The sequence below is a fragment of the Ipomoea triloba genome, chromosome 2, assembly GCF_003576645.1.
Source record: "Ipomoea triloba cultivar NCNSP0323 chromosome 2, ASM357664v1".
Classification (NCBI taxonomy): domain Eukaryota; kingdom Viridiplantae; phylum Streptophyta; class Magnoliopsida; order Solanales; family Convolvulaceae; genus Ipomoea; species Ipomoea triloba.
Window position 1 is genome coordinate 5,277,381 of NC_044917.1, and position 108,897 is coordinate 5,386,277.

Genomic DNA, 108,897 nt, shown 5'->3' on the forward strand with positions numbered 1-108,897 from the left:
GGGGGGGGGGGGGGGGGGGGGGGGACCTGATTCTAGTAAAAATTGACTCCACCTAATGCCTTCAGATAAGATAATGCCAAGGGAAAAGCTAAAATCTAATACCATAATGAAAATGGATATCAACTTTGACAGTCATAAAGGAAATCTGAGAGAAATTACCTTTCCTTCTTCAATCTTGACAACCCCTGAGTCCGTATGACGAAGCCCATGTACTTTATCCCCAACACGAACAACTCCAGAAGATACACGTCCAGTCAATGTTCGCCCAACATAAGGGTCTTTCTCCATCATGGAAACCTGAAAGGTAAGAATCTATTATGCATCATATTTTTAAAAATTTATTTAAACAGAGGACAAGATGGTTAAGAAACCAACAAAATTATCATTTATCATTTATATATATATAACAAGAGTATGAGACTAAGTAATCAAAAGATGAGAGAGGAAAATCATAGGCTCATAGTAACTTTATTCCCTTACAAAAAGATAGGCTATGAGGTTAATTTTATCACCTTTTACGGGAAAAAATCCCCAATGGAACTAACACACAAAGAAGTACTCATCTTTATTTCAATGACAATATAATCATGCTAGATTTATGCTATTTCTACAAATTTCCAACATACAACTAACAGGATGGACCACTTTAAAAGTTAGTTGTAGATTAGGACCTGATGTAGTTACAAAACATGACTTTTTTTGCCAAATGTAGAATCAAGAAACCTTTACTAAGAATTTTAAGATGTTAGAAACTTGACTAATTTTTCATTAACATAACACTGTTATCAACACTTCTGCAATGGTTTCAAGTTTCCAATTTCCAAAGCGATGAACACTAAAGAGCCAGGAAATAATTCGATGGGTGTTACCCACCAAAAAAATCATAGAATCATTATTAACCATGAAAAGACACAGCCAGCAAATAATATACTTATTCCCAAAACCAGAAATAAGAATTTCTTTTCTATATGGTAATGCACATCAAACTATGCCAAAGGAAATGAATTGATGCAAGTATTAAAAGTAACCATCTGACATATATGCACTTATTTCTACAAAGTTGCAGATATGGATGCAAATATGAAGATAGCATGTGTTGTGCAGGCATTGAGTTGTTGACTATTAGGGTACCAACCAACATCTGAAAAGGTGCATCCAGACTGGCACTTGGCGGAGGAACATGTCTTATGATTGCATCTAGCAATTCAGACATATCTTTGGCATTGTTTGGAGGACTTTTTGTATAGGCAGACGAAGCCCATCCTTCCTTTGCAGAAGCATAAAGAACAGGGAAATCTAACTGCTCCTCTGAAAAAAAGGGGGAAAACAATTAAGCAAACAACTTTTTGAATAATCAGATGACAACAGCAGCTCTAATATAAAATGCTTTTAACAGATAGAAGGATTAAACTCAAGGATATAAGAGCATGAGATATCATGCCAAATAACCTGAAGCTCCAAGGTTCGCAAAAAGATCAAAGACAAGACTCTCAACTTCACTGCATCTCTCTTCAGAAACTGCATAAAAAATTATTAAAGCACATAACATCAGATACACAGGACACTGGTCACAGAGATGCAACACAAGAACTCCTGGCAGTAACAATAATCATTTTTTATGTGAATTATGCGTTGTCCATGGAATTTGAGCCCAAAATTTGTAGTCTAAATTTGAATTTAAACAGTTATGCAAGGGTCAGCATTACAGTTATTAACTGATCTCAGCTGGTGCTATTTATCCTCTTGTTACACTGAACTCTAGACATGTTTTGGAAGACTCAATCAAGCTCAGCATCACATATGCTGAATCTGAATCAGTTTTGGCTTGTATGAATTGTGCATCTGATTTTTCTAGGTTTAATTCATCATCAGTTTATGCTAAAGATGGTTTCAGTCAAAACCAAATGGGCATTTTACAATGTATATGAAGTATATTGTCAAATTACATATGATATGGTTGTCCATCCATATTAACAAGAAAAAACCAACATATTTGCAGGATACATTTTAAATATTAAGACCTCAAGAGAAGTTTTTTTTTTAAAAAAAAAAAAAAAAAAAAAAANAAAAAAAAAAAAAAAAAAAAAAGGGATACCACAACATGCAAATATAATGAAAACTATTGTATAAAACATAGATACCTGCAGGCTTGTCTACTTTGTTTAGAAGAAGAATAGGGCGTAAGCCATATTTCAATGCCTTGGCAAGAACAAATTTTGTTTGTGCAAGTGGTCCTTCACCTGCATCAACAACTAGAATTGCTCCCTCAACCATGCCAACTACACGCTCAACCTGTACCAAAGAAAAAGTTGAAGAAAAAAAAATCGTTTCAATTTTGTCTATCTGCTGAATTCCATAATAGGTCTTTAAAGAATATTATCCTTTAAGGACTATTAATTCTCCTAAAGTAGATGGGAAATCGATGCATACTTCACCACCAAAGTCAGCATGTCCAGGAGTGTCAACCATGTTCAGCTCATTTTCTTTCCATGACAGGGATGTAACCTGCCAGCAATCAAAAACATATGAAACAATATGTTGATAACAATATAAACACACATTTTTTGATATATTTGTGTGTCCTTATACACACACTCTCTTCTAGAATTCTAGATTCTCTTTCAGTATATAGTCAGCACATATGTTGAACACATTCATTGTTAAAAAGGTTAAATTAGATATTCTCACTTCAGGATAAAGTGGATAACCACATATGTTGAACACATACATCGGTTAAAAGGTTAAATTACATGTTCTCACTTCAGGATAAAGTGGATAACAAAAATGTGAGCACCCATTGGAGTGGTAGTGGAATCAGAGATATCCAAATAAATTATATGGGTTTAATTTAGCCAAAGAGACGTAGGAAATCATTACTACAAGTACACTTTACAAAACTGGCTCAGAAGGTATACCTCCTAGAACAAATCATCACACTACTACCAAGCACACAGCAGCAGCTGTAAGACCGGCCTTTTTATCATCATTGCCAGTAGAAATAGGAAGATAGGTCCAGTGTTTAATAATAAAGTGTCAGGTGTTTAAGAAACTAATAAGAAACACAACCAACAGAAAATGAAATTAAAAAACTGGCTCAGCAGGTATACCTACTTGAACAAATCATCACACTACTACCAAGCACACAGCAGCAGCTGTAAGACCGGCCTTTTTGTCATCATTGCCAGTAGAAATAGGAAGATAGGTCCAGTATTTAAGAATGAAATGTCAGGAGTTTAAGAAACACAACCAACAGAAAATGAAATTTTCAAAATTTTAGTGAAATGCATTAAAGGAATTGGTAAAAAAAAATAGAGAATACTTATGAGGAAAGAAAGAGATTCAGCTGGAATAGGGAGTGGTTAATGGTTATAGAAGAAAGGTGCGCTGGAATTGGCATTTGATCTTCTGCAAACTGCCATAGGAAACTTCATTTGATCTCTCTTATTCTCCAAGAGAAAAAATTTCCCAGATGGATAAAATTATACTCCGTAGTATTTAGTGATTTGTTAATTTTTGTATTCAACTTCATAGAATCATAGGTATAAATTTTGACATATCTAAAAACAAAAAACTATGCAGATACTGAAGTGAAGAAGAATAGGCATAATCCCTATGCTCTCGCGTTCATCAAATAGCAATGTATTCTGGAGCAAAAATTTTAAGTTAAAAAAAAAAAAGTTTCCATCTTGGAAAAGAAGAGATAGACCTTGGAAGCAATGGTGATGCCACGCTCGCGCTCGAGGCTGATGGAATCAAGTGCGCGCTCGTGCGGGATGTCAGCGCCACACTGGCGGAGGAGGCGATCCATGAGAGTGGTCTTGCCGTGATCGACATGAGCTATGACGGCCACGTTCCTAAGTAGTCCCGGATCCACCGCGCCACCAGGTACAGCCGCGGGGGCTGGGGCAGTGGCTGTGGAGGTAGAGAAGGCGCGACCAAATCCGGCAGCGCGTGCATAGCTGTGGAGCTTCAGATAAGGGGAAGAGGTGGAGGAGACAGATCTTCTTGAAGTAGACCACAGAGAACGGAGCAACGGACCGGCCATTTCCACCTAGCACAAAAATCCCAGTTCTTCTGCCTCTATAGACTTAACCCACTTGCTCCATCTGGGTTTAGGGTTTTACGGGGTTAACTACTTAACTTAGAATATAACTTTAAATTTTAATTAGGAACACAAAAAGAAAAAAAGAAAAAAAGAAAAAAAAAAAGTTTCTTTCTTTTTCCACGCAAGGAAATTAACAGTGCCAAGGAGGAGAAAATATCATCCAACCGGAATGGAGGCTGGTCTTCTTCTACGAAGTCTTCTCCTCCATCTCTACTTCTTCACTATTTCCTTCCATTTCTGCCGCTCTCCTGCTTTTGCGTTGCCCATCGGCATCCACCCTCTAGGTTTCTCTCTGAGTACACATTAGCTGCACCCATGGTGCGTTATCTTTCTTGAAGTATAGGTATTCACTACATGATGTGATGTGTTTGCAGATGAGAAGTACTATTCATCGGAGTTGATCAAATGTAAAGATGGGTCAGAATCTTTCACCAGAGACCGTCTAAATGACGATTTTTGTGACTGCCTGGATGGCACTGATGAGCCAGGTAGGCATTTTAGCTCAAATCCCATTTCTTGAATTCAATTGTTTCTGAAATTGTGATGTTACTCATTAATTGGTTTTCTTCGTAGCGAATGTTTCGGCTTTGAATCGCAATGGATATGTTCAATTGGATCAGTGATATAGGATAGAAAATGCCCCCTTTTGATGTTATTTTGGGCATTGCATAGTTGTTTATATGAGTCTTAAGTGAGGTGGATTATGGAAAGGACACTTCTTTCCTTGTATTAAAAGAAAATGTGCTGAGAGGATGAGCTTATATCTCAGTTACTATTCATCAATTTGTTTCTTGATTCTAAGCTTCTGGTTTGGTATTTGCTTAATTGAGCAATTTCAAGTACTAACTATTGTTCATGAATTTAAATTAGGATATGTTTCAAGTGACAAACTTTACTCTTAAATCACACTTCACTACATAGATATTCAAGTATCCGATAGAAGTGAGACCTCATCTCAGTAAAGGAAAACAGGCTGGTTTGCTGGTTTTTTGTTCATTAGTGAGAGGGATTAAGAAGATTTCGTGATGAAGGCATTGTGGTCTGGAACTCGGGAAGTTCACAGGCATGAAGCTTTTATGTAGATAAAATGTGTGTCCCTATTGTTGTCCTCCCTCCCGGTCCCCACCCTCTCCATTCCCCCAAGTCCCCCATTTCTGATTCTGATTGCTTCTGAAAACTTTGGGATTTGTGTAGTACCTAACACAATTATAGTTTTGTGTTGATTTATGCACTCAAAGGGCTAATGCAAATAGATATCTTGTTTCAAGTTACCAATCCCTTTAAATGGAATAATGGATATGTAGGAACTGCAGCCTGTCCCAAGGGAAAGTTCTATTGCAAGAATATGGGCAGCACACCAAAATTTTTGTTTTCATCTCGAGTAAATGATCACATTTGTGGTAAGTACTGCAAATAGTCACTTAATTGTCTTTTCCCACTTTCAAATATTGCTTTATTTTGAGAATCCTTGTGTTATATTATTATTATGTCCTCTTTCCTAATTAAAGCTGTTTACCATTATAGTTGCATTCGTTGTAAATTAGTTATGTTTTCTTGTCCCAAATGTTATGCTGGTTCAATCATATTTCTAGATTGTTTTATTGTGCCAAATGTTATGCTGGTTCAATCACGTTTCTAGATTGCTGTGATGGAAGCGATGAGAATGATGGCACCTTTAGTTGCCCAAACACTTGTGTTATGGGCGGGGATTTCTCCTATCAGACAAGAAGTTATGTTTCACAAGATAATTTAGATTCATTTGGCAGAAAAATAGTTAAAGATGGAGTTAATAGAGAGGATCCAGTACAGAAAGTTAAAGGTAAACTTCTGCTAATAGTAAAGCTCTTTGCTATGCCTATGCCTTATCCAGGGGGAGAGTGAGATAACTCTGTATGGTCTACTGGTTATTCCAGGTTTGAAGATATTGGTAGTCCTACAGGTTCTTCTTATTGTTATTGTTGTGGGCGTCCCACTATTTTGTCGAAGTTCCAGATCTAGAAGAAGACTTCCGCGTTGATAGCATTGAATTCAAGATTTCATTTTGCATCAAGGTGTTATAAGCAGCCTCTGTTCTCATGTCAGTGGTCTAATAATAGCTTTAGCTTTATCTAACTGTATGTATTCAAGATTGTTTTTCCAGTTTTTTCTTCTACAGAATATCAAGAATGTAATGGTTGTGAACAGTCATAGGATGAATTGATGAAATTATGAATGTACTATGAGTGTAATTTTACCAAGTTAATATACCTTAAGCTGATCAGATGTAGTGAGTACTTGGTTTTGGTTTTCTGCAGTTTATGGTTGGCCACTAAAAGTGGAATGCAACTGAAAACTTATTTGCCAAACTTTAGAAAAAGACCAAACAAGAGATAAACTGTATTAGCTGGTGGTATCAACTCAAATAAAACATATAAACTACAGTCTAGATGCTTTCAAATTTAAATTTAAAAATAAAATAAAATAAGGTACAGCCTGGATCAAATGACAACATTTTATCTAGTCAGTAGTAGCAACACCAGCTACAAAAAGTAGGTGACAACTACAATCAATCATTTGGTGTTTCCACTGATATTTGCTGAGTTTCTGGAGCTTTTCTCTTTAGTTCCTTCATATTATCATGCATTTCCTTAAGTTCCTTCATATTGTCAGAGAGAATTGTCAACCTGTTGTCCAGTGCAAGAACTTTGTTCATATGCATTTCGAATTCAGTAACGTAATCTTCCTCGACTTCTTTTGCTTTCAGCTCCAACATCAAGCAATTTGATCGATATTCCTCTTCTTGTGCACAACGAATTTTCTCAATTTCAGTAGTGCTCAACACAAGACCACCAGGCCCAGCATCCTTGTAAACTGGTTCCTCAGGAAGCTGAGCATGCAACCTATATTCAGCAAATGACATGTGGGTATTTTTCAATGCCTTCCTATAGCCCTCCAAAATATTGCCCATCATGAAAAGTTCACGTTCAAGACGAAAAATCTGCTTGTGAAGGCTATTAATCACGTGATCGCGCTTTTGCACCTCAGCAGACCAATATTGATTATACATGTTACAGTCTTGCTCATTTTGTTCCTTTGCTTCATACAGCATCTTAGCTCTTGTCATCAATTGTTCCATTTGCTCAATGCATGTCCCAAAGTCCAATGGCTTGTTATCCCATGGACTGTCCATCCTCAATCTCTTATTGCCCCCAAGAGAATGACTGCCAATGACATTGTCATGCTCAGCGCCTCTTTTACCACCATGGTCAAAAAATGTGCCACCAGAATTCAGATCAGTTCTAGAAGCAAGAAGGTCAACCGAGGACTGAAAGGGAAGATGCCCATGAGAATCGAGTGCAATCTGGGTTGTCTCCATTGCTTCAAGATAATTTTCAGCATGTCCATCCCCACCAACACCAAGAGGATCAACCATAGGCGGAATGGCTAAACCATCCTCCCCCTCTTGCTCTTCATCTTCTTCCTCCAACTCCTCATTTTCTTCTTCTGTCTGCTCATTCTCACCCAAACTCATACATTCTTTCATACACTTCTGCAAAAAGGGCCCCCGTTCCTCCCCCTCCTCTTGCTGTTCTTCCACGTGCTCCTCAAAATCCATCATCTCCGCATCCTTCACATCTTCCATCTCCTGAACATCCTGGTCCATTTCGATCGCCTGGACATCCTGGCCCAATGTCAGCTCAATATTTAGCTCTTTGATCAGAGTCCCTTCTTCTTGACCCTCAGCCACACCTCCAACTTTCACATCACTCTCACCAGCACCGTCTTCCACTTCCTTGACTTCTTCCACATCGGCAGGCTCCTCGGTAAATAGCCTGCTTTCATGTTGAACCTTCTCAGTCTCCTCTACCAACAAACCCTCTTCATGTAATAGCCTGCTTTCATGTTGTACCTTCTCAGTCTCCTCCGCCAACAAACCCTCTTCATGTTGTCCCTTGTCAGGCTCCTCACTAAACAACACTTCACGTTGCGACTTAATTAAACACTGCAAATGTGCAGCGTAATAACAATCTTCCAACTTCTCACCCCGTATCAACTCCTTCTCCACCATGAACCAGAACAACCCAGCCCAATCCACCTTCTCCGGGTGTTTATCCTTGATAAACTTTGTCCAGTTCAGCACCTCACTTGGCATTATCCAAGCATCCTCATGCAAAAGCACCCAATTCGACACGAAATCCTCAATAATCGCAACGGACTCATCAGGCAATGATTCCCCATCTAAGTCCACACCCTCCAACAAATTTGCCCCACCCTTCTCCTTCTTCACATGCAACTTAAGAGCCCGCCCTAAATCTGCCCTACTCACTTGGATCCTGCGCTCATTCACATAACTACACCTAAGTCTTGGGTCATAAGATGCAACCAGCTGAGCAACCAAATCAACCCTAATGTTCTGATCAAACTCTATATGAACGAATTCCCACAGTCCTAACTGCTTCATCAGCTTCTCATGTTTACTGAAATCAAGAATCTTGGAGGGCACAAAGGGAATAGGGTTCAAACTCCCCAAAAGGGTACTCAATTTCTTATCTATAGCCTGTTGCTTCTTGGCATAAAATTTACCCTTCTTGCGCTTGGGGGCGCGCCTGTTAGGGTTAGCGGGTGAGGGCAAAGGGGCATCAAGCATGTCTCCACCCATGGGTGGAACCGCCACATGAATAGCAGCAGGTAAAGGAAGAGCCTCACCTAAGAATTCCTCGTCTGGGTTTTCTTCGGGGTGGGATTTTGGGTCTTCTTGATCAGCAACTTCTTGATCTTGAGGGTTATCTAGGTTTTGTGATTCTTCTTCTTCTAGTGTTTCGGTCTGCGAACGTTGATGTGAACTGCTTGTTTCATCTTGGGTGGGGATTTCTGGGTCAGGGATCTGAGAACTCGTCGGACTCGACATTGTTAATGTAATTCGATAGAAATGTCGAGTGAAGTGAAAAGTAGGCGCATAGGTTCTTCTATTCAACGCACATATGTAATTGTGGAAAGTGAAAAAGAGGGATTTCTGCCCTGGTTATTCGCCTTGACTTTCCTTTTCTTCTTCTTTCTTCAACTTACCCCTATTTTTATTAAATTTTATAAATTTGTAATTTCATAGTTTGGAGGGCAATTCCCTCTAATCAGGAAATTGCAAACTCCAAAGGTCCCATATGAATTGTAATTATAAACTTTGTGGAATTGTAATTCACTGGTGAATTATTATTTCACTTCTTCTTATCATTCTACTAAATTATTATACAAGATCATTTTAAACTTTGTTCACTTATTCCCTTTTAATTCTCAATCATTCTATTCCTTCACACCAAATAATGTAATTTAAATCCGTACTTTATTCCTTTTTCATAGAAATACAATTCATTTCTCCCCTAATTCTCTCATTCCAACTAAACGCACTGTCAAAGTATCTCCCATTCCAACCAAACGCCCTATCAAAGTAGGCTAGTTTGCCTCATGGGACTTTTGCAGGTCAACTCGTATACTTGAGTTCAAGTAGCCCTAATATGTCGGTTTGCAAGCTCCACAGGTCAGCTTGCACGTTAAGTAAATTAAATAAACTTAACATTTAAAAAAAAACCAATTATAATTAACAATTAAAATCATGACTCATGAATAAATATTTTAAAAACATTACAAGAATTTAATTTTAAAAAGAAAAAAAAAGTATAGATACACATGGTGTTGGCACAATTTGCCTCTTACACACCCAAGTGTGTACACAATTACACCATAACAAAGATTGCAACTACACTTTACATTTTGTCTTTTAACTAGACTAGTAGTGTATACATTTGAATCTCTATAAGATTGGGAATAAGGATATTACATTAGTGTTCAAATAAGGCTCAATTTAAACTTAGAAAGGTTGTAGAATGATAATTGTGTAAAAGATATTTCTAAGCTTATGCACATGAAATGTTTGAATTTTGACTCGATGTAAGAATGGTCACCTGAAAATTTGTGGGTCTTATTTTTTAAATCATAAAAATCGAACTGATTGTCAGGTTTTTTTTTAAGGTCGAGGTCGGTGTCGAATTGAGTTCGGGTGCATAAATCCAAAATTTTAAAGTTATTCTAAAAAATTGAAAAATCTTAAATTCTAATTGTATTGAGCAAATGAATAAGCAAAAGAAATAAAGAAATAAGAAAAATATTCTTCATATGACAACTCAAAAAGACTAGAAGATAGCATATCCATCTATGAAACACAACAATTGGATGTTAATGGCTTAGATCTCCCCTTAAAGATTTAAATTCGGATATTTACTGGGTACTACAACAACACTTAATTTTTCGGCCACTAAGTTATGCCCTAGGAGTATTTATCTCCAACTATGACTAGGCATTATTGGCTAACCAATTGGTCAAAATACAGATAAAAATATCAAACAAGTTTGTACTTGAAATTATGATAGCACAATAACACAAATATATAATAGTATACTATCATACATGAATGAGAAAAAAATCATTATTAAAAAATGCATATAGCATAAACTCAAAAATAATTTTCAGGTGAAGAGACATGTGTACTCATCACAAAAAAAAAAAAAAAAAAAAAAAAAAAAACAAACATAAAAGTAACAAATATAGCAATCAACTATACAATTAAATGATATAAGCAAGTATTACCCCATTAGTTGGCATACACTTACAACTTGCCCAAATAAAATTAAGGCTTCGGTGTTCACCCTTCAACCATTATTGACCTCTCGCAACTCACAGCCTCCATCAAATTATCATTGACATGTTATGAATCTATGATACAATGTTTTTTCACAAAGAGAAGATGACGATTATGGTAAAGAGAAAAAAAAAAGTATATATAATGATATGCATATGACTAACCTCGAGTATTGACTATTTAACGATGTCGTTGTAAAAATGAATGCTATAGATTAGAGTATGACTAGATAATCGATGAATGGAGAATAAAGATCCAATGATTTGAGGGGGTGAGAAGATCTAGGATTCATCATAGTGTAGCTGCGCAAGAGTGATGATCGGAGAAAAGTCAAAGAACTAGAGAAAAAAGAAGAGAATCAGCAAAAAATAAGGTTTAAATCAAATGCAACTGAAACCCTAGATGTTATTTTTTATATAAAACATATACTCGAAACTTGGGTCGGATTATGAAGAAAAAAAATCCTTACCTGAAACTCAAGCCGAAAATAAGCAAATCGACATCAATTTCAAATGGGTTCAATGGGTCAAACCAGTCCGTTACATTTTGGGTTTTACTTAAAAGTTGCCCGCCTTGTCGCTAACACCTTGCTTTGTATGTCTCAATGGTGGTATCTTGATGGGTTGTAGGTGGGTTCTTGAGATCCCACTAACATCATGTTTGGACTAAATACATGGACAATTTTGATAGAGTTTTTATGAGAATTTTTGTCCAAGACTTTAAGAAAACTTTGTAACAAAATTTTGAAACATTTTGACTCAAAAATTATTTTGAAGCACTTTATTCAGTATTCAATTTGATAAATATATTAAAATATCTGGTAAAATATACCGAGTTTGGCTTACCAAAAGGTATAGAATAAATGTTTTTTAGTACTATTGACTCTGTTACAATGTAGTATCTGTTCATAGCTACTTTTTCATCCAAATGAAGCACGTGCCTCCATTAAAGCTCAAACCCACCCCCTCCCATGTGGGGTGCAACTGGGTGCCACTAGACCACAAGTTCTTTGGTTATGGTAGAAATGTTAAGAATTTGTTGAAACAAAACTGAGTTCATGAAATGAATAGAAGTATTGTTCAACTTAATTTTTACAAAATGAATCATATTTCTTTAACTCTTCTTCCTCTCATATTGAAATCTTAATATTTTATTTTTTAAACTTAGAACTCTTGAAAGATTGATCTTGGAGAGTGGAAACGAAAGAATCATTTTACAGTATTTGGTTTGATTCAACAATTAATTTTAACGGTAGTAGTTTTATATTGTCCTTAATTATAAGATTATTTAAAAGTACATGAAATTTTAACGGTGTTAGTTATATATTGTCCTATAATACAAGGATTTAGTAGGTATTTTAACCATTACAAAATATGGTGAGCTTGGAAGGTCAAATTGCTCCAATCCTAGAAATATTTGTAGTGAGTATATATATAGAAATTGAAGCACGTAGAGATGATATAATATGTGAGATGATCTAGAAATATGATTAGATGATGAAGTAGATAAAAATTTGTGTGAGACTGTCCCACGTGTCTCAATCTGACCCATTAATCAAAGATCCGTTTTGCCTAACGGATTGAGACCTGTGAGATGGTTTTACACAAGTGTTACCCGATAAAGTATATATGCCAAACCAAAATGAGATGATGTGGCACATTCTACTTGTTGACTTGGTCACGTGACAACATGGCAAATAATTATAGTAGACTTTGAGTAAATGCTTTGCAATTTGCTCTATGTCCCTATTGATGGATATGAGTCGGGCCTTCTCCTATAAATTTGTTTCATGGTTCCTTTTATCTTTTGAGTATATTTAGGGTGCAATATGACATGATAAGTTATACTATTTGACAAGATGAACAAGGCCAAGCGGGAATGGAACTCCATGTATGCTTGGCTTGTCTTTACATCCAAGGAATGATTCAGCAGTGCAATTCCTAGATGTAACACAACACTGGGGCACCCACATTGTTGTATGTTTTGCCTATATATATGGCTTTTACATTTGTAAATGCAGGGTTTACAAGTTCCTCCTTCCATATAAAAGAATGGATACATTATTTCTTTTTTAATGATTGGCATCCTTTTATCTTTATCTTTTTGACCATGCACAAAGAATCTTTAATCCATAATTTAGGAAAATTAATAAAATAAAATAAAACGAGGCACAGGGTAATTACTAGTCAAAAAAATGTGGAAAGATGCAGAAGCCGACAGAAGTCTCCACTCTGGACTCCAGTATGTGAATACCACTTTGCAGATTTCTTAAATCCCTTCGTGCAATCAATGCCTGAATATCAGGGTTATTTTTATTTTTTTATTAATTTTTTTTTAAATATAGTTGGTTTGTGAGCGGAGGGTTGGAGGCTATTTTATAAGAAAAAAGAAGAAAAAAAATTAAATCAGTTAGTACAACAATTGGTTGTCGTATTGAAAGTCAAACTTATAATTTTGTGATTGTGAAATACCTTGTGCTCAGTTAGTACTTATGTATTTTTTCTTGAGGGAAGATAACATGATCGAATTCTCCTTAAGTGAAAGTCACAGAATCGAACTCATTAATATTACTCAAAAAAGAAATTGATATTAAACATCCACAAATTGTAGATAACATGTGAAGATAACGAGACAAAATTACATGTGTAGGAATCATTTCCATTTTTTAGTCTTTCCGGTCAGTCCTCAATTCTCAAAACTTTAACTGCCAAATAAATGAACCGTTCTTAAACGTTTCAGTCGTTTCTTATTCTTTTGCAGCCATTATTTCCCCACTCTCACTCTCACTCCCTCTTCCTGATCTCTGCGGAAGATGCCTAAAACCTTCTGCTTCTCATTCGCTTTCTTTTGCTTACTTTGGAGCCTATGCGCGGCCCAGGGCGGAGGAGGTTCCACCGGAGTGGCGGTGGAATTGTGGTGCGTAGCAAAGAACAACGCGGAGGACGCTGCACTTCAGTCGGCGATCGATTGGGCCTGCGGAGCCGGCGGTGCGGACTGTGCGCCAATCCAGCCCGGCGGACCCTGCTACGACGCCTCTGATGTCCTCAGAACGGCGTCGTTTGCGTTCAATGATTACTCCCTTAAGCACGGCATGACCCAGGATAGCTGTAATTTCCAGAACACCGCTGCTCTCACTTCTCTCAACCCTAGTAAGTAGTAATTATTCAATTATTTTACTGTATACTGAATTAAGCTTGCTTTTTTACACTGCAAGAAGGTATATATAGTGATGGTTTTCTCCATTCTCAACTCGTGATTTTGTAAGTTTTGTTTGATTTTTGGTTTGTAGGTTTTAATGGGTGCAAATTTCCATCAAGGTAATTGTAAGTAGAATTCTTTTACTGAATTTCTTCTACTTTTTGCAGTGATTTTAGTTTACTTCGGAAATACTACGTATATGATAACAAAAAAGTAAAAACAGAGAAGAAAAGAATTGAAAGCAAAGAAAATTTGCCAAATTTACAAAGCCTCGTTGCTCATTACACTGGCATTATTAAACTCCGGCAAACATGGTTATAATTGAACTGCTTTCAGGAATATTCTGTGTCACGTGAAAGCTGCCATACCTGGTTTTGAAAAGAATATTTCCAACTTTGTTCATCTAATGATCACATAGATCCACTTTCTTTAAGTTTACTGGCATTTTTTTTATAAATTACAGTGATGGATCATAAGAACATTGGGTGAGTTTCTTGTTAAGGGCTTAAGGCTCAGTATGAACTTTCCCCTGTAATCTGAAATATGCAAAGCATTACAAGTTACAATGAATGGAATATGCAAACCCATTTTCTAGAATCAAAATATATTTGAGTGGATGGACAGCTTGACTTAAATTTTTGAAGTGAATTACACCATACTGCATCTTGGATTTACTAGGGAGCAAATGATTTTATGTCCATTGTTTGTGCAGCTTTAGTAAAGGAAGTATTAACGGTACAACGAATGTGGGATTAGAGCCGCCTGCAGCAGATATCAGTAGTAGCAGCAGCTCAGCAAGATTAGGCAGATGGATTGGGGGTTTGACCACAATGCCTATGTTTTTCGCAACTCTACTGATGCTGTGAGGAAGTGAAAGTCGACTCTTGTTTCATTTCCATTTCATGTTGTGTATCAATGATAGAATTTTATGTCGAGAAGATCTGCCAGGTACGAAATGCTCGTTGCAGTGTCCACAGGATCCATTTTACGCGACTGAATGATCAAGATTTTAACCCAGTGTTTCTCTGCTTAGTGCATTGCTTGAACCAAAGTGTTGATAAAAATCCTGCACTGGCAAGCAAATTTTTGTTTACTTTTTATGGTTTATGATCAGTTTCGTTTTGGTAATTGTAAATTATTACATTGACTTTCGAGCTTCCATTCTTGATATATATTTTGCTCATTAAAGTTCCTGTCTTTTGAACCTTGATTGAGGAATGGGGGCTGTGTTTATGTTAGAGGGATAATATTTGGACTGTATTTTAGAACATTGCCTATCAGTTGAACTTCTAGACACCAGTCATTTGTTAATTATACCATGGACCGTAATCTATATTACAAAGTGGAACTACTAGTACAAGTTCATTTTTATTCTATTACAAGTTCATGTTTAGGTAGTACATTAAAAATGAACTTGAAATACAATAAAAATGAACCATTATCAAAATATTAGAACTTATTAAAAATGAATTTGTAGTGTAATAAAAATGAATTTATAATATATTAAAAATAAATTTGTGTGTTAGTAATTTACCTTATAATGTGACGGTTGTGACCCATGGTTCGTGGTATAACAATTGTCGGGTTGTTATGCCGTGGACCTAGGTCCACCTTGCAAGGTGGATCTGGGTCTACATTCACATACATTATATTCCACATTCACATACACTATACTCTACATTCACAATTTGTAAACTCCACATTCACACATTACAGGATTATATGTTTAGTAACTATATTACCACTGTTATGCATTCACACATTCAAAACTCTATATTCACAGGTCCTATACTCCACATTCACAACTTGAGAACTCCACATTCACACATTACAGGGCTACAAGTTGCTAGAACTTCTTAACTCTATTACAGATTCGTACATGCATAACTCTACATTCACGATTTCTATACTCCATATTTACAATTTGAAACCTCCACATTCACACATTTCTGGGCAACTTTACATTCACACAATCATAAATCTACATTCACGATTTCTATACTCTACATTCACACTTTGAAACTTCTACATTCACACATTTTTGGATAACTCTATATTCAGCAATATGTTTACTAATTTAAAAAATAATAAAATAAAAAAAGAGACAAAACGACATAGTTTTGGACCCAGGTCCACCTTGCAAAGTGGACTTGGGTCCACAACATAATTTGCCACAATTGTCACTCATTCAGTAGTTATGTTATGGACCTGGGTCCACATTGCAAGGTGGACCCTTGTTTATTTACATACTCAATTTTCACAATTTACAATTTACATACTAAATGTTCACAATTTAAATTGTGAATATTCAATATGTAAATTGTGAATTGTGAACTGTGAACATTCAATATATAAATTATGAAGATTCAATATATAAATTGTGTATTTTAGACTCGGGCCACAGAATAATTTACCGTCACTCATTAAACTGGGCTAAGCTATAGATTCTGCTATATGGAGGCCCAATAATTAGGCCTATTGAGCTTTGTTATTTATTTTTTGGGGGATTGGACAACCCAAAAACTCTGTCAAATTTAGATTTAACTATTTAAGTTGACGAATATGGCAGCCTCCAATTCTCCAAGGCAATTAAATACTCGTACGGACCAGATATTTTCTGGGTTGAGAGTTGAGACTGGAAACCTAGAGTTGTTAGCGAACAGAGCTTTTGACAAATTACTCGTGTTCGAGCTCGGTAAGCGTTTGTTTATGTTCGTTTATTAAGGTAAATGAACATTAACAAACAAAATTTAAAGCTCGGTTAATAAACGAACAGAGTCTGAACAGTGGTAAGCTCGTTTGCTAAGTGTTCGCGAACAAGCTCATTTGTGTTCGTTTAGTAGTGTTCGTGAACAAGCTCGTTTAGTGTTCGTTTAATAATGTTTGCAAACATGTCTACAAACACACACACACACACACACACACACATATATATATATATAATTGTTCGTGAACATAGATTATTTCTTGTTCACGAACAAATTGTGTTCATGAACATATGCATGTGTTTGGTTATTAAGTGTTCACGAACGTGTTCATTAACATGTTTGTGAACGTGTTTGTTAACGTTTGCGAACGAACGTGTTCGCGAACGTTAACGAACACTAACGAACGCTTAACAAATGAACACAAACAGGATTTTCAAAAACCTTAACAAACGAACACAAACACGAACACTCTAAAATCCTTAACAAACGAACAGGAACAGTCTCCGTTCGTTTATGTTCGGTTCGTTAACCACCCTATGGAAACCTCATCTTTTCTTCGCTTTCATCAAACTCAGCACATTCTAACCAGTAACCACATCACAAGCATCACAAGTCATAAACTTATTTTATTTAGCAAAATTTTAAGACAACGATCATTTATACATACTACAACCTAAAAAGCTTTTTAGGTTGTACTAAACCTATCCTCATACTAGTTATTTCAATCAAACACGTGTCTTTAGATTATACTCGATGTGAATTGGCACAATATTAATTTCACATTTTAGACTTTTCTATTTTATTTATTACTAAGTCATTAGATATTTTAATATTAATTTCCCAAAAATTATAAAATTGTGCATATGTTTTATCAAAAATATAAAGGAGAAAGAATACATCTTATCAATGATCAACATTGTAGAATTACATGGCATGAAGTTTTCTCCCCATAGGTACATGTGATACGGATGTGTTATCCCCCGTGATGTGATTTTGGAAAAATATGGAGCCCTAAAGTCAAGTACGTTGGGTATAAGCAAACGTGTAAGGTGCCATTGAAAATAAAATTTCAAGCAAGAAGAATTTGAGAACCATAAAAGCCCGGTTTGAAAATTACCCACAATACAACTAATCTGGAATAGACTAGGTCCAGGTGCTGCAGGTTATCGACATGTACATATTTGGTGATTTGGTCAATATACGTTTACGTGCTAAATAATTTAACAAATGCAATTTGTCCTAATGATATATAACCTAGAAAATAGTTTTAAAAAATTAAAAATTTTAGGTGAAAAAATGTTGAGTGAGTTACTGAATTAGTCATGTTTGTGTGATTGGACGCTTAAATTAAAAATTTGTGGAATTATAATCTCGATTAGCAACCAAAAAAAGTGTAATTTATCAAAGGATTAAACTCCACTCCTGTTATGAACTTGGTAAAAAAGGTAAATTGTGAGATATACTTATTTCGTCGCGATGAGTGATAGGAAAAACCCAGAAGTTGTATATTCAATGTAAATAAGTTCTAATGTACAAATACAAATATACAAGATAATATAACAGGAGTAGAGTCACTCGATACGAGACTCGATTCTTAGTCTTTCTTTTGAAACTTCACCCTTATGACCAACTGAATTGTCTATACAGACTTGTTTTTTGTTTTTTCAATTGACGCTAACAAAGTTCTTTTTTTTTAGTTATACTTGTGAAAACTGATGTAACATAAGTCTTCAAATTATTGATTGTAATATAATATTCCATGTTGTTTTCTCCTCTCTATATATGAGTTGTTTAAGTCAATGGTGTAGAATATTAAAGAATGGAGTTGAGCATTTGTTATATGGCAATGGGGTCATGAGCATTATATTCAGCAAGCCCCCCTACCTAATTCTAGGATTCTCTTTTACTTTTTTGGTAGTGTTAGTCATTCTTAGGTAACCAAATACCAGAAACCATTTCTAGGACGACCAGATCAGATCAATCCACATCCTCATCTTCAATTATTTTACTTAGCTTATTCCCACCTCAATTTCATCTCACTAGGCCATTCTTTCCTTAACCACCTACTATCTTTTACTTTTTCTTTTACAAGAATTAAAGATTAAACCGACTTAACACATCTTATAAAGTCTAAAGTCTATGTCATTAATTAAAACCTGACAAAGTAGTGTATATATACACACACTCCATTGACTAACTTAATGGTAGACACAGACACACAGTAAATTTTATATATTTAAAAGCTTACATGAAAAATCACATTAGATTAGAAAAAATTAATTAATTTTAAAACTATTAAAGAAAATAAGCAAACAAATAAAAGTAGATTCGATATTAGGATAGTAAAAATAAGACTATGAGAGCAACATAATTGTTATTTTGTATTAGTTACACAAGTAAAGTTTGGGAAGAAAGACTAGAAATTGAGTCTCAGCATGTGAACAACTTCTCAAACTGAGGGCTCATAATAAGTAAAAGTAAAAGTCTAGCTTATGTGTTGGGAAGATAGTTAATACAAATATGTCTTTTAATTGAGAGTAAATAATATAATAAAAAGTGAAAGTGAAAATACATAAAATATTACTCTTATTGAATGAATTTACATAAGGAGAGGGATAGAAAGTATACAAAGGGAGAAGAAAAAATAAAGAACCAAAAAACTCTTTGCCCAGAGTAGTAGATGGCCGGAGATATTCATGTAAAGATTGCGTTACATAACTGATAGAAAAGTAGCAGATAATTCAAGAATGTATGTATAATATGATCTGATGAAACGTAAGGCCAGTTCGTGATTGATGAACAGAACACGATACCAAAGTCATACATAAATATGATCGAAATTAATTAATTAATTATTGCCTCTCAAGATCTTGTACAATACCATTATTATCTTCTCCGCCAAGAGTTTGAATTCGTCTAGACGATCTCTCTCTGCCGCTCAGAATCTTTCTGAAAGAACTCAACCGAAAGCTCGAGCTGCTGGGCCCACCAGCTTTCCCCGACGGGTGCAGCATTCCGCAACTTCCGCCGGCGGCCTCGGAAGTCCCCTCCGCGTTTATCGCGCATGAGGCAACTCGCTCCAGAGGCGGAGCGGACGGAGGCGGATTTGACGGCGGCGGGGCCGTAACGGCGCCCTCCCGAGGCTCGGGGACCGGGCGGGAGCTCGGCTCGGCCTCCGTACGACAAATGGGACACGTGGACTGAGTTCCGAGCCATTTGTCCACACAGTCCGCGTGGAAAGTGTGGTTGCAGTTCGGCAACGTCCGAGCCATCTCCCCGTCCTGCAGGAGGCTCAGGCAGACCGAACACTCAACCGTTTCGCTCTCTTCCACTTTCTGGTAGACCGTTACGGGGAGAGCCGCTATGACCGAGGGGTGTAGCCCCGTCTTCGGCGGCTCGGCGGACTGATGAGCGCGGGCTGCGGCGGCGATCATCATCTGCTGCAGCGCGGCGCGCCGCCGCGCCTGGCGCCGCAAGATGCATCTCGCGTAGATATGAAGCACCGTCACGATGAACACCACGCAGGATAGCGAAATTATGGCGGTGAGCATGATCTTGCTGTTGAGGTCGTACCGGTTATGCTGGCGGAAGAAGGGCGGCTCGTCATCGTCGTCGAAGCCCATGGCGGCGGCGGCGGTGGAATTAGCCGGAAGAGGATGGCTTGGGAGCTATTAGCTAGCTAGGTAGATAAATACTGGGAAGCACATTCGTTGCACGTCAAATGCGTGCGAAGATGGATTTCAATCCAAAGAAAAAATAAAATAAAATTCATTTTTCAAAAGGTTGACTGATGAACATCGAAATGGTTCCCTTTAATTACGTATTTTAGTCGTTTGGTCGAGGGCAAATGAGGAATTACGTGAGTGTTAAATAATTAATAATATTTCATTTGTTTATTGCGTACCAAATAGGCATGCTAATTATTATTCAATATAAAATGTGAATTCTTTTTTCATTTTATTATTTATTTTATTCTAATTTCTAAACTACCTAGCTAAATACCCAATACGCATGCTTTATAATCTTGTAGTTAAATGTATTTTTTTTTAAATATTACCGTTTGTTTTTAAAATTAGGAATAGTCAACGAGTAGATGTCAACACACCCACATAAATTGAATACCCTGTATTTTATATAACTATATACTGGGTTAAGAATTGAAATTTTTTGGTAGCCCGTGTCGTCACTAGTCATGCCAAAAAAGAAGAAAGAAAATTGTTTCTTCAAGGCAGTTCAAGTAGTTATCAATCCAACATTTATTCTTACTTCCTTCGATCACAAAAGTGTATAAATAATGAGGGAATTTTTTTATTTTTTTGGTGGAGATAATGAGGGAACTTAGAATTACTTGAGAAGTTCGAAATACCTATTTCATGGGCATTGAACTGATAAAGAAATAAATTTTCTAACAAAATTATTTTTTATTCTTTTATTCTTTTATTCTTTTACTACTTGGTAATTCGGTATGACTAAAATATATCTACCTCTTTTAAATTATTTTAAGATTAAAAGTATTATAGTAGGAAGTAAGCACAATATACATGTGAGTGTGCACTAAAACTTAAGTCATATGACTTTAAAAGTAATTTATATGTTAGGGTTGGTGTTAAGTAAACTAGTAATCCTGAAATAAACTATTGGACTTAAAGCTAAAAGTAATTAATTGATGTATGGATAAATAGTAAGAAATGAATGAGTTTTGGTCACTCAAGGTTATCCAGAAATAGAGTATTATTACAATAATATAGTATTGTTGATTTATTTTTTTCTAAATATTCAGTTGTTGTATTTATAAATAATTATGAAATTTGGACATTAATTATCAAGAGAGATTAAGAACTTGTTAACACGTGTATGGAGATGATTTGCCTCATAAAGGATGCATGTCAGCGAAAATATAAGGCAATTGTAATATATTTCATATCTAAAAAACAACAACAAAGTCAATTAGGATTGAAGTAATTGAGTGAAAGTAAATCAGGATTCAAAAGTCTTATTCAACATACTTTTGTTGGTTAACATTATTTGCCTTACCTTTATTCTCCATCAATCTCACTCTCCAAACCAAATGACACAAGTTGATAAGCATAATCCTAACAATATGAATATGAATATTACCATTTATTTTTATAAAATGCACTTTATTATTTAATAATGTAGGTATTTGTGAAAATAATAATTTCTATTGTTGGATATTTTTCCTTTCCTGGTCAGTGCAGGGAATAATAATCCACTGGCGTGTTAAGTGCCAACAAAATTGTCAAAACATTATTCCAAATTGCATTGATTTTTGTGTGTGAGCAGACCAATTAGGAAGTAGCGTGAGACTTTCAATTTGGAAGTTTGTTATTCAGGGGAAATTTCCAAATATAAACATTAGACCAACACAATCCTTTTTCACATCCTACGTTCATATTAGTGTTACTCTCCAAAGTGGTGGGTGAGTCCAGATTCAATATAATGTTACATTTAATAATTTATTAGCTACATACAAGTTATTGACTAATCGATTAATTCTAATAAGAATAAAGGTTAAATACTTATTTAACTCGTTATAATAATGTGATGTAATTGACCTATCAAATATTATGCATCTGCGCAACAAAAGTGAATTTATTCAATGTATACCATTATATGCTAATGGCGAGTCTTGCTCTAAATAATCAAAAAGAAGATTAATTAAACGGAAAAAAAAATTTTTACATAGATTTGCTTTTTTAAAAAATGCAAGAAAAATGATTTTCTATGTTTCTTATTTGTAATCTTTGATGCTCAATTTTGAATGCTATGTATATAGTTTGGCTAATGAATTGACCAAAGTTTGTGTTAAATTTTATATTGTATTTTTAATATACTCTAACATATTCATTGTAAATGTTCAACCGTTATGCCAACTCTATTTGAGATGAGTTTGAACTTAAGACCTTCCTTATGGAAATAAATTAGTAAATTTAGAATAATAAATAGTTAACGAAATATTCCGTTACTAAATTTTATATTGACAGAATGCAGTAGTATTTAAAAAAAAATTAAATAATATAATAGAGGGCAAAGTAAAAAATTATAATAATAATATAATTTTAAATCAATATAATATGAACAATTCATTTCAACCAGTAATTGGACCAACATTTTTAACTCTCATTATACGACTAACTTTATTGACTCTTATTAAATTATATAGTAAATAAATTTATCAGATAAAATAAGAATTTCGTAACTATATTCAACTTTACTATGCAATTTGTGGAACTCTTTTATTCTGTTAATTAGCCAAATACTCTTCCTACCATGCTCACGTTACATTTTATTTAATTTTGATCCTCTCTCTCTCTCTTCTTTTTTTCCCTATTCAATGTTGATATTAAAATTATGACATAGCTTCAGCCAAATTATTATATGGACTCGGGTCCATCATGCAAGGCGGATTCAGGTCTATGTTTACAATTTTAGAACTCTATATTCACAATTTTAGAATTCAATATATAAAATTACATTACTCAATGTTTACAATTTTTAAACTCTATATTCATAATTTTGTAAACATAGAGTTCTATAATTGTGAAAATAGAGTTCTAAAATTATAAATATGAATCCAGATACACATTATAAGGTGGGTCTGAGTCCATGGCATACCAAACGATAGCTTCATCAGACATGCTCATATTTGGGCTAAGGTTCATGTAATAAAGTGAATCTCGAGAGTCACCATATAATTTGCTCTTCATTATTTGATGGATTGCCACATCTACTTTAAAACAAAGCCCATTACTGTGTAACCATTCTGACTGCTTAGAATGGGCTGCATCAGATGGTGGCTTCAGAATATCGCCTAAAAAACACAGTTAAACCATCTTTCATTGAAGAAGCTTTGCTCTATATAATACCTATATATGTATGTATATATATATATACACACATATATAGGTATCATCAAATAAGAACATAGTTCTTCGGTAAAAATGAGGGTTGATTTTAGTCGTTCATCAAGATTCAACAATGATTGATTGAGAATTTTAGTAAAAAAAAAAATACAAGATTAATTTTATAATTATTAAAAAAAAATAAACTTAGGTGCATCAGTTAAAATTCTTTTTTAAAGAGCATTTGATGACCGCACAATAACACATGAAGCTTTGAACCACTCCCTATATATATATATATATATAAACCATTCAACCCTAATCCCTGTTAAATTTTCTTTCTTTAGTGCTTCTGCTTCCTGGAGTTCCAGCGACTTTGCGAGACTGCGACAACCAACGAGCGGGCGACTCTGGACTTCGTCTGGCGGCGGCGAGCGACCGGCGAGGTTAGTGGTTCTCACTTCTTACTCTTCTAGTCTAGCAAACGCAGTGGTGTATATAGGTATGTGACGGCCTGTAGAGCAGCGGCGGCTGCGCTGCTCCCTCGGACTGTGGCGGCTGCTGCTGCTGCTGTAATGCTGTAGTTGTAATTAGTAGGAGATTAAAGATTTATATGTTACCTACTTACCTTGTTTATGAAGTGCTAATTTGCTAATAATTATTGTTTATGAAGTGCTAATTTGCTAATAATTACAAGTGTTGTTTTTAATATTTATTAAGTCTTTGATCTTATATTGTTATAATATTCAATAAAGTATTTTTTTTTTTAGTATTACTGACTTGACTCTGTTACAATGTAGTATATCATCCATGTGAGAGTTTTTCCGGGACACCGAGTGCCACTAGACCACAAGTTTTTGGTAATTCAATAAAGTGTTGGTTCTTAATGTTTTAATATTCAATGTTAGATACTTAGGATGACAATATGTCATCCATATAAGACATTGTTTATGTTGTTGTTATTGATGAATTTTTAAGACATTGTATTTTAACATTTTTAAAACAAGAAAAGGCTTGAAGATGTATGCCTTAAATAGGTTTAAAACTTACTTTGACTTGCCTAACAAAATGTCTACCTCAAACTTAGATCTAATTTTTTAAAATTCGGCTGGGTCAATTTCCATTTCTACTAAGGTTAATTGTTTTCTCTTTGAGGTTGAAGCCGAGATGGAAGAAGTTGAAATCATATCCACATGCTTGGTTGGGGCGACCGCGGGAACATCAAATGGTGTCTCAAGAGTTGAGTTAACACCATGGGATCTCAACTTCCTCCAAGTCGGCACCATCCAGAAAGGCCTCCTTTTCCACAAGCCCACCTCTCAACAACAAAAAGAATTGTTCAATTCCAATTTGATTCATCACTTGAAAGCCACTCTCTCTTCCACGCTGGATTTCTTTCCTCCGCTCGCCGGCCGCTTTGCCATGGTGATGAACGGCGAGGATAACACCTGTAGTTTTTATGTCGATTGCAATAATTCGGGTGTTGAGTTTGTCGAAGCCAGGGCGAGTGGCGTGACGGTTGCCACGATTCTTGATCAGTCCAATGTTGATAATAATGTTCCTCGGATACTCCGGTGTTTGTTCCCCCTCAATGGCATCCTCAACCGCGACGGGATCTGTAAGCCTCTGATGGGTGTGCAAATAACCGAGCTTCTCGACGGCTACTTTATCGGCTGCACATTGAATCACAGCCTCGGAGACGGCACATGTTTCTGGAATTTCTTCAATTCCTGGTCGGAATTATCGCGCGGTTTCCATCAACCGTCAAAAACTCCCATCTTCCAACGGTTCTTCCCCGACAACACGCCCTGCCCGCTTCATCTCCCTCTGATAAACGACAATGACAGATCACCCCTAGATGGTTTCACCCCGGCCGTTCCATTCCCAGAACGGGTCTTCCATTTAAGCAAAGAAAACGTCGCCAAGCTCAAAGCAAAAGCCAACTCTGAAATGGGAGCTACTAATATCTCTTCCCTGCAGGCCTACATGGCTCATCTGTGGCGGGCCGTCACTCGCGCTCGCCGTCTCGACAGCAATGAAGACGTTCATCTCTTCATCATTATCGGAGCGCGAGCGAGGGTGCCTCTACCGGAAGGCTATTGGGGGAACGCTGCTTATTTCAGGACAATAACGGCTAAAGCAGGGGAGGTTTTAGGGAAAGGGCTGGGCTGGGTAGCGTGGCAGATTAAGGAGGAAGTTGAAAAGCAGAGCCGCGAAGAAGTGATGAATGAGTATAAGCGGTGGGTGAAATCGCCGGCGGAACTTGTGGCGAAGAACATTCCGGCTAATGTTTTAGCCATCAGCAGCTCTCCGCGGTTCAACGTGTACGGCCCCGATTTCGGGTGGGGAAAAGCAGTGGCGGTGAGGAGTGGTATGGCGAATAAGCCGGAGGGGAAGGTGACGCTTTTTGCTGGGCGGGAAGAAGGGAGTGTAGACATGGAGCTGTGCATGCATCCCCGGACGCTACTTGGACTAGAAAACGATGAACAATTCTTGGAGCACGTCTCAATCCCAGGAATCTAGCTAATGAATACCTGCCTTTTTTATTTTCTCCCAGAAGAACATCCAAAGGATATGGTGGCCTTTTGACCATTTCCTTTCTTGGATCTCTTACATCTTTGAAAAAAAAAAGGATCAATTTTAGTTTCTCAATGTTTCTTACTAACAGTTTAGTCCTAACCTTTTATCGATGTTAGTTTCATGACCCGAAAGTGTCACTCGACTAGTCAACATAACTAATTCGCGTTAATAATAAAATATAAATGATCAATGACCTTTGAGTTAAGGGACACAAGAGACATGTAATGACTCTTTCAAATGTTAGTGACTCTTAGTGAGAGAGTATGGTTCCCCTTCCTAATTTGTAGTAGAAGGAAGAGTAATAGAATAGCCAATAATAAATGGGTAATAATTGAAATATTTACTATCACCGAGGCTTAATCTTATCATAAATATCTCCACCTAGGCACCGCACATACTACGCACAGAATAATTAAGATCAGAGTGAGTAGCACTAACTAATATGGTTGATGTGGTGATTCAGCACCTTGTCGCTTAAGCATGAGGTTGGGGGTTCGATCCACACCTATGTGAATGGAGCAACCATTGGCTAGTTCCCTACCACTTAGGACTCGTTTGGTTTGCAGAAAATATTTGAAGGGAAGTGGAAGTGGAATTCTGTGGAAAAAAAGTTACTGGGAAGATAAATTATGTTGTTTTGTTGAATTTAAAATGGTAAGAAATAATGTGTATAAAGACCTAAATGCCCTTATTATTATTATTAGTGTTTAACCCGTGCGATGCACGGAATAAATTATATTCTCATGAATATAAATAAAAAAATTAAAAATTATTATTATTAAGCTTGCCAAAATGCGAATGTGCTGACCCATCGCCATTTTAACCCATCAGCCCAAACCCATTACATTTAACCCTACCCATTGTTCACTACTGCAAAGTGGGCAAATTATGCTGTGGACCCAGGTCCACCTTGCAAGGTGGACCTGGGTCCAAAACTACGTCGTTTTTGTCCTTTTTAATTTTATTTAAGGTTAGTAAACATATTGCTGAATATAGAGTTGTCCAAAAATGTGTGAATGTAGAGGTTTCAAAGTGTGAATGTAGAGTATAGAAATCGTGAATGTAGTCTTCTCAAAAAAAAAAGAAATCGTGAATGTAGATTTATGATTATGTGAATGTAGAGTTGTCCAGAAATGTGTAAATGTGGAGGTTTCAAATTGTGAATATGGAGTATAGAAATCGTGAATGTAGAGTTATGCATGTGTGAATCTGTAATAGATTTAAGAAGTTCTAGCAACTTGTAGCCCTTTAATGTGTGAATGTGGAGTTCTCAAGTTGTGAATGTGGAGTATAGGACCTGTGAATATAGAGTTTTGAATGTGTGAATGTGGAGTTTACAAATTGTGAATGTAGAGTATAGTTACTAAACATACAATCCTGTAATGTGTGAATGTGGAGTTCTCAAGTTATGAATATGGAGTATAGGACCTGTGAATATAGAGTCTTGAATGTGTGAATGTGGAGTTCTCAAGTTATGAATATGGAGTATAGGACCTGTGAATATAGAGTCTTGAATGTGTGAATGTGGAGTTCTCAAGTTATGAATATGGAGTATAGGACCTGTGAATATAGAGTCTTGAATGTGTGAATGTGGAGTTCTCAAGTTATGAATATGGAGTATAGGACCTGTGAATATAGAGTCTTGAATGTGTGAATGTGGAGTTCTCAAGTTATGAATATGGAGTATAGGACCTGTGAATATAGAGTTTTGAATGTGTGAATGTGGCGTTTACAAATTGTGAATGTAGAATATAGTGTATGTGAATGTAGAGTATAGTGTATGGGAATGTAGAGTATAGTTACTAAACATACAATCCTGTAATGTGTGAATGTGTAGTTTACAAATTGTGAATGTAGAATATAGTGTATGTGAATGTAGAGTATAGTGTATGTGATCTGGGTCCACGGCATAACAACCCTGCAAAGTGCAAACCTGCAAAATAAAGGACAAACCAATCGAAGCAGCCAAGCTCAGATAAGAAGGCAAGGCTCAGGTTGGTTAATTTCTTTTTTTTTTTTCCTCTTTTTAATTTGTGAAATAAAGGCGGAGAGGACGAGAGGTAGAGACGGCATCGCAGGAAGTGGACTCGCGGTGGCGGCGGAAGCGCGACGGAGGAGAGGCGGAAGGCGGTGACTGGCGAGTGGCGAGGGTGGCAGGATTCTGAAGTCACCAGAGGAAGAAGAAGAAGAAATCAAAGGAGGAAGAACACAGCCAGGGAAGGGGTAAAATGGTCTTGTCAAATCAATTTTTCTTCCCAACTACTCCGGAAAACAAAATCCTAGCTTCTACCAAAGAACTTCTTTTCTTCAAAAATGAAGAACTCATTTTTTATTGGAAAATGAGTTCCAATGAACCAAACGCAGGAATTATGCATTTTCCATGATTTGAAGGAAGTGTTTTGCCTTGGAAAACAACTTCCTGCGAACCAAACATTGTTAGACATAAATAATCTAACTAAACAGAATAGTATACGAGAAACCTGATTCGTAGTGGCGGAAGCGGAAGCCATATTGATCTCCAGCCACAGTTGATGTAATGCCTCTTGAACGGTAGACCGTCAGCCATATTTGTCTCATACTTGACTCAGAACCCTAGATGGTGATACTTGACTCAGAACCCTAGATGGTGTACTGGTGTCTACTGAGCAGTATGAGTACCGAATTGTATGTGCTATATAATGCCTATCCTGTATCCCATCAATACAGATTTATATAGGCACAGTGTCTGGTTGAATACAACTACTAGTTGTTTAGTCCAACCAAACCACTTAATAAACCTAGTTAACTTGCACCACTTAATTAAGGCCCTAATATATAATATATATATTATTAGGGAAAATCTTACAAACATACCTTAGTGTACTGGCTGCTGTACCGCCTGTACGGTAGGGAACCAGCCATTAATTAGAAATGCCAATGAGTAGTTGATAGTTAGGGAACTAGCCATTAATTAGAAATGCCAATGAGTAGTTGATAGTTTGGTAAATACCTGTTTTTTCATTTTCTGCCAGAACAAGATCCAAAGGATATGGTGGCCTTTTGACCATTTCCTTTCTTCGATCTCTTTCATCTTTGAAAAAAAAAAGAGGATCAGTTTTAGCTATTCAATTGAAGATTGTGCTTTCAAAGCTAAATGTTAATTTCAATTGCAATTTACTTTACATTTCAAATGCTTCAATTGATTCTTCATCTTAGCTATTTAATTGTGACAATGTCTAACTAATTCATAGGAAATTAGGATTATGTTTACTTGTTAGGGTGCAGGAATTTTTTTATTACAATTAAGAAGTGAATTGAATTGATGTATTAACTTGATTCTTGTTAGAAGTGGACTTTGTATAGATTATTGTATGGTGATGGCCACATCTTCTCCCCACTTGCAATAAACATGACAGCATGTTTTTTTTTTTTTTTTTTTTTTTTTTTTTNTTTTTTTTTTTTTTTTTTTTTTTTTTTTTTAATTTTAACGAGAGCAACTCCAATTAAGTTGATTATGTGATTAGCTTTGTACCACAACATTACAAATTTACTCCAAAGTTTATTGGTTTCTTTGTTTGAGTCGGTTAACTATGGATACTCTAAATTGATTTATGACTTTACGTGACCTTTGTTAGTTAGAGTTACAAGACAAGTTTATCTAGAATACACGATTGGATACTAAATATGGGTAAGTGACTCAAAAAAGAAATAAATAAAAATGCACCCATTAAATTCAAAATTAGGGATGTCAATGGGTCGGGTGTGGGTCGGGGAGGGCTACATCCATCACCCGACCCACCTTTCATTTTTTCCACCCACCCCCACCCCCAACCCGCATCGGGTGGACTTTTTTAGAATCCATCCCCACCCCACCGGGTGCGGGTGCCCACTACGGGTACCCACCACTTATCAATTTATTATTTTTTTCAAAAAATAATACGGAGTATCAAAATTACTTAGACATAATTAAATAATAAAATTAATTAGTTATACTAAAACATAAAATAATAGAAATATTATAATATAATAACTAAATTGTTAATTTAAAAAATAAATTTAGTAGTTTATATAAAAATGCTAAAAAGTTACCCAAAATTATTGAAACTTTTATAATTGACTATATCACTACTACAAAATTGACCATATAAGTATAGCTTTACACTACTCCTATTAAAAGAGGTGTAGCGCATTCCCCAAAATATAAAAAAGACACCACTTTTCGGGAAAGTAAATTATTAAAATAATAAGTAACTTTCCGCGGCACCCACAACAAACGGGTGCCGCGAAAAGTTAATTATTATTTTAATAATTCACTTTCCGCGGCACCTGCTGATACGGGTGCCGCGGAAAGTTGATCCATCTTTTATCGCGGAGATTCTGCGGACTCAGCTCAAGGCCGCTGCACATGCACGAGCTCATTCGCGGGCGAAGAACGCAACCGCACTTGCTCGCATTGCAATCGCCGGCGGTCAAGCCTCCCATCCTCGTCTTCCTCTTGCTCTCTGCTCAGCTTGGAGTCGTACCCCATCCAGGACTATTATAAGCTCTGGAGAGTGTATACTGCCTCCGTCATCAAAGGCTTCACCATCGGCGCTGGCCTCAAAGGCGGCCTCTCTTTTCTCCGTTCTTGCTCGCCTCCACCGTAGGCGATCCTTGCCTTTCGCCAAGTAAATTATGTATACTTTTTTTTTTTTATTTGAAAACGTAAATTTTGTCTACTTAATATCTGATTTCAGCTTTATGTGTTTGTAGATTTGTTTAGTTATTAATTTGATGCTTTGTTTTTTTCTTTTTTAGGCTCAGTTTTTTTTTTTTTAATCTTAAATTTCTGTATATAAGCATGAATCTGTTGCCTTGTTCAAGTTATTAATTTTTCAGCAATTGTTCCTTTTTAATGTCTTGTTTTTATGAATGTTGAATAAGTGTAGAGATTGTAGAAGTCATTGTTTGATTACTTTGTTTCCTTATAGTTTAGCAATACTGTAAATTCTAAGCTTTCTTAGATTTTTTAATAGTGTGACACTAGTTTATTGGTAAAGTACTCACTACTGCAATTCTTAATACTGTATTATCTATTTTTATTTTTTTACACAGTGTGTGTTTCTTAGTTAATGCCTTATGCAGTATTGCTTCTGCTCTTATCTTTTCTGAGCAAATGCAGTTTTCTTTTTTGTTTCTTCTCAAGACTTGGGAGGCATGCTTTTGCATCGAAATGGCTCTGTTTCCCATAAATATCTTCAATTATTTCTTTTTTAGTTGTCTCTTTATGTTATGGCAGGGAATATAATTTTGCTGAATAGCTGCATATCACCATATTTAGAAGTCTTAGAGGAGCTTAAAGAACATGCTCCTCGTGAGGGAAAATTGAGAAAGGTTGTAACATATTTTGATGATTTCCTCTCTGCATGTACTCTGGTCTCATTATCATCCAATGGAAATTTTGTTTGTGAAAAGTCTTAATAGAAATTGATTAGAAAATCAATAGAAGCTCTGAGCAATCCTCTACTTTGTCCCCCTTGAAAACACAAAATTCTGATCCATCTTTTCATTTATTGCTCTGATGGTCTATTCCTCTGTTGCAATAATGTAGATCACACCTCCATGTTTTAAAATTGCACATGCACTTTCTTTTATTTAGAATTTTAGATACCTAAATACTCTAGAGTGCATCAAGGTTTTTCTCCTTTGGTGGATTACATTAACTAGCTAATCATGCTCATACCAAAGAAAATGTTTGGTAGCATGTGTGGCAAGTAAATCAGCTTGTTCACTAATCTTTTATATAGTTCACCATCAACGTCTTTTCCACATTCAATTTACAGATTAGCATTAGGCTTTTGTAGGTGTCTCATATTCTACACTGTCATCTATATATACACTATACAAATGGAAAGATTGCTTATAAAAATTATGACTGATTTGATTGTGACTGATACCCCTTCTTCTTCAATACTTCTCAAACAACTTTCTAGGAGTTGCTTCAATCCATTATCCATATAGAGACTTTTTAATCTGCATGCTAAGTTTCCTTCCTTTTCAAACCCTATTGGAAAATTGATACAGAGTAAGGTGCCTTTCATATCCAATTTTTATATATGTTGCTGGATATGGTTGTAAGGTGTCTTTCATGTCCATTTTTTTGTCCTTGGCCACGTGCAGAGTTTTCTTGAATGCTAAGTATCATCTAACAATTGTTCAGCTGCTGTGAGGAAGGAAATTTCAGATGAAACTGATTGTGAGACAGGCCGTACTAAAGCAATCTCAAGTGTTCCTATTTATCTCAGTATATATTCTCCTAATGGTATGATCTTTTGCTCTATTTTTGAGTTGGCACAATTCAATTGCCATCTAATGCTTTGCATTCAAGTTAACCAAATTTCTTTACTCTTGGCTTCATTTTTTTATGTATCGATTGCGGAGTTGGCTAATCTGCTTTTTAGTTCTACCTCTGTCTCTCTTTGAAATGAAATTGATCAAGTTTTAATTGTTATGGAGTATAATGTGATGTGATGAGCTTACTGTTTTGTTATTCTTACTTTTCTATTTTGGCAGTTGTGAACTTGACATTGATTGATCTTCCTGGACTTACTAAAGTTGCTGTCTGTGAGTTTAGAGTTTTCCTCCTATTTGCTTCAAATATTGGAGTGTGTTTTCAGTTTTATTTCTTTTTTCTAAATATTTGGCCTTTCTTTATTCATTGAACTATTATAGAGGGTCAACCAGAAAGCATTGTTCATGACATTGAAAACATGGTTCGCTCTTACATTGAGAAGGTATATTTATGTTGTTTAAATATTTTCCTGAAATTATTATTATTATTATTATTTGGTTTCTTCTTATTTGTTTGGAAACACAAACACTACTACATGTTAGTAGGATATTCAATTTCTTTTCCTCTCTGACATTGCAGCCTAATTCTATTTTCTTGCAATTTCTCCTGCCAACCAAGATTATGTAATATATATATATAGCGGAAAGGCATTTATAGGTGTAGTGTATGTGTTATTTTGTACTAGTGCGTTGACAATATATATCTACTGCTAATCACCTAGTCTTGTAATTTCGTGTTATTACCGATATTGTTAACTTTACAGGTGAATTTGATTTTTGTATGTAGGTTCCAATAATGGTTGTTATGAAGGCCATGGGAATGGAGAGTGATCAAGAGGTTGTGCAGATGGTTGGAAGAGATGCTCGGATCGGTATAGTGCTCTGTTTTTGCCTTCCATTGGGATAACACAAATCACAAATAAATGCTCCGGATGAAGCTAATGATTCGTGAGCACAATAAACCCATAATTTACTCTTTATGTTAAGATAGTGTTTTCAAAATTCTTGCTTTTGTGTTAGATGTGTCATCTGTGGATTGACTTTGCTTTTGTCAAGGAACAGAAAATGTGAGAATCAATAATTTATATAGCTATATGTATTTTTTTTTTGTATTGTAGTGTATTTTGATATAGTTTGGGTATTTTAGTTTTCTTCGTATATTAGAGAGTATATATATATAATTTGTTTTTTAAAAACGTATGACTTTCCGCTACACCTGCTCGAGCGGGTGTAGCGGAAAGTTAAGGACTTTTAGTGTCACCTCCATACGCTACACCTGTACAGGTGTAGCGAAAACACTTTTACAGGTGTAGCGTATGTGCTTTTTTGTACTAGTGTATACTAGTACTACTTATTTTACTATTATATATATATATATATATATACACACACACACACACACACATGGTGGGCGGGTGGGGTGCTAGGCGGGTTTTGAACATAAAACCCGAATCCAACCCGACCCACCGCTGGTTTACATTTTTAAGATCTACCCCCGACCCACCACCCACTATCACCAAAAAAAATCCGATCCATGCGGGATGAATTCGGGTGATTATCCGCGGGGCGGTTTGAAATTGCCATCCCTATTCAAAATAGCGTACACATTACCTTCAACACTCGTACACCTGCAGTTATGAGACCTGCATTATTGAGGCGGATTAAAAACACGTGCAATAATTCACCGTTGTGCAGGTTAAATAGATAGTGAGGGTGGTGGGTTCATTGTGACTCAAAAAGAAATAAATAAAGATGCACCCATTAAATTCACAATAGCATACAGTACCTCAACACTCGCACGTTGTTATGCCATGGACCTGGCCATGTCGATGGTCACAATTTTATAACTATGTTTACAATTTTAAATTTCAATATACAAAATTACATTACTCAATATTAATAAATTTTGAACTCTATACTCATAATTTAATAGCTCTATATTTAACAATATAACACAATTTTTGAATCTATATAACAAAATTGTAAATATTGAGTAATGTAATTTTATATATTGAGATATAAAATTATGAATATAGAGTTCTAAAAATGTGAAAGTGGACTTGGGTCCATATTACAAGGTGACCCAAGTCCATAGCATAATTTGCGAGACCTGCATTATTGAGGTAATTTATATCGTGGATCAGGATGCACAATGCAGTGTGCATCTCGTACCAAAAATGTTAGGAGATCAGTTCTGTATATTCTAGGTAATCGTTCGGTGTATTTTAGACAATCATTCTGTGTATTCTAGGCAACCGTTCTGTGTATTCATGTTAGTAACACATGTTGTGATGTGTTTGTGTATTTTGTGTCAATATTTTGTGTATTCATGTTATTAACACAAGTTCTGATGTGTTTGTGCATTCGAATGCTAGAAGGATTAGTTCTGTGTATTTTGTGTCAATATTCTGTGTATTTTAGACAAATGTTCTGTGTATTATAGATAAGGATTATTCCCTGAAGTCATTCGCCCTTTGAGTGGTATTACATAGAGTTGTAGCCCTTTGAGTCTTCTTTCCAATGGCACAAGATCAGAATCACTCAATTTGGATATTTCTAGACCGAGATATTGTCTAAATACCGAAAAGTGACTGATCTATGTAAGACTTTCAGATTTTTTGGCACTTGTTCCACTTTTTCCTTGGTTTAATTCGTCAATATGATCAAAACCTTTGAAAATACCACTTTTAGGCTCCCTTGGAAGTGTTGCATCCATCCCAATAGTTTCTCCTTGGCTCCCATTGACTCCAAATGCATCCAAAATGTTCATTTTGACTCTAGTTCCCTCCAAAATGCATGAAAATATTCATCTTTGCTTCCAAATCCAAACTCCTTGCAAAATAATACAATTTAGTCATAATCTCATTGAATTTGGAATAATCAATAAGCAAAATGGCTTAGTGAAAGGGTGAAAAATATAAACAAATAAGCACTTATTAGCGGCGGATCGAGATCTTTACCAATTGTTCAGCCTTGTACTTTAGGTTTTAGAAAAAGGATCTTCCATAGGGTTCTTGGAGCAACTTGACACATTGATCTAAGGATCCTAGGGGGATTCCAACTTACAATTATGAAGATTTGCTTGAATATTGAAGATTGTGCTTTCAAAGCTAAGTGTTCATTTCAATTGCAATTTACTTCTCATATTCAAATGCTTCAATTGATACTTCATCTTAGCTATTCAATTGTGACAATGTCTAGCTAATTCTTAGGAAATTAGGATTAGGTTTACTTGCTAGGATGCTAGAATTTTTATTTTTTTTTTGCAATTAGGAAGTGAATTGATGTATTGATTTGATTCTTGTTGAAAGTAGACATTGTATAGATTATTGTAGGGTGATGGCCGCATCTTTCTCCCCACTTGCAATTTCCACCTTGCAATAAACATGACAACATTTTTTTTTATAACAATAACTCTAATCAAGTTGACCATGTGTTTGACTTAGTAACCACAGGATTACAAGTTTACTTCATATAATCTATTGGTCTTCTTTGCTTGAGTCCGTCAGCTATGGATATTCTAGATTGATTTACGTGACCGTTTGTTGGGTAGGTAAATTTATCGAGCATACACAATTGGATAGTAATTAAGAAATGGCAAAAACTTGTGTGAGACCGTCTCAACATGAGACGGGTCGGGTCGGGTCAAGATGCAAATGTAACACTTATATGCACAAATGTCATACTTATATGCTCAAATGTAATACTAATCAGGAATAAAATTTTTGTTACTTATTAGGGTAAATGCAATACTTTTAAGGGAAAATACAACACTTTTACATTTCGATTTAAAAGTATTACATTTTTCCTCAAAAGTATTATATTTACCCTTATAAGTGAGAGGCACTTGTCAACATTACTTATTATGAAAAATGTATTACTTTTTCTCTTATAAGTAACAAAAATTGTATTTTTAATTAGTGTTATATTTGAGCATATAAGTGTGAGATTTGCACATATAAGTATGACATTTGCATGGTACTTTGACCCGACCCGATCCGTCTCACGAATAAGGATCCGTGAGGCGGTCTCACACAAGTGTGACTCTTAAGAAATAAGCCATTAAATTCAAAATAGCACACACATTAATTAGTCTCAACACTGTTACACCTACAATTAAGAGACCTGGTGCATTATTGAGGCGCATGCAATAACTCACCGTCACCCTTGTGCAGGTTAAATGGATTCTCTTAGCTTGGTTGGGACGTAGGAGTTAGTTGAATCGGAAATGGGAGAAGTTGAAGTGATATCCAGATGCTTTGTTGGAGCTGCAAATGGTGGGTCAAGAAGAGTTGAGTTAACACCATGGGATCTGCAGTTCCTTCAATTTGGCCCCATCCAGAAAGGCCTCCTCTTCTACAAGCCGCCCACCCTTCAATTCTTGAATTTGATTCATCACTTGAAAACCACTCTCTCTTCCACCCTAGATTTCTTTCCTCCGCTTGCGGGCCGCGTTGGCATGGTGATGAGCGGCGAGGATAATAGCTGCAGTTTTTATGTGGATTGCAATAACGGCGGTGCCGAGTTTGTAGAAGCCAAGGCTAGTGGCGTGACGGTGGGCGCAATTCTTGATCAGTCCAACATTAATGTGCCGCAGATACTCCGCTCTTTCTTCACCCTCAATGGCGTTCTTATTAGGACTCTACATAATAGAGTCATACTATAAGTCTCAGTCCTAGTTTACTTATGATTCTCAGTCCTAGTTTACTTATGATTCTCTTGTATATATACTCTTGTATTCCTACAGTTATATTCAGTGAACTCTAATACAAACATAATTGAAACAGTCAAGTGTGCAGATGGAGTGTTGCTTTCTCAACGCAGGTATATGACGGACATACTTAAACGAGCTGGTATGACAGACTGCAAACCTGTGGATGTTGTGCACCAGGAACAAGAAGTTCCTTCGCAGGTTCCAGTTGATCTTCCGAGAAGGTCTGATAGGGAACGGAGACCATCTACTCGTTATTCTCCCAGTCAGTATGTGCTTTTGACTGACGGGGGAGAACCTGAGTCTTATGAAGAAGCTATGGAGAGTGAGCAAAAGGGCAATGGCTTGAGGCTATGCAGGATGAGATGAACTCCTTATATGCAAATGATACCTTTGAGTTGGTGAGGGCACCAAAGAACAGGAAAGCTTTGAAAAACAGGTGGTCTACAGAGTGAAACATGAAGAGGGCACTTCAGTTCCACGGTTCAAAGCTAGATTGGTGGTGAAGGGTTTCAGCCAGAAGAAAGGTATTGATTTTGATGAGATTTTCTCTCCTGTTGTGAAATTCTCTTCCATCAGAGTTGTGTTGGGACTAGCAGCTCGTTTGGATATAGAAATTGAGCAGATGGATGTGAAGACAGCTTTCTCTCCATGGTGATTTGGATGAGGAGATATATATGGAGCAGCCTGAGGGTTTCAAGGTCAAAGGAAAAGAGATTATGTTTGCAGATTGAAAAGAGTTTGTATGGTTTGAAGCAAGCTCCGAGGCAGTGGTACAAAAAGTTTACTTCTGTTATGAGTAAGCATGGGTACAAGAAGACTTCTTCAGACCACTGTGTTTTTGTGAACAGGTATTCTGATGATGACTTTGTTATACTGCTGCTTTATGTTGATGATATGTTGATTGTTGGTCGCAATACCTCAAGAATTCAAGAGTTGAAACAAGAGTTGAGTAAGTCCTTTTCTATGAAGGACATGGGGCCAGCAAAGCAAATTCTTGGGATGAAGATCATCCGTGACAGGCAGAACAAGAAGTTGTGGTTATCTCAAGAGAAATACATTGAGAAAGTTTTGAGAGATTTATATGAATGGGGCTAAACCAGTCAGTACACCTCTTGATATGCATTTCAAGTTGTGCAAGAAGCAATGTGCTTCTAGTGAGAAAGACAAGGAAGAAATGCAAAGAGTTCCTTATTCTTCAGCTGTTGGTAGTTTGATGTATGCCATGGTATGTACGAGACCAGATATTGCTCATGCAGTGGGTGTTGTTAGCAGATTTCTCTCAAATCCAGGGAGAGAGAACATTGGGATGCTGTTAAGTGGATTCTAAGATATCTTCGGGGTACTTCAAGTTTGAGTTTGTGTTTTGGTATAGGAAACCTATTCTTACCGGGTACACTGATTCAGATATGGCCGGAGACATTGACACCAGGAAATCTACTTCAGGTTATTTGATTACCTATGCAGGGGGAGCAGTTTCATGGCAATCAAGGTTGCAAAAGTGTGTTGCTTTGTCTACCACTGAAGCTGAGTTCATAGCATCTGTTGAGGCCAGTAAAGAAATGCTATGGATGAAGAAGTTTCTCCAGGAGCTCGGGTTTGTTCAAGACAGGTATGTGCTCTATTGTGATAGTCAGAGTGCAGTTCATCTTGCAAAGAATTCTACGTTTCATTACAGGTCAAAACATATTGACACGAGATATCATTGGATTAGAGATATCTTGGAATGCAAGATGCTTGAACTTGAAAAGATTCATACTGATGATAATGGGTCAGACATGATGACTAAAGCTTTGCCAAGAGGGAAGTTTGAGGTTTGTTGCTCTATCGCTGGGATGGCGATGTCTTCCACATAGTCGGTAGGGGAGATTTGTTGGGTCCCTCCTATGTGCAATAGAAAAAATAAAATAACAAAAAACACAGAGGGAATGTAAAAGGAGGATGTGACTTTGGCAGCTTGTGGGTGGCATGGGGAGTGCAATTTCCAAATTATTCCATTTTTTTTGTTGTTGTTTATCAGTGGCAGCAGCAGAGGAGGGGAATTATTTTTTCCCATTTTCACTCTCTTTTTCGGCCAGAGAGAACACACAATGAGGCAGTAAACAGAGCAAGAAAACCATTTTCTTCTCATTCCATTCGGCAGTCTGCAGCAGAGGGAAGAAACCATTTTCTCTTCTTCATCTTGGTGCCATTTTGTCATGGAGTTTGCCTAAGCTTCTTGGGTTCATCTTAATCAATTCTTTGAGGTCAGCTTGTATTTATTCCAGGCATCTCTTTGGATAATCTCGTAATATTTGTATTCATTTTTATCCTAGTTTTGGAGATTGAATATTTTGAGTACGAGATATTATTCCTTTTAGCCTGTGAATATTATAAGAATGTTTTGGCCTAGGAGTTGTTGTATTTGATGATTTGTGAATGTATGGCTCGTGTGGTAGCCTGAAACTTTGTACCCGAGATTTGTGATAGTGGAAATTGTTGTTGTTGGTGGCCCGTGGTTTTTCCCCGTAGGTTTTGGGGTTTTCCACGTAAATCTTGTGTTCCTTGTGTTCATATTTATTTTTGGGCTATTGTGTATTATCTCCTATTTGTGTACCGTGTCGGGTCTGTGATTTTGATTGTCACAGCAAGTGGGATTTTTCCCAACAGATTCAATGTACAGGCGATGAAGTAGCCATCCAGAAGCTCAGTTATTTGCACCCCCAACAGAGGCTTGCACATTCCGTCGCGGTTGAGAACGATGAGAACAATTATGTTTGTTTTAGAGTTCACTGAATATAACTGTAGGAATACAAGAGTATATATACAAGAGAATCATAAGTAAACTAGGACTGAGAATCATAAGTAAACTAGGACTGAGACTATAGTATGACTCTATTATGTAGAGTCCTAATACTCCCCCTCAAGCGGATGGTACGGAAGTAAGCCTGTAGCTTGTCACGTAAAAAGCAGAACCGGGGACCTGCGAGTGACTTGGTGAAAATATCAGCTAGCTGATCCTTAGTAGAAATAAAGTGCACCTGAATGTCTCCTGCAGCCACTCTGTCTCTCACAAAGTGATAATCAATTTCGACATGCTTTGTGCGAGCATGAAAAATAGGATTAGCACACATATAAGTAGCTCCAAGATTGTCACACCAAAGTTTGGGCACTGGAAGAGGTGAAATTCCTATTTCTCGCAGCAAAGAGAGGATCCACAAAACTTCAGCACATACATCTGCAAGAGCCTTGTACTCTGCTTCAGTAGAAGATCGAGCAACAGTCCTTTGTTTCTTGCATACCCAGGACACTAGATTGGTTCCAAGAAACACAGCATGCCCACTAGTAGACTTTCTATCCGTAGGACAACCAGCCCAGTCAGAATCCGAGAATGCATGAAGCTCACCTGAACTTGACTTTCTCAATCGCAGACCCAAAGACATAGTACCTTTAACATACCTTAACACACGTTTCAGTTGTTCCCAGTGTGCAGTGGTTGGAGCATGCATGTGCTGACAAAGCAGATTAACTGCAAAGGATAAATCTGGTCTCGTGATAGTTAGGTACTGTAGTGCACCTGCAATGCTTCGGTATTGCGTGAGATCATCATATGGATCTGTACAGGTAGATATTGTCTTTGAAGTCGTAGTAGGTGTAGACACAGGTTTGCAGTCTGTCATACCAGCTCGTTTAAGTATGTCCGTCATATACCTGCGTTGAGAAAGCAACACTCCATCTGCACACTTGACTGTTTCAATTATGTTTGTNTTTCGTTATTTTATTATTCTCGTGGATCGGCTACTGTTTACCTGCTTGTTTATGTGGATGATATTCTTGTTATGAGCAATGAGCATGGTGCATTGGAGGCTTTGCTCTCCAAGCTCTCTAGTACTTTCAAGATTAGAGATCTTGGTGAGCCTGGGTTTTTCCTTGGGATTGAAACAGTCAAGTGTGCAGATGGAGTGTTGCTTTCTCAGCGCAGGTATATGACGGACATACTTAAACGAGCTGGTATGACAGACTGCAAACCTGTGTCTACACCTACTACGACTTCAAAGACAATATCTACCTGTACAGATCCATATGATGATCTCACGCAATACCGAAGCATTGCAGGTGCACTACAGTACCTAACTATCACGAGACCAGATTTATCCTTTGCAGTTAATCTGCTTTGTCAGCACATGCATGCTCCAACCACTGCACACTGGGAACAACTGAAACGTGTGTTAAGGTATGTTAAAGGTACTATGTCTTTGGGTCTGCGATTGAGAAAGTCAAGTTCAGGTGAGCTTCATGCATTCTCGGATTCTGACTGGGCTGGTTGTCCTACGGATAGAAAGTCTACTAGTGGGCATGCTGTGTTTCTTGGAACCAATCTAGTGTCCTGGGTATGCAAGAAACAAAGGACTGTTGCTCGATCTTCTACTGAAGCAGAGTACAAGGCTCTTGCAGATGTATGTGCTGAAGTTTTGTGGATCCTCTCTTTGCTGCGAGAAATAGGAATTTCACCTCTTCCAGTGCCCAAACTTTGGTGTGACAATCTTGGAGCTACTTATATGTGTGCTAATCCTATTTTTCATGCTCGCACAAAGCATGTCGAAATTGATTATCACTTTGTGAGAGACAGAGTGGCTGCAGGAGACATTCAGGTGCACTTTATTTCTACTAAGGATCAGCTAGCTGATATTTTCACCAAGTCACTCGCAGGTCCCCGGTTCTGCTTTTTACGTGACAAGCTACAGGCTACTTCCGTACCATCCGCTTGAGGGGGAGTATTAGGACTCTACATAATAGAGTCATACTATAAGTCTCAGTCCTAGTTTACTTATGATTCTCAGTCCTAGTTTACTTATGATTCTCTTGTATATATACTCTTGTATTCCTACAGTTATATTCAGTGAACTCTAAAACAAACATAATTGTTCTCATCGTTCTCAACCGCGACGGAATGTGCAAGCCTCTGTTGGGGGTGCAAATAACTGAGCTTCTGGATGGCTACTTCATCGCCTGTACATTGAATCTGTTGGGAAAAATCCCACTTGCTGTGACAATCAAAATCACAGACCCGACACGGTACACAAATAGGAGATAATACACAATAGCCCAAAAATAAATATGAACACAAGGAACACAAGATTTACGTGGAAAACCCCAAAACCACGGGGAAAAACCACGGGCCACCAACAACAACAATTTCCACTATATCACAAATCTCGGGTACAAAGTTTTAGGCTACCACACGAGCCATACATCCACAAATCATCAAATACAACAACTCCTAGGCCAAAACATTCTTATAATATTCACAGGCTAAAAGGAATAATATCTCGTACTCAAAATATTCAACTACCACGAACAAGGTAAAATGAATACAAATATTACGAGATTATCCAAAGAGATGCCTGGAATAAATACAAGCTGACCTCAAATATTTGATGAAGATAGTACCCAAGAACTAGGCAAACCCACGACAGAATAGCACGGCAAAACTGCACCAAAGATGAAGGAGAAAATAGTTTGTTCCTTCTACTGATGAACCGCCGAACGCCAAAAGAATAGGAAGAAGAAAAATGAGTTTTTCTTCCTCTGCTGAACTGCCGAACTCACTGCCTCTCTGTTTTTTTTTTTTTTTTTTTTTTGTTGGCCGAAAAAGAGAGAAGAATGGGAATGAAAAATAATTCACTCCACTTGCTGCCTCTCTACTGCGGAACACAACAAAAAAATGGGAATAATGCATGCTTGCTTGCTTTTCCACTTGCTGACAAAGTAAACACTACCAAATGCTTCCCACTACATTTTATTTGTTGTTTTCTTTGTTTGTCTTTATGCTGCCAGCTCAATTCTCACATAGGAGGGACCCCAACAAATCTCCCCCTACCGACTATGTGAAAGTAATCACCAACTCGGCGATAGAGCAACGAACCTCAAGCCATTGTCCCTTTTGCTCACTCTCCACAACTTCTTCATAAGACTCATGTTTTCTCCCCCTTCAGTCAAAAGCACATACTGACTAGAAGAATAACGAGTAGATGGTATCCGCTCCCTAACAGACCTTCTCGGAAGATCAACTGGAACCTGCGAAGGAACCTCCTGTTCCTGGTGCACAACATCATCAACATGACCATCTACATTAGCTGCATCATCCTGATATTCTGGTACAAGATCACCATTCTGAACATTTTCCTGAACCTCATCAACATCATGTGTACCTCTGTGGTAAACTGGCTCAATGTCAACCAAACTTCCACTAGCATGAGATTCTGGCTCTTTCACTTTGTCAATATTCTCAATGGTTTGATTTTCAAAGAACACTACATCACGACTTCTGACTAGCTTCTTCTGAACTGGATCATACAGCCTGTAGCCAAATTCATCAAACCCATAACCAATGAAAATGCACTCTCTAGTCTTCGAATCCAACTTAGATCTCTCATCTCTTGGAACATGCACAAATGCCTTGCAACCGAAGACTCTGAGGTGATCATAAGAAACATCATTTCCACACCAAACTTTATCAGGAACTTCATTTTTCAAAGCAATAACAGGAGATAAGTTGATAACATGAACAGCTGTGGAAACTGCCTCAGCCCAAAAGGAACTAGGCAACTTTGCATCATCAAGCATACATCTGACTCTCTCCATAATTGTCCGGTTCATCCTTTCTGCTAAGCCATTTAATTGAGGAGTCTTAGGAGGAGTTTTCTGATGTCTAATGCCATACCTTCTGCAGTACTCATCAAACGGTCCACAATATTCACCGCCATTATCAGTACGGATGCACTTCAATTTCTTCCCTGTCTGTCTCTCAACAAGGGCATGAAACTCTTTAAATACACCAAGCACATCACTTTTGTGCTTCAAAGTATAGACCCAGAGTTTCCTAGAATAGTCATCAATAAAGGTTACAAAGTAAACTGCACCTCCGAGTGACCTAACCTTCATTGGTCCACACACATCAGAATGTATCAACTCAAGTGGCTCTGACCTTCTTGTAGGAGGATGGCTCATGAAAGAAACCCTTCTCTGTTTTCCAGCCAAGCAGTGAACACACTTGTCCAATCTAGCTTCTTTAACCCCAGAAAGCTTACTCTTCTTGGCAAGGTAATCAATCCCCTTCACACTCATGTGACCAAGTCGTTTATGCCACAATTCTGATGCACATTCTTTTTCTACAACATTCACTGAATCATCAGAAACAGAACTTTGCAAAGAGTACAAGTTAGAATGCTTGTTACCTCGTGCAACAACCAGCGAGCCTTTAGTGATTTTCCAATGCCCATCACCAAAGAAACAACAGAAACCATCATCATCAAGTTTTCCTGTAGAAATAAGATTCAGTCTGATATCTGGTGCATGCTTGACATCTTTAAGTACCAACTTTGTGCCATTGCTTGTCTCAAGGCAAACTGTACCAGTACCCGTCACCTTCACCTGACCATCATCACCCATTCTGAGCTCTCCAAAGTCACCTGGAGTATATGAAGAAAAGCATTCCTTCCTTGGTGTAACATGGTAGGCTGCACCTGAATCCACAATCCAAGTTGTCTCATGGCATGCAACGTTGATGGCGTTTTCATCACAGGCAACAAGTAAATCTGTTCTAACTATCGCAACTTGATTCCCAGTGTCACCATCTTTATTGTCTTGCTTCTTTTCTCTTTTCCACTTGAAGCAATATTTCTTGATGTGCCCTTTCTTACCACAATAATGACATTCAATATCCTTGTACCTTGACCTTGACTTGCTTCTGCTTTTATCTCTACCCCTCTGACCCTTTTGCTTGTTTCTCCCCCTATCATCTGTAACCAAAATATCTGACTGCGAAGTAGAAGTGTCTTGAGATCTTCTTCTTGCTTCTTCATTCAAGATACCACTCTTTACATATTCCATGGTCACAACACCGTTGGGAGCAGAATTGGTCAATGAAACCCGAAATGTTTCCCAAGAATCTGGTAGAGTATTAAGCAACCAGAGACCAAGTACCTCATCCTCAAATTTGATGCCCATACCAGACAATTGATCAAGAACGCCCTGAAAATCATTAACATGATCATTGATCAATGTACCTTCCCTGTATCTTATATTCATCATCTGTTTCAGCAAAAACAATTTGTTATTGCCTGTCTTAGAAGCATACAGGGTCTCAAGTTTATTCCATAGGCTCCTGGCATGTGTCTCATTAATAATGTGGTTTAAAACATTATCTTCAACCCACTGTCGAATATATCCACAAACTTGTTGGTGTTCAAAGTCCCACTCCTCATCTGACATATTTTCAGGCTTTGCACTTGCAAACACAGGTAGATGTAACTTTTTCACAAACAGGAGATCCTTCATTTTGGCTTTCCAAATGTGATAATTTTTACCATTCAATCTCACCATATTACTCGTATTTGCCTCCATGTCAAATATACCAAATTAACAACCAGGGCTCTGATACCACTTTGTTGGGAAAAATCCCACTTGCTGTGACAATCAAAATCACAGACCCGACACGGTACACAAATAGGAGATAATACACAAAAGCCCAAAAATAAATATGAACACAAGGAACACAAGATTTACGTGGAAAACCCCAAAACTACGGGGAAAAACCACGGGCCACCAACAACAACAATTTCCACTATCACAAATCTCGGGTACAAAGTTTCAGGCTACCACACGAGCCATACATTCACAAATCATCAAATACAACAACTCCTAGGCCAAAACATTCTTATAATATTCACAGGCTAAAAGGAATAATATCTCGTACTCAAAATATTCAATCTCCAAAACTAGGATAAAAATAAATACAAATATTACGAGATTATCCAAAGAGATGCCTGGAATAAATACAAGCTGACCTCAAAGAATTGATTAAGATGAACCCAAGAAGCTTAGGCAAACTCCATGACAAAATGGCACCAAGATGAAGAAGAGAAAATGGTTTCTTCCCTCTGCTGCAGACTGCCGAATGGAATGAGAAGAAAAATGGGTTTTCTTGCTCTGTTTACTGCCTCATTGTGTGTGTCTCTCTGGCCGAAAAAGAGAGTGAAAATGGGAAAAATAATTCCCCTCCTCTGCTGCTGCCCACTATCGAAAACAACAACAAAAAAAAAATGGGAATAATTGGAGAAAGTGGAAATTGCACTCCCCATGCGCATGCTGCCTCCACAAGCTGCCAAAGTCACATCCTCCTTTTACATTCCACTACATTGTGTTTTTGTTATTTTATTTTATTCTATTGCACATAGGAGGGACCCAACAGAATCACATCCTCGGAGACGGCACTTCCTTCTGGAATTTCTTCAACTCGTGGGCTGAATTATCACGCGGTTTTCATCAACCTTCAACAACTCCCATCCATCAACGTTGGTTTCCAGGCAACACTCCCTGCCCGATTCATCTCCCTCCCATGACCGAGCCTGGTGCAAGGCTTAGGCTATCATCCCCGCCATTCCCGGAAAGGATCCTCCATCTAAGCAAACAAAACATCGCTAAGCTCAAACAAAAACTCAACTCCCAAATGGGAACAACAGCAATCTCTTCCCTGCAGTCGTATATGGGTCATCTCTGGCGTTCTATCACTCGCGCGCGCAATCTTGACGGAAATGAAGACGTTCATCTCTTTCTGGGTATAGGTACGCGACCCAGGGTGCATCTACCAGAAGGGTATTGGGGAAACGGGTTGTACTTCAAGAAAGTAACGCTGAAAGCAGGGGAGGTGGTAGGGAAAGGAGTAGGGTGGGTTGCTTGCCAGATTAAGGAAACAGTTGAAAAGCAGAGTGAGGAAGAAGTAATGAAGCAGTATAGTAATTGGTTAAAGTCTCCGGCACTTGTTGGAGGGGAGTTATTCTCGGTTAATACCGTAACCATAAGCAGCTCTCCGTGGTATAACGTGTACGGCACCGATTTCGGGTGGGGAAAACCAGTTCGGGTGAGGAGCGGAGGGGCCAATAAGCTTGACGGAAAAGTCACACTTTTTGCTGGGTGTGAAGAAGGGAGTGTAGACATAGAGCTCTCCATTAACCCCCACACTTTACATCAACTACAAAACGATTCAGAATTCTTGGAGTACGTCACAATTTCATGAAAGTTTCTTTTGGGCATCATATTATTATGCAGTGTGCAGTGTGAGAGACAACTCTTTCAATTCTTTTCTTTTCTATGGCTGTATGTTGTTTACCTTTTCTGTGCTGTGCTTGAATTGAAGGTGGTAATTAAATTATGTATTTTTAATTTCTGTGCTGTGCTGGCCTGGTTTTATGCATGTACAATAAAACACCAATGATATATTCCTACGAAATAATAATTTTTTTTTATTTAATGAAAAAATACTCTTATTATATTTTGGTTGAAAGCTTTGATTCGATGACCAACTATGGACCACAATTTTTATTGCACATGCTAAGGTTTAAAGACCCTAGCTTAGCCACAAACAGTAGTAAACACACACAAAAATAAAATAAAACACACTCTACAAATTAAAAAGCTATCTATCATCATATCCCTTAACTTATTATTGCATGCACTTTGAAAAGCGGATAAGTGGCTACTTGTTATGGTGATGATAGGATTTTCTCTCCATTCCCGTGGACTCACTCTCCTGATCGTCACTACCAGTCATAAGATCTTTAGTGGTCTGCCCAATTTCAGCTATATATAGTTTCGCTGATTGCTTGGTGGACCTCTCCTCCTCCTTGTTCCTTGTTTCCTCTTCCTCTTTCTCCTCCTGTTCCTTAGCTTCCTCGTAGTATTCGGTCTGCATTTTCCCCACTGGCTCAAGTATGGTGTTCCAACCGCCTTCTTCGCCCCTTCTTGTTTCTTGTGTGCTTTCTTTCGTTCTCTCGCTGCTGCTGATGAATGTGCTCCCCTCTCCCCTTCTACGAAATATTGCCATCTTTTTGCACATCTTTTTACCTACAAAAACGATTAGCAAAGCGTGGAACGGAGTCCGATGATAACATCAAGCATTCTAACGCAATTCAAGACCAAATATCATCCTAAAACGACCTTATAAAGATGGCATGGCGTACACACGCATTGCGCCCAGCAGGATTCAAAGCTCAGACCTCACGGAAGAGAGCACTATTCACCCACTCCTTTCCATCTCTCCATTTTGAGAGAGTTGATTTTCATCTCTCCAAATTTGTATAAGAATTGGAAGAATGGAGTGGAGAATGAAATTGGAAGAATGAATTTAATAAACAACTTCTCCAATTTTTCTTTTTCCACCCCTCCAATTCTCCATTTTTTTTAGAAAATTCTCCAATTTTTCAAGTTGCTAAACGACCCCTAAGTTTCTCAATGGTTTCTTACTAGCATTTTAGTCCTAACCTTTTATCGGTGTTGGTTTCATGACCCGGAAGTGTCACTCGACTAGCCAACATAACTAATTCGAGTTAATAATAAAATATAAATGATCAATGATCTTGTGGTCAAGAGACAGAAAGGACATGTAAGGACTCTTCCAAATGTTAGTGACTCTTAATGAGAAAGTATGGTTCCCCTTCCTCATTTGTAGTAGAAGGGAGAGTAATAGAATGACCAATAATAAATTGGTAATAATTGAAATATTTACTGTCACTAAGGCTTAATCTTATTTAAACGTTTCTTTGTGTAGTCTAATGAATTAACCTGTTTACTATTAAAAAAATGGGGAAACAAAGGCACATAAATATCTCCACCTAGGCACCGCACCTACTACGCACAGAATAATTGAGATCAGAGTGAGTAGCACTAACCAATATGGTTGGCGTGGTGGTTCAGCACCTTGTCCCTTAAGCATGAGGTTGGGGTTCGATCCCCACCATTTGGCCAGTTTAGTCTTCTAACTATCGGCTGGAGGAATAGGACAAACCCAAAAATACTAACCAAACATAAACGATCCGTTCGTGTTCGTTAACGTTCACGAACCCCGTTCGTGAACACTTAATAACAAAACACTTGCACATGTTCATGAACACATTTGTTCGAAAACGTTTGTTAATGTTTGTTTACGTTTACCTTAATAAACGAACGATGAACACATTTGTTCGAAAACGTTTGTTAATGTTTGTTTACGTTTACCTTAATAAACGAACGCTTACTGAATACTTACCGAGCTCGGACACGAGTAACTTAATAAACGAACGCTTACTGAACACTTACCGAGCTCGGACACGAGTAATTTGTCGAAAGCTCTGTTCACTAACTGCCCTAAGTAGCACCACATGGTCCACATGTCCACATCGTAATTAAAGAGATGCTGCACGGTAGGGAACTAGCCATTAATTAGAAATGCCAATGAGTAGTTGATATTAATATTTTAATAGTTTTAATTAATTTTTTTAAAGTTTATTATTTAACAAATATTAAACATTTTTTTTTGAAAACAACAAATATTAAACATAAAAATTAAAAATTAAAAATATTAATTTTTAAATATTTTTAATATTAATATATTTAATATTAATAGCTTTTAATATTTTAATTAATTTTTTTAATATTTTTAATTTTTTTATTTTAAAATTTATTATTAAAAAATATTTTAAAATGTCAACTCACCATCCCGGTAAACAGGCAACCTAGGAAGGTAACCTACTATCAGGTGAAATTGCATGCATTTGGAGTGTTCAGTGGGTACATGTTTTTCATTCAGTGGCCTAATTGCACTCTCAGGTTACATTCCGTGGCCAATTTGAATCTTATTCCTTTTTTTTTTTATTTTATTTTATTTTTTTGGAGTACTATTGACTCTATTCATAATTACTTTCTCAACGAAACACAAAGTGCCAATGCCAATATCACCTCTATTCAAATGGGTGTCCCTAGACCACAAGCTCTTTGGCTGCGGGAGGTGCATTATTCAGGCGCATTAAAGCACTTGCAATAGCTGGGCGTTGTGCAGGTTAAATAGATTGTATTAGGTAGCTTTGTTAGGACTTGGGAATTGAAGCGGAAATGGGAGAAGTTGAAGTGATATCCACATGCTTTGTTGGAGCGGAAAGATCAAATGGTGTGTCAAGAAGAGTTGAGTTAACACCATGGGATCTGCAGTTCCTTCAAGTTGGCCCCATCCAGAAAGGCCTTCTCTTCTACAAGCCCACCCTTGTTCAACAACAACAATTCTTCAATTCCAATTTGATTCATCACTTGAAAACCACTCTCTCTTCCACCCTAGATTTCTATCCTCCCCTTGCCGGCCGCTTTGCCATGGTGATGAATGAAGAGGACAACACTTGTAGTGTTTATGTTGATTGTAACAATGCAGGTGTTGCGTTTGTAGAAGCCAAGGCTAGTGGCCTCACGGTGGCTGCAATTCTTGATCAGTCCAACAATAATAATAATAATAATGTTCCTGAGATACTCCGGTGTTTCTTCACCCTCAATGGCATTCTCAACCGCGACGGGATCTGCAAGGCTCTGATGGGAGTGCAAGTAACTGAGCTTCTCGACGGCTACTTCATCGGCTGCACATTGAATCACAGCCTCGGAGACGGCGCTTCCTTTTGGAATTTCTTTAACTCATGGGCTGAATTATCACGCGGTTTTCTTCAACCTTCAATAACTCCCATCCATCAACGCTGGTTTCCAGGCAACACTACCTGCCCAATTCATCTCCCTCCGTTGATTGAGAGCCCTGAAAGGCTATCGCTGGATGGTTTCAAGCTAACAAAAAGGATGTTCCATTTGAGCAAAGAAAACATTGGTAGGCTGAAACAAAAAGCCAACTCTGAAATGGGAACTAAAACTATCTCTTCCCTGCAGTCATACATGGCTCATCTCTGGCGAGCTGTCACTCGCGCTCGCCACCTTCATAGTAATGAAGATGTTCATCTTGTTGTTGGTATCGGTACGCGAGCCAGGATGGGTCTACCAGGAGGGTATTGGGGAAACGCTGTTTTCTTCATTAAAGAGACGCTTAAAGCAGGGGACGTTTTAGGGAAAGGACTGGGTTGGGTAGCTTGGCAGATTAAGAAAGCTGTTGAAAAGCATAGCCATGAAGAAGAAGTAAGGAAAATGTATATGAAGTTTGTAAAATCTCCGGCGCTCATTGGGGCCGAGACATCAGGCTCGCCTAATACACTGGGCATCAGCAGCTCTCCGCGGTTCGACGTGTACGGCTCTGATTTCGGGTGGGGGAAACCAGTTGCAGTGAGGACCGGTGCAGTCAATAAGCTTGACGGAAGAGTGGCGCTATTTGGTGGATGTGAAGAAGGGAGTGTAGAAATGGAGCTCTCCATTCATCCCCAAACATTACTTGGACTAGAAAACGATCCCCAATTCTTGGACTACTTCACAATTCCAGGAAACTAATAAAGAAATAAATAAATAGCATGATCTGAGACCGCATCTTCTTGTTTTCTGTTTCGGTCGAGGTTTATGTCTCAGTTGTGTCAAAGGGAAGGCCTCTGCCCATTTCGGCATTTCCTTTCTTCTCAGCTTTTTTGTTGGTTTGTCTCTTCTTTAATTTTCTTGTAATTGTGTATTGGATGATTGGTAGGGGAGAATCTGAGAAAGTGGTGGCAGTTTACCACACTCTTTGTAATAGTAATAATGACATCTAATAAGAGCATCTTTATTGGTGAGATATTTCGGGGTTATTGAAGAGTTTTTCTAAGTTTGATTATGAAAGAGAAAATAGGATGAGAGGAAAAAAAAATTAAAACAAATCAAATTTTTAAAAAGAAATTAATAAACAATTGAAGTTGTCAGCAGCTGACATGGGGAGAAGAAAAAGAGAACCAAAAAATAAAAGATGAAAGCTTTAGTTTACGCGCCTAGTGGCGCGCCGCACCTGCGTGTAATGCTTTATATTGTTGTCAGTTGTAGGGGCCACAATAATCCCATGTTTGCAGAAGCTCAAACACAAATAAAAGAGTTAATACCACAAATGGTCCTATGACTATTAGGTTAGTACTTTTTTTAGTCATCGACTTTCAGTTCGATCACAATAAGTCATTTGACTTTCATTTTTGACCACAAATAGTCCTTTGTTAAAATTTATGTTAAATAGATGTTAAATCTAGGGGTAATATCGTCAAATTGATTAATATTACTATGATTACTTCTTTTTGAGAATTATATGACAACATAATTAATTGCAAACATTAATAAATATTATATTAATAAATGTAAAAACAAAATGGATGTGACAAATAACATAAATGAACAAATTAAATAAAAACTCATGATTAATGTTCGTAATTTGTACTTGATTAATTATATTAATTCAACGGTGGCGGCCTTTAGTTTTGTCCCAAACAAAATGTTTAATTGATTAATGAAGAGTGAAAACTATTAATCGGTCATGTATGAACAACCATGAAAATAATGGAAGCAAAGTTTTTGAAAAAAAATTTCTTCCATTTTAATCTTTTGGTTAAATTAAAAACATATAGCTCTAATATTAAATCTTCATTTTGTACGCATAATTACGAGAATAAGATGTATTGTCTTTTTATTTAGGAGTATTTATATTTCTTAATTGTTTCAATTATGCTTGTCGGTGAAAAATTCTAAACATTTTTATTTTATGACCATTAATCCATTATATATATCAATTTGACGATAATACCCCTAGATTTAACACCTATTTAACAGAAATTTTAATAAAGGATTATTTGTGGTCTAAAATGAAAGTCAAAGGACCATTTGTGGTCAAATTGAAAGTCGAGGACTAAAATGAATACTAGCCTAATAGTCAGAGGACCATTTGTGATATTAACTCCAAATAAAAACTACTCCTCACACTAGATAGAAGATCATTCATGATTTTTTAACTGACATTATCCTCTAAATATTTTCTGCTGTGGATGCTCTAAGTAACAACAAAAAAAAAATTAGGAATCACTAAGAAGTTAAATAATCCACAAGGTTGAGGCGTAGACATGACTCTCAACACTCGTACACCTACACTTAAGAGACCTGCATGGCTGCATTATTGAGGCGCATTAAAAGCACGCGCAATAACTCACCATTGTGCAATTAAATGGCGATCGTTATATCATGGACCATGATTCACACAGTAATGTAGACCCTAATTCAATACACAGAACTTAATTTTATAAAATACATAATTTATGTTCATAATGTATATAATTATATAGCTGAAAACACATACACTTAACATAATACACATACACATTATGAAATTAAAATTCATAATATGCAGAGTTATATAGATAATGTCGCATAAATTCATAACATACTATACATACTCTTTATATACTTTAATAGGGAATATACCACGGGTATACGGTCCTAAATACGTTATACGTATTTAGGTATACGAGTATGTGTATGGGTCTATACCCTATCCCTTCAATTAAGGGACTTTTGGCCTCCCTTCAATCTCTCTCTAAAGAACACACTTAAAAGTAATGCTCTCCCTTCTCTCTAGAGCTATGGAAGAACATAATGAATAAAATTACTTCTTTGACTTAAATACTCCATCTACTTTGTACTTTACATATACTCTTATGCACCCTAGTACATATGGAAGATTTAATCCTTATCATACTTATTTTAAAATATCGTGTTTATGTGTATGTGTATTATTTTAAGTGTTTATGTGTTTTAACACTATAATTTTAACATGAATTCTGTTAGACAGTGCACTATAGACCATCCACGATATAAATTGACGTTAAATGGACTCTCTTAGCTAGCTTGGTTAGGACTTACGAGTTGAACCCGAAATGGGAGAAGTTGAAGTGATATCCACATGCTTTGTTGGAGCGGAAAGATCAAATGGTGTGTCAAGAAGAGTTGAGTTAACACCATGGGATCTGCAGTTCCTTCAAGTCGGCCCCATCCAGAAAGGGCCTTATTAGCATATATAATAGGGGTAGTGCAGTAATTACATATATAAGAGCAGTTACAACTGCTTTACCGCCAGCTTTCCTTTCATATATATAAACTTTGTATTCCTGCACTGATGTGAGAGAGATAACAGACTCAATTCTTCTTGTTTCAATCTTGCAATGCTCATCTAACTACTTCTTTCCCTTCATTCATCTCTCTGTCTCGCTCTCATCATGGTATCAGAGCAGAGAAGATCCTACGCCGCAGCTGTAGCAGAAGAATCCAGCCACAGATCACGATCCACAACTCCCGTCATGCAGTCGCCGATTCGCACAAGAGAACCGCAAAGGGATTCTGCTCCGCAGAGGAGCATCAATGAAGAAGATGTCGAGAATCCATTGTTCTTGAGTAGCAATGAAAGCTCGAACGCCATTCTAGTTTCACCTCCCCTTGTCGGCAGCAGTAACTATAGCACATGGAGCATCTCCATGCAAAACGCCCTAGAAGTCAAGAACAAATGGGGAATAATTGACGGAAGTGTCGCCTAGCCGAGTATAACAGATGCTAAGTATCCGCCATGGAGGAGGTGTAATCTAATGATCTGCTCCTGGATTTGCAGATCCGTTCATCCATCCATCGTCCAAAGCATTCTGTACATGAAAAGGGCCAAGGATGTGTGGAACGACTTGAAGGAAAGATTCGCTCAACGCGATGCGCATCGGATTTCTATTCTACAAGGTGAAATATATGGCCTCAAGCAAGGTAAACTTTCAGTTAATGAATACTATACTAGATGCCGTGGTCTTTGGGAGCAAATGAATGAATTGCGGCCATTAGCGATGTGCAAGTGTGAACCGAGTGGTTCATGCGATCTGTTTGAGATAATCAAAGACGAAAGAAAAACAGATCAGATTATTCGATTTCTTGAAGGCCTCAATGTTGAATATAACTCGTTCAAATCAAACATACTTGTTCTTGATCCTCTGCCTGATATTCATAAAGTGTATGTTATGACTGAAAAATTTGAAAGGCAACTACAAACTGATGCCATATATGATCTGGAAGTGGCTCATGCTAATGCAACTCAAATCAGCTCACCCAATGAGGATATTGTTGCCGCTGTGAACAACTTTAACAGCCGAAGGAACTTCAACAATTCTGGAAACAAAGTTGCTAAGTGCACATTCTGTGGTATGAATGGCCACACAGTGGAGAAATGTTATAAGAAACATGGCTTCCCGCCAGGATGGGTACAGGGTTTCAAGTCCAAAGGGAAGCAACCTGCAGTAACAAATGATTCACATGGTAATAACTATTCCTCTAATGAGATTCAGAAACTCATCTCTCTTTTGCAGAACCAAATGGGGCAAAATCAGCCACCTACATGGCAAAAGCAGTCATCTACCTCAGCAGCCCTTACTCTTAGTCCTAGCTTTGAACAGGAGGAGTCTCCAAATGAAGGCAAGTATGCTCTCAACACAAAAATTAATTCGATAATGCTAGGGCAGTCCGCATGGATTTTGGATTCTGGTGCCACTGACCATATATCATGTTCTTTGGATTTCTTTGATGATTATCATATTGTTAAGGGAGCAGTTGTGAACTTACCAGATGAAAAGTGTACTGAAGTAAAACACGTTGGGAGTATAAGACTTAATGATGATTTATGGCTGAGAAATGTTTTGCATATTCCAACCTTTCAGTTCAACATTGTCTCTGTTACTAAACTTCTAAAAGACTCACTTTCTACTTTGGTTTTTGCCTCTGATCAGTGTCTGCTTCGGGGGGAATATGGGAGAATGACTGGTTTTGCTAAGGAACATGGAGGTCTATACTTGCTACAAGAGCCACCAGGAGGTTCTATGAAAGCTTGTAATCAACTAGCTATGCAATGTAGTATTGAGACATGGCATCAACGATTGGGACATTTTCCCATTAATAAGATGCATTACATAGAAAGTATTTCCAATTCTACTGTACAGAATAATAAGGCAGTTGCTTGTGATATATGCCATTTTGCCAAACACAAAAAGTCTCCCTCTACTTTGAGCAATACTACTTCTAAAGCTTGTTTTGAACTTTTACATGTGGATGTTTGGGGACCTTTTATGGTCAAGACGCTGGGAGGAGAACGATATTTTCTTACTATCGTAGATGACTATTCAAGATTTACGTGGATTCATTTAATGAGAAGTAAATCTGACACTCAACAATTGATCAAGAATTTTTATAAATTTGTTCATACACAGTTTGCTGCATCAATAAAAATCATAAGGAGTGACAATGGTGGGGAATTCAACATGTCTGACTTCTTTGAGGAACATGGCATTATACACCAGCGATCTTGCGTAAATATGCCTCAACAGAATGCTGTTGTAGAAAGGAAACATCAACACCTATTAAACGTGGCAAGGGCTCTCCGGTTTCAAGCTAATCTCCCTTTGGAATTTTGGGGGCAGTGTGTGCTCCATGCGGCCTTCCTAATCAACCGGCTCCCATCATTGATTCTTGATTGGCAACCCTCTTCTACAGGCCGCCCACCCTTCAATTCTCCAATTTGATTCATCACTTGAAAACCACTCTCTCTTCCACACTGGATTTCTATCCTCCGCTTGCCGGCTGCTTTGCTATAGTGATGAATGAAGAGGATATCTACGCTAGGGTGCATCTACCCGAAGGGTATTGGGGAAACGGGTTTTACTTCAAGAAATTAACGCTGAAAGCAGGGGAGGTGGTGGGGAAAGGAGTAGGTTGGGTTGCTTGCCAGATTAAGGAAGCAGTTCAAAAGCAGAGTGATGAAGAAGTAATGAAGCAGTATAGTAACTGGGTAAAGTCTCCGGCACTTGTTGGAGGGGAGGTATTCTCGGTTAATACCGTAACCATGAGCAGCTCTCCGTGGTTCAACGTTTACGGCACCGATTTTGGGTGGGGAAAACCAGTTCAAGTAGCTTGATGGAAAAGTCACACTTTTTGGTGGGTGGGAAGAAGGGAGTGTAGACATAGAGCTCTCCGTTCACCCCCACACATTACATGCACTAGAAAACGATCCAGAATTCTTAAGAGTACGTCACAATTTCATGAAACTTACATGCTCCTTTTGGGCATTATGCAGTTTTCTGGACTTTGGAGAATCTAAATTGTATATTTTTGAATTTAAATCCATCTTGCAAGATGGACTCGAGTCCACCATTCTGATGGCACAATAAATAATAGACCAATGATTCCTAGAAAATAGTAACATTTTTTTGTGCTTTGAAAGCTTTGATTGGATGACCAACTATGGACTACAATTTTTATTGCACATGCTAAGGTTTAAAGACCCTAGCTACAAACAGTAGTAAAAACACACAAAAATAAAATGAAACACAGTCTACAAATTAAAAAGCTATCATCATCCCTTAAGCGGATAAGTGGCTACTTGGTATGATGATGATAGGATTTTCTCTCCATTCCCGTGGACTCACTCTCCTTCTCATCATACCTTGGCTCCTGATCATCACTACCAGTCATAAGATCTTTAGTGGTCTTCCCAATTTCAACTATAGTTTCGCCGATTGCTTGGAAGACCCCTGCTCCGCCTTCTCCTCCTCCTCCTTGTTCCTTGTTTCCTCTTCCTCCTTCTCCTCCTGTTCCTTCCTCATAGTATTCTGTCTGCATTTTCCCCACTGGCTCGAGCATGGTGCTCCAACCGCCTTCTTCGCCCCTTCTTGTTTCTTGTGTACTTCCTTTCTTTCTCTCGCTGCTGCTGATGAATGTGCTCCCCCCTCCCGTTGCTTCTCCCTTTGTTCTATTGCCTTCTCCCCTTCTTGTTTCTTGATTTCCCTCTTCTCCCCTTCTTGTTTCTTGATTTCCCTCGCTGCTGATGAATGAACTTCTCCCTCCGGGTTCTCCCTTGTATGATCCAAGTTACCCAGAACTCAGACACATATATAATGTAAAGGGACTATATATATATATATATATATTAATTGGTTTGGTATATGGACCGTACCTTTGCTGGTTCCTGTTTCTTTGCTTGTGATTGTCTCTTAGCTTCTTCTTTCTTCCTAGCTGCGTACTCTGCTGCACTTTCTTCTGCGGACACTACGTAGTCTTTTGCGGCCGCCAGTTTGTCAGTAGCATAATCCGCGGCGGTCCTTCCAGCTCCGGCCACCACATCCTTGGCGGCTCCTGCTGTTTTTCCGGCATACCCTGCGACAGTTGCTGCCACTCCCGCTGCAACCTTGGTGGCCTGTGCAGCTGTGCCGGCAGTTAATTGTGCGGCTCCCCAACCGCCCACGGTGGCCGTGTCTTTCAGTGTCTCCGCCACTTTCCCGGCGTAGCCCACCGCCCCTTTTCCGGTCTCCACCGTCACGTCTTTAGCCTCTGTCACTTTCTGCCCCGCATAGCTCGCTGCATTCTTGCTCATCTCCGCTCCACGCTCTTTTGCCTCCGAAGCTTTGTTCCCTGCCTCCCCTGCCTTCTGTGAAGCGTAATCTTTAGCCTGCACGGTATAATCCTTGGCCGCTTGCCCTGCTTTTGAAAGCGTCTCTTTAGCCTGCTGCGCCGTTTGCACCGTGTAATCTTTCGCGGTCTGCCCGGCACCGGAAATTGTATCTTTTGCCTGCTGAGCCGATTGAACTGTGTAGTCTTTTGCAGTCTGCCCTGCACTTGAGAGTGTATCTTTCGTCTTCTGGGCGGATTGAGTTGTGTAATCTTTTGCAGTTTGTCCTGCACTTGAGAGTGTATCTTTCGTCTTCTGGGCGGATTGGGCTGTGTAATCTTTTGCAGTTTGTCCTGCACTTGAAAGTGTATCTTTAGCCTGCTGGGCCGATTGTACTGTGTAGTCTTTTGCACTTGAGAGTGTATTTTTAGTCTGCTGGGCGGATTGGGTTGTGTAATCTTTTGCAGTTTGTCCTGCGCCCGAAAGTGTATCTTTAGCTTGTTGTGTCCCGGAAATGGTGGAATCTTTGGCGGTTTTGCCAGCACTGGAAAGTGAATCTTTGGTGGCATCATAAGCTTGCTGGGATTTCTGGAGAGCAGTGTCCTTGGCAGCTCCGGCCTTGTCGGCAAGATACTGAAAACCAGATTGAACGTTTTGGTTTGTAGTGTCTTTGGCCTTTTGGTACTTGTGTTGAGCGGTTTGAAGAGCGTCAATGGATTTTTGTTGTGCCGTTTGTCTGTACTTCCCTATCTCCTCCAATGAAAGCCCACTCTCATCCCTTCTTTCGCTTTGTCCTCCTCCTTGGCCACTGTGGACTTCAAACTTCACGCCTCCAGGTCGCTCCTCAAATCCTTGCCGCCTTGTGGTTTCATCTCTCCCACTTCTGGCGTCTTGGCCACTGCTGAACTCTATCCCTCCAACCCTAACAGGCCGCGGGTTTTGTTGAATATCAGCATGTCTCCCGGCCTGGGTTTGTTTGTCGTGGGCCACCCTTTCTCGTGCGGTTTTGCCTTGATCTTCATGTTGAGTAGTGGCGACCGTCGTTTCGGTGACACGCACGGCGGCGGGACGGAAATCCGCCGCAGCAGTGTCGTCGGCGACTTTCTCCGCCAGCGACTCGAAGTGGCTGGCCATTTTGGGGACTCTATCCTTCTCCACTTCGACCGCTCTCTCGTCCGTCTTGTTGTCTCTCCTCATTTGCTCTGAAGCCATTTTTGCACCACACTAATAAATTCTTCTTCTTCTTCGGCTGCTGTTTTTCTGTATTGTATTTGATTGAATCTGGTGATCGAACAAAGAAAGGAATAAGGGGTATAAATTGGGTGGCAATGGCGGTACGTAGAGCGAAGATTGAGATGTGGATAGACGACTGATCTCTAGAAACGCCACGTGTTGCAGTGGGGGAGTTCCAGACAGTATGAGTCAGCTAAAATTTTGGGTGTTAAGATATTTAGCTTCCAAGACGTGTCATGAAGACAGCCTACGTGGTTTGATACGTAAAAATGCTATGTGTCACGCATGCATCACTTCATATAACAAAATTTTGAAAGACATTCATAAAACTTAATCGACAAAATTATTCATAACTAATTAATTTAAACAATGAAGGTTAATAATTACTCCCTTTTAACAATTAAACTCAAAATAGAACTTATATTACCCAACAAACAACCTCAAAACCTTCACAATTTGCAATAATTAGTGTGAAATCTACATAATAAATCAAGAGAAAGAAATTCATGAACCCAGGCAACCTCTCATGCCGGGATCGGAAACAATTAATGTGGACCTGTGGCTTTACAATTGCAGTGTGATCTCCGTTATTCGCCAATCCAACAATTCCACTTCCTTAGCTTGAACAAAGAATCTTAACGACCTACCTACCATTTTGTGGCGGTGGGTCTATATAAATGTACGTCCTATATATGTATTGATTAATTAATTGAAGAGGGAAGTGTAAAGGAGAAGGTTCCAAGTGTCTGGCAAGCCAGGGAGGCACCAATGGCTGCAATCCATGGTGTTGTGGTCGCTGTAATAAGTGGGATGCCCATCCTTTCTGTACTGTGATAGTGTGGTGATGTCCAGCAAGGAAACTGGCTTCTTCATTCTGCTTAGCACCTTGTTCATCACCACCGCCGCCGCCGGCGTCCCCCCCGGATACCTCACCCCAAAGAATGGCTGGCTCTCCCCTTTACACGATTTTGATGGCTCACCCCATTCCCTGCCCCTGTTAATTTAACACCTTGTCTTTAAAAAATGTGACGATGTAAAGAAATAAAGTTGCTGTCTTCATTATTGATCATAACTTTTAAGGGAAATGCTTGATTTATGGTGTGTTTGGAAACCCGAAAAATGACTTCCGGAAATCATTTTCCGGGTTTTTTGTGTTTGGGAGTGCTTGGAAAACCCAGTCAACGGAAAATGATTTCCGTTGACTAGGAAAAATAACACCATTTTGGCGGAAAACGACTTCCGCCCAAAATGAGCGGAAGTCATTTTCTGCCCCGTGCTCCCGTGCTAGGGACGGTCGGCCGTCCCTCTCTTCGTTCCAGCGGAAACCAGTCCGCCGAAGCTCTGGTTTCCGGCTGATCTGCTCTGGTTTCCTCTGGCGGAAACCAGAGCGACGCTAGTTTTTTTTCCTTTTCTTTTTATATAAATATTATTATTTTATATCTTTTTGTATTTTAAATACAATAAAAAAATTATATAATTATATTCTACTCATTTTCTGGAAAATGAACCAAACACACCAGAACAGTTTTCCAAGATGCAACCAAACATAGAAAATCAAACAGTTTTCTGGAAAACATTTTTCAAAAGTCATATTTTTCTACTTTCCAAAGACACCCTAAATTAATGGTATTGGTGTTACCTTTGATGTTAACAGATAATTATATAGACATGTTAACAGGGCAAGGAAAATAACGTACTCGTAATGGACGGGGGAGATTCCTTGGAAGTAGACTTTGGTTTTGGATGGGTCAACGTTGAGGTTAACCCATCGTGCCCAAGTGGTCATCCCTTTGTAGTAAGCAATCAAACGGTTCATGTCTTTGAACGATTTTCCTCCTTCTTGCATGTAATCCCACCTGCATGCAATTAATTCCATCATCAACTTAACAATTTATTTTAGACGTAAAAAATTTACAATTACTATGGAAGGGTGTTTAAGGGGTCAACCGATTTGACCAAGAGAGAGTTAACCATAATCAAATTTGTAACATTTTAGTATGAAAATCATATTGGGAACCATACGGTTGAGAGCTTTTGGTATGTGTCCACCAATGCCAAGAATTGAAAACCAGGACATCCATTCCTCTCCAGGCGTTGCCGTTTTGTATGGAGTCCAGTTTCAGAACTATTGCACCATTCTCCTTCACCATGTCCACCAAATATTGCGTGCGATACAGCAGTAATCGAACATCATAGTCCTACATCACACGCACACAAACAATTCTTAACATCACCCAATAATACATTATAATTATTGCACAGTTAAATCTAGAGAAAATATTTCATGTATATGCGACATCATGTTGATTTACATAATTATATGTATCTAAATCGTATAAATTAAGGGATTTTGAAAAGAAAAAGCACATTTTCCCATTCAAACTTACCTACTAATATTCTTCTCAAAGTTATAAAATTACAATATTATAATTTTATAAAATTATATCCTGTATTTTGTTAAAAGTACATAGAAATATCATATAACTTGTAAATTGAGAAGAATGTATGTGGCCCACATATGAGTTGTCATAAAGACTGGAGGGACAGTCCATTTTGAAATAGTGAGTTGTCTGCCCACTAATCTCGCAGGTAACCGTGGTCCAATTTTTCCACCCACACTCCACACATAACTCAATTTAAAATTCAACTAATAAAACAAAATTTCAAACAACAAAATGATTCCAATCACTACAATTAACACCCTTCATTACTCACCCCTAAAATTTTAATATAAATATATTTATATTTTTCTGTGGATTAAGACTGAATTGAATGACTCAATCCTGAATTAATAAAAACTCACGTATTCAATAAAAATGACATGTCCCCCTAAAAAAAGTAAGAATTTACGTATCCAATACAAAATAACACGAATAACTAATAAAGAATGGTAATTGTCGGGGTCTCTGACCTACTCTTTTTAAACTAATTAATCCAGAAACGAAATTCAAAGTAGGATAATAATTAGATTTTGAAATTTACTCCAAAACAAATGACAGAATGATTTGAGAGGATTAGAGTGTCCATTGACCATCTCTTTTCCATCTTAGCTAAGAAGCCAATATCCCTTTTCATGATTAGGTCCACCTTAATACTGGAATTTGCTTAATTTCTCCTTAATAAGTGCATGTTCCCTTCTATTTCTCACAATCCAACAAAATACAAATCCTAAACCCCATTGGACGCTGAAAGAAATCAAATTTCCTATAGTATTTAAACAAATTATTTTAAAAGGAAAAAAAAAAAAGAATCACTGACAGAATATATACTGAATCCACATGGGTTATAAAGTAGTGCAGCACATACAGTTTTAATTGCATGGTCTCGAGCAATGAGTAACTTTTAGTAAAGTTGGTCACGGTTAGAATTGAATCAAGTATTTTTTTTTTTTTTTGAAAATGAATGAATCAAGTATTAAAACGGTAAATCAAGAATATTGAAAATGAAGGTAAATTATGAAGGATAAAAATGACAAATAAATACCCGTGTTTGGTGGGATTATTCTTTTAATTTTTTTAATCTATTGGTTTTGGGTAAGAAGACGAGTGTTTTCAACGTTCAACGTTGTCTTTTTCGAAAGCAATCAAGTAGAATAGACGAGCAGCCGCCCAAGTATGTGAAGGCAAAATTTCCATGCCAACTGCAACTTGGCCCAAAAGTTGAACATCCTCTATTTCTATTTCAACAATTACCACCAAAAGTTTAATTTCAAGATGCAGCTGTAAATGATGATCCAGTGATGGTGGGAAAACGAAAATGTTGATAATTTTTTTTCTTTGTAATGACGATAGAAACTTTTAGACTTTTAATCATAAATAAACCAGTATAGCTGACTATAACTGATGAGCTTAAACCATGAAGCGGATATGTATAACATAATTGGAAAGAAAATGGGTGTAATATGGAAAAGGTTAGGCAGCAGTAACAGCTTTACCTCCCCAAAAGCAGGATGGGGGACAAGGACCAGACATGCATGCACTAAAGAAAACCTCCAATCATTTTTGCCAAATTCATAGGAATGGCTACTGCTAAACAACACCAAGAACTAGTGTTTGATTCAATTCAAAACATCTTCTTAAATGTTTTCTTTTATCTCGTACGACCATCTTATATAAATAATTTGCAGGCCAATTAATGGTAAAAGCAAGATGGCATGGGCAAGATGTATACTATAATTACGGCATGCTCTTTAAAGAAAAACAGAAAATATATATCCCAAACTGACTTACCAGGAAAACTATTTCTCCTAGCCCGTCTTCTTTTATCATGCTTGTCCTGGCCTTAGGCACCCATGAATGAATCAAGCAACCCAGCGATTCCCACATGTTCAAACTCAGTGAGTCCCCCACAAACATGATCTTCTTCCCCCTGAACTTCTCCAAGAACGCCAACCCATTAAACCTGCAACACACTTATAATCATTAAATGCTGAATTTTTTTATTTTTTTTTAAAAGAAAGAAATTCAAGAACTCAGTATATATTACCTGGGCAGATTACAGGAGAAAGGCTGCCATCTGTATTTGAGGTATTGGGTGTCGGGTCTTCTGTACTTCTGGCAATTGAATTCATCGTCTAAGAATGGACAGGTTGAGAAATCATAGAGAGGGTAAGATGCATCGTACACCCATTTTCCTCTGAAGATATTGCACCCTCCTCCTCCTGCAGTTATTTTACGAGCTGAAATTGTGGAGTTGGAATCTTCTGCGGTGTTTGTTTGCAGGGAAGAGAAGAGTAAGAAGAGTGAGAAGAACAGAGGTCTGAGCAGGAGTCCCATCTTGAACTCCGATATGATCCTAATTTTCTAAGTAAGAGACGAGGATTGGAGGAAAAGATGTCGTACGCAGTATCTATATATAATAATATTGTACCGCCATTACATAGAAGGGGTGTGTACGTATATATTTGGTGGGTTGGGTGGGTGGGGAAGAGGGGAGGGAGAGTCGCACATGGTTAAAGGGGGGTGTCTGCAAATATATATAGAGAGTCACCGCGTCAGCACGTCATTGAAAAATGTTTGCTTTGTGTGATATGGATTTGATCTACTGTGGGGTTGCCTTCCTGCCATTTTTCTCTTTTCGTATTGTATTTGAAAATCATATGATTAGGTTTTGATTCAAAAACTAGGGAAAGATGGCCATCCCTTATTCAAAAGAAAGACTAATAAACTATTTTGAAAGAACTACTGTCCGGATGGGCCAATTGATATCCAATTACATTACTATAATAATATTTGGTTTAGCAAAAAAGTTTGTAGCCGTCACTTAAAAGTGTGTTTCAAATTAAACAAGTTTTGTGACCCTAGTTAGTAAAAGATTACAAGAAAATAAATTACCTAGATTGCTCATAAAGTTAGATTAGTCTTAATTAATGTATGTTACATACGATTAAGACATATTAGACATATAATAATATATAAAATATAAATATGTAATTCAATTATCAGCTTAATCTTTGAATTAAGATGTAACAGACCAATAGTTGCCTGCCATCTAGCATGGTTTCCTGGTAGCTTAGGAAATAGGAAGTAATGGAGATCTGCAGCGCAGGTAATTAATGTGAGTGCATGTGATTACTTACATTATTTCATTATTTATTATTAATTAGATAAAAATGGAAGTGGGAAAGAAGAATAAAATTGTGACAGGGCAAAGCTACTCTGTTGCAAATTGTAACAGCACCCCAAGTGGAGCGTTAATGGCCGGCAGGGAGTGTGTAAGATGTTTCCAACCCCACCACCCTCCATGTGCCCCCCTGGCCTCTATCTTCTTCTTCTCCTCTTTCAGCATGGCAGGCCTGCCATGCATATATCCAAAACAAAAATGATAAATATAGAGTTCAATTAATTAAAATAAAAATAAAAATATCATTACAGTGGAATAAATTATATCCTAAAATTAGAAATAAGAAAGGGAAGTCAAAATTGAGTTAGTGTAATTCAATAGTGGTGAGTGGGGTGATAAGGTGAATTATGTATTGATTCTGACCTAACCGTATTGTTATGATTTCAACATTATGATTGATTATGAACTATAATAACAAATTGATTTTGATGCTTTGAGTAACAATCAATCCAACATCATATCATTAACTAACCAATTAAAAATTATATTTTACCTCAAGAAGGTGCAATAGAGATGCAAACAAAAATTTAGCAATCATATATTTAATGTCTATTATATTTAATATAATTTACCTTATAAATACTTTTCATATCAACAGCAAGAACGATGTGTGTCGCACCCTTAAGTTTGAGATTCAAACTCATCAAATAAAATTTGATTGTTTAGTGCAATTAGACCCCTTAATTAAAAGTAACAAATCAAGACCCCTTAAACAAATCGAAAATGTAACTGAAGGCTAATAGTGTCTATCTAATACATACCTGCTAATCACGTATGCTTTTATCTAGATGTAGTGATAACTTTGAATGATTTGCACAATCTTGTACAAATCTTTAAAAAACAAAAGTAATAGAGACCGTCGTGACAATCATCATGAGTTCAAATCTGGATCCACAACTCTAAGACGAGGTTGCCATGGTTGCTTCCTTTTAAAATTTTTGTTGTTATTTTAAATTATTTTTTGATAACGGCTAAATAAATCATCTAACTATATTTCAAAATACAATTAGACTCTCGAACCAAAAACATTTTCAATTGAATCTTTATATTTGTAAAAATTGTGCAATTAATATTTTAAACAGGTTACCAAAAGGTACTCGGTTGGTTTTGTTAAATTTTATGGTTATATTAAATTATATTTTACTATACTTTTTTGGTTAAATTCTTTAGCTAAGTGACTAATATAGTGATTATTAATGATCTTAACTTGTTTTTTTTTTTTTTTGATAATAATCTCTTGAGACTAATTCATTGAATCATAAGCGGAAACGTTTACAAGAAAGATTAATGGAATGGACAAACATTCCTTACAGTCAGACATAGAAACAAATTTCCTAACAATGTTATCGAAAACTTGAACCGCAGACTGTTTTACAAATTTGAAGCTGAAGTCGACATGAGCACTCCAAGCTTCTTTACTGTCAATAGTAATTTGGTCAAACATAACGAAGGCATACTCTAGTTCAAAAGTCGTTGACACCACCCGAGTATCAATCTTCATTCTTTTGTGGTTCACATACGCCATGACCAATTATCGTTCTACGTACGCTTATAACAAGAACTCGGCAAAAAAACGAGAGGGAATAAACTCGCAAAAGAAGCGAGAGGGAATAAACTTGCTAAAGATGCGAGAAGCAACAAATTCGATAAATAAACGAAAGATATAATAGCAGCAAAACTTACTAATAAAAAAACAACACTGCTTTGAATCAAGAAAAACCACTCCTTCTTACTTCACCTTTTGCAAAACCCAAAACCTTCTTTTCCTTATTCAATGGTGATGTACTTCTTGACAGATCCGAAGTTGGGGAAAAGGAATAATGTCGGAAGGGAAGGAAAAGGGGCGGCGATAGCCGAAGAACACGGCGACAGTGCGAGATCGTAGGTGTGGTGGACGGCGATGGGGGAGGCGAAAATGGAGAGGAGAGGCAGAGAGAAAAGAGCAAAAGAAAATGACAATCGTGAAGAGGAGAAGACGCCGCCTCCGCTAAGCATGCGGAGGCGGCGGCTGCCGAACCAAGGAAAAGAAGAAGCAAAGAGTTTAGAGAGAAGTAGGAGCCTTCTAGAGTTTTTTTTTTTTAACTTGTTATTTATTCTGTAAAAAAAAGTTACGTTTCTTTTGTACTAGAAAAACAAAATTAAAAAATTCACAATTTATCTCAAAAGGTGTGACTGTATAAATAAAACATAATTTTTGTACTTAAATGATTACGAGTTTGAATTTTATTAACATACTTTCAATTTAGTCCGTCTTTAAAGGCTTGGGTAAAGACCTCAAGTTTCTTATCATTAAAAAAAAATCATAAATTAATTATTGTACTTCTTAAGAGGGGGACCCATATTGGCCAAATTTTTATCCGCACGTAATTTATTGAAGCCTTGGCTGTATTCAATTTGAAAAAGAGCCGAAACAGACCCCATTCTATTTTATTCGAAAACACACAAACGAAGAAAATTATTCTATGTACCAAAACTATGGACTATGAACTATGAATTATGAATTATGACTTTACTTCTAATCAACACTCCCATTATTATTTTCAATCACAATATTTTCCAATAGGCAATTTTCAGTGGCTGGCCCCTATTAGAAAAAGCTTCTCCTTTTTTCCCTTGTCACGTTTGTTGGGTTGCACTGAAGGCTCCTTTACTTTAAAGTCTTGTGGTTAATATACTCTCTAACCTGTCTCGTTCCGTTATACTGTAACGATCAAAATTATTATTTATTATGTAAGTGATTTGGGATTCACATAACAATTATTTCGCACCTTTACCTTTTGGTAAATGCTATATGAGAGTTGTAAAGTAAGGATTGTGTCTACTCTATTAATTATGTCCATTCGAGAAACAAATTGCTGCCCAAATTCGCTTACCTCGAGTTATAATGATTCCACCATGGAACTGTAAGTTTTAGAAGATCCTCCAAAAGGACTTCATATATTGTTAACAACTGATCTTGTGGCTATCGAAAAATTCGGATTTTTATAGTGTCTTCTTAATTTTTGATTTCATTGATTTTATATTCTTGGCAAGAAGACATATATGCAATTATGCAAACTCAAAGTGGGGTGTAAGGGCCAATGGTTGAGCATATTCTTCCATGGCTGACCCACCCACTGCACAAAGGAAGCTTTCATGGAAAGAGCAAGTGGGTGCAAAGCACAAAGGTTGTAACCTTACATTTGGTGTGATGCATGTGTCTCATTCTATAATCCTCTTCAGCTTTAGAATACCCAATTATGAATACAGCAAATGTCAATTGGCTGTATTAACCTAACATTCTACTTTTTGGTCGGGCCAGCCCTGAATAGAACCTAACTGTAGGAGGTTTCTTTAAGCCCGTATCATACTCAGACTAAGCAAAGCATTTCTTGAATTCTTGAGGATTTTATCTTATTATTTTAGATTAGAATCTTGGACTCTTGGTTTTGCTCGAACACCTACTTCTTTCTTGTCTCCTTCCCCTCCCCACCTAAACAAGATGGAAGAAAATTATGAAGATGAAATTTGAGTTTTTTTTAGTACTATGCAACTGTATTAATCTTCAATAAAGCTCAAGTTTAGGTATGACAAGCGATACAACATTAAGTATTCGATTTAGAGAAGCTCCCACTCGGGATCAGGAAACTCGGTAGCTGATAGCTTAGCGTTCGACTTCATTCTAAGATCAGAGATTGCCTTCTCTTCAGCCTCCGCGTTTAAAGGCTGATCTGCATATAGTGCTGCAAGCTGTTGATATTCTCTCCTTCTTGATGAAAATGCACTCCAAATCTTGTTCTGTATAAAGCTGTTTAGTTAATACCACATATGCATTCCCAAAAAAAAAAAAAGTTTACAAGCTTGTGCACTTAATACAACCTTGTACGAGTTTTGTTTGACTGGTTCCTGGGGAACATGAACCTTGTCCTCTCCAACCATGACACAAGTTTCCATCAAATGTGACCCTTTAATATGCTCAACTGTTTCCACTTCTTGTTGAACCCCATCAGTCTTCTTACGTTTATCTGACTCGAAGTTTTGTTCTCTATCTGTAGGAAACAGGAAGAGGAGAGGTAACATTCTCGAAATGGTAAAGGTATACACTTCAGTTGCATAGTATATAGATGAACTCACCAACAGGTTCTTCGTTGCCAATCGTATTGGAACTAGTTCCCGAGTCTGCCTGAGAAATTGCATCATCATCGTCATCCATACGTGTGCCTGATTGATCACAAGCAGGAATTACACAAGTAGCCAAGCGAAAAAGAATTGAATTGAATACTAGCTGAGCTATATACCAGTTGATGATCTCGATGATAGGCAGCGAAAAGAGGGAGTAAATCCAGAATCTTGAGGCTTCTGCTCAGAAAATTCATCCGAAATTCTGTTTTCTGAAGCTGCAACATCTTTGCCAACTGTGGGTATATTTGTTTTTTCTGAGATATGATCACAAATTCTCTCTGTTCTATCTCTAGAGGCCATTATTCCATAACCTCCCTGCGTTTCACAGACTAAGGGCGTCCTATTCCTCATCCCCGATGGAGGAGACGAGGTCCTAGCCATCTTCACCGGAGGATCAATGCCTAGAGAGTTGGATGTTACCCCAACATTACGACGCTTATAGACACCTCCATGTTTGCTTTTCCCTGAACACATCTCAGAGAACACAATATTAACTATCAATCATTTGAGTTTCATCACGAAATGACTAAAAAGTAATAACGAGTAACTACCACCACTCTTGATGACTTGAGCATCCTCCATAAGTTTCTCATAAATGCCTCGAGCATGCTCTTTGAGGCTCGATTTTGGCTTCTTCTCCATCACCTCGTGAGCGCAAATTTCCAGAGAAAAATCAGCAGCAGCATCTTTCACAGAGTGTATAGAAGAAGATTCAGGTCGTATATCTTGCATTACCTCTGAACAGAACTTCTTAACACGCACACCAACTGTCTGGACTTGATTCTCAACGTATTTAACAGCGTCCTTTTGTCATCGAGGAAAAAAAAATAAGCATTTGCTTTTGAGTAAGCAAGTAAGAAACAACATAATTTCAGAATGAGACAAGAAACAAGTCATGTGCAAAAACATTAAAACCTCAGGTTCATTTAGATGTATTCGACTTATGATGCATCCCGGGCAAAATAACAAATGATCATCGATAATGTGATAATGTTAAACAAACGCAATCCAATTCTTATAGGACAGCAAGATCAATAGTTAACCCCCAGGCATGCTTCTATAACCACAAGTTATGTATGAAAAGAATGAAATAAGATTGAAAGGAATAGGCTTTCACCTGAGACATAACTTGCTCTACCTCTGAACACAGATCTTCAAATTTGTTGTACATATTTCCAGCCCAAGATTTAGCTTTCAAATCCATTGCTGAATACTTCACCGCGTTGTATGTGATTCAACTACAATAAGACCATAAAAACCATGTTTAGTGATTACAATTACTACTTTAATTTAAGCTAACACAGGATTTATTGCAGAATGACCACCTCTGATCTGTCTGGACTGAGCTTTCCGAGTAATCAAAATTCAAATTTGGGGGAAATGATGTGTCTAATTTTGCAAAGGAAATAAAGTAGGGAGAAACCAAAAAGGTTGGGTTTTTGTGGATCAGGGATGGGGATGATATAAGTCTATGAGATGATTGTTGTAGCCAAAAGTAGCATCATTCTGATTCCTAAAGAACAATAAATAGCTTCCTCGTATAAATGACCAAATAGGAAATGCTTTCCAGATTCCAAAGGTAAGGCATCCATGGTCCAACATAACTGCCAAACAATGGGGGGTTTAAGGGCTTTCTTCTCTCTCAAATTACACTCCATACCTAGTTTCCCGCAAAAGCATTCCAACCCCATCAACATGCGACAAAGTTCACAACTTTATCCCAAATTCCAAACCTACGCCTACGGTTTCAACAATCAAGCGATTAACAATTGCCCAAACAATGTACTAAAGAGGAAACTTTATCGCATACATCATTCAATTCCAGAAAAAGTATAAAAATATCGGTACCATAGCATGTCCTAAAAGTGATATAGAAAGAAGTCGGGAATAAGCAAGTTAGTAGAGCATAATTCTTGTAATAACACAATCAACTATAAATTATCTCTATCTCACTTTCACCCATTCAGCCAATTTGAACTTTAAAATAAACTATAGTTATAGATTTTTATTGTTTTAAAGCTAAAATAAAAACATACCTCAAAAGAACTTAAATGAAAGCAGAAAAGTAGTCACAAAAGAAGGAAATAAAATAAGATAAAGTAAAGAGTATATAATATCAGAGGCCATAAAGAGGCACATTTTTTGTGGCGTAACGTATAATGTCAAATTATACATAAAGGGCATAAATGTCACTCTTTTTTGGCATAAAATGTATCAAATAGACCCTTAAACTTTTTAAAGTTGCAACTAGATACATAAAAATGTCAATTTAGTCATCAAGACATAATTACCTGTTAGTGACCTGTAATATCAGGTAAATATAAATGTCATTTTTTTTTTGCATAAAATGTGTTAAATAGGAAATCAAACTTTATCTGTAAAGACAATTAGGCCCCTCAAACTTTTTAAAGTTGCAATTAGATACATAAAAATGTCAATTTAGTCATCAAGACATAATTACATGTTAGTGACCTGTAATACCAGGTAAATATAAATGTCACTTTTTTTTCTTTTTTTTTTTTTTTTTTTTTTTTTTTTGCATAAAATGTGTCAAATAGGTTATCAAACTTTATCTGTAAAGACAATTAGGCCCCCAAACTTTATAAAGTTGCAAATTAGGTACATAAACATGTCACTTGTTAGTGACCTGTAATACAAGGTAAATATAAATGTCACTTTTTTTTTTTCCATAAAATGTGTCAAATAGAAAATCAAACTTTATCTGTAAAGTCAATTAGGCCCTCAAACTTTTTGAAGGTGCAATTAGATACATAAAAATGTCAATTTAGTCATCAAGACATAATTACTTGTTAGTGACCTGTAATACCAAGTAAATATAAATGTCACTTTTTTTGCATAAAATGTGTCAAATAAGAAATCAAACTTTATCTGTAAAATCAATTAAGCTCTCAAACTTTTTTTTTTTTTTGAAAACAAGCCCTCAAACTTTTTAAAGATGCAATTAGATATATAAAAATGTCAATTTAGTCATCCAGGCATTATTACTTGTTACTGACTTGTAATACCAGGTAAATATAAATGTCACCTTTTTTTTTTTTTATACATAAAATATATCAAATAGGCCATCAAACTTTATCTGTAAAGTCAATTAGGCCCTCAAACTTTTTAAAGTTACAATTAGGTACATAAACATGTAACCTATTAATGACTAGTAATACTAGGTAATATAAATGTCATTTTTTTTGGCATAAAATATGTGAAATAGGAAATCAAACTTTATCTGTAAAGACAATTAGGCCCCTCAAACTTTTTAAAGTTGCAATTAGATAGATAAAAATGTCAATTTAGTCATCAAGACATAATTACCTATTTGTGACCTGTAATACCAGGTAAATATAAATGTCACTTTTTTTTTTTTTGCATAAAATGTGTCAAATAGGCCATCAAACTTTATCTGTAAAGACAATTAGGCCCTCACACTTTTTAAAGTTGCAATTAGGTACATAAACATGTCACATGTTAGTGACCTGTAATCCTAGTTAATATAAATGTCATTTTTTTTTGAATAAAATGTTTCAAATAATAAATCAAAATTTATCTGTAAAGTCAATTAGGCCCTCAAACTTTTTAAAGTTGCAATTAGATACATAAAAATGTAAATTTAGTCATCAATGCACAATTACTTGTTATTGATCTGTAATACCAGGTAAGTATAAATGTCACTTCTTTTTTTTACATAAAATATATCAAATAGGCCATCAAACTTTATCTGTAAATTCAATTAGGCTCTCAAAATTTTTAAAGTTACAATTAGGCACATAAACATGTAACCTGTTAATGACTAGTAATACTAGATAATATAAATGTCATTTTTTTTAGCATAAAATGTGACAAATAGGAAATCAAACTTTATCTGTAAAGACAATTAGGCCCTCAAACTTTTTAAAGTTGCAATTAGATAGATAAAAATGTCAATTTAGTCATCAAGGCATAATTACTTGTTTGTGACCTGTAATACCAGGTAAATATAAATGTCACTTTTTTTTTGCATAAAATGTGTCAAATAGGCCATCAAACTTTATCTGTAAAGTCAATAAGGCCCTCGAACTTTTTAAAGTTGCAATTAGATACATAAAAATGTCAATTTAGTCATCAATGCATAATTACCTGTTAGTGACCTGTAATACCAGGTAAATATAAATGTCACTTTTTTTGCATAAAATGTGTCAAATAGGAAATCAAAGTTTATCTGTAAAGACAATTAGGCCCGTCAAACTTTTTAAAGTTGCAATTAGATACATAAAAATGTCAATTTAGTCATCAAGACATAATTACCTGTTAGTGACCTGTAATACGATGTAATATAAATGTCAATTTTTTTTTTTTTTTTGCATAAAATGTGTCAAATANGTCATCAATGCATAATTACCTGTTAGTGACCTGTAATACCAGGTAAATATAAATGTCACTTTTTTTGCATAAAATGTGTCAAATAGGAAATCAAAGTTTATCTGTAAAGACAATTAGGCCCGTCAAACTTTTTAAAGTTGCAATTAGATACATAAAAATGTCAATTTAGTCATCAAGACATAATTACCTGTTAGTGACCTGTAATACGATGTAATATAAATGTCAATTTTTTTTTTTTTTTTGCATAAAATGTGTCAAATAGGAAATCAAACTTTATCTGTAAAGACAATTAGGCCGCTCAAACTTTTTAAAGTTGCAATTAGATACATAAAAATGTCAATTTAGTCATCAATGCATAATTATGACCTGTAATACCGTGTAAATTTAAATGTCACTTTTTTTTTTTTTTGCATAAAATGTGTCAAATAGGAAATTAAACTTTATCTGTAAAGACAATTAGGCCCCTAAAACTTTTTAAAGTTGCAATTAAATAGATAAAAATGTCAATTTAGTAATCAATGCATAATTACCTATTAGTGACATGTAATACCAGGTAAATATAAATGCCATTTTTTTTTTGCATAAAATGTGTCAAATAGGCCATCAAACTTTATCCGTAAAGACAATTAGGCCCCTCAAATTTTTAAAGTTGCAATTAGGTACATAAACATGTCACCTGTTAGTGACATATAATACTAGGTAAATATAAATGTCATTTTTTTTTTTGCGTAAAATGTGTCAAATAGGAAATCAGTGTTTATCTGTAAAGTCAATTAGGCCCTCAAACTTTTTAAAGTTGCAATTAGATACATAAAAATGTCAATTTAGTCATCAAGGCATAATTACCTGTTTGTGACCTGTAATACCAGGTAAATATAAATGTCACTTTTTTTGAATAAAATGTGTCAAATAAGAAATCAAACTTTATCTTTAAAGATAATTAGGCCCCTCAAACTTTTTAAAGTTGCAATTAGATAAATAAAAATGTCAATTTAGTCATCAATGCATAATTACCTGTTAGTAACTTGTAATATTATGTAATATAAATGTCATTTTTTTTGCATAAAATGTTTCAAATAGGAAATCAAACTTTATCTGTAAAGACAATTAGGCCCCTCAAACTTTTTAAAATTACAATTAGGTACATAAACATGTCACCTGTTAGTGACCTGTAATAACAGGTAAATATAAATATCACTTTTTTTTGCATAAAATGTGTCAAATAGGAAATCAAACTTTATCTGAAAGTCAATTATGCCCTAAACTTTTTAAAGTTGTAATTAGATATATAAAAATCTTTATTTAATCATCAAGGCGTAATTACCTGTTACTGACCTGTAATACTAGGTAAAAATATAAATGCCAATTTTTTCGCATAAAATGGGTCAAATAAGAAATAAAACTTTATATGTAAAGACAATTAGGCTCCTCAGACATTTTAAAGTTGCAATTAGATACATAAAAATGTCAATTTAGTTTCAAGACATAATTACCTGTTAGTAACCTGTAATACCAGGTAAATATAAATGTCATTTTTTTTTGCGTAAAATGTGTCAAATAGTAAATCAAATGTTATCTATAAAGACAATTAGGCTCCTCAAACTTTTTAAAGTTGCAATAAGATACATAAACATGTCACCTGTAATACCAGGTAAATGTAAATGTCACTTTTTTTTGCATAAAATGTGTCAAATAGGAAATCAAACTTTATCTGTAATGACAATTCGGCTCCTCAAACTTTTTAAAGTTGCAATTAGATACATAAAAATGTCAATTTAGTTATCAAGGCATAATTATCTGTTAGTGACCTTTAATACGAGGTAAATATAAATGTCATTTTTTTTGCATAAAATGTGTCAAATAGAAATCAAACTTTATATGTAAATACATTTAGGCTCCAAAAACGTTTTAAAGTTGCAATTAGATACATAAAAATTTCAATTTAGTCATCAAGACATAATTATCTGTTAGTGAACTGTAATACCAGGTAAATATAAATGTCACTTTTTTTTGCATAAAATGTGTCAAATAGGAAATGAAACTTTATCTTTTAAGACAATTAGGTCTCTCAAACATTTTAATGTTGCAATTAGATAGATAAACATGTCAATTTAGTCATCAAGGCATAATTACCTATTAGTGACCTGTAATACCAGATAAATATAAAAGACTTTTTTTTTTTTTGCATAAAATATATCAAATAGGCCATCAAACTTTATCTGTAAAGTCAATTAGGCCCTCAAACTATTTAAAGTTACAATTAGGTACATAAACATGTAACCCTTTAGTGACTAGTAATACTAGGTAATATAAATGTCATTTTATTTTTTATTTTTGCACAAAATGTGTCAAATAGGAAATCAAACTTTATCTGTAAAGACAATTAGGCCACTCAAACTTTTTAAAGTTGCAATAGATATATAAAAATGTCACTTTTTTTGCATAAAATGTGTCAAATAGGAAATCAAACTTTATCTATAAAGGCCACTCAAACTTTTTAATGTTGCAATTAGATAGATAAAAATGCCAATTTAGTTATCAACGCATAATTACATGTTTGTGAGCTGTAATGCAAGTTAAATATTATTGTCACTTTTTTTCCGTAAAATATATCAAATAGGCTGTCAAACATTATCTATAAAGACAATTAGGCCCGTCAAAATTTTTAAAGTTGCAATTAGGTACATAAACATGTCACTTGTTAGTGACCTGTAATACCGGGTAAATATAAATGTCTTTTTTTTTTTTTTTGGATAAAATGTGTCAAATAGAAAACAAACTTTATCTGTAAAGACAATTAGGTTCCTTAAACTTTTTAAAGTTGCAATTAGATACATAAAAGTGTCAACTTAGTCATCAAGACATAATTACCTGTTAGTGACCTGTAATAACAGGTAAATATAAATGTCACTTTTTTTTTTGCATAAAATGTGTCAAATAGGAAATCAAACTTTATCTGTAAAGACAATTACGCTCCTCAAACTTTTTAAAGTTGCAAATAGATACATAAAAAAGTTAATTTAGTCATCAAGGCATAATTACCTGTTAGTGACCTGTAATACCAGGTAAATATAAACGTCACTTTTTTTTGCATAAAATGTTTAATATAGGAAATAAAACTTTATCTGTAAATACAATTAGGCTCCTCAAACTTTTTAAAGTTGCAATTAGATAGATAAAAATGTCAATTTGGTCATCAAGGCATTATTACCTGTTAGTGACCTGTAATACCATGTAAATATAAATGTGACTTTTTTTTGCATAAAATGTGTCAAATAAGAAATCAAACTTTATCTGTAAAGACAATTAGACCCTTCAAACTTTTTAAAGTTGCAATTAGATAGATAAAAATGCCAATTTAGTCATCAAGGCATAATTACATGTTAGTAACCAGTAACACAAGGTAAATATAATTGTCACTTTTTTTCCGTAAAATATATCAAATAGGCTGTCAAACTTTATCTATAAAGACAATTAGGCCCGTCAAAGTTTTTAAAATTGCAATTAGGTACATAAGCATGTCACCTGTTATTACCTGTAATACGAGGTAATATAAATGTCACTTTTTTTTTTTTGCATAAAATGTGTCAAATAGAAATCAATCTTTATCTGTAAAGACAATTAGACTCCTCAAACTTTTTAAAGTTGAAATTAGATACATAAAAATGTCAACTTAGTCATCAAGACATAATTACATTTTAGTGACCTGTAATATCAGGGAAATATAAATGTCACTTTTTTTTTTTTGCATAACATGTGTCAAATAGGAAATCAAACTTTATCTGTAATGACAATTAGGCTCCTAAAACTTTTTAAAGTTCCTATTAGATATATAAAAATGTCAATTTAGTCATCAAGGCATAATTACCTGTTAGTGACCTGTAATATCAGGTAAATATAAATGTCATTTTTTTTTTTGCATAAAATGTGTCATATAGGAAATTAAACTTTATCTGTAAATACAATTAGGCTCCTCAAACTTTTTAAAGTTGCAATTAGATACATAAAAATGTCAATTTAGTCATCAAGGTATAATTACCTATTAGTGACCCGTAATACCAGGTAAATATAAATGTCACTTTTTTTTTTCATAAAATGTGTCAAAAAGAAATTAAACTTTATCTGTAAAGACAATTAGGCTCCTCAAACTTTTTAAAGTTGTAATTAGATACATAAAAATGTCAATTTATCATCAAAACATAATTATCTCTAAGTGACGTATAATACCAGGTAATATAAATGTCACTTTTTTTTTGCATAAAATGTGTCAAATAGGAAATCAAACTTTATCTGTAAGGACAATTAGGCCACTTAAACTTTTTAAAGTTGCAATTAGATACATAAAAATGTCAATTTAGTCATCAAGACATAATTACCTGTTAGTGACTTGTAATACCAGGTAAATGTAAATGTCATTTTTTTTTGCATAAAATGTGTCAAATAGGAAATCAAACTTTATCTGTAATGACAATTAGGCTCCTCAAACTTTTTAAAGTTGCAATTAGATACATTAAAATGTCAATTTAGTCATCAAAGCATAATTACCTGTTAGTGACCTGTAATACCAGGTAAATATAAATGTCACTTTTTTTTGCATAAAATGTGTAAAATAGGAAATCAAACTTTATCTGTAAAGGCAATTAGACCACTCAAACTTTTTAATGTTGCAATTAGATAGATAAAAATGCCAATTTAGTCATCAAGGCATAATTACAAGTTAGTAACATACACAAGATAAATATAATTGTCACTTTTTTTCCGTAAAATATATCAAATAGGCTGTCAAACTTTATCTATAAAGACAATTAGGTCCGTCAAACTTTTTAAAGTTGCAATTAGGTACATAAACATGTCACCTGTTAGTGACCTGTAATACGAGGTAATATAAATGTCACTTTTTTTTTTCATAAAATGTGTCAAATAGAAATCAAACTTTATCTGTAAAGACAATTAGGCTCCTCAAACTTTTTAAAGTTGAAATTAGATACATAAAAATGTCAACTTAGTCATCAAGACATAATTACATGTTAATGACCTGTAATATCAGGAAAATATAAATGTCACTTTTTTTTTGCATAAAATGTGTCAAATAGGAAATCAAACTTTATCTGTAATGATAATTAGGCTCCTAAAACTTTTTAAAGTTCCAATTAGATATATAAAAATGTCAATTTAGTCATCAAGGCATAATTACCTGTTAGTGACCTGTAATATCAGGTAATATAAATGTCACTTTTTTTTTTTTTTTGCATAAAATGTGTCATATAGGAAATTAAACTTTATTTGTAAATACAATTAGGCTCCTCAAACTTTTTAAAGTTGCAATTAGATACATAAAAATGTCAATTTAGTCATCAATGTATAATTCCTTGTTAGTGACCCGTAATACCAGGTAAATATAAATGTCACATTTTTTTTTTTGCATAAAATGTGTCAAATAGAAATTAAGCTTTATCTGTAAAGACAATTAGGCTCCTCAAACTTTATAAAGTTGCAATTAGATACATAAAAATGTCAATTTAGTCATCAAGACATAATTATCTCTAAGTGACCTGTAGTACCAGGTAAATATAAATGTCACTTTTTTTGCATAAAATGTGTCAAATAGGAAATCAAGCTTTATCTGTAAAGACAATTACGTCACTCAAATTTTTTAAAGTTGCAATTAGATAGATAAAAATGTCAATTTAGTCATCAAGGCATAATTACCTGTTAGTGACCTGTAATATCAGGTAAATATAAATGTCACTTTTTTTTTTTGCATAAAATGTGTCATATAGGAAATTAAACTTTATCTGTAAATAAAATTAGGCTTCTAAAACTTTTTAAAGTTGCAATCAGATACATAAAAATGTCTATTTAGTCATCAAGGTATAATTACCTGTTGGTGACCCGTAATACCATATAAATATAAATGTCACTTTTTTTTTGCATAAAATGTGTCAAATAGAAATTAAACATTATCTGTAAAGACAATTAGGCTCGTCAAACTTTATAAAGTTGCAATTAGATAATAAAAATGTTAATATAGTCACCAAGACATAATTATCTCTAAGTGACCTTTAATACCAAATAAATATAAATGTCACTTTTTTTGCACAAAATGTGTCAAATAGGAAATCAAGCTTTATCTGTAAAGACAATTAGGTCACTCAAACTTTTGAAAGTTGCAATTAGATAGATAAAAATGTCAATTTTGTCATCAAGGCATAATTACCTGTAGTGACATGTAATACCAGGTAATATAAATGTCACTTTTTTTTTTTTTTGCATAAAATGTGTCATATAGGAAATAAAACTTTATCTGTAAAGACAATTAGGCCACTCAAATTTTTTAAAGTTGCAATTAGATAGATAAAAGTGTCAATTTAGTCATCAAGACATAATTACCTGTTAGTGACCTGTAATACCAGGTAAATATAAATGTCAATTTTTTTGCATAAAATGTGCCATATAGGAAATCAAACTTTATCTGTAAAGACAATTAGGCCACTCAAATTTTTTAAAGTTGCAATTAGATAGATAAAAATGTCAATTTAGTCATCAAGACATAATTACCTGTTAGTGACCTGTAATACCAGGTAAATATAAATGTCAATTTTTTTGCATAAAATGTGCCATATAAGAAATCAAACTTTATCTGTAAAGACAATTAGGCACCTCAAACTTTATAACGTTGAAATTAGATACATAAAAATGTCATTTTAGTCATCAAGACATAAAATGTGTCAAATAGGAAATCAAACTTTATCTGTAAAGATAATTAGGCCCTTCAAACTATTTAAAGTTTCAATTAGATACATAAAAATGTCAATTTAGTCATTAAGGCATAATTACTTGTTAGTGACCTGTAATACTAGATAAATATAAATGTCACTTTTTTTTGCATAAAATGTGTCAAATAGGAAATCAAACTTTATTTGTAAATACAATTAGAGTTCTCAAACTTCTTAAAGTTGCAATTATATACATAAAAATGTCAATTTAGTCATCAATGCATAATTACCTGTTAGTGACCTGTAATACTAGGTACATATAAATATCACTTTTATTTGCATAAAATATGTCTAATAGAAATCAAACATTATCTGTAGAAACAATTAGGCACCTCAAACTTTTTAAAGTTGCAATTAGATACATAAAAATGTCAATTTAGTCATCAAAACAAAATTATCTGTTAGTGACCCGTAATACCAGGTAAATATAAATGTTTACTTGTTTTTTTGCATAAAATGTGTCAAATTGGAAATCAAACTTTATCTGTAAAGACAATATGGCAACTCAAACTTTTGAAAGTTGCAATTAGATAGATAAAAATGTCAATTTTGTCATCAAGGCATAATTACCTGTAGTGACATGTAATACCAGGTAATATAAATGTCACTTTTTTTTTTTTGCATAAAATGTGTCATATAGGAAATAAAACTTTATCTGTAAAGACAATTAGGCCACTCAAATTTTTTAAAGTTGCAATTAGATAGATAAAAGTGTCAATTTAGTCATCACGACATAATTACCTGTTAGTGACCTGTAATACCAGGTAAATATAAATGTCACTTTTTTTTTTGCATAAAATATGGCAAATAGGCCATCAAACTTTATCTGTAAAGATAATTAGGCCCTTCAAACTTTTTAAAGTTGCAATTAGGTACATAAACACGTCACCTGTTATTGACCTATAATACCAGGTAAATATAAATGTCACTTTTTTTTTTTTTTTTTTGCATAAAATGTGTCATACTGGTAATCAAACTTTATCTGTAAATAGAAATAGGCTCCAGACACTTTTTATAGTTGCAATTAGATACATAAAAATGTCAATTTAGTCATCAAGACATAATTATTTGTTAGTGACCTGTAATACCATGTAAATATAAATGTCACTATTATTTGCATAAAATGTGTCATATAGGAAATCAAACTTTATTTGTAAATACAATTAGAGTCCTCAAACTTCTTAAAGTTGCAATTATATACATAAAAATGTCAATTTAGTCATCAATGCATAATTACATGTTAGTGACATGTAATACCAGGTACATATAAATGTCACATTTATTTGCATAAAATGTGTCTAATAGAAATCAAACATTATCTGTAAAAACAATTAGGCACCTCAAACTTTTTAAAGTTGCAATTAGATACGTAAAAATGTCAATTTAGTCATCAAAGCATAATTACCTATTAGTGACCTTTAATATCAGGTAAATATAAATGTCACTTTTTTTTTTTTTTGCATAAAATGTGTCAAATAGGAAATCAAACTTTATCTGTAAAGACAATTAAGCTACTCAAACTTTTCAAAGTTGCAATTCGATACATAAAAATATCAAGTTAGTTATCAAGACATGCAATTCGATACATAAAAATATCAAGTTAGTTATCAAGACATTAATTACCTGTTAGTGATCTTTAATACCAGGTAATATAAATGTCACTTTTTTTTTTGCATAAAATGTGTCAAATAGAAATAAAACTTTATCTGTAAAAACAATTAGGCTACTCAAACTTTTTAAAGTTGCAATTAGATACGTAAAAATGTCAATTTAGTCATCAAAGCATAATTACCTGTTAGTGATCTTTAATATCAGGTAACTATAAATGTCACTTTTTTCTTTGCATAAAATGTGTCAAATAGAAAATCAAACTTTATCTGTAAAAACAATTTGGCCACTCAAACTTTATAAAGTTGCAATTAGATAGATAAAAATGTCAATTTTGCTATCAAGACATAATTACCTGTTAGTGACCTGTAATACCAGGTAAATATACATGTCACTTTTTTTGCATAAAATGTGTCAAGTAGGAAATCAAACTTTATCTGTAAAGACAATTAAGCTACTCAAACTTTTCAAAGTTGCAATTCGATACATAAAAATACCAATTTAGTTATCAAGACATAATTAACTTTTAGTGACCTTTAATACCAGGTAATATAAATGTCACTTTTTTTTTTGCATAAAATGTGTCAAATAGAAATAAAACTTTATCTGTAAAAACAATTAGGCTACTCAAACTTTTTAAAGTTGCAATTAGATACGTAAAAATGTCAATTTAGTCATCAAAGCATAATTACATGTTATTGATCTTTAATATCAGGTAAATATAAATGTCACTTTTTTCTTTGCATAAAATGTGTCAAATAGAAAATCAAACTTTATCTGTAAAAACAATTTGGCCACTCAAACTTTATAAAGTTGCAATTAGATAGATAAAAATGTCAATTTTGCTATCAAGACATAATTACCTGTTAGTGACCTGTAATACCAGGTAAATATACATGTCACTTTTTTTGCATAAAATGTGTCAAATAGGAAATCAAACTTTATCTGTAAAGACAATTAAGCTACTCAAACTTTTCAAAGTTGCAATTCGATACGAAAAAATATCAAGTTAGTTATCAAGACATAATTACCTGTTAGTGACCTTTAATACCAGGTAATATAAATGTCACTTTTTTTTTTGCATAAAATATGTCAAATAGAATTAAAACTTTATCTGTAAAAACAATTAGGCTACTCAAACATTTTAAAGTTTCAATTAGATACGTAAAAATGTCAATTTAGTCATCAAAGCATAATTATCTGTTAGTGACCTTTAATATCAGGTAAATATAAATGTCACTTTTTTTTTTTTTTTTGCATAAAATGTGTCAAATAGAAAATCAAACTTTATCTGTAAAAACAATTTGGCCTCTCAAACTTTATAAAGTTGCAATTAGATAGTTAAAAATGTTAATTTTGTTAACAAGACATAATTACCTGTTAGTGACCTGTAATACCAGGTAAATATACATGTCACTTTTTTTTGCATAAAATGTGTCAAGTAAGAAATCAAACTTTATCTGTAAAGACAATTAAGCTACTCAAACTTTTCAAAGTTGCAATTCGATACATAAAAATATCAAGTTAGTTATCAAGACATAATTACCTGTTAGTGACCTGTAATATCAGGTAAATATACATGTCACTTTTTTTTGCATAAAATGTGTCATATAGGAAATCAAACTTTATTTGTAAATACAATTAGACTCCTCAAACTTTCTTAAAGTTGCAATTATATATATAAAAATGTCAATTTAGTTATCAATGCATAATTACCTGTTAGTAACCTGTAATACCAGGTAAATACAAATGTCACTTTTATTTGCATAAAATGTGTCAAATAGAAATCAAACTTTATCTGTAAAAACAATTAGGCATCTCAAACTTTTTAAAGTTGCAATTAGATACATAAAAATGTCAATTTAGTCTTCAAAGCATAATTACCTGTTAGTGACATGTAATACCAGGTAAATATAAATGTCACTTTTTTTTGTATAAAATGTGTCAAATAGGCCATCAAACTTTATCTGTAAAGATAATTAGGCCCTTCAAACTTTTTAATGTTGCAATTAGGTACATAAACATGTCACCTATTATTGACCTGTAATACCAGGTAAATATAAATGTAACTTCTTTTTTTTTTTTGCATAAAATGTGTCATATAGGAAATCAAACTTTATTTGTAAATACAATTACGCTCCAAAAACTTTTTAAAGTTGCAATTAGATAAATAAAAATGTCAATTTAGTCATCAAGACATAATTATCTGTTAGTGACCCGTAATACCAGGTAATATAAATGTCACTTTTTTTTTGCATAAAATGTGTCATATAGGAAATCAAACTTTATCTGTAAAGTCAATTAAGCCATCAAACATTTTAAAGTTGTAATTAGATACATAAAAATGTCAATTTAGTCATCAAGGCATAATTACCTGTTAGTGACCTGCAATACCAGGTAAATATAAATGTCACTTTCTTTTGCATAAAATGTGTCAAATAGGAAATCAAACTTTATCTGTAAAGACAATTAGGCTCCTCAAACTTTTTAAAGTTGCAATTAGATACATAAAAATGTAAATTTAGTCATCAAGACATAATTATCTGATAGTGACCTGTAATACCAGGTAAATATAAATGTCACTATTTTTTGCATAAAATGTGTCATATAAGAAATCAAACTTTATTTGTAAATACAATTAGAGTCCTCAAACTTCTTACAGTTGCAATTATATACATAAAAATGTCAATTTAGTCATCAATGCATAATTACCTGTTAGTAACCTGTAATACCAGGTAAATATAAATGTCACTTTTATTTGCATAAAATGTGTCAATTAGAAATCAAACTTTATCTGTAAAAACAATTAGGCACCTCAAACTTTTTAAAGTTGCAATTAGATACATAAAAATGTCAATTTAATCATAAAAACATAATTATCTGTTAGTGACCTGTAATACCAGGTGAATATAAATGTTACTTTTTTTTTTGCATAAAATGTGCCAAATAGAAAATCAAACTTTATCTGTAAAGACAATTTGGCCACTCAAACTTTATAAAGTTGCAATTAGATATATAAAAATGTCAATTTTGTCATCAAAACATAATTACCTGTTAGTGACCTGTAATACCAGGTAAATATACATGTCACTTTTTCTGCATAAAATGTGTCAAGTAGGAAATCAAACTTTATCAGTAAAGACAATTAAACTACTCAAACTTTTCAAAGTTGCAATTCGATACATAAAAATATCAATTTAGTGATCAAGACATAATTACCTATTAGTGACCTGTAATACCAGGTAAATATAAATGTCACTATTTTTTGCATAAAATGTATCATATAGGAAATCAAACTTTATTTGTAACTAAAATTAGGGTCCTCAAACTTTTTAAAGTTGCAATTATATACATAAAAATGTCAATGTAGTCATCAAGGCATAATTACCTGTTAGTGACCTTTAATACCAAGTAAATATAAATGTCACTTTTTATTGCATAAAATGTGTCAAATAGGAAATCAAACTTTATTTGTAAATACAATTAGGGTCCTCAAACTTTTTAAAGTTGCAATTAGATACATAAAAATGTAAATTTAGTCATCAAGACATAATTACTTGTTAGTGACCTGTAATACCAGGTAATATAAATGTTACTTTTTTTTGCATAAAATGTGTCAAGTAGGAAATCAAACTTTATCTGTAAAGACAATTTGGCCACTTAAACTTTTTAAAGTTGCAATTAGATAGATAAAAATGTCAATTTAGTTCACAAGGCATAATTACCTGTTAGTGACCTGTAATAACAGGTAAACATAAATGTCACTTTTTTTTGCATAAAATGTGTGAAATAGGAAATCAAACTTTATCTGTAAGGACAATTAGGCTACTTAAACTTTTTAAAGTTGCAGTTAAATAGATAAAAATTTCAATTTAGTTATCAAGGCATAATTACCTGTTAGTGACCTGTAATACCAGGTAAATATAAATGTCACTTTTTTTTGCATAAAATGTGTGAAATAGGAAATCAAACTTTATCTGTAAGGACAATTAGGCCACTTAAACTTTTTAAAGTTGCAGTTAAATAGATAAAAATGTCAATTTAGTCATCAAGGCATAATTACCTGTTAGTGACCTGCAATACCAGGTAAATATAAATGTCACTTTCTTTTGCATAAAATGTGTCAAATAGGAAATCAAACTTTATCTGTAAAGACAATTAGGCTCCTCAAACTTTTTAAAGTTGCAATTAGATACATAAAAATGTAAATTTAGTCATCAAGACATAATTATCTGATAGTGACCTGTAATACCAGGTAAATATAAATGTCACTATTTTTTGCATAAAATGTGTCATATAAGAAATCAAACTTTATTTGTAAATACAATTAGAGTCCTCAAACTTCTTAAAGTTGCAATTATATACATAAAAATGTCAATTTAGTCATCAATGCATAATTACCTGTTAGTAACCTGTAATACCAGGTAAATACAAATGTCACTTTTATTTGCATAAAATGTGTCAAATAGAAATAAAACTTTATCTGTAAAAACAATTAGGCTACTCAAACTTTTTAAAGTTGCAATTAGATACCTAAAAATGTCAATTTAGTCATCAATACATAATTATCTGTTAGTGACCTGTAATACCAGGTAAATATAAATGTTATTTTTTTTTTTGCATAAAATGTGTCAAATAGGAAATCAAACTTTATCTGTAAAGACAATTTGGCCACTTAAACTTTTTAAAGTTGCAATTAGATAGATAAAAATGTCAATTTAGTTCACAAGGCATAATTACCTGTTAGTGACATGTAATACCAAGTAAATATAAATGTCACTTTTTTTTGCATAAAATATGTCAATTAAGAAATCAAACTTTATATGTAAAGTCAATTAAGCCTTCAAACTTTTTAAAGTTGTAATTAGATACATAAAAATTTCAATTTAGTTATCAAGGTATAATTACCTGTTAGTGACCCGTAATACCAGGTAATATAAATGTCACTTTTTTTTGCATAAAATGTGTCATATAGGAAATCAAACTTTATCTGTAAAGTCAATTAAGCCATCAAACATTTTAAAGTTGTAATTAGATACATAAAAATGTCAATTTAATCATCAAGGCATAATTACCTGTTAGTGACCCGTAATACCAGGTAATATAAATGTCACTTTTTTTTGCATAAAATGTGTCATATAGGAAATCAAACTTTATCTGTAAAGACAATTAGGCTCCTCAAACTTTTTAAAGTTGCAATTAGATACATAAAAATGTAAATTTAGTCATCAAGACATAATTATCTGATATTGACCTGTAATACCAGGTAAATATAAATGTCACTATTTTTTGCATAAAATGTGTCATATAAGAAATCAAACTTTATTTGTAAATACAATTAGAGTCCTCAAACTTCTTAAAGTTGCAATTATATACATAAAAATGTCAATTTAGTCATCAATGCAGAATTACCTGTTAGTAACATGTAATACCAGGTAAATACAAATGTCACTTTTATTTGCATAAAATGTGTCAAATAGAAATCAAACTTTATCTGTAAAAACAATTAGGCATCTCAAACTTTTTAAAGTTGCAATTAGATATATAAAAATGTCAATTTAGTCATCAAGGCATAATTACCTGTTAGTGACCTGTAATACCAGGTAAATATAAATGTTATTTTTGGGGTGCATAAAATGTGTCAAATAGGAAATCAAACTTTATCTGTAAAGACAATTAAGCTACTCAAACTTTTCAAAGTTGCAATTCGATACATAAAAATATCAATTTAGTGATCAAGACATAATTACCTATTAGTGACCTGTAATACCAGGTAAATATAAATGTTATTTTTGGGGTGCATAAAATGTGTCAAATAGGAAATCAAACTTTATCTGTAAAGACAATTAAGCTACTCAAACTTTTCAAAGTTGCAATTCGATACATAAAAATATCAATTTAGTGATCAAGACATAATTACCTATTAGTGACCTGTAATACCAGGTAAATATAAATGTTATTTTTGGGGTGCATAAAATGTGTCAAATAGGAAATCAAACTTTATCTGTAAAGACAATTAAGCTACTCAAACTTTTCAAAGTTGCAATTCGATACATAAAAATATCAATTTAGTGATCAAGACATAATTACCTATTAGTGACCTGTAATACCAGGTAAATATAAATGTTATTTTTGGGGTGCATAAAATGTGTCAAATAGGAAATCAAACTTTATCTGTAAAGACAATTAAGCTACTCAAACTTTTCAAAGTTGCAATTCGATACATAAAAATATCAATTTAGTGATCAAGACATAATTACCTATTAGTGACCTGTAATACCAGGTAAATATAAATGTTATTTTTGGGGTGCATAAAATGTGTCAAATAGGAAATCAAACTTTATCTGTAAAGACAATTAAGCTACTCAAACTTTTCAAAGTTGCAATTCGATACATAAAAATATCAATTTAGTGATCAAGACATAATTACCTATTAGTGACCTGTAATACCAGGTAAATATAAATGTTATTTTTGGGGTGCATAAAATGTGTCAAATAGGAAATCAAACTTTATCTGTAAAGACAATTAAGCTACTCAAACTTTTCAAAGTTGCAATTCGATACATAAAAATATCAATTTAGTGATCAAGACATAATTACCTATTAGTGACCTGTAATACCAGGTAAATATAAATGTTATTTTTGGGGTGCATAAAATGTGTCAAATAGGAAATCAAACTTTATCTGTAAAGACAATTAAGCTACTCAAACTTTTCAAAGTTGCAATTCGATACATAAAAATATCAATTTAGTGATCAAGACATAATTACCTATTAGTGACCTGTAATACCAGGTAAATATAAATGTTATTTTTGGGGTGCATAAAATGTGTCAAATAGGAAATCAAACTTTATCTGTAAAGACAATTAAGCTACTCAAACTTTTCAAAGTTGCAATTCGATACATAAAAATATCAATTTAGTGATCAAGACATAATTACCTATTAGTGACCTGTAATACCAGGTAAATATAAATGTTATTTTTGGGGTGCATAAAATGTGTCAAATAGGAAATCAAACTTTATCTGTAAAGACAATTAAGCTACTCAAACTTTTCAAAGTTGCAATTCGATACATAAAAATATCAATTTAGTGATCAAGACATAATTACCTATTAGTGACCTGTAATACCAGGTAAATATAAATGTTATTTTTGGGGTGCATAAAATGTGTCAAATAGGAAATCAAACTTTATCTGTAAAGACAATTAAGCTACTCAAACTTTTCAAAGTTGCAATTCGATACATAAAAATATCAATTTAGTGATCAAGACATAATTACCTATTAGTGACCTGTAATACCAGGTAAATATAAATGTTATTTTTGGGGTGCATAAAATGTGTCAAATAGGAAATCAAACTTTATCTGTAAAGACAATTAAGCTACTCAAACTTTTCAAAGTTGCAATTCGATACATAAAAATATCAATTTAGTGATCAAGACATAATTACCTATTAGTGACCTGTAATACCAGGTAAATATAAATGTTATTTTTGGGGTGCATAAAATGTGTCAAATAGGAAATCAAACTTTATCTGTAAAGACAATTAAGCTACTCAAACTTTTCAAAGTTGCAATTCGATACATAAAAATATCAATTTAGTGATCAAGACATAATTACCTATTAGTGACCTGTAATACCAGGTAAATATAAATGTTATTTTTGGGGTGCATAAAATGTGTCAAATAGGAAATCAAACTTTATCTGTAAAGACAATTAAGCTACTCAAACTTTTCAAAGTTGCAATTCGATACATAAAAATATCAATTTAGTGATCAAGACATAATTACCTATTAGTGACCTGTAATACCAGGTAAATATAAATGTTATTTTTGGGGTGCATAAAATGTGTCAAATAGGAAATCAAACTTTATCTGTAAAGACAATTAAGCTACTCAAACTTTTCAAAGTTGCAATTCGATACATAAAAATATCAATTTAGTGATCAAGACATAATTACCTATTAGTGACCTGTAATACCAGGTAAATATAAATGTCACTTTTATTTGCATAAAATGTGTCAATTAGAAATCAAACTTTATCTGTAAAAACAATTAGGCATCTCAAACTTTTTAAAGTTGCAATTAGATACATAAAAATGTAAATTTAGTCATCAAGACATAATTACTTGTTAGTGACCTGTAATACCAGGTAATATAAATGTTACTTTTTTTTGCATAAAATGTGTCAAATAGGAAATCAAACTTTATCTGTAAAGACAATTTGGCCACTTAAACTTTTTAAAGTTGCAATTAGATAGATAAAAATGTCAATTTAGTTCACAAGGCATAATTACCTGTTAGTGACCTGTAATAACAGGTAAACATAAATGTCACTTTTTTTTGCATAAAATGTGTGAAATAGGAAATCAAACTTTATCTGTAAGGACAATTAGGCTACTTAAACTTTTTAAAGTTGCAGTTAAATAGATAAAAATTTCAATTTAGTTATCAAGGCATAATTACCTGTTAGTGACCTGTAATACCAGGTAAATATAAATGTCACTTTTTTTTGCATAAAATGTGTGAAATAGGAAATCAAACTTTATCTGTAAGGACAATTAGGCCACTTAAACTTTTTAAAGTTGCAGTTAAATAGATAAAAATGTCAATTTAGTCATCAAGGCATAATTACCTGTTAGTGACCTGTAATACCAGGTAAATATAAATGTCACTTTCTTTTGTATAAAATGTGTCAAATAGGAAATCAAACTTTATCTGTAAAGACAATTAGGCTCCTCAAACTTTTTAAAGTTGCAATTAGATACATAAAAATGTAAATTTAGTCATTAAGACATAATTATCTGATAGTGACCTGTAATACCAGGTAAATATAAATGTCACTATTTTTTGCATAAAACGTGTCATATAAGAAATCAAACTTTATTTGTAAATACAATTAGAGTCCTCAAACTTCTTAAAGTTGCAATTATATACATAAAAATGTCAATTTAGTCATCAATGCATAATTACCTGTTAGTAAACCTGTAATACCAGGTAAATATAAATGTCACTTTTATTTGCATAAAATGTGTCAATTAGAAATCAAACTTTATCTGTAAAAACAATTAGGCACCTCAAACTTTTTAAAGTTGCAATTAGATACGTAAAAATGTCAACTTAGTCATCAAAGCATAATTACCTGTTAGTTACCTTTAATACCAGGTAAATATAAATGTCACTTTTTTTTTTTGCATAAAATGTGTCAAATAGAAATAAAACTTTATCTGTAAATACAATTAGGCTGCTCAAACTTTTTAAAGTTGCAATTAGATATATAAAAATGTCAATTTAGTCATCAAGGCATAATTACCTGTTAGTGACCTGTAATACCAGGTAAATATAAATGTAATTTTTTTTTGCATAAAATGTGTTATATAGGAAATTAAACTTTTTCTGTAAATACAATTAGGCTCCTCAAACTTTTTAAAGTTGCAATTATTTACATAAAAATGTCAATTTAGTCATCAAGGCATAATTACCTGTTAGTGACCTTTAATACAAGGTAAATATAATTGTCACTTTTTTTTTTTTTTGCATAAAATGTGTCAAATAGAAATCAAACATAATCTGTAAAAACAATTAGGCTACTCAAACTTTTTAAAGTTGCAATTAGATACGTAAAAATGTCAATTTAGTTATCAAAACATAATTATCTATTAGTGACCTGTACCAGGTAAATATAAATGTTACTTTTTTTTTCGTAAAATGTGTCAAATAGGAAATAAAACTTTATCTGTAAAGATAATTTGGCTACTTAAACTTTTTAAAGTTGAAATTAGATAGATAAAAATGTCAATTTAGTTCACAAGGCATAATTACCTGTTCGTGACCTGTACTACTAGGTAAATATAAAAGTCACTTTATTTTTTGCATAAAATGTGTCAAATAGGAAATCAAACTTTATCTGTAAGGACAATTAGGCCTCTTAAACTTTTTAAAGTTGCAATTAAATAGATAAAAATGTCAATTTAGTCATCAAGGCATAATTACCTGTTAGTGACCTGTAAGACCAGGTAAATATAAATGTAATTTTTTTTGCATAAAATGTGTTATATAGGAAATTAAACTTTATCTGTAAATACAATTAGGCTGCTCAAACTTTTTAAAGTTGCAATTAGATAAATAAAAATGTCAATTTAGTCATCAAGGCATAATTACCTGTTAGTGACCTGTAATACCAGGTAAATATAAATGTAATTTTTTTGCATAAAATGTGTTATATAGGAAATTAAACTTTATCTGTAAATACAATTAGGCTCCTCAAACTTTTTAAAGTTGCAATTAGATACATAAAAATGTCAATTTAGTCATCAAGGTATAATTACCTGTTAGTGACCCGTAATACCAGGTAAATATAAATGTCATTTTTTTTTTTTGCATAAAATGTGTCAAAAAGAAATTAAACTTTATCTGTAAAGACAATTAGGCTCCTCAAACTTTTTAAAGTTGTAATTAGATACATAAAAATGTCAATTTACTCATCAAAACATGATTATCTCTAAGTGACCTATAATACCAGGTAATATAAATGTCACTTTTTTGCATAAAATGTGTCAAATAGGAAATCAAACTTTATCCGTAAAGACAATTAGGCCACTCAAATTTTTTAAAGTTGCAATTAGATAGATAAAAATGTCGATTTAGTCATCAAGACATAATTACCTGTTAGTGACCTGTAATACCAGGTAAATATAAATGCCACTTTTTTTTTGCATAAAATGTGTCAAATAGGCCATCAAACTTTATCTGTAAAGATAATTAGGCCCTTCAAATTTTTTAAAGTTGCAATTAGGTACATAAACATGTCACCTGTTATTGACCTATAATAACAGGTCAATATAAGTGTCACTTTTTTATTTGCATAAAATGTGTCATATAGGAAATCAAACTTTATCTGTATAGAGAAATAGGCTCCAAACACTTTTTATAGTTGCAATTAGATACATAAAAATGTCAATTTAGTCATCAAGACATCATTATCTGTTAGTGACCTGTAATACCAGGTAAATATAAATGTCACTATTTTTTGCATAAAATGTGTCATATAGGAAATCAAACTTTATTTGTAAATACAATTAGGGTCCTCAAACTTTTTAAAGTTGCAATTATATACATAAAAATGTCAATTTAGTCATCAAGGCATAATTACCTGTTAGTGACCTGTAATACCAGGTAAATATAAATGTCACTTTTTTTTTTTTTTGCATAAAATGTATCAAATAGGCCATCAAAGTTTTCTTGTAGAGTCAATTAGGCCTTCAAACTTTTTAAAGTTACAATATGTTCAATTTTTGTCAATATATTTTTGATCAAATTCATTAAGTTCTTATTAGTATAATTTACTTTAATTTGTTAATTATCATACAAAAAAAATTTTATTCATGCACAATTAGTTTTGAATAGTGTTAACACATTTCTATCATCATTAAAAAGAAACAGACAAAAACCCAGAAGCCGTAATGCAGAGTTTTGAAGGGTAGAACACCCCCCCCCCCCCCCCCCCAAAAAAAAAAAAAAAAAAAACCCTCTACAGCAGCTAACTAATATAGTCCTATTTTTTAAAATTATATTTTTCCCCGAATTTGACAATGTATTACGAGCACTAAAGGAAAAATAACTTTGAAATATTGCGTTATACTCTGTAATAAAATTTGAAATATTGCGTTATACTCTGTAATAAAAAGGAACAAGGGTCAAATTAGCTATTGAATAACACAAGAAAATACAATTAGGTAATCTAATTTTCTTTTTAAATGTAATTATTGATCCCTAACTAAGTTAAATTTGTGTGATTAGATCAAAAGACATGCTCTAAGTAAATTGTTGACGTGATGTTTACAATTTAAAAAATTAATTACTCAATCAAAAATATGTTGTCAATAGTCAAATTCATTTGTTTCAAATATAACAAACACTTATTTTGCGAAGATTTTGTGGTCTAGTGGCACCCGGTTGCACTCCCATATGAAAGGAAGTGGATTCGAGCCTCGGTGGAAGTAATATTGACTCTTTGTGCTTCAGTAGATTGAAAAAGTAGTTATGAACATATGCCGCATTGTAACAGAGTCAGTAATAATCAACAAAAGAAAAAAAAAAAAAAAAACAGAATGAGGGAATTATAGGGAAAAAGAATTGTAATTCGGTAGAATTGCAATTATAAAGTAGGAATTGAAATTACGGAAAGGTAAGAAGCGATAAAATGAGAGAAGGGACAAAATTGTCTTTACACTAACAAAAGAGTTTATTACCGAAATGGTCCCTCGACTATTGCGAAATTACCAATTTGGTTCTCGACAATTTTTCGTACCCAATTTAGTCCCTCGACTTTGAAAATTTTAACCAATTTGGTCCTCCATTTAGTTTGCCGTTAAAATTGTAACCAAATTGGTAATTTTGTATAGTCAAGGGACCAAATTCATAATTTTTCTATAGTCAAGGGACCAAATTGGTAATTAATTTTTCACTGAAATGGTCCCATGACTATAGTAAATTACTAATTTGGTCCATTGACTATAGCAAAATTACCAATTTGGTCCCGATTTTATTGAAAAAATTAACGGATGATCAAATTGGTTAAAATTTTCAAACTCGAGGGACTTAATTTGGTACGAAAAATTACCGATGACCAAATTGGTAATTTCGCAATAGTCGATGGACCATTTCGATAATAAACTCCTAACAAAATTATCCCTCATCTCCATTAAATTGCAATTGATGGATGAAGGGTACCTCATGAATTACAATTCCTCATTTGGAGGGATTTCACCAAATTGCAATTCCCTCCAACCAAATGATGTAATTCAATAATTCATTGAATTGCAATTCCTTTATACCCAAATTCATCCTAATCAAACACCCCCTTAGCGTAATTGGTTAACTAAATAACTAATACGAAAACGAAATAGATATATTGTTTGTGCGCATGAGTTTCATTGTTTCATATATATTCCCGAAATTACGTAAATTGCTCCTTGTTTTACGGCTAGTACCACTTCATATTGGAGGCGTGATTATGTGTACAATGCGTACACACATTCTCCATAAATCTTTTTGGTGTATGAAAAATTTAGGTACAAAACAATACTTCAATCAACAATCATAACCCAACTAACACATAAATTAATATTAGAATGTATAAGCATATATCTTAAAATGGAAGAAGTTAGGCCATGTAACATCAGAATTTAAAGTCATAACTAACAAATTATAAATTACAAAATTCACAGTATTGGATTTGTATCATACAAAAGACAAAAAATATGGGTACAAATTTAATCTTGTTGTAGGTACTAGTGTTCCCACTGCTCCATACCGAACCCTTGACCTTTGGTTAATAATGAATAAGTCTCTTCCACTCAACCACACCCCAGGTTAAAAAGCAGTTATTAGTCGTCACTATTTATGCATTCGAAACAATTATTTATAGTAGGTAAGTGTATTTATTATTTAGTTACGTATATAAGTATATTAGTAGGTAAGTGTATTTATTATTTAGTTGCATATATAAGTATATTTTTAATCGTATTGTAAAGTAATTCATAGCTACCTACTTGAGTACTATAAGTATTCATAGCTACCTACTTAGTTACGTATATAAGTATATTATTAGGTAAGTGTATTTATCATTTAGTTACGTATATAAGTATATTTTTAATCATATTGTAAAGTACTCTTCTGTCCCATTTTACCTGTCTTACTTTCCTTTTTGGTTTGTCCCAAAATCCTCTTTCCAAAATTGAACATCACCATCATTCTACTTTTCCTAATTTACCCTTATGACTTTTGCCTTCTTTATTGCTTTTATGTCCAAAAGTAAAAAAGTGAGGGGCATACTTGGAAAGCATACTCCATTTACTTTAATTTCTTAAAAAGCGTGCAAAAAGCAAATGAGACAACCATTTAGGGACGGAGGGAGTAATTAATAGCTACATATTGAATCACAAAGAGTTAATACCGTCTCCACTGATGTTCAAACTCACAACCTTTCATGTGGGAGTGATGTCACTAAACCACAAGGTCTTGGCTAATTCATAATTTAATTAAAATAAAATAATTTAAAAAAAATACTTTAAATTAGTCTACTGTACGTCTGTACCTAGAACTGGAAACTTTCAACCTCTGCAGGCAACCTAATTGTTTCATGCCAAATACATGCTGATGATGATACCGTATAGTACTCCCTCTCTCACAAATCATTTTGTCAACCCAGACTATTTTTTACAAGTACTTTTCTTTCAAAATTTACAATTTTCATTATTAAGTCAAATTTAAATTCAAAAAATAAAAATAAAAACTTTCAAATATCAAATAATCAAGCTGAAATTAAAATTCATATTGCTAGGCAACCTCAGTCAAGTTGATAAGACAATTGAGTTGAAAATCATAAAATTCTGTTGAATTTAATTCGTTGTTTGAGTTGTTTATTAGTATTCTTAGCTTGAACTGGTCAGAACGTAAAAGAATTCATAATGCTTAGACTTGTCTCAGATTTCCTCATATACTAATCATGGGCGGATCTACAATAGAGGCATTTGTCATTGACATTTCTAAAATTATTTAAACTAAGTGTCATTGTTGTTCGCTCTTATTTTGTCATAATAAAATAAGTAGAATTATGAAGCAGTAAACAAATTTCCTTTTTTGGAACAAAACTCTCATATGCTTTATAATGTTTATCCAAGTAACTGATATATATAGTCAGTACTTCGCTAGCTAGCTGGCTGGCTGGATAACTAACTCCTGTGGCAATCACCATATGACAGTGCACCTGAAAGAACATTAGGTATTCATCAGTTACAGATTTTTGAAACTGTCAATCCATGAATCAATTCCGTGATTATGACATCCAAACACAAATTTCATGAGTCCAATCAACCTGGACTCTCCAATGCGAGTTAACCAAAAATGTGATATCTCCGTTATCTTAAACCCTACGTTATTGGACTACAAGTTTCTTGGCATGATCAAAGGTTGTAAACCCGGGATTCTATATCTGTACCACAATATATCATGTGTCAAAAGTCATTATTCTTGTGACATTTAGAATACATGCATGCAGAACACAGTACAATGAACCTTAGCTTTGTGCCCAACCTTTGTTTATAAATAAGAGGCACTTTCTGTTTTTCTCCATTCCATTTTCAATTTTAAGGTTGTTCATTCTCTGATAAATTTTTTATGGATTTACCTGTGAAATTACCAAGCTGTGAAAGATACAAACTTGAAGCTAAAAGCCTCTCCTACAGATTGCCTCCAGAGCACAATGAGTTCCCTTGGGTGCATAAGAGCAGTAAAAGTGTTGGGTACATTTTGAGGAGTGTTAACTGTGAGGCCAAAGATGGGGAGGTGACAGCCATTGCTGGGCCTAGTGGAGCTGGGAAAACTACCCTGCTTGATATTCTTGCTGGGAATATGGTGAGCTCCAGGGCTTCTGGTCATGTTTTGGTGAATGATCAGCCCATGAAGGGTGCACATTTTAGGAGAATTTCGGGGTATGTGACACAAGACGAGGCGCTGTTTCCTCACCTCACGGTCGAAGAAACTCTGGTGTACAGCGCAAGTTTCAGGCTGCGTGGTGGGAAGGCTAAAGACACGGTTGCGAAGCTGGTGAGGGAGTTGGGATTGGAGGATGTTGCTCGTGTGAGAATAGGGAGTGAGTCGAATAGGATGATCTCGGGTGGGGAGAAGAGGAGAGTGTCGATAGGGGTGGAATTAGTGCATAACCCTGCTGTTCTTCTGCTTGATGAGCCAACTTCAGGGCTTGATTCTGCTGCAGCTCTCCATGTGGCCTCCCTGCTACAATCCATGGCCAAGAACCAAGGTAAAATCATTGTGCTAACTATCCATCAGCCCGGTTTCAGAATTCTCGAGTTGTTTGACAAGGTTGTGTTGTTGTCCCATGGTTTTGTCCTCCACAATGGATCTTTACGCCTTCTCGAGGAGAAGCTCAAGTCCTTGGGCCACTCCATTCCCCATCATGTCAATGTTCTTGAATTCGCAATTGAAGTGACAAACAGCCTTGAAGAGAGCCTGGAAATGGAAGAAACTGATGATGATGGTAGAAAATTTGAAGAAAGTTTCACAATTTCCCCTAATTTCAAAGAGAAACACACTTTCCTCTCAAATTCTCCACTCAAGGAGGTACTGATTTTGAGCAGGAGATTCTGCAGCAACATTTTCAGGTCCAAAGAGCTTTTCTTGGCTAAGATAATGCAAGCCCCACTGGTTGGGGTTCTACTCGGATCGATTTTCTTGAATGCTTTCCAGCACCCAAAGGAAATGCAGCTGCAAAACCAGCTTGGGTTCTTTGCCTTCAGTCTCACCTTCCTGTTATCTTCAAATGTAGAAGCCCTCCCAATTTTCTTGGAAGAGAGGAGAATTTTAATGAGGGAAACCTCCCGGGGAGCCTACCGGATTTCTACCTACACGATAGCAAACACACTAGTATTCATCCCTTTTCTTCTTGTGGTGGCTCTAATGTATGCCATTCCAATCTACTGGCTGGTTGGACTTCGCCCCGGTTTCGATGGATTTTTCTACTATTCTCTAGTGTCATGGGTGATTTTCATGGTGGGGAACTCTTTTGTTGCAGCCTCTTCTGCTCTGGTGCCAAACTTCATTGTGGGAATGTCATTCTTGGGGAGTATTATTGGCGCATTTTTTCTGTTCTCTGGGTACTTCATTAAGAAGGAATCCATACCCAAGTTCTGGCTTTTTGTGCATTATCTCAGCCTTTTCAAGTACCCTTTTGAGTGTTTTCTGATAAATGAGTATGGAGGTGAATATGGGAGGTCAAAATGTGTGCAGAAAGTTGAAGAAGGGTGTTTGATGTATGGCAATCAACTACTGGAGCAGGAAGGTCTTGTGGAGTCTCAGAAATGGACCAACTTAGTTGTGATGTTGGGTTTTGTTTTTGTATACAGATTTCTCTGTTTTCTCATTCTGTGGTGTAGATCTCACACAAGAAACCTTTGAAAACATGTACTAGTATTTGAAAGCATATCAATTAATAGGTTACTCCCCACATTTCGGTCTCTGTTGCGACTCGATCTCTGGTATGTTTATTTATGCATTCCTCCAATTCGGAGAATTCGGAAATGTTTTAGAGGCTTCAATTTTAATTATTTAGTCTTGTAAGGCAAATTTTCAAGTTAGGTCTTGCAAAATATGTTTTTTTTTAAAAATTTCTTTATGATTATGACTATATATCCGAATTAATTGGTACTTATCCATCACTTAGCATTCACTAATGAAAATGGTAGGTATATATAGTTAGAATACAAATATAATTTATATTATTCTAACTTATCTCTGTGAGTATTTGATTTTGACCGCATTTTACCTATTAAAATTGAAAAGTCCACATTTTGATACCAACATGAATAAAAGATAAAGTTTAAAACCGTCCATGATTCCTCTCCTACAACCTCATTTGATTGTTTTGAATGCTAAAACTTTAATTTACAGGAAAGCAGGAAAGTCCATAGTCCTATTTTATCAAAAGGTGCGCTTTAAGTAAAGTTTGTCTTGTAATTCTATCATCACAAGATAAATTAGTCTAAGTCGCTTATAATTTATCAGCCCAAGAAGATTAATAGGCAACTTTCACGTGGAGTCGAACTTAGAAAATTTTATGTACGCGGACCATGGTTCAAATAGCTGTGTGAACCATGCATCATAACACATTCACACAAATAGTAAATTTTATGCATACAAATAGTGAATCTAGATTTACTGAATATCATATTTCTAAGTAAAGGGGTAGGTATGTCACAAATAAGTCCAACTATGCTCTACAAATGATGAACCTCATGTACAAGTATAAATGAGTTTAAAATATACATACCTAAATAATCAAACTTCAATCAATTTGTACATGCTCAAATAATGAACCCTATGCACACAAATAGTGAACCTTATGCATATAAATAGTGTATTCTCAAGTTGTTTTCATACTATTTAATTTTATACACATTTAATAATGAACATTACATATAAAAATAGTGTACCCTATGCATGGTCCACCTAATAAGCATTGAACCTTGTGGTTAACAAGTTAATTGTGTAACAAATTTAGGTTGGATGCCGGGAATGCTAAAACTAATAATAGGGATTATGGATGCAGGTGCATTTCTATTATTGTGCAAATTATGGCATGTCAGAACCTGAAAATTATCCAAATATGTTCTCAATCTCAGAGTTAATTAATCTAGGATCATGTTTATGTAAGCCCAGAAACTCTAAACCCATGTTAGGCTACCTAATCTTAGTTGTTAAACATTAAACAATGGAACCATAGCCAATTTCTTAATTTTTGTTAATTGTTTGATTCTTTCATCTACCCATTTCAGTGTTTTCAGCTGACATATCAGTACAGAATTACAGATGATAAAACATAAAATCAAAATGTACAGACAGTAGATGGATGATGTCCTAGCTCATCACAGAAGATGATCATTTCTGTGTTTTCTGATTCAAGAAAACTGTCATTCCTATCAGATAATCTAGCCAATTGAAGCATGTGCTCCATTTTAACTAAAAGACTAATCTTATAGTTGAATTGTAAACCCATTATCTCTTGCGTGGGGTTGGCTTGGCTTCATACCAAATTGAAGCATGTATTCCATCTCAACTAAAAGGCTAAATTGATAGTTGAACTGCAACCCCACGACCTCTTGCATGGGATTGGTTCTGATACCAAATTGAAGCATGTGTTCCATCTCAACCAATAGTCTGAATTGCATATTTATGTTTATACAAAAAAAGGAATAACATCAAAGGAGCTTCAGGAATAGAATTTTATCTTATTTTGATTCATATTGCAACAAGGAGGGGAAGTTTTCCATTATACAGAAAAGCAAGCATATGTAGTAGCATACAAATCCTTTTTCTGTCATAAGACATGTATGCTAGTACATATGCCTATTAACCCAAGTATTACTACTTCATACACTGAAGCTAATTTAGACACATAAAATTAGAGCAGTGAAAGGAACTATACTGAAGAAGCTAAGATCCATCAATTAAGATCAGTGATCACCTTCCCTCACCAGAAATCTCCCAGGGAAGATGAGCCCGAAGAGTTGAGGAACGAGACTCGTCGCCTCTTGCTCGAGAGACTAGTCCTCGAAGAGAACTCTTCCGATGCATAAAACTTATCGAGCACAGACCGCAGAGCCTGGTGAACCGAGCTAGCAAGGAACTCGCGCCTCTCAGTATCCTCAACGTTCCCCTCGTTCTCAGTCACCACGAACAGGCTAACCATCCGGCTCCCCAGAGTCGCGATCTCGGCCCTCAGTGTCTTGAGAGGGAGAGCATCAAGAGCCTGCCTTAGCTCAGAAAGAAGCTCATGTTTATAGTCACAGCACAGAGATGCCTTGATGGAATACGTAGCTCCATCGCACCCTTCAGCCTGCTGTTCGACTCGAACTTCATCCGTGTCTGTTGGCACAAGAATCCCTTTTGTAGCCTCTGATGCACTGCCCCTCAGCTCTTTTATCTCACCGATAACTTTGGCAAGCAATGCTGCTTTGTCCATCTGTCATAACAAGCCACAATTTTGGTTACTTTTTGGCAAATTTAAAGCTATAGATTATGGTCATATGATCATATCTCCTCTACAAACTATGATCAGAATTCAGAATTCATAAACACCATTTAAGGACTAAACTAAGGAAATATTATGACTACCATTAACACAAAATTTAAGGCAGTAATTCCAAAAGCTATTGAGTTATCAAGAAAGTTAAAAATAAGACCTTGTTTGTGCCAGGGATGAGGCTCCTAAGGGTGCTCAAATGGCCATTGATTCTCTCTCTGCGCCGCCTCTCTGCTTCACTATGATTCCTCAGAGCAATCAATGCCTTCTCCGGGTTAACCCCTTTTTGCCCAGGCCTCACCAGAGCCCTCACAAGCTCTCCCTTCTCAGTATCCAAAACCAATGAAGAAGATGAAGATGACCCATTTCTTATCATCCTCTGAATCCCATAGTTCTCAGTAGAAAACCCTGCAAAACTATTGAAAAATTCCATCTTTTCTCTTTTTTACAAACCAGAAACACATGAAATGATCTCAGAACAACAAGAATCGCCGCCCAAACACTCTAAAGACTGCAACTTTTTTTCCTCGTACTCTTTTCTTCAGAAACCTGGAGGCCAGAGATAAAACATAGGGGAAAGTTTTGGGATTCTTGAACTGGGGATTTTACACTCAGAACTTCCATGGCTTGAACCAGACAAGCCAGTATACTGTGGTCTTTTTGTGAAGTGGGTCTATGAACAAGAAAGCAATATCTGTATAAATACTTAGTACTACTACATCTGCCTCAAGAATTCAAACGTTATTGGAGGTTTTGGGATAATCCCACTATTGAGGATCAGCACAAGATTTATGGAGTTTGACAGGACAAATACACAGTGTTAATGTGTGTGTGTGTGTGTGTCCATTCACACACTATTTAAGGGCTAAAGCCATAGAGGGAGACAAATATTTAATGGCTGAAGGGCCAGCAATGTCTACCAAATCTTGTACTGAAAAATATTAGTGGGATTTAATTATTTTAAATGGAAAAACATGCCCTCCTATATTTCCACATGCCCTTGTCTTTGCTTAAAGAGAAAAAACAAAACAACACTAAAAGCAGAAACAGTATATTTTAGCTCAAACCATCTTTTAACTGCAGAATGAGGTGCTGAAACATTTCAAGAAACTCAGCCACGAGAGAAAATGACACTTGGTAGTTCCTTTCAACTATTATGGGAAATATTTAGTCTAAATTAGTGTGTCGTGTATGTTTCATATGTTATTGAAAGATGATATGTGTTGGACGGTGGACATAAGCTCTTGACTGAACTACCTAAACTTTTCTTCGTTTTTAGTCTTCTATTCTTGATCTCTCGATCCCGTTTTACTCAATATAGTGTCATGCCAAGAAAAAAAAGATAAATTCCTCCCATTTAAGTGTTTAATTTGTTCTTCATGTGTTGTTATAGCAAGATATGTGCCTTCATTTCGTTCTTTCTTTTTGAAAGTAGACTATTGTGGTGGGAGAAAAACCTTTGATGTGTCACTCAAGTCTAACTAACAAAGTCTAGACATTACTCATGATGTTTGTTAAGGTATAATTAAGGGAAAAATAAAGATGGAATCTTATATCTATCATCCAATTGCAATATCCTTTTGGAATTAATTATTAATTTAAAGGTCATATAAATTAAATTTTCTCTTCTCTTTGTGAGGAAGAATTCCAAGAGAACTCGGGTTCGATTCCCACAAGTGACGATTCCCCTTAGACCAGCTCCCTTGTCTCCCGGAGCGAATATGGGTGTACCTGGACCGTTAAACGGACAGAGAAAGACCCCGTGAATTTACCAAAAAAAAAAATTAAATTTTCTCTTACTAAAAGCACTACATAATATTCACAATCTACGTGACATTAGTTTAAAAAGAAAATTCTTTTATTTTTATTGGTTACCCATGACTTTATTGTTTGTCATGAGTTAATAAAGAATTTAGACAATAATCAAATTCAAAAAATATCTAATACGTCAAATAGTGTATATTATGTATTGATTTTTTATTTTATTTTATAAAAATATAGTATGAATTTGCTGCATAAATATAAGGAAATAAAGTTACAGATTTATTGTGGCAACTCGAGCTGAGTTGATAGGACAATTGGCTTGGTAATTATAAAGTTCCAAGTTTGATTCCCTAAAGTAGATGTTTATTTGCCTTCTTGGTTTGAACTTGACTGATTTACCTCGTTATAGTTATTTGCCAACTAGGGTCACAAAACGAGCTTCACCTAGATCGCATATTTGGATAGCGACTACGGACTTTCTTGAATATTAGGGAAGGGTATAATATAACTTTTGACGTAATAATAAATACATTATTTTAATTTGTAACTATATAATTTACCCTTTTTTTAATCTACATTCTTCTAATTTCTTTCACTTTATGAAATTCAATTTTTTTTTTTTTAAAAAAAGTACAAAATATATTTACAACCATCTAGAAGAAAGCATGTGTTCTATAACCTATTAAATAGGAAAAAAATTTGAACAAGATTTCTCCAAACCAACAAATAATGTGGTTTGTTCTTTATGCAAATTTCCACTTTTTTGACTGCTGCTTTTAGAATTTTTTATGCCCACTTTGAGATTATGTTCACAAAACACTTGTAGAAAATTTGTTCAGTAGCTTAATAGATTAAAACTGTGTTGTATCAATGGTCAAGTTAGGCCATCAAACAAAGGTTGTTGGGGGGCCCCTTTGAGGCTCATCTCATCATCACTTTGCAAGACCCAATCACTTCGTATTATCTGCCTACCCTTTGACAGAGAAACTCTTGCATTCATAAATTACATATTGTGACCCTTTAGATGATGACTCATCTTAGCCTCTAATTGGGCAGACTGCCCTACAAATTTACACCAACTTGTTTACTAGTTTTGACTATAGAAATATACAATTCAAACTTTACAAGCTATACAATTTATATAAATTAATAAGGGGAAATATAAATGGACGACCGTGAATAAGATGGTGTTGGTCTCTTCCAGCTTAACTAGAGGGAATGCTTTGTTGCCTGAGATCTTATGGACACCGAACAAAATTTCTCTTGATATGTGGTCCTAATTGACTGATTGAGAAAACTTGTGGTCACAAAAAAAGGGGGGCGGGAGGGGGGAATTTGTGAATGTGCTTGTTTTAATTTTCTTACTTTATTATCTTTATTCTTTATTTTGTGAAGACAATAAGGAAAATGCTTATGAATAAGGAAAATTTGTGAAGACACTAGGAAATATATAGTTCGTTGATGGAAGCAAAAGAATAAAAGTACACAACATTGTGACAAAATTAAATAAAATGACATATTATATTACAAAAATTAAATATAAGTAGGAATAAAAATAACTAGTCGTCCACGATCAGTGACAAAAAATGCAATTCTCTTTAAAGTTTATATTCATAAATATAAGATTATTTTACTGAAACAAAGGATTCAATGCCAACTTGTTCATTACACTAGCTTAGCTTGCTTCCCTTGTGCATTGAATTGGCATCTTTATATTGCTTTTCTTTTGTCATTGTTCACCTTTAATTTGGACTAATCACTGATATCATATCCTTTCGAGTACATTATACTCAATTAACAAATTATGTACATATTGCAATTAAAGTATTACGTACTTGCATTTAACATAGTGTGTACCTTCATTGAAGGATTTGAAGGTACACATATAATATGTGAAATGTAGGTAAATAATTTGGATCAAGATCCACAATACGTATAGTGAACCCTTGTTAATTTTGTAAATGTAAATATATATGTATATAATACAATAAAAATACTTTCAAGGAAAAGAAGGCGAATAATTTACGGGTTCTCATCATTATTTTGACTAACCCATTAAATTTTGGTGATATTATTCATTCGTGTTTGGTGTACTGTGGCACTCAGTCAAAATTGGGTTTCCAATGTGTGACCTCACGATTTTGATATTTGAGGAGAAAATAAATCAAAGTGGACAAACGTTTTGGTTTATTCACATTGTAGGGATGTCGTACGAGTTAGAATTATTAGTACAATTAATATAAGTGGTTGATGCCAAAAGCCTTGTGGTCAAGCGGCATAGATGTGATCCTCCCTAGTGGGGGTGTTGGCTCGTTGTGCTTCAGTAGGTTGAGAAAGTATGAGTTGCTAATGTTATCAACTAGTCAAACCCATTAACTCAGTCAGCTAACAACTCTGTCAATTCTATTTACCAAACACCCAAAAAGTTATTTGTCCTTTTATTAAAAACTAATTGTAAGAAGAAAGACAAAGAGCCTAAAGTTAGACTATATTATGCTGCGAAATATCCAAGTAATCCACACAGACAATGTCATGAAGAAGAAAAAGATTAAAAGAGGATAATTGAAAATTCAAAGGCTTCATTCATGTTGAACGAGAACCTTTGCAAATTTGTATTAAATTTTTTATATGAAGTCTTGTATCACTTGATGTACATAATTTGTGACACGTTATTATTCTTTATAGTTATTAGGTCAAATAGAAAATAGTCATATAGCTTAGTACAATTTTAATTTTAATTTTATTTTTTTTGTAAAAGTTGTGATATAAATAGAATTACTTCCTGATAAGACTTAGTGGTGTATTAATTATAGAAATTATTATTTGCTTAATTAGTGGCAGAATTAATTGTGATGCTAAATTAGTAGAAAAAACTATTTTTAAAAATCAAATTAGATTTTGTTTTTGGTAGAATTATTATTTGTCAGTATTCACGTCCATAAGTGACTCTAACTTTTTTCTTTTTTTTTTGAAATATGACTCTAACCTTTATTATATATAAATAAATTAGTATTTGTTATGTGAACAGACTCCCAATCATCTACAAATGAGACTAAATTTCATCTTTTGATCTAAAAAAAACTGATAGAAATTTTGATTTAGAAGAAAAATATTGTAACATTTCTACATATAAATGGATAAATGTATAAATGTATGTACCGTGCTAGTGTGCGACATAGAATTATATGTATGATGCATGACACTTCACTATATTACAGGGTGTCTAGATCTAATCTATGCATTGCATGGAGTACATGATAGTGAAGGCACACGTCTTGTATGTTAAACTTTTAAAAAGACCAAAATATCCACATGAGATTGCCCTTGATGAAGCAAGGTTAAATCATTGATTGAGTAGTCACACAACTTCAAGTTATAATGTACGAAAATATTTTCATGTTTCAGACATATTTTCTTTGTTCTAATGAACTCATTGGAAGCTCTATAAAATGTTTTCAGATTATTATTTGTTAATTATAGAATTCAAAAAATGCATTCCAATTCTTAAAAAAGAACCAATGGACAATTAATATTTATGCATTTAAAAAAATATATTTATAATTTACACATTATATTTATATATATTTTTATTTGTATGTTTCCTTCATATTATTTCATATAATATGTTTCTCTATTTTATGTTTTCCATTTCTGGGTTACCTAGACCTCAAGTCATACCATATCGCTAGCCATTATTTATCATAGTAGACCTCACTCAACTTTTTAAAAAAATGTCGTTCATTCATGTATATATATGTGTGTCTGTATTTATAGTTATTATATGTATTAATATGTGTAAATAAAAATTCCGGTCCCTTCAAAATTTTGTAAAAGATAAACTATCACTAATACAATATAATAATATGTTTATAAAAAAAAAATTACAATCAATTGGTTAACTTCAAAATAATTATTAATTCAAATTAATTGAACAAATTTTACACCAAATAAGTAAGATATAAAATATATGCATAAATTTGGTAGTATTATTAATAGATGTAATATTGTATTCATTTTAGAAGGAGACCACGGAGGTCGCCTTCTCCGTTCTTTCAAAAGTGGCTGGCGACTGTTCGTTGGTTGCCGGTCATTTTGTTGTCTAAAATATCGTCAAAATTTTGTCGGAACTTTAGTTACCTGTTATAATAGGTCACTAATTGATTTTTGGTCTTCATTACATCAAAATAAATTATTGATAGATGTAATTGCACCTATAAAAAGCTTATGTATCTAATTGACTTTTCAAGTATATATATATATATAATTTGTCATAATACAAGTTACTCCGTATTATATTAGTCAGTTGGGCACGTACGAAATTACACGTACGTGCAGTTTCATGAAGGAAACTTATAAAGAAAACATATACAAGAAGGCTATATACTATGTGATAATAAGGATTTAATCATCTGATCTGAATATAATACAAAAGCATGCTGCTGCCGCATAAATAAAGAAAAAGAAAAAGCATGATTGCATGAAATGACGACGACATAATAACCTAATTACATTATATTAAGCAATAGTCAACTGATTAATGTGACCTCCGGGCTCCGCCCACTTATAACAAGTCAAAGGTTATGTCCGGACGTACACTTGGCTCTATCCTCTCTGGCAAGACAACAGTCAACTATAACATTTATTAAGAGAAGTTACAAAACAATAGCCCCTCTAGGCTGCATGCATGATTGAAGATCCTTGTAGTAGTTGTGTTTAAATTAAAAATTAAAAAATTACTTAATTCGTGACCATAGTCGTTAATCCTTTAGTCTTATAGTTACATTTGCCGTTTGTTTACTAATTGTTAAAATATTACTCATTAACATTTTGGTTTATTAGAAGAAAAATAGTATTTTTCTCCTGCTAAAATATATTGTTCACCGTACTTCTTGACTTGGCATTATTTATAAGTCTAAAAAAAGTACTCCGTTGAGCTAGACTCAAACATATGCCTAGTAATTATAACTTAGATGCCTCTATTGGTTATTATTCATAAACTTAATTGATCGCTCTTAGCTAATTAATAACTTCACCGGTAGATGCTTCTCTATTGATTCTAGCTTGTACCGTTGTTTCATGTTTACTCCTTGTTTAGATTCTGTTGTCTTTTTATTGCTTCTCTATTGTTCAGTTATCTCTACTAATTGCATGTCTACTAACATAGAACTTCTACGAATAAAATTGGATCTCTTCTAATTTTTTTGTTCCAAATCTTTTTTAATACATTTTCTACCATTATTATCTTTAAATTTACAGAATGTATGACACTATTAGCTTAGTTAAATTTACCATTGATATATTTCTACAACTTAGGTATACCTATACGGGAGGTGGTGGGTTCGAGCCTCAGTGGAGGCAATACTGACTCTTGTGCTTCAATAGGTTGAGAAAGTAGTTATGAACAGATACTGCATTGTAATAGAGTTGGTAGTATTCAAAAAAAA

At 34.7% G+C, this 108,897-nt stretch overlaps 13 protein-coding genes, 1 long non-coding RNA gene and 2 other non-coding genes across 19 annotated transcripts in view; 7 read left to right on the top strand and 9 right to left on the bottom strand.

Moving 5' to 3' along the window:
• The window catches only part of LOC116010562 (GTP-binding protein TypA/BipA homolog), a 9,259-nt gene extending 5,154 nt beyond the window's left edge, over positions 1 to 4,105 (bottom strand). Inside the window, exons 1-6 of the mRNA XM_031250031.1 lie at positions 3,707 to 4,105; positions 2,431 to 2,505; positions 2,142 to 2,292; positions 1,450 to 1,518; positions 1,136 to 1,308; positions 160 to 297 (exon numbers count right to left, since the gene is read on the bottom strand). Of these exons, the coding sequence (XP_031105891.1) occupies positions 160 to 297; positions 1,136 to 1,308; positions 1,450 to 1,518; positions 2,142 to 2,292; positions 2,431 to 2,505; positions 3,707 to 4,045 (945 nt within the window). The 5' untranslated portion in view covers positions 4,046 to 4,105. The remainder of the gene's footprint in view (positions 1 to 159; positions 298 to 1,135; positions 1,309 to 1,449; positions 1,519 to 2,141; positions 2,293 to 2,430; positions 2,506 to 3,706) is intronic.
• On the bottom strand, positions 2,898 to 2,992 carry LOC116011516. The gene has a single exon (XR_004097066.1). It is a non-coding gene; the product is annotated as a small nucleolar RNA snoR113 (small nucleolar RNA).
• LOC116011515 lies at positions 3,090 to 3,184 on the bottom strand. The gene has a single exon (XR_004097065.1). It is a non-coding gene; the product is annotated as a small nucleolar RNA snoR113 (small nucleolar RNA).
• A 97-nt stretch (positions 4,106 to 4,202) lies between the features above and the next one.
• LOC116010563 (glucosidase 2 subunit beta-like) lies at positions 4,203 to 6,367 on the top strand. Its single transcript, XM_031250032.1, has 5 exons — positions 4,203 to 4,389; positions 4,480 to 4,593; positions 5,410 to 5,505; positions 5,745 to 5,924; positions 6,019 to 6,367. Exons 1-5 carry the CDS (start codon positions 4,275 to 4,277, stop codon positions 6,120 to 6,122), a joined length of 609 nt encoding a protein of 202 aa, XP_031105892.1. The 5' UTR covers positions 4,203 to 4,274; the 3' UTR covers positions 6,123 to 6,367.
• Positions 6,368 to 7,068: 701 nt separating this feature from the next.
• LOC116010131 lies at positions 7,069 to 8,993 on the bottom strand. The gene is made up of 2 exons (XM_031249399.1): positions 7,157 to 8,993; positions 7,069 to 7,082 (listed from the first exon to the last, which is right to left on the bottom strand). The coding sequence occupies exons 1-2, from the start codon at positions 8,991 to 8,993 to the stop codon at positions 7,069 to 7,071; spliced, it is 1,851 nt and encodes a 616-aa protein (XP_031105259.1).
• Positions 8,994 to 13,514: 4,521 nt separating this feature from the next.
• On the top strand, positions 13,515 to 15,243 carry LOC116010642 (PLASMODESMATA CALLOSE-BINDING PROTEIN 5-like). The gene is made up of 3 exons (XM_031250127.1): positions 13,515 to 13,924; positions 14,065 to 14,092; positions 14,686 to 15,243. Exons 1-3 carry the CDS (start codon positions 13,588 to 13,590, stop codon positions 14,837 to 14,839), a joined length of 519 nt encoding a protein of 172 aa, XP_031105987.1. The 5' UTR covers positions 13,515 to 13,587; the 3' UTR covers positions 14,840 to 15,243.
• Positions 15,244 to 19,235: 3,992 nt separating this feature from the next.
• Positions 19,236 to 20,409, bottom strand: LOC116010547 (RING-H2 finger protein ATL40-like). The gene has a single exon (XM_031250011.1). The coding sequence runs from the start codon at positions 20,302 to 20,304 to the stop codon at positions 19,534 to 19,536; it is 771 nt and encodes a 256-aa protein (XP_031105871.1). The 5' UTR covers positions 20,305 to 20,409; the 3' UTR covers positions 19,236 to 19,533.
• Positions 20,410 to 23,875: 3,466 nt separating this feature from the next.
• On the top strand, positions 23,876 to 26,248 carry LOC116005846 (uncharacterized acetyltransferase At3g50280-like). 3 transcript variants are annotated; one of them, XM_031246086.1, is made up of 3 exons: positions 23,876 to 23,990; positions 24,345 to 24,404; positions 24,700 to 26,248. In XM_031246086.1, exon 3 carries the CDS (start codon positions 24,712 to 24,714, stop codon positions 26,065 to 26,067), a length of 1,356 nt encoding a protein of 451 aa, XP_031101946.1. In that variant the 5' UTR covers positions 23,876 to 23,990; positions 24,345 to 24,404; positions 24,700 to 24,711; the 3' UTR covers positions 26,068 to 26,248. The 3 variants fall into 3 exon arrangements, with proteins under 3 accessions (XP_031101946.1, XP_031101948.1, XP_031101953.1); XM_031246088.1 differs by having other exon boundaries at positions 23,882 to 23,990; positions 24,707 to 26,248; XM_031246093.1 differs by lacking the exon at positions 24,345 to 24,404 and having other exon boundaries at positions 23,911 to 23,990.
• A 6,048-nt stretch (positions 26,249 to 32,296) lies between these two features.
• LOC116009817 lies at positions 32,297 to 32,876 on the top strand. The gene is made up of 3 exons (XR_004096854.1): positions 32,297 to 32,404; positions 32,656 to 32,706; positions 32,815 to 32,876. It is a non-coding gene; the product is annotated as an uncharacterized LOC116009817 (long non-coding RNA).
• Positions 32,877 to 46,018: 13,142 nt separating this feature from the next.
• Positions 46,019 to 47,443, top strand: LOC116010132 (uncharacterized acetyltransferase At3g50280-like). The gene is made up of 2 exons (XM_031249400.1): positions 46,019 to 46,103; positions 46,363 to 47,443. The coding sequence occupies exons 1-2, from the start codon at positions 46,019 to 46,021 to the stop codon at positions 47,199 to 47,201; spliced, it is 924 nt and encodes a 307-aa protein (XP_031105260.1). The 3' UTR covers positions 47,202 to 47,443.
• A 2,607-nt stretch (positions 47,444 to 50,050) lies between these two features.
• Positions 50,051 to 51,406, top strand: LOC116010133 (uncharacterized acetyltransferase At3g50280-like). Its single transcript, XM_031249402.1, has one exon. It carries the CDS (start codon positions 50,051 to 50,053, stop codon positions 51,404 to 51,406), a length of 1,356 nt encoding a protein of 451 aa, XP_031105262.1.
• Positions 51,407 to 57,117: 5,711 nt separating this feature from the next.
• Positions 57,118 to 59,839, bottom strand: LOC116010072 (late embryogenesis abundant protein ECP63). The gene is made up of 2 exons (XM_031249335.1): positions 57,888 to 59,839; positions 57,118 to 57,787 (listed from the first exon to the last, which is right to left on the bottom strand). The coding sequence occupies exons 1-2, from the start codon at positions 59,529 to 59,531 to the stop codon at positions 57,311 to 57,313; spliced, it is 2,121 nt and encodes a 706-aa protein (XP_031105195.1). The 5' UTR covers positions 59,532 to 59,839; the 3' UTR covers positions 57,118 to 57,310.
• Positions 59,840 to 59,952: 113 nt separating this feature from the next.
• Positions 59,953 to 64,450, bottom strand: LOC116010073 (protein trichome birefringence-like 39). Its single transcript, XM_031249337.1, has 5 exons — positions 64,038 to 64,450; positions 63,782 to 63,953; positions 61,575 to 61,750; positions 61,250 to 61,408; positions 59,953 to 60,546 (listed from the first exon to the last, which is right to left on the bottom strand). The coding sequence occupies exons 1-5, from the start codon at positions 64,325 to 64,327 to the stop codon at positions 60,258 to 60,260; spliced, it is 1,086 nt and encodes a 361-aa protein (XP_031105197.1). The 5' UTR covers positions 64,328 to 64,450; the 3' UTR covers positions 59,953 to 60,257.
• A 4,221-nt stretch (positions 64,451 to 68,671) lies between these two features.
• LOC116010644 lies at positions 68,672 to 71,059 on the bottom strand. Of its 2 annotated transcripts, XM_031250130.1 has the most exons (8): positions 70,661 to 71,059; positions 70,453 to 70,573; positions 70,071 to 70,139; positions 69,887 to 69,980; positions 69,452 to 69,799; positions 69,288 to 69,374; positions 69,033 to 69,202; positions 68,672 to 68,951 (listed from the first exon to the last, which is right to left on the bottom strand). In XM_031250130.1, exons 2-8 carry the CDS (start codon positions 70,537 to 70,539, stop codon positions 68,772 to 68,774), a joined length of 1,035 nt encoding a protein of 344 aa, XP_031105990.1. In that variant the 5' UTR covers positions 70,540 to 70,573; positions 70,661 to 71,059; the 3' UTR covers positions 68,672 to 68,771. The 2 variants fall into 2 exon arrangements, with proteins under 2 accessions (XP_031105990.1, XP_031105989.1); XM_031250129.1 differs by having other exon boundaries at positions 69,887 to 70,139.
• A 26,210-nt stretch (positions 71,060 to 97,269) lies between these two features.
• Positions 97,270 to 99,185, top strand: LOC116011428 (ABC transporter G family member 10-like). Its single transcript, XM_031250989.1, has one exon. The coding sequence runs from the start codon at positions 97,270 to 97,272 to the stop codon at positions 99,064 to 99,066; it is 1,797 nt and encodes a 598-aa protein (XP_031106849.1). The 3' UTR covers positions 99,067 to 99,185.
• A 1,690-nt stretch (positions 99,186 to 100,875) lies between these two features.
• On the bottom strand, positions 100,876 to 102,539 carry LOC116008421 (transcription factor bHLH30-like). Its single transcript, XM_031248684.1, has 2 exons — positions 101,850 to 102,539; positions 100,876 to 101,629 (listed from the first exon to the last, which is right to left on the bottom strand). Exons 1-2 carry the CDS (start codon positions 102,120 to 102,122, stop codon positions 101,138 to 101,140), a joined length of 765 nt encoding a protein of 254 aa, XP_031104544.1. The 5' UTR covers positions 102,123 to 102,539; the 3' UTR covers positions 100,876 to 101,137.
• Between the last annotated feature and the right edge of the window lie 6,358 nt (positions 102,540 to 108,897).

What these genes read in the sequence shown, in the direction of transcription:
- LOC116010563 (XM_031250032.1), top strand. Translation starts at nt 4,275, where the DNA reads ATGGAGGCTGGTCTTCTTCTACGAAGTCTTCTCCTCCATCTCTACTTC. An exon ending in GGATGGCACTGATGAGCCAG is followed by an intron (nt 4,594 to 5,409) that starts GTAGGCATTTTA and finishes ATGGATATGTAG; the next exon opens with GAACTGCAGCCTGTCCCAAG. An exon ending in AGTAAATGATCACATTTGTG is followed by an intron (nt 5,506 to 5,744) that starts GTAAGTACTGCA and finishes TCACGTTTCTAG; the next exon opens with ATTGCTGTGATGGAAGCGAT.
- LOC116010131 (XM_031249399.1), bottom strand. Translation starts at nt 8,993, where the DNA reads ATGTCGAGTCCGACGAGTTCTCAGATCCCTGACCCAGAAATCCCCACC.
- LOC116010642 (XM_031250127.1), top strand. Translation starts at nt 13,588, where the DNA reads ATGCCTAAAACCTTCTGCTTCTCATTCGCTTTCTTTTGCTTACTTTGG. An exon ending in TCTCACTTCTCTCAACCCTA is followed by an intron (nt 13,925 to 14,064) that starts GTAAGTAGTAAT and finishes TTTGGTTTGTAG; the next exon opens with GTTTTAATGGGTGCAAATTT. An exon ending in GGGTGCAAATTTCCATCAAG is followed by an intron (nt 14,093 to 14,685) that starts GTAATTGTAAGT and finishes TTGTTTGTGCAG; the next exon opens with CTTTAGTAAAGGAAGTATTA.
- LOC116010547 (XM_031250011.1), bottom strand. Translation starts at nt 20,304, where the DNA reads ATGGGCTTCGACGACGATGACGAGCCGCCCTTCTTCCGCCAGCATAAC.
- LOC116005846 (XM_031246086.1), top strand. Translation starts at nt 24,712, where the DNA reads ATGGAAGAAGTTGAAATCATATCCACATGCTTGGTTGGGGCGACCGCG.
- LOC116010132 (XM_031249400.1), top strand. Translation starts at nt 46,019, where the DNA reads ATGACAAAATGGCACCAAGATGAAGAAGAGAAAATGGTTTCTTCCCTC. An exon ending in TGGAATGAGAAGAAAAATGG is followed by an intron (nt 46,104 to 46,362) that starts GTTTTCTTGCTC and finishes TATTGCACATAG; the next exon opens with GAGGGACCCAACAGAATCAC.
- LOC116010133 (XM_031249402.1), top strand. Translation starts at nt 50,051, where the DNA reads ATGGGAGAAGTTGAAGTGATATCCACATGCTTTGTTGGAGCGGAAAGA.
- LOC116010072 (XM_031249335.1), bottom strand. Translation starts at nt 59,531, where the DNA reads ATGGCTTCAGAGCAAATGAGGAGAGACAACAAGACGGACGAGAGAGCG. An exon ending in AGAAACAGGAACCAGCAAAG is followed by an intron (nt 57,788 to 57,887) that starts GTACGGTCCATA and finishes GGATCATACAAG; the next exon opens with GGAGAACCCGGAGGGAGAAG.
- LOC116010073 (XM_031249337.1), bottom strand. Translation starts at nt 64,327, where the DNA reads ATGGGACTCCTGCTCAGACCTCTGTTCTTCTCACTCTTCTTACTCTTC. An exon ending in TAGGAGAAATAGTTTTCCTG is followed by an intron (nt 61,751 to 63,781) that starts GTAAGTCAGTTT and finishes CGTGTGATGTAG; the next exon opens with GACTATGATGTTCGATTACT. An exon ending in CATACCAAAAGCTCTCAACC is followed by an intron (nt 61,409 to 61,574) that starts GTATGGTTCCCA and finishes AATTGCATGCAG; the next exon opens with GTGGGATTACATGCAAGAAG.
- LOC116010644 (XM_031250129.1), bottom strand. Translation starts at nt 70,539, where the DNA reads ATGGATTTGAAAGCTAAATCTTGGGCTGGAAATATGTACAACAAATTT. An exon ending in TGGCAACGAAGAACCTGTTG is followed by an intron (nt 69,203 to 69,287) that starts GTGAGTTCATCT and finishes TGTTTCCTACAG; the next exon opens with ATAGAGAACAAAACTTCGAG. An exon ending in TCAAACAAAACTCGTACAAG is followed by an intron (nt 68,952 to 69,032) that starts GTTGTATTAAGT and finishes AGCTTTATACAG; the next exon opens with AACAAGATTTGGAGTGCATT.
- LOC116011428 (XM_031250989.1), top strand. Translation starts at nt 97,270, where the DNA reads ATGGATTTACCTGTGAAATTACCAAGCTGTGAAAGATACAAACTTGAA.
- LOC116008421 (XM_031248684.1), bottom strand. Translation starts at nt 102,122, where the DNA reads ATGGAATTTTTCAATAGTTTTGCAGGGTTTTCTACTGAGAACTATGGG. An exon ending in TCATCCCTGGCACAAACAAG is followed by an intron (nt 101,630 to 101,849) that starts GTCTTATTTTTA and finishes TTGTTATGACAG; the next exon opens with ATGGACAAAGCAGCATTGCT.